Source organism: Natrix helvetica (assembly GCF_964273705.1).
Source record: "Natrix helvetica genome assembly, chromosome: 13".
In the NCBI taxonomy this organism is placed as follows: domain Eukaryota; kingdom Metazoa; phylum Chordata; class Lepidosauria; order Squamata; family Natricidae; genus Natrix; species Natrix helvetica.
The window spans coordinates 2,598,348-2,737,877 of record NC_138557.1 but is presented as its reverse complement, the minus strand read 5'-3'; the positions used below and the strand labels follow the sequence as shown (position 1 = coordinate 2,737,877).

Sequence of the window (139,530 nt, the reverse complement as noted above, 5' to 3'; positions counted from 1 at the left end):
AAGAACACATAATAATAGCATTATCATATGAATGCCGTTCTACCACTTTTAAATTGGTTAGACTGGAAAGAAACCCAAAACTTGTGTGGCTTTGGAAGATTGAAAGTTGCTTCGAAATAACTCATAACAAATTTGGGGAGTATATTATTGACATACGTGTCGCTCCGAGATTAGTGGAGAAATCCTCCAACATTCAGACAGAAGATCATGCATGGAAATTCCACACACACAAACACACACCCCAAAAAAACCCAACCCAGTATAGGCAGACCTAGACTGATGACCGTAACTGAGCAAAAATTGCGGTCATAAGTCAGGCTGGTTGTTCTACAGTGATTGTTAAGGAAACCCATCACCTTCAAAGGGCATTTCTTTTTTGCCTGAAACCTGAAATAAACACCAGTTTCTAGCAAAAAAATAATAATTGCAAATGATCGCAGGATACCACCAATATCGCTAAATGCAGGTGGATTGCCAAGCACCCAAAATCTAATCACGTGACTGCAGGGGAGGCCGTCACAACTCCAAATCTCAATTGCAGTTAATCTGTGTGTGTGTGTGTGTGTGTGTGTGTGCGTTGTTATTTCAAACAGTCGCTAGTGGAAGATTACCCCTATCTGCAGGTTTTCCATTAAGTCTCCCGTTGCTAAAAACTCTGTGATGTGGTCTCTACTTGACAAACTAAGAACTTCTTGGCTGATTGTTTAGGCCACTGTAACTTTCTGTAGATTTTTTCTTTTCCTTTTTTTTTAAAAAAAACAACAATATAAAAATGTGTCCCCAGGGTCATGTTTCATAACCAAAAAGTTTGCTGTCATAAAATCCACCATTTTTTATTTATTTTTTTGCTTGCGTTGGTTGTCCTTTAAAAATATATATATATAATTTTTATAATTGTTTCAAGTGTGAAGCAACTTTGTAACTCGCTTGGCTGTTTACTTTTAATATGTATCTTTAAAAAAAAAGCTTTTATCCAGTCTGTGTTTTCCAGAAAGCCTTATTTATTTGAGTGTTTCAGCCTGTAGACAACACTGACTCTAAAACTCTTAAGTTTTAGGTTATGTGGTTTGCATCATTGTTTGAGCAGAGTATATTTCTGCTGCAAAGGCTAAACCCCAAAACAGCCTCGCCTTCAAACCTGTGAGCAGATCACTGCACTGGGGCCACAATCCTAAATTACCTCCTTGAGAAATGCAAGCATGAAATGTAATCAAGATCCCAAGGAAACTCAGTTTAATCCATTTGTAAACAACCCAACACCTTGAGGCTTTGTGAAATCCATCAAGTCAAGCTCAGCTTTTTCATAGCCATGTCTCTCGGCAGCGGTGCTATCCCGCTCTGCCCTTCCAGATGTTTTTCCGTTTCCCCCCTCTGGCTTACTTCCATGTCATCACAAGATATGAGATTCCATGAAAGAATCTCTTCCCCCCCCCCCACAAAAAAATAATAATAACAATAATGCTATACATCAGCAGTTAAATCACCTGTTTACTATCTAACCCGAACTGCAAATTAAAAACACCTAAAAATTAGTTAAAATGCGGAAGATCGCTTATTGGAATAAAGTGTACCAAATATGTATCTTTTCATGTCTTTTTTATGTACACTGAGAGCATAGGCACCAAAGACAAATTCCTTGTGTGTCCAATCACACTTGGTCAATAAAGAATTCTATTCTATTCTGTTCTATTCTATTCTATTCTGTATTCCATTCCATTCCACTCCATTCTTTATTCTATTCTATTCTGCATTTTATTCTATTCTATTCTATAGAATGCTTCTTGTTTTTTTATGTACACTGAGAGCATAGGCACCAAAGACAAATTCCTTGTGTGTCCAATCACACTTGGTCAATAAAGAATTCTATTCTATATTAGCATTGTATTGCCGCAGTTGTCTCTGTGCATAGCTAAGCTGTGAACCCATTGACAGGATCCAGGAAGTGGTGCAAAGTATTGCCTTGGGGGATGATAATATATGGTTTTATTTATTTATTATGCAGGGTATAAAATAGAGGCAAAATCCGAGGCAAAATCTTTGCAATGCTGTTTTTTTTTTTTTTTTTTTTGCTGTTAACTTGAGTGTTGACTGTTAACATTTAAGGAACTATCCAGTATAGAGAACTAGGTGGAAATTCACAGCATTCTGTGTGTTGAAGTTTGAATTTGGGTTCCTTTAACTAACCCCATAGAGGCAGTCCTTGACTCACAACAGTTCATTTAGTGACGGTTCAAAGTTATGACCTCACTGGAAAAAAGTGACATACAACTAGTTTTCTCACCGCCATTGGAGCATTCCCATGGTCATGTGATCAGCTGCTTGGCAACTGGCTCGTATTTATGACGGTTGTAGTGTCCCGGGATCATGTGAATCCCCTTTTTCGACCTTCCGACGGGCGAAGTCAATGGGGATGCCAGGTTCCCTTAACAGCCGTGTGACTAACTTAACACCTGCAGTGATTCACTTAACAACGGTGGCAAGTAAAATGGGGCAAAATTCACTGAACAGATGCTTCGCTCAGCAACCGAAACGTTGGGCTCAATTGTGGTCGTAAGTTGAGGACTACCTGTGCTATCAACGTGTCAGCATCTTATTCAGAGGCTTAGCTGAAATGCACGCTAGGGCCTTATTTTGAAAAAAACCCAATCCTTTTACTGTAGTTCAGTGTTAGGTAAAGGTAAAGGGTTCCCCTCGTGCATATGTGCTAGCCGTTCCCGACTCTAGGGGGCGGTACTCATCTCCGTTTCAAAGCCAAAGAGCCAGCGCTGTCCGAAGACGTCTCCGTGGTCGGCATGACTCAACGCCAAAGGTGCACAGAACGCTGTTACCTTCCCACCAAAGGTGGTCCCTATTTTTCTACTTGCATTTTTTTAATGGGCTTTCGGACTGCTAGGTTGGCAGAAGCTGGGGCAAGTAACGGGAGCTCACTCAGTTATGCGGCGCTAGGGATTCGAACCGTCAACTTTTCTGATCGACAAGCTCGGCATCTTAGCCAATGAGCCACCATGGCCTTAAATAAAACCCTCCTCGTTCACTTGACTTCAGTTTGTTTCCATTCCCTCCCATGGAATCTTCTAGGTCTTGCCCATAAATGGCCATTGTCACAGCATGGCGAGGTTATGGGATGCTGTGCCTGAGTTATGTGGTGTTGCCTTGGGGGTTTATTTTATTAGTTCTCTTTTGTTGAACGTGATTGTAAGCCCGTCTAGGATTACCTTACAATAAGATAGATGGCCCTATAGAAGCTGGGAGTCCAGGGCGTGAGATCAACCTCAGCATTTTGAACTCGGAATCCATCTTTCAAAAGGTGTGCTTGTGCGTGTGTGTGTGTGTGTGTGTGTGCATCTATTCAGAAAGCATGGAGCCTTGGCAGCGATAATTCTAATTTTAGGTGATGGTGAGAGATGTCTACTATTTATAGCCCCAGCGTGGCAGGAAACTGCTCATTCAGAACTATAATGTCACTACATTTGTGGGGCTTATAATTTTGCTCTGGGATAAGTCATGCAGCATAGCTCTGGGCAGCTGGCATGCATTAAAAAGAGATTTGTTTTCAGTACGTCACGTTCTTAGTTAGTATTTTTGTTTCTAAATACTAGGGAGTCCTCGACTTAACGACCAGAATCGAGCCCCAGATTCCTGTCGATAGAGTGCGACCGTTGTTAAGTGAGTTTTGCCCCATTTTACGACCTTTCTTGCCGCCGGTGTTAAGGGAGTCGCTGCAGTTGTTTTAAGTTGCAGGAATCTGCAGACTTTGCTTGTCAGAAAGTCGCAAAAAGGGATCACGTGACACTGGGACCCTACAACGGTCATAAATATGAGTCGGTTGCCACACGTCCACATTTTGATCGCCTGACCATGAGGTTGCTGCAGTGCTCATAAGTGTGAAAACCAGTCATTTTTTTCAGTGCCGTTGTAGCTTCGAATGGTCACTAAATGAATTGTTAAGTCAAGGACTACCTGTGCTCTCGTGCTAAAACAGAATGTTCTTGTATAGCTGCCACCTCCCTGTTTTATTAAATCAGTATGATTTTACCTAGCTGTTCCTGGGCTCATCAGCCTACAGACATCAGAGTCCCAGCACCAGTTCAGGTGTGTGTGTGTGTGTGTGTGTCCCCGGGGGGGGGGGGGGAGAGGGAGAGATAAACAGAGGGAGGCAGAAAGAGAAATAGAGAGAGAAAGAGGGAAGGAGAGAGAGAGAGAAACAGAAATGGGGACGAAAAGAGGGGGAAGAGAGAGAGAGAGAAAGAGGAGGAGGGAGGGAAAGAAATGATATTACAAAAGTTTTTTCTTCTTTATTGTTGCTAAACGTAATGTTTGAAAAGCAAAAAATAAAATGAGGGGGCATGAAAGTGCATTTATCACCTTTTTCTTAGAACAATTAGCTGGACTCTGTGTTATTTATCATTATTTTAAGGTAGTAAAACCTCATCATTCAGGTTAAATTGCTGCGTTGGTACTTTGCAATAAATAAGTGGGTTTTGGGTTGCAGTTTGGGCACTCGGTCCCTTAAAGATTCCCCATCCTGACCTTGGATGTGAAACGCCTGGATTTCTGTACTTTATAACTCTAAATTGTACAAGGGCTCTTTTAAAGATGAAAGCAAGAAGCAGCGCCACAGTATCGGTCCGAAATAAACAAGATAAAAAGTTGGAGCAATGCTCAGATGTGGGAGCCGGATAATTTCAGGGGATGTAGTTCCCAGTTCTGGGTTTTCAAATTCCCAGATGTGGGATGACTCATGGCTGCTGTTCAGCGATGGGGACGGCACCTCCTCCTCCTACGTTGTCCCAGTTGGCCGGACTGACTCAGAGGATGCACGAGAAGAGAGAGATATAAAGTGAAAATGAATCATCTATATTTTTATGTTAACTCTTTAGCTGTATGTATATATATATATATATATAAGCAATGATCTGAGAATCCAACATATAGAAGCAAACTTGCAAAGCAGTTTCATGGTTTCAGCTGGAATTGATATTCCAGATATGTTTTCCCACCAACCCAAGGACAACAGAGGGGCTAATGATTTGAAGTCATTGTTGGAATGATGGAGGTTTTAAGAATGAAGAAATGCACCTCAATCCCGGTCAAATCCGATAAGATGAAACTAGAACTAGATCAAGTTGGATAAAATTGTTCCCATTTAAGATCTGACGTGTGTAAAAATTGTGGTCTGATCTTGGATGTTATCCAGGAGTTAAGATTGCTCGTAGATCTGGTTGTTTTGTGTACTATACACTAATTGCCATAAATGCTGACTGCCTTCAACCCTTGTTGGTGAGCAAACGAAACACAAAGACAAAATAACACAACGATGTAGCAAGAAAAAAACAAGGGACCATTACGAACAAGTACAGCTAAAATTGGAATATATTTTGCTTGCTTGAGAAATACGAGAACGGTGGGACGATACGTAGCTCCAAGGCAGGGGTCTGCAACCTTGGAAACTTTAAATTTTGTGGACTTCAACTCCCAGAATCCCGCAGCCAGCTATGCTCTATGTCAGGGGTCACCAATCTTTTGGATCTCAGGGACCACTGAATTCATAATTTAAAATCCCACAGACCACTAATATGATTTGCCTAATCCCCACTGGGTGGGCGTGGTGAGGTGATCATGTGACTGGGTGGGCGTGGCCAACTCGATGTCACTCCGGTTGAGGGATGCCTTGCCAGCCTCTGCTCACCCCTCCCCTCCCAGCTCCTTAGGGCCCCAACAGGAAGCAGTTGCTGGAGCTAAGCAGCCCCCAGGAGAAAGAGTTGGCAAAGCAGCTCAGTCCAAATTGGATCTGACCGAGGAGGCTCAGCAGAAGCACCTCACTGAGGACTAGGAGCATAGGCTTTCCAAGCAGAGGGAAGACCTGTGGGAGTGCAAGGCCAGGGACAGGCGCCTGGAGGCTCACGGGGCTGAGATGGTCAGCCAGTTCCAGGCCATGATGCAGTCCCACTGGAACGAGGCCCTCCGGCTCTTCGCCACCAGCGGCTCTTCCCTCCAGCCTTCACCCAAAGCCCCCCACCAGGAGGCTGAAGCAGACCCCAAGTCAGAATTTCTGCCCCCCTCCGACCTGCACAAAAAGACCCCAAAGGAGGAGACTCTCTGCAGCAACACAAGCGTTCATTGCACTTATCTGTCCCAGGAGCCATAGTTTGAGGACCCCTGATTTAGTGTAATATAAAAAATGCAAATAATTTTTCTGCAGACCACCAAAATTTTCTCATGGACCCCCAGCTGGTGACCACTACTCTCTGTGTTCCTTCTGTGGAGGCACCTAAAAACAGTTTAGGCTCTTCAAGTGGATATTTTGTGCTTTATCTTGTAAGCTATCAGGATAAACAGAGAGCAATTCACTTCTGTATTGTGAGGTGGTTGTTGTTGCTTTTTTACTTTGTATGGGGGGGGGGGGAACGACAACTCCTGCCCAGGTAATGAGGAAACAACTGAATGAGCCATTGTGTTATATCCCAAGAATCTATGGCCTGTCCTAAGGGCATAAAGGCAAAGCTGTTTTATTTTACAGCCTGCTGTGGACATTCTCTTCCCCCGAATTGTGTACACAGCTCTCGCTCGGCTTACAGGACTGTCCCATAAAGGGATCATTGCGAGGCACAGCCAAGCTGCGCAAATATGCTTCCAAAGGTTGGTTTTTCCAGATCGCAGGTCTGGTTCTGAAGCAACGCGGCCACTTCTGTGACGATGCACTTGATCCCAGAACTTGCATGTCGTTTACATTTCTTAACGTAAACGAAGCTCTTCTGTTTCTGCAGAAACCGCTGCTTTGATTGCCTTGTTATTGGATGATTCCAAAATGATTTAAGTTGATCACGTGATAGCTAACACCACTTTATAAGGCCCTCGGTAAGGCCACATTTGAAAAACTGCATCCAGTTTTGGTCGCCACGATGTAGAAAAGATGCAGAGACTCCAGAAAGAGTGCAGAGAAGAGCAACAAAGAGGATTAGGGGACTGGAGGATAAAACATATGAAGAACGGTTGCAGGAACTGGGAATGTCTAGTTTGATGAAAAGAAGGACTAGGGGAGACATGATAGCAGTCTTCCGATATCTCAGGGGCTGCCCCAAAGAAGAGGGAGTCAAGCTATTCTGCAAAGCACTTGAGAGTAGAGCAAGAAGCAATGGGTGGAAACTAATCAAGGAGAGAAGCAACTTAGAACTGAGGAAGAATTTCCTGACTGTGAGAACAATTAATCAATGGAACAACTTGCCTCCAGAAATTGTAAATGCGCCAACACTGGAAGTCTTTAAGAAGATGTTGGATAGCCATTTGTAAGAAACGATGTAGGGTTTCCTGCCCAAGGAGGTGGTTGGACTAGAAGACCTTCAAGGTCCCTTCCAACTCTGTTATTCTAAGCTAAGGATTCCAAAACTTCAGTTAGTTGGTACAGAACGTAGCAGCTTGCATTCTAGCAGATGAGAAACATTTCAACGGGATATTTTTGGATGCTACATCAATTGCCAGTATCTTTCCGAGTACAACTCAAGAGGTATTAAAATCCTGATGTGGTGAAAACGTGGCTTTTTCAGAGGAACATTGGGCAAATAAAGTCCTCCGTATTTCTTAACCATGGGACATTTTAATCTAAATATAACTCCTGTGAGCTGCTCCAGAGCTTGTTGAAATAAGGCAGGATGTAAACCATAAGTAAATACACCCTTCTCCTCTTTCTCAACAGGGTGAATCAGTAAAATATTTCCTGGATAATCTGGATCGGATTGGCCAGTTGGTAAGATTTTCTCTTTGTGTCATTTTGCGTCGTACACATTCCAGTCATAGATAAGAGAAGTAATAGCACTGGAAAATGTTCCTCAAACTCATAAAAGTGGATGTTTGAGCATGTAGATTTAGTAAACAATATCTCTTCTAAAGGAGACTAATCCTGTCTTATATTTAGGAGCTCCTCTTCTTCCTCTGGGAGGGAAAAAGTATGTTTTGTGCCCGCTGTTTAAAAGAAACCAAGGCATGATGAATGCATCCATTGTTGAGACAGGCTCCCTGTAGTAGCAGGGACAGTTTGCCAATCTCCGCATCGGCGAAACCTAGTTTTATCAGGAGCTCTGGATTTTACTCCCTGTGTTGGAAGGGTGGCGCATAATTTCAGAGGCTGCAAAAACCAAGCTGCAAAGGTTTGCAAACTACTGGAATTCATCCTTCAGATTAAGTTTGCTAACCCTCACCCCAAGCAAACAAAATAAGGGGGAGGGGAATAACCTGAGATAAAAGAGCTGTGAGCACAAACACAGACGCAACCTTGGCATCTGAACAGCCCCGGGCAAGATTCGCCTCGAGTTTATCCTTCCCAGCTTCAGTTCCAGGATCTTCATTCCACCGCAGTGTATCTAGACCAAGGGGTGTCAAACTCGATTTCATTGAGGGCCGCATCAGGGTTGTGTTTGACCCTGGGGGGGGGGAGAGGTGGGTTGGGGGGGGAGTGGCTATGGTAGGTGTGGCCAGCTCAACGTCACTTGTCTTGCCACCTGTTGTGGCCCAAACATTCTGCCAGCATGCGGCCCTCTCGAGCGCCGTTTTCACTGGCAGAGGGTTGCAGAAGGCTGCCACAGCCAAACAAAGCTCGGGAGCACCACGGGTCCTTTGATCTAAGTACCCCATGGGCCAGATCTGTCCCCTGGGCCTTAAGTTTGACACCCCTTATCTAGACGCTCCTTCGGCAGACTTAACTTCCTTCTCGAAGTGTGATCTTTCTCCTACTACCGGTGTCTTTCTTTCTTTTTCTTCTTCTCCTTCTTTTCCTTCTGCAGAATTATTTCCCCAGTAAACAAGACATCTTGCTGGCTAGGAAAGCCACCAAAGGGATCGTGGAGCACGACTTCATCATCAAGAAGATCCCTTTCAAAATGGTGGACGTGGGCGGGCAGAGGTCTCAGCGCCAAAAGTGGTTCCAGTGCTTTGACGGCATCACGTCGATACTCTTCATGGTCTCCTCCAGCGAATACGACCAGGTCCTGATGGAAGACCGGCGCACCAACAGACTGGTGGAATCCATGAACATCTTCGAGACCATCGTCAACAACAAGCTCTTCTTCAACGTCTCCATCATCCTCTTCCTGAACAAAATGGACCTCCTGGTGGACAAAGTCAAGACGGTCAGCATCAAGAAGTATTTCTCGGACTTCAGGGGCGACCCTCACCGCCTGGAAGACGTCCAGCGCTACCTGGTCCAGTGCTTCGACCGGAAGAGGCGGAATCGCAGCAAGCCCCTTTTCCACCATTTCACCACCGCCATCGACACCGAGAACATCCGCTTTGTCTTCCACGCAGTGAAGGACACGATCCTCCAAGAGAACCTTAAGGATATAATGTTGCAGTGAGCGGAAACGGATTCCTCCCTAGGGAAAAACCTAACCTGTTGTAGGTCAACCTGTCAGCCCTTGGGTGTCTCTTTTCTCCGAAGATCCACGCTGTGCCTTGAAGTTAGGAAAGCTGAGAAGCAGAAGTAGAAGAATTGCAGAAGTTGAAGTGCATTTTCTGCCTCGCTCCTCAGCCAAGGGCACAACTGAACAACAAGATTTCCTCTCGGCTTTTGAAAAAGCCAAAGTTGTTGGGAAATGCGACAGAGGCGTCTGTGTGAATTAACCTTATTCTGCAACAGTGCCGGAACCTTCTGGCTCCCATACCTGTCAGCCTTAAAACTAGTTTTGGGTGCTGAAATAATGAATCCGGTTATATATTTCATTTCTTCGCCGAGGGTTCCTTTTAAGGCAATACATGGCAAATACATGGTCATAACTCCAAGGTCAGTACAGTAGTGGCCAAAATTGTGGAAATCTTTTGGGAAAAGTGTACAGTAATTTTGAGGCTAATAATACCGCTTTTTTTGGAGTAGTACCATACAATTATATATCAATGGAAAGATAATTTAATCAAGAATGTAATGCAACGAGGTTTGTTCAATTATCTGTATTCAATGAAAAGTTATAGCCAAATAACCAGAAAAAAAAGGAAGCACAACTTGCTTAGGTTGAGATCAGGTAGCTTTCTGATTGTAGCCAATGAGCATGAGTGTTTAGAGAGCCAATCAGGTGTCGTCTTGTTTTGGCAATGAGCCAGTCAAATCACAGTAGGATTCAGTTATTGATGTCATGTATTGAAGCTGAGAGGATATTTGTCAGATATGATTTTTGTATATCTCATTTTTTCTATGTATTTCACTTTTCTTGTTTATAACTGCTATTCTAATAGCAAATCCTTCATAAAAGTTAAATTCTTGATTAAATTATCTTTCCATTGATATATAGTTTTATGGTACTACTCCCCCCCAAAAAATGGTATTATTAGCCATCAAACCTCAAAAATACACTTTTCCCAAAAGGTTTCCACTATTTTGGCCACTACTGTATAGGATCCAGCTGCATACCCAGAGGTTTGCCAACATTCAGGTTGTGTTTGCAACTGGTTATCTTAGCTCTTGTTTAAGGAATCTTGTCTTCAGCTTTCCTCATGTAGAAAAACCCAGAGTTGTAAACTGAAATTTAGAAGGTCATACAAGGAAAAAAAAAACATATTTTTTAGCAAGATGTATCAAAACAGGTTAGATATCTGAGGTCGGAAGAACATGGCTTTGTATGAAATTGTTACTGCTTGGTGAGACATCGCTTCAGCAGTAGTAGTGAAAATAACAGGCTTAGTGCTTTGATAAAAAACATCTTTGATTCTTTTTAACATTAGATCTCTATTTTTTTTAAAAAAAAAAAATCCCTCACTGCCGTAGGGTTTCCTGTCTAATATGGAAGTTAGCCCAATTTTGAGAAAGATATTAGCAAAGATCAAACGCCCATAGCCTGGTAGTTAATTGCTGTTTTTTTTTAAAAAAAAATTCATTGTTTTGGAGCCACTAAGTTTGGATAGGGGTTTACCAATGTATGTCATAATGCATTTAAAAACAACAGCAACCATAAACTCTGTAATTTGCCCTTTTAAAGCTAGAATAGAATATGTGTGAATTTGCAGAAGGCTGTGAATAACATTGATGTGAGCTTATTCTCTCCCCCCCCCCCTTCTAAAAAGTTTATATTTAACTATGGGTGCCTTTCTTTTGTGTGCAGACAGTTCACAATTTTGTCTACTCCGAGGTACGTATGAATCAAAGTCCTGCCTTATCCACCCTTACAATTATTATTCAGGGATAATCTCAAGCATGAGAAATGTTTACGGTGACTTTTGCTACCATATTTTGTAATAAAACCAAGGGCTTTCCTATTACCTTCTTCTCTGGATGCCCTGCACCCTTTGGGGACAGTCAAATGCAAGGCAATTGTCTCTGCGCTGACAGCACAAGTCAACAACAGATTTAAAACTTTTTGCGACTTGCAGTTAGGGGAATTCTAAGATTTATTCCCCCCACCCGCCCTGTGCGTAGATCACTCAGATTTACAGTGGTGTGTTACTGGTGTGATGTCCCTCATTCTAAAGGCCACACTTTCCATTTTAGTAGCATATTTTTGTGCAAAGCTGAGCTGTTTTCCGAGAAGAGGGTTAGCTTTGTTTCCAGGGTTTGAAGTAAAAGTAAGAGTCTTAATCATGAAAAGCCACAGACTTCTGTTTCGCAGGCTGCTTGTTTTAAGGGCTTACCTATGGGCGCACCTGGAAGCAGTTAACATCTGGAATCCGTTATTTTGACCGTTTCTAAATAGGAGGTTACCTTCTGCCAAGAATCCTGAGTTTTGCAAGCTGTAAAAAGGTTTTTTCTGCTGAAAAAAAAGGGAAATGCATCTTAGGTTTGATGGTCAGTTGGACTTTATTTTATAATTTGAGCTAATGCTACATTTATCCTTTGGAAATCCTAAAGAGGTCCATTTGGGATACCAGTTTTGGTCATCACGGTGTAAAAAAGGATGTGGAGACTCTAGAAAGAGTGCAGAGAAGAGCAACAAAGAGGATTAGGGGACTGGAGGCTGAAGCATATGAAGAACGGTTTACAGGAATTGGGCATATCTAGTTGAATGGAAAGAAGGACTAGGGGAGACATGATAGCAGTCTTCCAATATCTCAAGGGTTGCCACAAAGAAGAGGGAGTCAAACTATTCTCCAAAGCACCTGAGGGCAGAACAAGAAGCAATGAGTGGAAACTAATCAAGGAGAGAAGCAACTAAGGAGAAATTTCCTGACAGTTAGAATAATTAATCAGTGGAACAGCTTGCCACCAGAAGTTGTGAATGCTCCAACACTGAAAGTTTTTAAGAAGATGTTGGACAACCATTTTTTCTGAAGTGGTGTAGGGTTTCCTGCCTGAGCAGGGGGTTGGATTAGATGACCTCCAAGGTCCCGTCCAACTCTGTTATTCTATTCTATTCTATTTCTGATACATTTCTCTAAGAGGAATGGGCCAAACTCTGCGGAGCTCAGAAACATCATAACGGCATGTATGTATATATTTTAATCCGTTTCTTTGCCAGGGGTTTCTTCGGTCTATCCAGTAGCGTGACTTCTAAAACTGACTCGAGTAGCAGCACAAACCGCTTTACAAGTAGTACTTAAAACCCGAACTATGCCACCAGCGCGTTATCAAAACTTGTCCTTTTTTCCCTACTGTAGAAGCGGGCCTTGCCGAATGTACTATACAGCTCTACGTTTCTTCGCTAACCAAATAAGAAGCGTCTCGTGGCATAACAGAGCTCCTTAACTGAGGGAAATGAATAAAAGTTTTGATAGCCAGATAAAAAATTTCATTGTCCAATCCACCCAGTGGATCTCGCAGGCGGTTTATATTGCTTTTCACTCCTCCGCCTTACCGTTGTAAGCGTCTTCTCATGATCCTAACCGTCGTCTTAAGGACTGTAATTAACATTTAATATCTAAACTCATTTTTTGTTGTATACCAGCCAGTCTCTATTTATTATGTTTAACCGTAAAGGCCAGCTTTAATTCTCCCTGCTAGCTCAATCCTAAAAAAATCTTACCTTGTACGGCACTTGCATATATAACATAAGCACATCTACTCAGCCACCTTCATGTTGCTATATATTGTTCGATTAACAACCTCTCTCTTTTTGTGTGTGTAACCCAGTGCAGAAATATTATATGATCTTCAACCATCCAAGCTCTGTTTCTGTGGGTTTTGTTTTGTTTTCCTGACGTAGCCACAACGCTTTTTACCCTGTCTTCCTTCCAGCCCCTGCCCCAGATTGTTCTCTTTCCAAGCACCCTTGGAAAAAGGAAGGGGGTGGGGGAAACCAGATTTGAAGACACAGCATTCGATTGTTAAACGGTTGCCGACCAGCCAGGAAACGGGTCGCATGGAAGACAATTGACTTTGAATTTATACTTTGGCGCGTTGTGTTCCAGCCGAATGGCCTGGAGTGAGTTTGTACGGTTTGTCCTTTGTCCAAAGGAGCCTCCGTTAAGGGCCTGTAATTCTGTGCAACTTCATCCTCTCGGCCAGCGACCGAGAGGAAACGCGGCGGCGTGTCAGACCCACAATGTAGACACAGCCACATCTTAAAGACGGTTTTACATCAGACTCGGTTTCATGTAAACTTTCAAGAAGGGTTTTTGGAAAAGGTTACAAGGTTGTGGGTTTGTTTGTTTTTTCCTTTCCTTTCTTCCCGAAACGGAAGCTGCAAAAAGCTGCAGCTTTCTCATTTATTATGTCAGCCAACTGCAGGCGTTCTGTTGGAACTGCCCCACGGGTAGTCCTCGACTTACAACGGTTCACTTAGTGACACTACCAAGTTACAATGGGAAAAAAGTGACTCGGGACCATTTTTCCACACTTGGTCAAAATTCAAACCCTTGGCAACTGCTTCACATTTATGATGGTTGCAGCATCGGGGGGGGGGGGGGGCGTGTCACGCGATCCCCTTTTACGACCGGCCTTCTGACGAGGAAAGTCAACAGGGAAGCCAGATTCACTTAACAACCGGGCTGAACAACTGCAATGATTCATTTAATAACCGCGGCAAGAAAGGTCTTTAAAAGGTCTCAAAACTCACTTCGCTATTGTTTCACTCAGCAACGGAAATGTTGGGCTCAATTGTGGTCGTAAGTCTGAGGACTACCTGTAAAAAAAAAAAGATCTTGGCTGTCGCGAAGGCCTGCTAAACTTCCTGAATGTGGTGTATCCCTTGAGAAGGGCACACACAGTACCTGTTAAGCAGTATTTTACAACCGTAGTAACTTTTAAGACGTCTGGGCTCCACCTCTCAGAATTCCCCAGCCAGTTTTTCCTTTTCACGAGACTTCAGATTGTTCGTTGACCCTTAAACGTGTATTAGAGGTAAATTATTTACGAGTACAACTAATGGTACTATGGCTAATGACAGCAATTAATCAATTGCCTTCTTGTGGATGCTGTTATCACTGGAGATTTTTGAAAACAGACTGGACTGTGATTTGACTGCGATACGGTATAGGGGTCAGACTAGAAGACCTCCAGAGTCCCTTCCAGCCCTATGACTGTAGAATTCTATGACTATTATAGTAACATTGATCTCTTAGAGACCCACCTCTGAGGTCAACCCTGACCAATGGGAGACCTTCCCAAGTCTTCAGCCTCAAACAGCATCCTACCTTAAGAACTTGTGTGCATATTTGGGGTTGGGGGGGTGGGACAGGCAGGGGCTCAAGCCTTAATTTTCTAAGCTCAGCCTCCTGGTCCAAATGTCGTCCTCAAATTGCGCCGCAGCCGCTGTCGCTATCTGGAATAAGGGGGGAAAAAATCTGTGGCCTCTTTTACAAGCGACACTTGTCTTTTTCATGATGAAAGTTGTGCTATTCAAATGCCGTGATGTAAAAATGTTAAACGGTTTTTCGTTTTGAATCGGCTGTTTTGTACATGACGAATTTTGTAAATGCATTAAAACGTGACTTGTTATTACTGTGCCTTAGACTCTGGCAAGCCGTTTGAATTCTTCGGGGTGTGGGGGGCAGTTGCGACGGATGGGGCAGCAGCCACTAGAAATACCAGATTTTCTTTAATACAGCCACGATTACAACTAAGTCACATCATCGGTGCAAACCCCACTGCCTTTTGGCACTGATGATGTTACCTAGCTGGATCATGAAACGTCTTCAAGAAAAAAAACAAGCTCAGAGAGCACCAAGGACCCCCCAATTCTCCTCCTCCTGCTCCTGCTGTCCTCCTTTCTCCTGTCCACAACCCCACTTCCTTCTAGCACTGATGATGTTACCTAGTAGGGTCATGAAATGTCTACAAGAAAACAACCAAGCACAGAGAGCACCAAGGACCCCCCAGTTCTCCTCCTCTTGCCCCGCTCCTTTCTCCTATCCACCACCCCACTCTCTTCTAGTACTGATGGTGTTACCTAGCTGGGTCATGAAATATCTATGAGAAAACCAAGTTCAGAGAGCACCAAGGACCCGACAATTAAATCCCCAAGTACAAATATCCTGTTGCTACAACTCTTCTGCGTAGCATTTCAGTAGCTGGCATTGCAGCCAGAAATCCTCTCAATTTACAGGCGTTTCATGCTTTAGAACCACAGGTAGATCCTACGGATGATACCTGTTAAGTCATTTTTTTTTCTATTATGGGATGTAGACCCCAGCCTCCATTTGAGCCCCCCTTTCCTTATGAAGTGGTTTCCTCTTTCTTTAAATGCTGTGAAGAGGGAAAGGGGTAGCTCATTCCTCTACTCCGGTCTGCCATGCTTTTGATTCAGATACTGTTATCACACCATCTCTCCCGTCTCTCTTTTGTTTCTGTGCTTGTGGCGCGTTGCGAAAGAAAAACTTTGAATAATTCCTAATTGGCTGAGCAGGATTTGCATTCTGCCTTTTGCCTCGAGCACACCAAAGGCAACGAATACTAAAAATAAAATAAAAAAGGAATAGAGATTGGGAAACAAATGGCAGCCTCTTTATTCGGTCTCCTTTCTGAGCGCATCGTAGGGCCATCTGTTTGCAAAAGGAAAATGTGTTTTATATGCAGCGAGATGTGTAAAATCTGTCGATTAATGGGTTGAACAGATGGGGGGAATTTGGAGGATCTTTTCTTCTCCCTCCCCTCCCCCCCCCCCCACTTATTTAATTGGGGTTGTAATAATAAAAGAATACTACTTGACGGAGTGTTTCCTGCAGGATTTCCCCCAGCCACCCACCAGGGCGCTTCCTAGATGGATTTGGGACTTCAAATCCCAGAATGCTATCGCCAACAGGGCCGTTGATGGGAATTTTCCCTGCTCAAGGCCACACTGCTGAAAATTGCCAAGGCGAGGGTTGGACTAGAAGACCTCTAAGGTCCCTTCCAACTCTTGTTATTCCGGCTTGCTGCGGTGTTTCTCATCCTGGGCAACATTTAACATACTTGGGCTCCCAATACCCAGAATTCCAAAGCCAGGGTGGGTGGACTTCGACTCCCAGAATTCCCCAGCCAGTAGGGCCCTTGATGAGAATTCTGCCCACTGCCAGGAGTTCGATCCTGACTGGCTCAAGGTTGACTCTGCCTTCCATCCTTCCGAGGTGGGTAAAATGACCCTGATTGTTGGGGCCTGTAAACTGCTTAGAGAGGGCTGTAAAAGCCCTGTGAAGTGGTATATAAGTGCTACAGCTATTGCTATTTATCCACCACAGCAATTTACTTAAAAAACGGCAGCAAAAAACAAGTCGTAAAATGGAGCAGAGCTTGCATAACAATTGTCTCGCTTTGCAATGGAAACTTGGAGCTCGACGGTCGTATGTCAGAGAACTACCTACTGTATGTAGAAGAAGGCACCCATTTGGCTTCTCGTGCGCGAGGGGCGTTTTTTTCACCCCATGCCAAATTAAAACTATGGGGAAGCCTCAGGCAGATAGATGCCTGCGCATGAGCCCCAACACAGCAAAGAGATGCCAGATAGATTCTCCTCCCATGGGGGTGTGTGGAAAAAAATGGTTGCTATAGCAACAAGGGAACCCCCCCCTTTCCCAAGTTCTGCAAACCCTTTTGCTAACTGATGGAGGAGATGCAAGCTTATTTTTTTGATCCAGATTCTCTGTTCTTCCCTGATGTTTTTATTTTCTTTAAAGCTAATCCAAACTCTTTATTTCGAAAATACTCTTTATTCCCCTGGCTGCCTTGTTCTTCTGTGCCCCCCCCCTGCCCCTGCCCCTCTGGTATTTTCCAAAAGCAGAGATCGGCTTGCCAGAATTTTGTTTTAACGAGCAAAGAGGAACGTGTGACGGGCGCTGTTTTAAAGACCTGCCACCGAAGCAATTAAAACAATATTTAATCAGCTGGGAGTCACTGTGAGGCGAAATCAGCCTCCGTGGGTTCTTTTTTCCGGGAAAGATAACATGGGGTTGAAAGCGAGGAGTCAAAAGATCCAACGGGTGTGTTTGTGTGTGTGTGTGTGTGTGTTGCATTTGCCTTTTTTCAACAAGCTTGTTTTCTTTTTCAGATCTTTAGGCAATGTAGTCTGCCCTATGTATCTCTACGTCTCATTGACTACTATAGGGGAGAAGCTGTGCTTCTGCCTATTTTAATTGCAAGGTCTTCAGGTAGAGAAATCAACGTTGAGAAATCTGGCTTTCCTAAGTGCCGGTGTTAGGTCAACCTCTTCACGTTTAGCGACGCTTGTCGATCGGGAAGGTCGGCAGTTCGAATCCCTAGCGCCGCGTAAGGGAGTGAGCTCCCGTGGCTTGTCCCAGCTTCTGCCAACCTAGCAGTTCGAAAGGACGTAAAAAATGCAATAGAAAAATAGGAATCGCCTTTGTGGGAAGATAACAGCGTTCTGTGCGCCTTTGGCATTGAGTCATGCCGGCCACATGACCACGGAGACGTCTTCGGACAGCGCTGGCTCTTCGGCTTTGAAACGGAGATGAGCAGCGCCCCCTAGAGTCAGGAACAACTAGCACGTGTGTGCGAGGGGAACCTTATAATATCTCACTTTTTCCAGACTCACTCTCTCCTGCCCCACAAGGAAGTTCAGGTTGAGTGTGGCATTTTCTGGATGACACGTGTGAACAGGGGAAATGATAACAGGTAGGAGACCTGATGGCAGAAGAGAGCAGAATGATGGGGGTTTCTCTACACTCCCTCTTGAGATTGCTACGCAACGGGGAGCTGCTTCTCCACCCCGAATTTCCACTGTCCCCAAAAATCGAGTTATTACATAACTTGCAGGATGATTACATAAACATGTAAAGCTGTCTCCTACAGAGCTGTTTGCATTTGTGCGGGGGTTTCAGCCATCCCACCCCCCCATGGTAGTTTGATAGGGATACAATACAATGAAATAGCAGAGTTGGAAAGGACCTTGGAGGTCTTCTAGTCCAACCCCGCCTAGGCAGGAAACCATCTTCCTAAAAACTTCCAGTGCTGGGGCATTCACAACTTCTGGAGGCAACTTCTGTTCCACTGATTAATTGTTCTAACTGTCAGGAAATTTCTCTTCAATTCTAAGTTGCTTCTCTCCTTGATTAGTTTCCACCCATTGCTTCTTGTTGTACCCTCAGGTCCTTTGGAGAATAGTTTGACTCCCTCTTCTTTGTGGCAACCCCTGAGATATTGGAAGACTGCTTCTTCTTGTCTTGACCTGCAAATCGCGATAATTGCAAGGAGACTCACGGCTGCTGCTACTACGTCAAGATCCCTGCATTCTCCCTTTGTAGATGAAAGAGATCTTCTCCCTCCTGCCGTCTCTCCCCCCCCCCCCTCTCCCAACAACTCCCGGAGGAAAGATAAGAACAGACATATTTTATTGCGCTGGGGATTTTTTTTTTTTCATCCAAGGAAACAATAAGAAGGTGCAGTTGAAAAGACGAGGCATAATTCGAAGAACGAGACTTTACCAAACCCACACGGAATCCGTCGTTTGTTTAAACCAGAGGTGTCCAAACTTGGGAACTTTAAGACTTGTGGACTTCAACTCCTGGCTGGGGAATTCCTGGAGTTGAAGTCCACAAGTCTTAAAAGTTCCCAAGTTTGGACACCCCTGGTTTGAAACACAAAAAAAACGGGCTGCAAAATGTCTGGAGAAGCTAACTGTCTTCCCACCTCCAGTGGTGAGGAGAAGATTCCCCTCTGGCCAGTTTCCTGGAGTTCAGTTTCCTTCTTAAGGAAGAGAATTTGTCCCCGAGGACCTTCCTCAGCCCAGGGCTGTCGTTGGGGAAATGGAAATCTTTCCGCCGGTGGGGCAGCTGCCCCCTGAACATCTCCCACCGCGCCAAGGCATCCACCGTCTTGTCCAGTTGCCGGATTTCATCTTCCGTCACGTCCTTTTCAAGAGCCGCGATGCACATCTCGAGCCACCGTTTGTATTCCTTGATCATGTCCAAGGGCTTGGGGGCGCCGCTGCCCCCGCCCAGCTGTTCTCGGTCTGGGACGCCGGGCAAGGACATCGGCTGCTCATCCAGGTCCAGATCCTGCAAGGTGGACGCGGCTTGGCTGCAGGTGTCCGGGGTCAAGGGCTCGGAGAGGGAGGTGATGGCCTCCGAATCGTTCTCGCCACCCATCCCCGAGTCTGCGCTGGGCGGCCAAAGGTCCTCCGACACGGAGAGATCTGCTGAGTCTTGGCTGAGCCAGGTCGATGAAATTGTCTGCATCCAGGCGTAGAGTTTCTGTACCCCCCCAAAAAAGACAAACACACAAGATGAATTTTTCTGTTTTCGTTATCCCGCATTGTGCAAGCAAATGCTTCTCTCCATCTACAACTGCCGTGTTTCTCCAAAAACAAGACAGGGTCTTATTTTCTTTTGACACCCCCCCCCCTCCAAAATAAGTGCTTGGCCTTATTTTGAGGGAGTTCTTATTATTTTTGAGGTGGCTGCTGTTGTATTGCAATATTTTCATGGAGGGCTTATTTTCTGGGCAAGGGCTTCTTTTAGTGCATGCACTTAAAAGCCCAATTAGGCTTATTATCCGGGGAAGTCTTATTTTCAGGGAAACAGGGTATGTACCCTATTTGGTAAAAAATAAAAATAAAAATCAAGCAACCTTTTGGGAAAAACTTTCTGGTTTCTTAACAGCTGTCGACGTGATTCTGAAACCGTCTGCATCTGGGGGTAGAGTTTCTGTACCCCAAATTCCCCTCTCTCCCCCCCCACCCCAAAAAACATGCACGATGGATTTTTCTGTTGTGATTACCCAGCATTGTGCAAGCAATCCTTTCTCTGCATCGTCTATCAACATGCACCAAATTTTGTAAAAAGAAAAAAAAAGGCTAGCAATCTTTGGAGGAAAAAAACTTTCTGGTTTCTTAGCAGCTGTCAACGTGATTCTGAAACTGTCTGCGGGCAGGATAAGTTCCCACCAACGAAAAGAATTGAGACAGTTGAATAGGAAGTCCCAGGCGTTGGTCGTGCAAGGCAGGAATTTCCAAGTTGAAGCAACCCAGTGACAAGAGTTTCTTCGGCTGCTAATTTAATCCAGTTTAATCCCATTGAATCCAGGCCTCTAATTTAAGGCAGAGATTTCGGATCTGCGCCCCCAGTGAAAGCATGACGGCTCGATACTTCAAACGGTGCATCCACAACGCAAACTCTGAACTGAGTGGCGAATAAGACTCTAATCCTCTAAACCTGGGATGGCAAACCCTTTCGGCACTAAGTGCCAAAATTCCCTCCCTCCCATGGGGGCGCAATGATTAGAATATTGCAGGCTGACTCTGCCCGTAGCCAGCAGTTCGATTCTGACCAGCTCAAGATTGACTCAGCCTTCCATCCTTCCGAGGTCGGTAAAATGAAGACCCAGATTGTTGGGGGAAAGAGACTGACTCTTTCAACTGCTTAGAGAGGACTGTGCAGCTGAACTGTCTACTGACCAAAGGCCACCAGTTATGAGTTATGACTCTCTGACCCCCTCTGGGAAGGCATCTCAGTTCTTCTGCTGGGCTTCTGGAGCTCCTCAACCAGGAGCTGGACTTGGCCCAGAGAAGACGGGCCCTGCCACCTCTTACCCTCACTCACCCTGTAGCGCTCGATGAGCTTGAAGCCGACAACGTACTGCAGCTTCCGGAGACATATCGGGCACGGCTCCAGTGGCCGCAGAAGGATCTCGTCCAAGCTGAGAGCCCCTTGCATGATGCACTGAAGCCAACGGCAGTTCCCCAAGCCGATCAGGTGACAGATCTCATGACAGGTGACCTTCCGTGGGAAAAAGGAAGAACCCATCAAGTCAAACGGACCGTCCTTTTTCCTGCCTGGGGTTCAATCCTTTTACTTTTCCTCCCGCCTTCGGATTACTTTTAGTTTCGTTGCCTTTATTGTCCTTGCACCTTGTGCAACGAAATCAAATGTCGTCTTCAGTGTACATTATGCATAAAAAAATAAAAGCACACACCCCTCACATTCCAAACAATGGAACAGAAAAAAAATGGACTTTCGCCACTGAATGTCCATTTTTAAACCCGCCCTAGCCCATGTGCTCCTCACCTTGCAGCACTGAAGCATTTCCAACATGTTGAACAACAAGGTCTGCTTCCTGGCTATATCCACTTCTTCATCACGCGCTTCCTGTCGGCGTGGCGATGGACTAAAAGCCGGGCCAGCCCCCTGGGGGAAATCGCTGGAAAATCTGGCGAAGCTGCAGACGCCCACTTCTACGGAGAGAGAGGAAACCCGGGGTGAGAAAGGTGAGTTGCAATTTCCGCAGGTGTCTCATCCCAGATACACACCATCAAGGACAGACTTCCTGCGCCGGGCTGAACCATCGGTTTCAACAGTTGGTCCTTGGGCCGTTTAAAATCCATTTCTAGCACAACGGTACAGTTTACATGATGAGCCGCAAGGCAATTCCACCCACAATGGCATGAAAGTATAACACAATACAATACAATAGTAGAGTTGGAAGGGACCTTGGAGGTCTTCTAGTCCAACCCTCAGCCTAGGCAGGAAACCCTATACCGTTTCAGACAAATGGCTATCCAGCATCTTAAAGACTTCCAGTGTTGGGGCATTCACAACTTCCGGAGGCAACTTCTGTCCACTGATTAATTGTTCTCACTGTCAAGAAATTCCTCCTCAGTTCTAAGTTGCTTCTCTCCTTGATTAGTTTCCACGCATTGCTTCTTGTCCTGCCCTCAGGTGCCTTGGACAATAGCTTGACTCCCTCTTCTTTGTGGCAGCCCCTGAGATATTGGAAGACTGCTATCATGTCACCCCTAGTCCAAGCTGTATTCGAGAATTGGTCTGGCAAAGGTTTTGTATGCCCTAGTTAACAGTACACCCAACCGCACACCCCTTGCTTCAACCTCTGGGGGGGTTGATCTCCCAAAACCCATCTCCCAACCCAGAAGAAGGCAAGATATCAAGCAAACCTTGGCCTGGCAAGAACTTGCCAAAGGTGAAACTCCACGTCTCGCACGGATAGAGGTCAGCGAGGGTGAGGCCCAGGACGCAGAGAGCGTCCATCGGCTTGTTGTTCTTCAGAAACGTCAAGATGCCATCTAGAGGAGCAAAATAAAATAAGAAATAAAGGCAGGATGGAATTACGCCTGAAACCTTTTGAGGCTTGGATCGGATGTACTGGCCCAGGCTCGCTTTTTTGTTTTTTCCCAACATAAAGGAAGTTTTGAGATGAGTCAGACAAAAGGCTGTTTCATACATCAATGAACGGAAAGACGTACTCGCAAATGGAAGTTTGCAGCGCAGTTGGGCTGTAATGAAAGCAGCCAGGCCACCAAGGATCCCACAGTCCTCCTCTTCTCTGCAAACCCCTCTCCCTTCTAGCACTGATAATATGTCCTAGACAGGTCATGAAATGTCTGCAAGAAACAGCCAAGCTCAGAGAGCACCAAGGGCCCCACTGTCCTCCTCCTCCGCTCTACAAAGCCCACTCCCTTCTTGCACTGATGACAGCAATAGCACTTAGACTTATATACCGCTTTACAGTACTTTGCAGCCCTCTCTAAGTGGTTATGATGTTCCCTAGTTGGGTAATGAAAAGTCTGCAAAAAAATAATAATCAAGTTCTGTGAGCACCAAGGGTCCCACAGTTCTCCTCCTCCTCCCAAACCCCACTCCCTTCTAGCACTGATGGTGTTCCCTAGTTGGGTAATGAAACGTCTGCAAAAAATAACCAAGCTTTGAGAGCACCAAGGGCCTCACTGTTCTTTCCTTCTCCTCTTCCTCCTCCTCCTCTTCCTCCTCCTCCTCCCCCTCCTCCTCCTCCTCCTCCCAAATCCTACTCCCTTCTAGAACTGATGGTGTTCCCTAGTTGGGTAATGAAACGTTTGCAAAAAAAACCAACCCCAAACTTTGAGAGCACCAACAGTTCTTCTCCTTCTCGTCTTCCTCCTCCCTGCCAACCCCTCTCCTTTCTATCACTGATAACATTATCTAGTCAGGTCATGAAACATCTGCAAGAAAACCACCAAGCCCAGAGAGCACCAAGCACCTGGTATTAAAGTTCCAAAGGACCCCACCATGATCATCCTCCCAGGTTGTCCAGCCCTCTGCCTCACCTGTGTGAAGCTGCATCCTGTCCGATTCCTGGTTGTGACGGTGACAGCAGTGGATGGAAGAGATGGAGACGGAAGGCAGGCACTTGACCCGGAGGCCCAGAAAGAAAGACTCCACGCAGCTGCGGAGGGAATCCAGGAGAGAGATCCCCACGGGCCCTTCGCTTAGGTCTGGGGACAGAAGCATCAAAGGACAGGGGTCAAGCCCCCCCCCGAATATTAACCACAAGACCGAGAGGACACCACAGTGAGAAACCCTTCCTCCCACCACCCTCCAGATCCATCAGCCGACTTACCTATGGGCTGCAGGTAGATGTGCTTGCGGCAAAACCGTTGCTTTTTCTTTAGCAGCGTGTAGTAGAAGGTCTCAAAATCCTCCGGGGCATCAGGGTGGCTGAGCAGCCAATCAAAAGCCGTCCTGATGAACAAAGTGCAGAACAGGGTCCGCCGTGGGTTGTAGGCTTCGGATAGGAAGAGTTTTTCGGTGCTCGAGAAAGCTTTGGCGTAGAGCTCCTGCAGGGCTGGGTCGGTGGAAATCAGAGCATCCTTCAATGCCCGGGGCCCAAAGCTGAATTCCTGAGCATGTCTGCACTGCAACATCGCTGACGGCCGACTCTGGTTGGGAGGAGCAAAGAGAAGAGACGGGGATTAAGCAGGTTACCCACACTGGGCAAAGAAGAGACTCGACTGTCTTTGTATGGAATGATATAGGGCAGGGGTCGGCAACCCGAGGCTCTGGAGCCGCATGTGGCTCTTTCATCCCTCTGCTGTGGCTCCCTGTTGCCGGTTGGCTCCACAATTGATAGGGCTTTCGGTTAGGACAGGTAGAGGAAAAAGGATGCCACACTAGTAGGAGACTCTATGGTGGAGGGACCAGACTTCCGGTTAGCAGAGGAATAAGGACACCACGCTAGGAGGAGACTCTATTGTGGGGGAACCGGACTTCCGGTCAACTCCAGAATTGAACAGGGGGCTTTTGGTTAGGATCTTTGTGGTTCTTTGAGTGTTTAAGGTTGCCAACCCCTGATATAGGGCATGGGTGTCCAATCTTGGCAACTTTAAGACTTGTGGACTTCAACTCCCTTCCCACCAAAGGTGGTTCCTATTTTTCTCCTTGCATTTTTAACATGCTTTCGAACTGCTAGGTTGGCAGAAGCTGGGACAAGTGACAGGAGCTCACTCCGTTACACGGGGCTAGGGATTCGAACTGCCGGACTGCCGACCTTTCTGATCGACAATAAGAGAGTGAATAAAATCCTGGCATTCCAGCATTCACACAGAGTAAGCTTCCCTTGAAGCCTTGGAGGCTCTTGAAATGTTTCTGGAATCTTTTGCAAAACAGGAGCAAAGAGGAAGTCGGTTTTGTCTGGAAAGAACAGGAACAAATGACTTCTGTTTTAATGTTTCGGTTTCGTCCAGACCGAGGAGGTTTTGCATCCTAGTTCCTCTTATTCCCTGCTTCCCCAAAAAGACAGGTGGGAAATGATTTTCAGATTCAATTTTACCCCAATATGTTTATTTCAGTCTGCATTTCTCCTGGCCGGGCTGTGCAGATTGCCGGGGGGGGGGGGGGGAGGGTAGGTGTAAGAAGAGAGGAAACAGACCACACAGGGTCCCCCAAGGACTTCCTGGGCAGAGATAAGAGTTTGGCCCCAGATGTGATGAGATCTTTGTAACGTTCATCAGACCCACAAGTTTGGGAGGGAATGCATGCAAAGTTAAGAAAGGCGGAGATTAAATTTAACTCCACTTTGGAGTTGGGAGTATATCTTAAAACCTCTGCAGGGACAAATCGTTTTAGAAAGTAAACGGCTCTCAGTCTAGGGAACCAGATGCTAAAAACTTGCTAGGTGGTTTCCTTGCAGAGATTTCATTATCCAACTAGGTAACATCATCAGTGGTAGAAAAAAAGTTGGGTTTGTGGAGAAGGGGGGGAGGAGGAGGAGGAGGAGGAGGAGGAGGAGGAGGAGGAGGAGGAGGAGGAGGAGGAGGAGGAGGAGGAGGAGGAGGAGGAGAAGGACTGTGGGGTCCTTAGTGCTATCTGAGCTTGGCTGTTTTCTTGCAGATGTTTCATTACCAAACTAGGTAACATGATCAGTGCTACAAGGAAGGTTTTCTACTTATTATCCCTTCTATAGCAACAGCACTTATATAGTGCTTTACAGCACACTCTGGGTGGCTTACAATGTCAGCATATTGCCCCCCAAAAATGTGGGTCCTCTTTTAATTGACCTTGGAAGGATGGACAGCTGAGTCAACCTTGATCCCCGTCAGGAACAAAGTCCCAGCCATGGGCAGAGTTTGCCTGCAGTACTGTATTCTAACCACTGCACCACCACGGCTCCTTGTAGTACTGATGGTATTACCTAGTTGGGTCATGAAACGCCTGCAAGAAAACAACCAAGCCCAGAGAGCACCAAGGACCCCACAGTCATCTTCCTCTTCTCCACAAACCCCACCTCCCTTCTAGCACTGATGAGGTTCCCTAGTTGGGTCATGAAACATCTGTAGGGAAAGAACCAAACTCAGAGAGCATCAAGGACCCCACGGATGAGCCCAGAGCTACCTCTTCTATCCATATTGACTCGATTGTTGTGCGCATTTTGGGTGAATTCCGGATACTTTCAAGGCAGGATGGTGGGATAAGGGGCTGCTCTTTCCCGTGGGAAATGTGGGTACCCTGCGCCCTATTTGAGCAGCTCCAGTATTTCCTTCCCTTCCTTAAAGCCCCTCTTTTGCCCACACCCCAGCCCTGCAGCCTCCCTCCTCGCGGGACTGACCGACCGCGCAAGATAAGAATGTCTCCCCTAGCCCCGACGGCTCCTTTGCGCCCCGACGACCGCCGAAAGACGCGAGTCTCCCGCCGCGCGAATCACACGCCCTGCCGCCGGTGCGTTCCCCTATCCGAGGATGGGGGACCTCCCCAGGCGCTGGGCCAGGCAACGGGGGGTGGGGGTGGCAAGGTCTCGCCATCCTTAGGGCGTAAGGAAGGGGAGAGCCTCTCCGCCGATGCTCCACCTGCATCTTCTCTTGGGGGTAGGGGGTGGGTGTCGATCGGCAAAAGCCCCTCTGAAAGCCCCGGTCCCTCCGGATCTCACCAGGACCCCCTCAGTCCCTTTCTCCCCTACCATCTTCCTCCCCCTTTTCTCTTCCTTTCCCTCTAATCCTTCCTTCTTCCCTACTTCTCCCTCCTCCCTTCCCCTCTAATCATCCCTCCCTCCCTCTCTTCCCTTCCTCTTTATTCCTTCCCTCCTTCCTTCTTCCTTCCCTCTTTCTCTTGCCTTCCTCTCTAACCACCCCTCCCTTCCCTTCCTTCCCCTTCCCTCCTCCCTTCTCCTTCCTTCCTTCCTTCCTTCCTTCCTTCCTTCCTTCCTTCCTTCCTTCCTTCCTTCCTTCCTTCCTTCCTTCTTCCACCTTGGCAAGCGACCACGGTTGGCTCAACCTCCTTCCCTCCTTCTCGCAACGGGGCAGGCTGACGGGGACCGGCCCGAGGGGGAGGGGGGTGTTTTCGGCCGGCTGACCAGACAAGGGACTTACCGCTCGGACCGCGGCTGGGCTCCGTGACGCCGCTGGCTCGTCTTTCTGCAGAGCTCGGCGGGCAGGCTGGCTGGCTGGTTGGTTGGGCGGGGGGGGGGCGCAGCACCGGAGGGAAGGATGCTTCCGAGCCCGTGACGTTGCGGAGGAGGGAGGCGACCTGCTTTTTTGATTTGGGGATAGGGGGAAGAGTCGGTCGAGGGAAGCCGGGGCGAAGTTCCCACTGGAGGAAAACAAGGCGCGGGGACTCCCCACCGCCGCCGGGGTGGAGGGGTTGCTGGGGCAAGGGCGGGGTGGTGGTGGTGGTAAACACCTTTTCCATAAGGCTGGGGGGTCCCCGGTGCTTCCCCGCCGTCCTTTCTACTTGCCCCGACAGTCCAGCCAGGCTGAAGGCAGAATCCTGCATCCCGTTTTGGTCACCACCTTAAAACAAAGATGTTGAGACTTTGGAAGATTCCCCTCGCGCAGATGTGCTAGTCGTTCCCGACTCTAGGGGGCAGGGTGCTTATCTCCGTTTCAAAGCCGAAGAGCCAGCGCTGCCCGAAGACGTCTCTGTGGTCATGTGGCCGGCATGACTCAACCATGGAACGCTGTTCCCTTCCCACCAAAGGTGGTCCCTATTTTTCTACTTGCATTTCGAACTGGTAGCTTGGCAGAAGCTGGGACAAGTCACGGGAGCTGGTGGCGCTAGGGGTTCGAACCGCTGACCTTTCTGATCCACAAGCGCAGCGTCTTAGCCACTGACCCACCGCGTCCCTGAGCCCATTTTACACCTTTCTTTAAAAGGACTTTCTCTTTTCCTAACACCAGAGAAGCAACTTATAGGATCCATCTTGCCTGGCCCTTTTTCGAGGGAGGGGAGGACAGAAAAGAGAAGGGGGGGCCTTGTTGGTGAAAGCATTCCTAACCCCTTCCCAATCCCCATTCCTAAAAAAGATTCGGGTTCACTCGTTGCTCCCCCCATCTGCCCCTGGAAGATGTGTCTCTGTGTGTGTGTGTGTGTCTGTGTCTGTGTGTCTCTGTGTGTGTGTGTTATAATTCATTGCTTTCTTCCCCATCCTCCCAAAGACACCCAACTATCCAGAGGCTGGGCTAGGAACGCCTTCCAGATTTCTTGGGAATGGGGTCTTCCTCAGCCTTAACCCTTGGCAAGCCCCCTCCCTCCTGGCTTTAGAGGGGAGGGAATGAGGAGGGGGGAGTGCTTCTCTCCTTTCATTGCTCTCCCCCTTCCCTCTTAATCCTTCCCTCTGTCTCCAAAAGAAAGGACTGTGTGTGTTGAACACCCAAGGCCCCCTCAAAGGATATGATTGAATGACATCCCCCTCTCCCTCTCTTTTAAAGGCTGCCCCTTGGAAGTTGGAGGGCCCGGAGTTCTGTTCGGATGGGGCCTTCCTTGTTTTGATTTAAGGAAGGGGGCATCCTCGAAACTGGTTGGGCTTCAGGAGCTGAGAGTAAAAAGGCCGAGATGCCCCTCTGATTCCTGACTTTAAACTGGCCTCTAGTTTTTCCGGTGTCTATTTCTCTCTCTGTCTCCATCTTCTCCTTCTTCCAAGTGGATATCGGGCTTCTCCATTCCCAGGTCCAATCCACCGCGGCGTCTCCCCCTTTTCCTGTGGAATAATCCACAAGAACAGGTCCGCCTCTGAGGCTAGACCAACCCATGGCCCTGGAGAAGCATGTGGCTCCTCCATCCCTCTGCTGCGGCTCCTTGTCACTCAAAATACACAACACAACCCCCAATGTGCAACACTTGTGGGCATGCGATTTATTGAGCTTTTCAACCCCTGGGTGGCCAACCCTGGATAAATCCAAGGAAAGAAAAGTTTCAAAAGAAAACGGAATATTTAATTCCACTACATAGGCTAATTCTGTGGCCTCTCAGGAAATAGTCAGGCACGGGAAGGGTTTTGTAACTCCCGGCGTTTTCTTTTCTGTGGGAAACGGGTCCAAATGGTTCTTTGAATGTTTAGGGTTGCAGACCCCTGACCTAGACCATTGTTTCTCAACATTGTCAACTTTAAGACTGAGCACTTCAATTCCCAGAATTCCCCAGCCAACTAAAATGGGTGAACTTCATTTCCCAGAACTCCCCATCCATTTATGATTCGTGGACTTCAGTTCCCAGAATTCCCCAGCCAACTAAAATGGGTGGACTTCAATTCCCAGAATTCCCCAGCCAGCTAAAATGGGTGGACTTCAATTCCCAGCATTCCCCATCCATTTTTGATTCGTGGACTTCAGTTCCCAGAATTCCCCAACCAACTAATATGGGTGGACTTCAAATTCAATTTGGCATCACATTTCGTTCTGTCTTGGAGGCCGAGGATGTCAGCTTTGGCCTCTGAGAGATGCTGCATCGTATGGGAAAGCCAAAGGCGAATGAATGGTCTGGAGATGTCTTTGCATTCACAAAAGACACAATACCCTTCAGAAGCAGGCGTTTCGCACTGCAAAAGGCTGAGAGGATGTATGTGCGCGTTGAGCTTTCTCTCCTCTTAGCCTAGCTGCAAAAGGAACAGAGGAACGCTTCTTCGGTTTAATTTCCGATAATCACAGCTTCATCGCTGCTTGGTTTAAAGCTGGTGGAATATTCCAATTCGCTTTTGCATGCCTCCTTCTCCCAGTTGGGGGAAGATACACCTGTAGGAGAGGAGAGAGAAATTTCATCTATCCAGATCCTCCTCATCCTCCGGCAGCTAGCTGCCTGCCCAAATCTTCCCATCTAAGGAATCATTTGTGCCTGTTTTGCAAAGCGGGGGTGAATCACTGCAGCGTGCAATGCTTAATATTTTTATTTGCTTGCCTCGCCGGGCGCTAAATGATGTCAACAGCAGGCTGTCATTGCCTTCAACCCTTTTCTCTTGCAGATGTCGACTATTTTCCTTCTCTGCAGAGACCGAGGGGAGAAATCGGTCACCCTGTCTGGTGCATTTTTCTCTTACGTGTAGCAATTCTCATTAAATTCTGAAGCCCTCGCAGCGGGTGCTGGGAGCAGAGGCCAAGCCAAGCATGCTCTGTACTTAAGATAATTAGGGTTGCAGGTCTTCTGTAGTTCTCCTGCCCCCCCCCCACCTCCTTGCAAAGAAATGGCTCCTTCTGTTTTGGGGAGCAAGAATCAAGATTGCAGAAAGCTGCTTTCGTTCACAGCAGGCGAAAACCCTAGTATGCTAAAGCGAAGCATTTTGGATTGCTAAAAACTGATGCTTATTTTTGCAGCTGTCTTAATGGGTGACATGAGAGCAGCTTTCCAGTGTTTGAGGGGCTGCCCCCAAAATGAGAGAGCCCACCTCTTTTCTAAAGCACCAGAAGGCAGGACAAGAAGTGACGGATGGAAACTAATCAAAGGAGAGGATCAACCTGGAAAAATAAGGAGAAACTTCCTAACAGTGAGGACAATTAACCTGTGGAACAACTTGCCTCTAGATGTTGTGGGTGCCCTTAATATTGGAGGTTTTTAAGAAGAGATTGGACAGCCAGTTTACTGCCTGAGCAGGGGACTGGACTAGACGACCTCCAAGGTCCCTTCCAACTCTGTTATTCTGTTTGGGGGAAAACGCAGGAGGCTGTCGAAATTAATGCAAATAGTTCGGTCTACAATTATTATTATTTTTGTGGGGGTCCTTTTCCTTTCATTAGACATGTCCTGGAATCATTTCAGGGTAGAATTCCTCGGGTTGGCATCCTTTGGTTTGTAACTCTGGTCCTGGCTGAAGATTGTGGGTGAGATACGCCTAACACATCTGGTGGGCCTCAGTCCAGAGGTGGGTTGCTAGAGTGCACTGGGATTCCCTTCCCCTGGAATCAATAAATCCCCCCCAGATGGGATCAGTATCCACATTTGTGCAAAACCCTTATTAGTTTTATAACTGAATTTATTTTTGATCTATACACGTGTGATTGTAGACACAACCAAATAGAACTTTTGCAAGCTACTTAGATATGCTTGATTAAAGGTAAAGGTTCCCCTCGCACATACTGTATGTGCTAGTCATTCCTGACTCTAGGGGGCGGTGCTCACCTCCGTTTCGAAGCTGAAGAGCCAGCGTTGCCCGAAGATGTCTCCGTGGCCATGTGGCCGGCATGACTCAACACCGAAGGCGCACGGAACGCTGTTCCCTTCCCAGCAAAGGTGGTTCCTGTTTTTCTACTTGCATTTTTTACGCACTTTCAAACTGCTAGGTTGGCAGAAGCTGGAGCAAGTCATGGGAGCTCACTCCGTTAACAGGCACTAGGGATTCGAACCGCCGACCTTTCTAATGGACAAGCTCAGCGTCTCAGCCTGAGCCACCTTTGTGCTTGATTAGAATCATTAAAAAAAACCTTGATTAAAGAGTCATTACAAAACCCTAATAAATCAGCTTTTTTTTTACTCTCCGGTCAATGCTTCCAAAAGCATATGTAATTCTTTGGATTCGTAGCTTCAGCTGGCTTTGGCATTAAGGGGTTATTTTTCTTCTCTTTTCTATTAAGTTCTGTCTCGAGTGTTCGCCCACACGAATCTCGGACTTGACTCAAGAGCGCTCCGCTCCCCACTAACTCAAGGCAAAAGCTGCAAAGAGCACATTTGTTCAGGTTTCCAAACAATACATCAAGAGAGGCATGTAGAAGTGCTACGTGTTTGATGTCGGAAATGCCTTCGATTCCGACTGTGCTGACAAAAACCTACCAATCTCGGCCCGACTTGCTTCATCTGAAGGCAGCCAAGCACTTTCCCTCATTGCCCTGTGTTCTGACCGAGGCTTCCCAAGAGCCTGAAGCAAACTCCTTGTCCCAACAAAAGCTGCTTTTATTGACTGTGAATTCTGCTCATTCACCTCCAGCAAAGTCTTTCAAGGGAGGATTTATAGTCACAGACCTTATCTGGCTTGGAGACCTGACAGGCTGATTTATTTATTTATTTATTATTCACACTTATAGACCGCCCCCTCTCCCGGAGAGGACTCGGGGCGGTGTACAGTCACTAAAATACGTTGTAAAATACATACATAAACAGTTAAATAATTAAATACGTAGGTGAAGGAGGTTGTGAGACTGTAATAGAATAATAATATCAAAACTTGGCCAGGAGTCTCGGAGAGTCACGAACCAATTAAGCGAACTAATTGTCTCCTGCAAACTCCACTCCCCTTTTTGCTCCTCTTTTATTCCCTCTGGGAGGGGCCATTCATCATCCATCTGTGGCCTTACTCCCAAATCGACCCTTGTTCTTTAGCTGTCCCCTTCGTCTGGCAACTCTGCGCATACGCACACTGGGAACAGGCTCCAGCTGTTCTCCTGCCCCACTGATGTCTGACTCTGAAGGCAGCTGATAACTGGAATAGGGCCCTGGCCCCCTCTCTGCCTCCCACACAGAGCCCTCCTCAGAGCCTTCCCCAGACTCCAGGACTGGCCCAGGTTCCTCCCCAACCTCCTGTCTGAATCTGCAGACCACAACACAGACAGACAGACAGGTCTAGTGGTTAAAGATCATTGTTGTGAGGAAAAAAGGAGGAGGAAGGAGTATCAAGTATTTATTTTATTTATGTTTACCTCTTGCATTCAAGCTAAGCTTATGTGAGTTTCCCCTCCTGGTGCAAAATGTCTGTTAGCTTTTCTTTGGTGTTTATTTTCCCTGTATGAGAGCTTCAGTTTTAATTCACTCTACCAGGCCCTCTTTCTGGAGGTACCTGGAAAAAGGCAGCGTGCGGGCAGTCATTCAGTTCACACAGTGGCTCCTTTTCCAAGCTCCAGGCGACCTCTTCAATAGCAGTCCACTTTGTTCTCCTCCGTGTTCCCTGCGGCAGCCAGGATATCCTGCAGGAGAGACTGAGGATTCCTCTCCAGGTGATCGCTGCTCACATCCAGAGCCCTTCGCAAACCCTCCAGGTCCGTGGATTCTAGGATCAGCAGCAGCCTTTCCGGATCCTGGCAATCCTTTTCAGCGGCCTCCCCAGCAGGAAGGCTCAGAGGAGGAGGAGGAGTCTCCGTAGGGACGTCCTTAAGCCCAGCAGCATCTCCTGCCGGTGACGATTTCGACCGGTGTTTGCAAAGAGCGGATTTCAGGGCCAAAAGGACCTCGCAGGCCTTGAGCGCCACCGGCCTGTCGCAGTCCTGGAGGCCTCTGAAAAGAAAGCCAAACAGTTTCACTTGGCAGAAGAGCCGCAGCGTGTCGGCGAGATGCACTGGCATCTTGGCAAGCGACGAACCGGCCGAAGCAGAGCCCTCCCCGAGTCCGAGCCGGCCAAACGTCTGGCCGATGAAAACTCCCGCCAGTTCCAGAGCGCAAATTTTGACTTCCCAGTCTAAGTCTCCATCCGCAGCTTGAAGAGCTCGGGAAACGAACTGGGCCGGGTCCGCCGAGGCCTCGGGGTGTCCTTCCTTCAGCCACTCAATGAAGACCCCGACGACCGCTCGGCGAGGGAAACCTTCGGAGTCCGAAGACAAGATTTCCAGCAAGCGAGTGCCCCCGACACACACCTGGGGAACAAGTGGAGAGAGAGAATCTCAGAAGGGAAACTTGCCATCTCTATGTATGAGCCAGCAGTGTGCGGCGGCAGCTGAAAAAGCCAACGCGATCCTAAGCTGCATGAACAGAGAGATACAATCAAGATCACGTGGGGTACTAATACCACTCTGTAAAGCCTTAGTAAGATCACACCTAGAATCCTGCATCCAGTTTTGGTCCCCACACTATAAAAAGGATGTTGAGACTCTAGAAAGAATGCAGAGCAACGAAGATGATTAGGGGACTGGAGACTAAAACATACGATGAACGGTTGCAAGAACTGGACATGGGTAGTCTAGTGAAGAGAAGGACCAGGGGAGACAGGATAGCATCTTCCAATATTTGAGGGGCTGCCCCAGAGAGAGGAGGGGGTCAAGCTATTCTCCAAGGCACCTGAAGACAAGGAATAATGGATGGAAACTGATCAAGGAGAGACTCAACCTAGAAATAAGGAGGGATTTTCTGACAGTGAGAACAATCAACCCATGGAGCAAAAGTTGCCTTTGGAAGTTGTGGGAGCTTCATCCCTGGGAGCTTTCAAGAAGAGATTGGACTGCCATTTGTCAGAAATGGTGTAGGGTTTTCTGCTTGGGCTGGGGGTTGGACTAGATGACCTACCAGGTCCCTTCCAACTCCGTTAATCTGCTAATGTAGAGAAATGGGGAGTTAAAGGCCCAGCTTGCACACAAGTGTCGTACCTCTTTGGTGTTCTCGTTCCGTTGGACACCAGGCATTTCTGGGCCAGAGTGGGCCAGGAGGGAGAAATGGCCCCAGGTCTTCACGGCGCTGGCACGTACGTAGCTGTCGGGGTCATTCAGAAGATCTTCAAGATGCACGGGCAACTCTGAAGAAAGCAGCTCTTGCCAAAACCAGTCTAGCCCTGTGTAAGGAAATGGCAATGCTAAAATATAAGTACCATATTTTTTGGAGTGTAAATACGGCAACTACTCTATTATGTTGAAGAATTCCCCCTCTATGACTCTAGAACGAGTGCAGAGAAGAGCAACAAAGTGGATTAGGGGACTGGAGGCTAAAACATATGAAGAACAGTTGCAGGAACTGGGGATGTCTAGTTTAATGAGAAGAAGGACCAGGTGAGACATGATAGCAGTCTTCCGATATCTCAGGGGCTGCCCCAAAGAAGAGGGAGTCAAGCTATTCTCCAAATCACCTGAACAAGAAGCAACGGATGGAAATTTATCAAGGAGAGAAGCAACCTAAAACTAAAGGGAAATTTCCTGACACTTAGAACAATTGACCAATGGAAAAAACCCTGCTTTCAGAAGCTGTGGGAGCTTCATCCCTGGAAGCTTTCAAGAAGAGCCTGGACTGTACTCTGTCAGAAATGAAGGGTAGGGTCTCCTGCTTGGGTGGGGTTGGACTAGATGACCTCCAAGGTCCCTTCCAACTCTGTTCATCTGTATCTTGGTGCACCCCTACCTCTCAAACGCTTCATCGCCAGGCTGAGAAACTCCAAGGAGGAATCGCGTACTTCCCAGCTAGGGCTGCACAAGTGTTTCCGTAACACCTGCAGCGCATCTTCAAAGAAAAGGAGAGAAAATTGTAGGCTGGAGAAATTGGCTACCCCTTTCTAATCCCCCTACTCGATGCAGGTCGAACGGAAGAAATAATACTGGCTTGAAATCTTAAGCCTTCCGACTCGAAAAGTTAAATATCAGAACTGCAAGGAGGAGGAGGTGGAGGGGGAAAAAAACCACCAACACAATATTGGGCAGTTAGCGTGGATTAGCTGCAGAGACCCGCCTTCCCTGTCCTAGCACTGCCCAGATGTGCTGGCCAGCGCCATCCCCAAACATCTGCAAGGTTTGAGGAAGGCCAGAGTAGCAGATTCCTTTCTGAGAAGTTAGCCCAAGCTCGTGTGCGTCTTGTCTTGTCATGCTATTTGCACCTCTGAGAAACTTTCGGTGATGCTGGAGATCGGCCAGGGGGACGGAAGATTGCAAGGCACACGGAAGCCATTTCAGGGTTCCTAGAAGGGCTTTCTTCAATATCTGGAAGGAAGTGGAGACGTATTTATTATTACAACGGGTAGGGCCGCAGCCTTGTGTTATTTGTAAAAATAGGAAAGGCAGCGTATAGCTAACTAACTACTGCATTTTTCGGAGTATAAGACAAGATTTTGAAGAGGGCAAATTAAAAAAAAGGTTTTGCACCCTGCAGACCTTGCAAAAATGGCCCATTTTTCGTGAAAACCGGCCCGTTTCTTTGTCAAAAAAAAAGTACATGCATAGCCTTTAGGAGGCTTATAGAGTGCTCCTCTATAAGCCTCCTAAAGGCCCATTTTTCACTCATTTCTGCCCTCCCCAGCCCCCAGGAGCACTCTGGAAGCCTCCTAAAGGCTATGCACAGCCATTTTGGGTGAGGGGGCAGGGTTTCAGGAGGCCAAAAATGCTGTATTCAGATTTTCGCCCTCTTTTTTGATGGAAAAAGGTGCATCTTATACTCCGGAAAATACGGTAGGTAACTAACTAACTAACTCCAGCATGTTGTGGCCTGTTGGCTGCCGGACCCTCCAGTAGCCGAATCAGAGGAGGAGGAGGAGGGTTAGCATCAAGGCAATGTGGGAGCTCCGAGGGGGAAGAGGGAGTGGAGCTGGCAGAGAGAGAGAGAGAGAGAGAGAGAGAGAGAGAGAGAGAGAGAGAGAGGCAGACAGACAGAGCCTAGGCCATCCTCAGATGGAGAGTCAACAGCTCGCAGGTCTGGAGGTGGCTGATGAGGAAGAGGAGGAACAGCTGGGTCCCCTGCCAGATGCACAGAAGGCAGAGGAAAGGAGAGCAATGGAAATCTATGGGCCAGCCCTTGGGATGGAAGAGCCACCACTCTCCCAGCAGAGTTGATATACCTCTCTGGCTTTTATTCTCATTTCTCGTCCAAATGAAAGGCATCTCCCCACCCCCACCCCAAGCAACAAGTCCTTAGTAAACAAGAGGCTTTTGAGAGAGGAAGCCCTGGGGCAATTCTCCACTCACCACAGGACTGCTGTCTGGACTCCGTAGATATGCTAGGAGAACGTCAAACACTTGCAGCCTTTCTTCATCGTGAATTGCCGCTAAATATAGAGAACAAACCTTTTTTTTGCGGGGGTGGAGGGTGGGGGTAAAGTTTTTTTTTTAATTTTTGAACATACACCAATATCATCAATATCATTGCATAAACAGTGTGGCATCCGAGTATCGTTCATTTCACAACCAAACCAATATTAATGCAAATACAAATTAATACATTAGTAGTAATTTTCGCTGATTGACAAGCTCAGCGCCTTAGCCACTGAGCCACCGCGCCCCACTGTTAGAACGGCATGATTTATTTAACTACACCGAACAGACAAAATTCGGCTGTTTCCATAGAAGCCTGGAAACCATAAGAGTAATCAAGCGTTTGCTCAATTATTTATAACCCTGTCCCTTTAAATAAATGCTATAACAAATTGTGTATTGGCAGTAGCTCCAACGGAAGAAGTGGGATAATAAAAGCCTCTTTTCTGGCCCTGGTTTATGAAACTTCTAATCTTGACACTTAACGGCAAAGAGGGCAAGTGAGAAACGTTTATGGATAGAATTCCGGGTAGGGTTGCAATCCTTCGGCAGTTGGGTATCTAACACAAAGCACAAGACTTACTTACCAGCCCATCGCGAGAGTACTCCCAAGAGGCTGAGAGCTGCCCTCTGGACCCGAAAGCTGCCAATCAAGAGGTGGCCTAGTGGAGCTCCATAGGAGGAGGACACATCCTGGCCAGCGCAAAGCTGTAGTATGGTCACGACGGAGCATAACAAAGGCTTATGGGGTGACTCCACGGCCACACATGCCTGGGGAAGCAACAGATAAAAAGGTGAAGGTTCCCCTCGCACATCTGTGCTAGTCATTCCCGACTCTAGGGGGCGGTGCTCATCTCCGTTTCAAAGCCGAAGAGCCAGCGGTGTCCGAAGACGTCTCCGTGGTCATGTGGCCGGCATGACTCAACGCTGAAGGCGCACAGAACGCTGTTTCCTTCCCACCAAAGTTGGTTCCTATTTTCCTACTTGCATTTTTTACGTGATTTCGAACTGCTAGGTTGGCAGAAGCTGGGACAAGTCACGGGAGCTCACTCCGTTATGCGGCGCTAGGGATTCAAACCGCCGAAGTGTCGGCCTTTCTGATCGACAGCTCAGATCAGAGGTGTAATTCTGAAGAGGAGAGTTTCTCAACCGTGGCAACTGTTAAGTTCTGTGGACTTCAGTTCCCAGAATTCCACACATTACGGAGCAGAATTCACAGTCAATTAATAAGAGGGACCAGCCTTGGTTAGAACCGCCTGCTCTTTTCTTACCGTCTCCTGGATCTCCTCGAGGTGAGCCATTGTCTGACACAGGAGACTGGTAGACAGAGGAGACTCCACAGAGGACGCACCTGAAAGCATGGGATGAAACGACAATTTTCAGACCAAAGGCACTTTCGACACGGCTGGACAAACCTCTGCAAACAGGAGAATTCCCACGCATTGACCCTACAAGGCCCTGAGGCTGTTCTAACCCAGTCGGTCTCTTTTTCCCTACTCACCCCTTCTGTCTAGCGCAGGAGCCCCCAACCTTTGGGCTACAGTCTACTAATGGGCCCTGAGAAGTTTGAAACCGGGCCCTGGAAATGGCCAGCAAGCACACACGTGCAATGCACATCCTCATTTGCACAAGGTGACTGCACGCTTGTCCCTGTTATGACCCAGCTCCCCAAACACAACAAACCCTCTGACGTGAACACAAAAGATTCTTTTCTTAGGTGCATCGGCAGCCCTGGCAAAAGGTTTATCTCACAGGCTAACAAGTCCATCCGGCAGGGAGATGAATATTGTCTGCCCCACTTATTGCTCTCCGCCCCGCCTTTTATCCCCAGAGCTAGGGAGGGGCTTCGCTAGCAGCGGTGGCTCTTCTGTCCCAAGGACCGGCCCATAGATTTCCACTGCTCTCCTCTCCTCTGCCTTCTGCGTATCTGCACGTCAGGCACTGGACCCAGCTGTTCCTCCTCTTCCTCATCAGCCACCTTTAGACCTGGGGGCTGTTGACTCTCCATCTGAGGGCTGACGGACGGCCCAGGCTCTGCCCCCGTCCGTCTCTCGGCCAGCTCCATTCCCTCTTCCCCCTCGGAGCTCTCAGGTGGCCTTGATGCTAACCCTAACTCCCACGCCTTCTCCTCTGATCTGGCTGCTGGAGGGACCGTCAACTGACAGCCCACAACACTGGTTGCAACCTGCAGGTGCACGCTGGCACAATTGTTGCTGTGGGTGCACGTGCCTGTAAGCCACTTGTGCAACACTATCCCCTTTCCTCCCTCTTCGCTGGTCCGCAAAGCCAGAAACATTGGGGAACTGCAGTCTAATGGATATGGGTGTTACTTAAGACCATGTTGTACCACTCACTCGGGGAGGCAGCTAAGGGATGCGATGTGGCTCGTAAGATGCAGTCCATCGGCTGGAGCAAAACAGCCAAACTCTGGGCTTTGATGGCCTGTGGGCTTGAAAGAGAGAAAATATTGGCTCTGTGTGCACGAGATTAGAGCTTTCCCTTGGTTTTACGCATGTCCAAAGTTTGTTTCGCAAATCAAAACCCCTTCAACCTAAAACCACACAACATGCCGACATACACACACCCTGCTTCAAATTATACGAGCAGCACGTTACTTTGGTTTAACTTGCAACCTGAAGATGGCGAATGAGACCTCGTCAAAACGTTGGCAACAAAATGTTGCCAAGACAATCTCAATCTTACACGGGAAAATACCCAAATACAACAAGACCAGCACACGCACATGAATGATAGATTAGATAGATAGAAAAATAGATAGAAAGATAGATAGATGATAGATAGATAGATAGATAGATAGATAGATAGATAGATAGATAGATAGATAGATAGATGATAGATAGATAGATAGATGATAGATAGATAGATAGATAGATGATAGATAGATAGATAGATAGATAGATAGATAGATAGATAGATAGATAGATAGATAGATAGATAGATAGATACAGATAACTATTCTAGGAATTCTGGGAGTTGAAGTCCACAGGGCTTCAAGCTGCCAACTGCATTAGTTCATCCGTTCCTACCATGCCTCCAGTTTCAAAAGTCCGTGTGCCAGAGAGCCGACCTGAGCCAGGCTGATATTCTTCAGGGCAAGGGCCACCAGCTTCCAAAGGCTGCATTCATGGGAGCTAAATGCAGGAGACCTATTGAAGGAAGAATGACCTGTTGAAGAGCTGGCTGCTTAAGTGCCTGCAAAACCTAAGGCAGCCGCTTTATTTCTCTTTCTCTCTCTCTCCTTCAAATGCAACGAAGTGTTCAGTTGTTTCCCTACTTGTCTCATTTTTTGTACTGAGCATCAGAGGTTGAAACACAAGACCCTGCAGTGTAGGATCAGCCGTGAGGGACAAGAGCAACGCAAGAAGCCTACGGACAAACTCTATCCTGCCACCTTAACCACTTCAGTGCTCTTAAGGAATAACCTATGGATTGTCACCCTATTGGGTTGTAAACCAATGGGTGTGCCAAGGGTCAACCTCTTCTCCAAAGCACCCGAAGGCCGGACAAGAAGCAATGGATGGAAACTCATCGGAGAAGCAACCTAGAACTGAGGAGAAATTTCCTGACAGGGAGAACTGATCAGTAGAACAGAAGCTGTGAGTGCCCCATCACTGGAGGTTTTCAAGGAGAGATTGGACAACCGCATGTATGAAACGGTATAAGGTTTCCTGCCTGAGCAGGGGGTTGGACTAGAAGACCTCCAAGGTCCCTTCCAACTCTGTTATTCCCAAAATCTCACCAAGAAAACTTTTATGGATTAATCCATGCAGCCGCTCAGAAACCAAGAGTGACCCACACTCACATAAACAAGTCATTATGCCTAAAAGAACAAATGAATAAATGATGGTGGTTTTGAGTCAGTGTGGACTCCTGGTGACTTCCTAGACCACCAGGAAACCTGGAGAAATTTCCTGGACAGTGGAAGGACTTCAGAAATTGTGGCTGCTCCTTCAAAGGAGGTTTTCAAGAAGAGATCGGACAACCGTATGTCTGAAATGATGTAGGGTTTCCTGCTTGAGCAGGGGGCTGGATTAGAAGACCTCCAAGGTCCCTTCCAACTCTCTCTTTTGTTAGTGGAAACACGGGACCCGAACAGACAAGAACAACGCAAGGACTCTATGAACAAACACCGTCCCACCGTCTTCATCAATTCAGGATACTTAAAGAACGACTCACGGACCCTCTCTTACCTCGCCATGCTAAGGAACAAATCAACCAACCAGGGGCCTGCCTGGATGGGCTCTTCCATCAGGAGCGCTTCCGCCGTTTCTGCTAGGCGTGACCACAAGATTTCGGTCCAGGCATCCTGGCTGTGTTCAAACAACGTCGTTAAGAGCTTCAGGGAATGCTTGATCCGGGACGAAGAGCGGGACCTGAGAGCCTCCTCAACACGGGCCACCATCATCCGCGCACAGGCCGGCCAATCGCAGTCCTTTGAACTGAGAAGGCGTGACGGTTCGGAGGCCACGGAGAAAATGAGCAGGCGGGCAAGCAGGCGGTTGGCTCCCGCAGCGATGAAGAGGCTGGGGTCTCCTTGAAGCGTGAAGACCACATCCAGAGCTCCTGGGGGGACAGCAATAAGCCACGTTGGCAAATTTCAGGAGAAAACAGCTATTTTAAAGAAGAGGGGTGGGTGGGGGTCAAGCTATTTTCCCAAGCAGGGGTCACCCACCTTTCGGACATCAGGGACCATTAAATTAATAATTCTAAATCCCGCAGACCACTAATATGATTTTTTTTAAAAAAGATAAATAGTATTTAGTGCAATATAAAACATGCAAATAATTTCTGCGGACCACAAGCGTTTTCCCAGTGGCCCACGGACTACCATTGCTCCAAAGCACCTGAGGGCAGGACGAGAAGCAATGGGTGGAAACTAATCAAGGAGAGAAGCAACTTAGAACTAAAGAGAAATTTCCTGACAGTTAGAACAATGAATCAGTGGAACAGAAGTTGCCTCCAGAAGTTGTGAATGCCCCAACACTGGAAGTCTTTAAGAAGATGTTGGATAGCCATTTGTCTGAAACGGTATAGGGTTTCCTGCCTAGGTAGGGGGATGGACTAGAAGACCTCCAAGGTCCCTTCCAACTCTGCCTATTCTATTCTATTCTATTCAAAACTCTCAAGATGCTTGGATTTAGAAGTGAAAACAACATTGTAATTATTAGGAGTTGGGTTAAATGGTATAACAACATTTCTTTTTTAAAAAAATCTTTTGATTGTACTGCAGTATTATCACTGTATGGGTCAGAAAATAATCTTTTAGAGATGAGACTTTCGAACCAAGGACATCCGTTTTTGTTAATACAAAAATCTCCTAGGCTCCAATTCTTTGTCGTAGGCAGCCTCTAACGCAGTGGTTCTCAACCTGTGGGTCGGGACCCCTTTGGGGGTCGAACGATCCTTTCACAGGGGTCGCCTAAGACCATCGGAAAACACATATTTTTGATGGTCTTAGGAACCAATTTTATGGTTGGGGGTCACCCCAACATGAGGAACTGTATTAAAGGGCAACGGCATTGGGAAGGTTGAGAACCACTGCTCTAACGTGTCACTTACAGGAGCAGAAACTGGTGCCCAGGTAGTCCTTGACTTATGACTGGTCGCTTAGCGACTGCTAGGTCACCAACTGCTGCAAAGCATAAAGTTTGTAAAATCGGGGGTGCAGGCCTGTGTTTAATGAGAGGCACGGCTTACACCATCATTCTGGATTCAATTACAGTCCTAAGTCAAGGACTACCTGTATGGGATCCAGGATAGGAAAGTCGGTCTTGTTGTGGCAGCAGTTTCGGACAGTGAGGAGGTTGGGGAGGGAAGATGGGCCAGTCCTGGAGTCTGGGGAAGGCTCGGACGAGGGCTCTGTGTCGGAGGCAGAGAGGGGCTCAGGGCCCAGAGTCGGACATCAGCGAGGCAGAAGAACAGGAGGAGCCTGTTCCCAATGTGCACATGCACAGAAGGCAAAAACAATTAAGGAAAAAGGGGGCGACTCGGGAGTAAGGCTTGGAGATGATTGGCCCCTCCCATAAGACATAAAAGAGGAGCAAACATGAGCCTTTGCAGGAAGCAACTTTTGTTCATTCTGGTCGGTTTAAACTCAGAAGCTCCGTGTGACTCTGTGCTCTGGTTGGCCTTGAAAAACTAATTGGCAATTAGGACTCTGGCAGCGTTTCAAGGGAGACAAAGGTGGGTGCTTATCAACATTACCCTGAAAGACTTTGGCAACTCGAGCAGACGTCTGTCGGACTCTTCACAGACTGTAAATCATTACAGGCAATGAATGACCCTAATTCACAGCTGTTTAAATTAAAGAGGGGGTTTTGAGACCAAGAGTGTGATTTATGCTTTCTCAGGAAGCCTCGGTCAGAACAGGTCTGGACAACCGGATCTTAGCGGATGGGAAGCCTGCACTTGCCAGAGTTGCAGAGGAACTGGAAGGCGCTGTAATGTTGCAGCATGACGAAGGCTCCTTGCACCCAGCCGCTCCGAATGGTCATGTCTTCCCAGAGTGGGCTGCCCAGGGGACCCGCTTCTCCAAAGGCTCCAAACACCACCTCCCGTTGCTGACGGGCGAGAAAAAAAAAGGAACCAAGAGGGCAGCTTTCATCTGGAATCAGGAGGCTTCTCTGCTTTACTGCCCCTTACCTTTTCCTCCTGGGTTAAATTTGTCTACGTTTGAAATGAAATTCTAAGGTTTGCTCCTTGGGGCAATGCCTGGGAAGAGGAAAATGGAAAAGAAGGGAGGGGAAGAGAAGGAAGAGGGGAAAGGAGAGGGAGAGGGCAAGCGGGAGAGAGAAGGAAAGAGGAAAAGGGAAGGGAGGGGAAGGAAAGAGGGAAGGGAGGGAGGAAGAAAGAAAGAAAGAGTTGCATTGCCAGTTCCATCTCTTCCTGCTCTGTTGTAAACATTCAAATGGGTGTCTCTCTCTCCCCGCCACCCCAGATTAAACGAAATCTCCAGTTTTTAAATAATGCAGAAGAAAGGAAAGAATGGCAGGACATTTTTTTTTCTCCCCTCGCTCGTTGGAATCGATTCCTGCACGTCTGACTAACCTGCAGATGCTGGAAGCTGCTTTCGGAAGCGGCAAAGATGCCCGTGAGCCTCAGGATGAAAGACAGGAGGACGGGATCAGGTTCCCCTTGCTTCAGCACCGCAAGGATCAACTCGATCAGGCACGGGTTCTCTTTTAACACCCGCAAACCAGGCCCTAGAGGGGGAAGGAAAGAGGGGAAAAAATACAGGTAGTTCCCAATTTAATGCCAGTCCAAGTTACGGCGGCCCTCTACTTATGACTCGGTTTTGACCACACATACACACTGCGATGTGATCGCATTTGGCTTGCTCGGAATACCAGCTTGCATTTGCAGCCGTGTCAGGCGCCCTGCAGTCATTAACCTCAATTTTTGGCAAATTATTTTTGCCATAAAATGGTGTTCGTTTCCCGTCTCTGGCAGAAAACACCCATGCAGTGGTCTCTTGATCTCTGGGAGTTGGAAGTCCACCCGTCTTAGAGTTGCCAAGTTTGAAGGCCTCTGGCTTAGACGGATGCTAAAGGAACAATTCCAAACTTTAGAACCTCAAGCAAGCCAACGGGATGACACCCATGCTTCGATTCTCTGGATGCCAAACCTACTCTTTGCAATGTCTCCATCGCTTGCCCTCCTCTAGCATCCCAAGGTGGGGTTTTTCCTGGCAGAACCCCCCCCCCTCATTCCCCCAATGCAAAGCTAAGGGCCAACTCACCAGCGCTGGCCAGAGCCTTAAACCAGTCCAACAGTTTTTCCAGGCACGTGTCGTCCACCACCGGGTGCCCGGGATCAGCCAGGACGGCGCAAACGGAAGGCAAAAGCTGGGAACATTTTGCATCCATGGGGAGCCAAGAGCCTCGGCGGGGGGTCCTTGCAAAAAGAAAAAGAGGCGAAACCCCAGAAAGAAAAGGGAAAAAAGCGAATATTCAGAGTTTATAGAGAGGCTGCTTAGGTTCCCCGGTGGGAAACTTTAGAAACTTTTTTAAAAACTAAAGCTCCCACTGCAAGCTAGGCTGACACCCCCTGTTTGGTGAAGACACGCGTCCGCCCCGATCGTCTGAATGTCATCCTGTCTTTTTCGCGCAGGGAATTGAAGCAGCGTTGCTGGGGAAGGGGCAGAAAGAGACGACCCGGGCTCCAATGGGGACTTCCAAAGGGAGGCAGAGGGGGAGAACCCCCTGCAACAGCCCGGGATTGCAACAGATGCAACCCCGGCCAGGCTCCGCTTGCAAGAAAAAACGAGCCTTGCAAAGTGAACAGAGAGGTTGCAACCAGCCGCTGCAAACTCGTGCCTGTGAACTACAGGGGCTCAACTTCTCTGCGCAGGCGCGGGATAGTCCCCGCCCTCCCCGGCCCGGGCATGCGCAGAAGGACGAGAGAACCTCGCTCCGCCCTGACGGCGCTAGGATTTGCCTTCCGCTCCCGCTGGGAGCCTTCTAGGCACATTTGGCTCCCATCCCCCATCGTCCGCAGCCGAGAGTCACGGGAGGATTCTGGCCGGGGTTTCTAGGGGGGATGGGTCAAAAGACTGCGGCCTTCCCAGGCCGATGCAGGAAGCACTTTTGCGCAGGCGCGCCCGCTCGTGCGTCCATCCGGGTCCTCCGGCGGCTGTTGCCCGGGCGGTTGCCATGGAGCCCGGCCGGAAGTTCGGGGGCGGAGCCAGCGCAAGGTGTGTGTGAGAGGGGGCGCAATTGTGGTGGGCTTCTCCGCCCGAGACACTCGTCGCGTCGCCGGCATGTCGCGGAGCCCCAGCGAGGCCGCGGAGGAGCGGGAGTCGGTGAGGGCCGGTAGGGGAGACTCCAGGTCCCATCATCCCCAGCCAGCCAGACCCCCCCCCCGGGGGGGGAAGTGCAGGGAAGGGCTGGCAAGGGGGGGAGGCGAAGCGTTATTGGCGAGGGGGTGGGGTGGGGGGAGGACGAGGGGGGAGGCTGGGCGGAGATTCACGTGAACCGTGCCCATTCCCACGTTACGGAGATGCCCAGGCAGGGTCCTGAAGATCCGGGACTGCCCCCCCCCCTCTTGGCATGGTATCAGGAGTCCCATGTTGCACTGCACTCCCGGCTGTTGGTTGAAGAGGTATCTCCCAAGGGCCCCCCGCCCCCTACTGACAGGGCAAGCCAGGAGTGGGTTCGTTCTCTACACACACACACACACACACACAGCCCCCACGTCCCTCTGTTTATATGTACAAGTGGCTTTATATAAACAGAGCAAACAGCACCCACTCCTTAGCAGGACAGATGATGTTCCCTGGTTCAGTCATGAAACGTCTGCAAGAAAAGTACCCAGTTCAGAAAGGAACAAAGATCCTGCGGTCGTCATTCTTGTCCTCCTTCTCAACTCTACGAAATCCCACTCCTTCCCAGCATTGATGATATGACCTAGTTAGGTAAAGAAATGCCTGCAAGAAAACAACCAAGCTCAGAGAGCAGCACCAAGGACTGCGCCCACAGTTCACCACTGAGCTAATCTACCCTACCAACCTACCTATCCATCCACCCACCCACCCAGCTACCTACCTACTGTATCATTTATCTATCTTTATCTATCTATCATCTATGTAGGTATCTACCTGTCTGTCTGTTTGCCCATCCATCTATCTATCTTCATACTAGACCAACAAACAAGTAGTAAACAGCCCAACAACACTGACAGAGCAAGCCACTAGTATATATAAACAGAGCCACTAGTATATATAAACCCAAACCCTTACTAGTACTTAAGATGTTACCTAGCTGGGTAATGAACATCTGTGAGAAAACCTCAATCTTAGAGGGCACCAAGAGCCCCATGCATTAGATCTTTTATAGCTGATTGTTCCAGACAGTAACTTGCATTCTGTCACTGGCATCTTGAGTTGGCCAACCAATATCACAGATGGCTGATGATGGATGGATGGTTATTATTTTTCTAACCTTCCTGAGAAATTTAGATTGGTCATATTCCAGCCATCTCAGGCTAAAGATTCTAGGATAAAAGGATGAGAAAGAGAAGTAGCTGCCAGTCAGAATTGACTCTATTGATGGACCCCTGCTCCAGCTCAGTGAATGCCAACCTCATAGAGTTATTTAGATAGCACACTTCAGGATGAAATCTTATAATAATTATGTCTTTACAGGCAGAAGATAATTCTCTTGCTCTGACCTATGATTCTGATACAGAAACAGTAAGTTGGGCTAGATATTTTTCAATTCTCTCATTTTCTATACCTTGATCCTGGATGGATTCAGATGCCACACTAAAAAAAATAACGGTTTGTTAATCAAACCACAGTAATCTGGTTTTGTGTTTTAGGTTAATTCAAATTAAACCGTCAAACTGTTTGGAGCCTATCTCTGATACTCGAGCTAGACAAAGAAAATTTTGCAATGGATTCATATGTCTATTTGCTTTCAAATTCTAAACGCTTCTGAGCATTTTCTGCTTTTTTAAACACTTTGGAATTGATGTGACCTTAAAACACTGGGTGCTCTAATAGCCATCGGAACCCAATAAATCTGTAATTGCAAGAGAATTCTGCTCAGAAAATGAAACACCAGCGGGGAATTCACCAAGAAAAAAGCCCTAGTAACAAATTGCAACACAAAGTCTTTTTTTGTTTGTTTGTTTTACAGACGCTGAAGAAGAAAATGTCTCGCAGGCCTGCAAAATCAAGTTAGTGTCACATCACAGCATTGGTTGACCTGGTGTCCTTTCCTTTCAGACAACTTAGTCTTAATAAAAATCTGCAAGTTTTCGTTGAAAGATCTCCTTTTTATGGAAAGGGATCGAGAGGTAGAACTCGCTGCTAGAAGTACAATGCGTTCTTCCAAAAAGTGTTACCTAGTTCTTTGAAAACATGTCACATTTTTGCTATACCTGATTAAGAAAGGCCCACTCTGCTACGTGTTATGCAGCACGAATTATTATGAATTATTTTTTGCAAGATCCTAAAGAGCCTGCTCATCTTGTAACAAAATGAAATGTTAGTATCTTGCTTGCTTTTTAATACTTTTAATCTTGGGGTTTTTTTTTTCTTTTGTCTTTTCTGCAGGATCTCCATATACCTCTTACACCTGCCTCCATTCTAAACGAACTGGATTTCTGCGGACTTTTAAAAGCGCAGAGAGTAAGCGCTTTGAGAGCCCCTTAGTGAAAGCCTCAAAGCAATATTGGCGTGGTTCTCTGAAGCAAGGTATGAAATCTTGGCTCTTCCTTTACCAGAGCATTCCGGAGCCCAGTAGAACCGAGAACTGAGGATCGGGGGCCAAAATCCCTGGGTTGGACTTTTCTCCTCCCTTGGTTCCCTCCCATTGCCCACCCCTGTGTGACCAGTCAGGTTCAGGCAGGACGTTTTCCTAACTGGTATGCAGCTGATAATGCTGGGCGAACTTGAAGCAGCGTCTCAAAGAGAGAACAGCACTTACTTTGGGTTTCCCTCTTGCCTCCCCCTCTCCCCCCATCCTTTCATGGCAATCTGTCAGTGAACAGTACCGCAGCGCAAGCAGGCATTGAGGTGGCAGCTGACAGCCCCATTCCCCTCTTCACTAGGTACCTGGATGAGCCACTCCAAGTCCGACATTGGCATCAGAACTGCTTCCTCCCCTCTTGCCGGCAGCACACCTGAGTATCTCAAGGAAGCTTTGGGGATGAAGAAACCGAAACACGCTCGCTCTGCCAGCCGTGGTGAGTTCGGAGGCAGAGAACTGGATAGAAATGATGGATGGGAACTGAACAAGGAGGGATTCAGCCTAGAAATAAGGAGGAATTTCCTGACAGTGAGAACAATCAACCCATGGCACAGAAGCTGCCTTTGGAAGTTGTGGGAGCTTCATCCCTGGAGGCTTTCAAGAAGAGACTGGACAGCCATATTGTCAGAAATGGTGTAGGCTCTGCTACAAGGTCCCTTCCGTCTAATCTAAACTCTGCCTCTAGGAGGCGAGGCAGGCCTGGCACATGCTTTTGAAAAGCTAAGACTTGAAAACCAAGATTTGTAAACATAGTGGCGGATAATCTGTAGCTTGGGTGGAGGCTTTTGTTACCGTGCTAGGAAACGTCTTCAGTGGAATTTAGGGGAATCCCTAAAGCTTGGAGATCAAAGCTCCACCCTCATTGGTAAACATCCTGATTCTGTGAAACTTTTTAAGTTTTGGGTTTTTTTAAAAACTTCTTCAGACCCAGAGGAAGTCATCGTAAATAGGGACTCATAAACTGCCAGGAGTTCATTTAGATTGAATAATCTCTGTCTAGGCCAGGGATGTCCAAACTTGGGAACTTTAAGACTTGTGGACTTCAACTCCCAGAATTCCTCCAGTGCTGGCTGGGGAATTCTGGGAATGAAAGTCCACAGGTCTTAAAAGCTGCCCAGTGTAAATTTCATAAATAAATAAGAGAAACCATCCTTTTTTCTACCTGCCTGCTAAATAGTCTTAAGCAAGCCCCCCGTCTTCCAATCTGCCTTCAGCATCCTTTCTGCAAAATGGGCACAATGCCACAGAACTCCTTTGAAAAAAAGATGGCTGCAGCAGAGATGACAGATGTGTCCTATTGATGCCTTGTTGTCAAAGTGCCACGTAAAGTTGCTCTCGTCCTCTCAGTTCTTGCACGGAGCTGCTTCCCTCGCCAAAGAAAAATTATAAATTAAAACTTGCGTCTCTAAGCCTAGATCACAAACCTCACATCCAAGTTGCCTTCAGACTTCTAGGTGATGGTCTCAGCCTCAGTTAGCACCAACACCAACTCCAGAATTCTTAGTCTGTCTGAGATTCCAGCAGCTTTAAAGAAAAGGAGGAATGAACACATGTGAAAGCTTGGCAACAGATAGAATTATATGGGGTTAAAATATTTTATCCCTGTCTTTCGGGGGCTTGGCTCCTTTTCTAGGCTACATCCCCGGGACTCCAGACTACAAGGAAAAGGAGGATATGTACGACGAGATAATCGAGCTAAAGAAGGTGAGAACAACAATTTCTATCTCCTCCTCCTGCGTGGACTGAACAGAACATACTTTTGGGAGAGTTTTAGTTCATACGCTTTTCTCCCTTTGAAGCCTGGTCTGTTGGGGCCCACCAGCGCCCAGGGGAGCTGGCAGCAGATTCGGACAGTGAGGAGGTTGGGGAGGAACATGGGCCAGTCCTGGAGGTTGGGGAAGGCTCCGATGAGGGCTCTGGGTCGGAGGCAGAGAGGGGGCCAGGGCCATCCGACAGTCATCAGCTCCCTTCAGACATCAGTAAGGCAGAGGAATAGCTGAAGCCTGTTCCCAGTGTGCGCATGCGCAGAGCTGCCACACGAAGGGAAGAGCTAAAGAACAGGGGTCGACTTGGGACTAAGGCCACAGGTGGACGATGAATGGCCCCTCCCAGAGCAAATAAAAGAGGAGCGAAAGGGGAGTGGAGTTTGCAGGAGACAATCAGTTTGCTTAATTGGTTCTTGACTCTGTGAGGCTCCTTGCCACATTCTGCAGTTATCAGCCTGGCAGCTCTCCAAGCCAGATGAGGTCTGTGACTGTAAATCCTCCCTTGAAAGACTTTGCTGGAGGTGAATGAGCAGAATTCACAGCAAATTAATAAAAGGGGTTTTTGTTGGGACCAGGAGTTTGCTTCCTGCTCTTGGGAATCCTCGGTCAGAACCTGGTCTATCTGCTTTCTGGGAAATGTTTAAAAGCAACAGGGCGGGAGGGGAGCTGCTGAAGACTTAAAGGTGTCCTAGACAAGATTCCTAGGAAGAAAAAAGAAATGAGATTCTCTGATGCCACCATGCAAGAGAAATTTTCTCTTGTTTCCGTTTCCCGTCGCCTTCCTCAAGGATTCTGAAAGATTTCTCTTTCTCCTCCCCTTCCGTGACAGACCATCCAAGCTCAGAAGTGCGAAGCGGATCGGATGAAAACCAAACTTCGGCGGGTGGAAGAAGACAACACCCGGAAGGACAGGCAAATGGAGCAGCTTTTGGAGCCCTTCAAGGTAAGCCCAGGGTCCCACCCGATGGCTCTTTCGCCTTCTGACCCCTGAGCAGGGAAGCCGATTGCTTTGGGCTTTCTGAGTTTCTGGGGCTGAAGCCTGGCGGGGGCGGCCTTGATTAAGCAAACCGCAAAACCTGGCAACACCCATTCTCCATGGTGGCAAATATCTGTAGCTGGGGTGGAGGATGAGGGTGGAGGTTCGTTCTCTGAGCTTGTGGGTTGGACGTTTCATTACCAGACTGAATAACATCTTCAGTTAGAGTTTAGGGAATGGGAGTGTTGGTTGTCTTTTGCTTATAAGGGCTTTGTGTGGTCAGTAAGTATTGTGATGGGGAGGTCACATCCAGTGAGGGTTTCGTCAGTTGTGGGTCTTGTGATGGGTCTTGTGATCGGTCAGGTGGAATCCATCACCCAGGCCCTTGGACTGCAAGGCCATCAAACCGGTCAGTCCTAGAGGAGATCCACCCTCACTGCTCTTTAGAAGGCCATAATCCTGAAGACAAAACTCAAATGCTTTGGCCAACTCATGAGAAGGAAGGACTCCCTGGAGAAGATTAAGGCCTTTGAACTCTGGTGCTGGAGAAGACTCCTGCAAGTCCCTTGGACTGCAAGGCCATCCAACCGGTCAGTCCTAGAGGAGATCCACCCTCACTGCTCTTTAGAAGGCCAGATCCTGAAGAGGAAGCTCAAAGGCTTTGGCCACCTGTTGAGAAGGAAGAAGGACTCCCTGGAGAAGATTAAGGCCTTTGAACTCTGGTGCTGGAGAAGACTCCTGCAAGTCCCTTGGACTGCAAGGCCATCCAACCGGTCAGTCCTAGAGGAGATCAATCCTGGCTGCTCTTTAGAAGGCCAGATCCTGAAGAGGAAACTCAAAGACTTTGGCCCCCTAAGGAGAAGGAAGAAGGACTCCCTGGAGAAGAGCCTCATGCTGGGAACGATGGAGGGCAAAAGAAGAAGAAGGGGACGGCAGAGAATGAGGGGGCTGGATGGAGTCACCCAAGCGGTCGGCGTGAGCTTCAATGGACTCTAGAGGATGGGAGAGGACAGGAAGGCCTGGACGAACGTGGTCCATGGAGTCATGATGGGTTGGACACGACTTTGCAACCCACAACAACAACAACCCATCACACCTGACCCATCACAAGACCCTCCCCTGACATGACCTTCCCATCACAAGACCTACTGAACACACGAAGCCCTTATAATCAGAACACTAACGCTGACATCCCCTCAACTCCACTGAAGACCTTACCTAACGAAACATTCGGAAACCAACCCATAAGCTCAGAGAACAAGCATCCATCCTCCCAGTTCACTAATCAGGAAGGCTCAAGGGTTTCGTGTTTTTTCTTTTTCAGTATTCTGAATTTAGCTGGGTACGGACAGAACAGAAAAACGACAGCAGCTTGGTAAATGCACCTTTTCGCCCTCCCCACCCACCCCTCTGTTCTGCCTTCATCGCTTTCCAGAACCAGGAAAGTCCAATAAAGAGGCAACCTCTTCTTCTTCTTCTTCTTCTTTCCCTCTCTCTCTTGGAATAGATGATAAATGGCTTGAAGCAGAAGATTCTCAAGCTAGAACAGCAGTGCAAGGAGAAAGACAATACCATTAAGTATGGAGAAGCTGTCGATTATTTTCCCCCCCCGCCTCTTCCTTCTTGCAGAAGACCCAAGTTTCCCAACAATAACTTGGTCGTTGGCCTGTGGGACTCCTGGCTACAGGGTTCTCCTGCGTTTGGCCAGAATGGTATAAGGACTTCCGCCTTGAGCAGGGGGTTGGACTAGAAGACCTCCAAGGTCCCTCCCAACTCTCTTATTCTGCTCATGAAAGTCGAACGCAGGCTGGGAGGGCAGAATAGGAAAATAATCCATGTGTTCTCTTGACTTATTTGTTTTGACTTCTCCCCGTCTCCCACCCTTAAGGCTCTGAAAAGGGGGATCTAGTCATAACTTAACATTGATAGTGATCCATCCGTGTACTTAAGAAATCTTTAGGGGGTTGACCTCTGCTTCTTTGGATGGGCCAATCCTTCTCCTTCTGTGTCTTGTTCCCCCCCAAAGTCAACTCCAGGCCGACATGAAGAATACCAACATGGAAGAAATGACTGTCGCTCTGCGTACTTCCTACCAAGAGGTATGAAAAACGACGTGAAAGAGAGAAGCCTCATTAAAAGCATTTGGTTAAACGTTGCTTGCTGCGGTTCTGTGGGCTGTGGGGCTCTGTCTATTTCTCAGGAGCTCCCCCAGAAAATTGGGGGTGTCAATAGCCTCGGCTTCTTTTGTGCCACCTAACGAGAGATTGTTGCAGAGCTCAGCTTCTTCCACATGAGATTGTTAGCTTCGTTAATATTCTTTCCCCTTTTCAGATCCGGCGCCTCCAGAACCTGCTGACACACTCAAAAGTCGTGCAACGGAAGTACGTGTATTCCTTTGGGGCTTTCTGCCTGTGCCTAACTTTCTGCTGGCTAGTTTCTATTCTTCACTGATTGCTGTGCAGGAAGAGAAATGTAAAGGTTTTTTTTTAAAAAAAGGTCATTGGCTAAGCGTCGTTCTCTTTGTTTAGCTGAGTTAGCAGACTTGTGATTCTTGTAATACTCATAGGAAGCTGCCATTTTCCCTAAAAAAATGGTAAAAGAATTTTCCTGAATTTGAGGCTGGGAGTTGAGTTGGAATTCTTGGCTGACTCCTTCCTCACCGTTTGAAGGAGCAAGCTGAGTGAATAAGGCAGCTTCAAGAGCGGTTGGCGCATCCTAACCCTAACCGTTCTACCTCTTTTGATGGCAGCTTCTAGGGAAATCCACCATCAAGTGTTCCGTTTTTGCGCAAAAGGCCTCAAGGTTGATTGCCAGCATCCATAGTTCAAATGCAAACCACGGGACCGATAGTGCTTTGAGTTCATTTTCACAATTAAAAATAACCTTTTCCCCTCCCCTAAATCCCGGAGCTTGATTAATAAATACACTTTGTTAACCTTTGGGAAGTCCAAGCAGAGATCTTTTCCTCAGGCTCCCAATTGCTAAAGACTTTGAATACTAAAAGTTGCCCAGTTTCTATAAGATCAGATGAAAGATTCAGAGGAGGAAGAGATTGATGGCAGCTGAGGAAGAAGAAGATAGAAAAGGGCCTGTGCAATCCAAGGACGATTGGCGGATTGTGGCACTCAAGGTAGTTTTGTGGAAACTTAGAGTAAGACCCCCCTCCCTCCCCTTTTTTCTTTCTCTTTTTTTCTTCCTTCCTCCTTCCCTCCTCCCTTCTTTTTTCCTTCTTTTCTTTCTCCTTCCCTCCCTCTTTCTTTCTCTTTTTCTTCCTTCCTGCCTCCCTCCCTCCCTTCTTTTCCTCCCTTCCTTTCTTTCTTCATACGTTGGTGGCATTCTACAAATAATTAAGATGTCTACTGTTACACAGTGCCCCCAACGAGCCGTGCAAAATCCAGGCATTGCCCCGAAGAGAGAAGTTTAGAATTTTATCTAAACTTTAACCCAGGAGGAATATGTAAGGGACAGTACCCCAGGGAAGCATCGTGATTTCAAACGGAAGCTGCCACCTTGATTTCAGGGCAGGGAGAGCAAAATTTAAGGCAGACTCGCCTTTGCTCAATCATCAGAAAGCTCAGAAATGTCCGTATTTTCACAAAGGCAGGCGGTCAAACTCTGGGTAAAGGAGGGAGCAAGACACGGCCACATTTTGTGTTGCCACAGGGTTTTTCCTCCTCTTTTTTTGAGCCTAGAGCTTCCGAGAGCCCACGCCAGAAGCTGCTCAGTACGGCCGTCTTCCAACTATCCGAAAGGATGAAGGAGCTGCAGGAGCAGAACGAAAGACTGAAAGCAGACATGGATCACGCTCTGAGCAGCTTCCTCTCCTCCAGCCAAGCCAAAGGTCAGCATCCTGACCACTCCAACAGGTCTCCAAAACAGTGTTTCTCAACCTTGGCCACTTTTGAAGTGGGTGGGCTTCAGCTCCGCTGGGCAGGGGATTCTGGATATTGAAGTCCCCTCACCTACAAGCTGCTCTGACCCAGGCTTCCTTAGAAAGCAAGAAGCAAAGTCTTGGTCCCGACAAAATCTCTGGCCTAGAGGTGGAGCTCTCGCCTTGCAACCAGGAGGCTGTGAGTTCGATCCTAGGTAGAGGCAGATATTTCTCTCTCTCTGGGCACGATGAGAATTTATCTGCTGGACAAAATTCCGCCTTGGCGACAGGAAGGGCATCTGGTCAGTAAACCCTCCGCTCCATCCAGTTGCCCAAGCTCCACCCCCGCAAGGGATTAAAGACGGTGATACACCTTCTTCCTATCCCTCCCTCGTTCTCTCGCCCTCCCTCTGATCCTCGGTGGTCAAACTCTAGCAAGGGAATACGCACCTCCAGCTTTTACAACCAGCACCCTTCTGATGGCTGATGGGCCTCCCTTTGCGTCTCCCCCATTTTGAAAACTGTATTCCTTTTTCCTCAGATTACGTTGCTCGTCAGAGACAGAAACTCTTCCAACTGATTTCTGCTGGGGAAAAAGTAAGTGAATCAGAGGTCCGGGACTATCTTAAATACAGCATGATATCTGTTAGTGACAGATGATGGCTTCATCATTAGCTTACTCTATAAAGCCTTAGTAAGACCACACCTAGAATCCTGCATCCAGTTTTGGTCACTACACTAAAATCAAGAGTTTGAGACTAGAAAGAGCGCAGAAAAGAGCAACCAAGACGATTAGGGGACTGGAGACTAAAACATGATGAATGGTTGCAGGAACTGGATAGGTCTAGTTTAATGAAAAGAAGGACTAGGGGAGACATGATAGCATCTTCCAATATTTTGAGGGGCTGCCACAAAGAAGGGGGGGGTCAAATTATGCTCCAAAGCACACGAAGGCCAGACAAGGAATAATAGATGGTAACTGATCAAGGAGAGATTCAACCTGGAAATAAGGAGAATTTTTTCTGACAGAGAGAACAATTGACCCATGGAACAGCTTGTCTTTAGAAGTTGTGGGAGTTTCATCACTGGAGGCTTTCAAGAAGGGACCGGACTGCCATTTGTTGGAAATGGTGCAGGGTCTTCTGATTGGACGGGGGCTTGGACTAGATGACCTACAAGGCCTCTTCCAACTCTGTTAATCTGTAATCTGTAATTTGCCACCTTTTGCAAGATGGCCAGGATCATGGTTAGAAGCTGCTGACCAGGATTGGTTTTTTTTGGGGGGGGGCACCCAAAAGGAGAAATTTCATGCTGCTTCCTCCACCAGCTTGTTCCTAACTCCAGAAAGGGGTCCAACTTCAAAGCAAGCAGCTGCTAAATGGCTCTATTAGTTTTCCTTTTGCAATCTGTCCCCTTTGCCTCTTTGGACTACCATCCCCAGCATCCCCAGCATCCCCAGCAGCGAATAAAAGATCAGAAAGGCTGCATATTGTAGAAGGCTGCTTAGATCGTCTTTTTTCAACACACACACACCAGCTGAACTGCTTCCCATTAAAGCACATTTCATTTTTCCTGTGCTTCTAGCTCATTAGATAAGTGCAGGAGGAGGTAACTTGCAGAGGAAAAAAAAACATTTCAGGTGATCAGTGTTTCTTTTCTTTTTTCTCTCTTCCAGGAAGTGGAGGATGGGTTGCAGCCTTCAGAGGCCAGCCGGGCGCTGTTGCTCTCTCCCACAGCTTCTGAAGAAGTGGATGGCTCGGTTGCTAAGGAATCCGATCTCCCAGATGTGTCTGAAGCTCTCGGCAAGAACATCGTCACGGGGCTGAGAAACCGTATTCTCGTCCTTCAGAATCAGCTGGCAGTTAAAGAGTTACGTTCCTGGGGCTCAGCCAACAGAACCCAACTCCCGCTTATTGCCGATTTGGGGGAGAAACCATCCAAATTTTCTTTCTCTCCCCCCCCCCCTCTTTCCACCAGTCAAAAGTGAACACAGAGCCCAGCCCAAATTTATTGGTAAAGTCTGACCTCCCCTAATTAGCCCGCACTATAGAGCTTTTGGGGGTTGAAGAGTAGCTGTTTGTCCCTGGGGTGGAGGGGGGTTGGAGTTAATCCCCTTCTAAGATCTAAAGCAGAACTTCAGATCTGGGTTGTAAGTCCCCTTTTTCAGGTAGGTGGTAATTTCCAACAGTCTCTTGTTGTTAGTTGTGAAGTCATGTCCAACACATTGTGACCCCATGGACAACATTCCTCCAGGCCTTCCTGTCCTCTACCATCCTCTGGAGTCCATTGAAGCTCACACTGGCTGCTGCACTGACTCCATCCAGCCACCTTATTCTCTGTTGTCCCCTTCTTCTTTTGCCCCAATCTTTCCCAGCATGAGGGAGTCCTTCCTTCTCCTTAGGTGGCCAAAGTCTTTGAGTTTCCTCTTCAGGATCTGGCCTTCTAAAGAGCAGCCAGGGTGGATCTCCTCTAGGACTGACCGGTTGGATGGCCTTGCAGTCCAAGGGACTTGCAGGAGTCTTCTCCAGCACCAGAGTTCAAAGGCCTCCATTCTTTGCCGCTCAGCCTTCCTTATGGTCCAACCTTCACAGCCATCCTTTGCAACTGAGAAAACGGCCTCTAAGTGAGGTCTACTATGCAAGACACCTCAGGGAGCACCTGTCGAATCGCAGTTCTTCTGAATATCATCCCCAGGATTTGATGCATCTGTATTAAAGGCTGGCTGCGCAAATGATCCATGTCATCTTTCTGCAGGGCAGAAATCCAACAGCTGGAACAGAAGTTGAGAGGCCTGGAAGGCAACCAAGAAATCACCTGCAGAAAGGCTGGGATTGATGTGACACAACCTCCAGATCAGGTGAAAACGACATCCCCTTCCAACCATTTAATTTGCTCGGCGAGCTGCCATTGTCTAATATTGACAAATCTAGTTTCTGTGGAAGAGCCCCAGAAGGTCTGGGCTCTTATCTGGCTGTGGATCTCAATATTTTCTTAGCCTTTTTCCCTCTGAAGATCTTCCTGTAGCCAAGGATTTATATTTCTGCCGTATCGAAACTTCGATATTCTCCTGGTGGCAAGTGATGTATGGCCTCTTGGCAATTAAGGCAGGGTCAGGGAGAAACATAGCATGATGGGAGGTCAATGACAGCCAAATATGTTAGGGTCAGGATCTTGGCTGGGAGATCCCTGGCTTTGCTCATCCCCTTCTCACTTTGTGAATGGCTAGAAGACTCTTCAATGCTGTAGCAAAACTCTGCAGTCTCTGAACTGGCGCTTAGCCTGCCTACCCTCTTCTCTCCCCTCTTCTCTCTTCCTTAATCCAGGGCCACTCTGGTTCCGTCAGGCATGAAAGATCAGCTCCAGTTTAACTGATTTATTGTCATTCATGCCCGTGTACCTAGATCCTAGGGTAGAGGCAGATATTTATCTCTCTCTGGGCACGATGAGAATATATAATATCCTGCCCCCCCCCCCCCCCCCCATGGATAGAAGTGCCACCGCCCCTTGGGTGTTTTTATCTGTTAGTGTTACTGGATACTTCGGATCAGAGCTCAGGCGGCTGGGGATATTGCCCGGTCACTCGGGCCAGCCTCTTGTGGCAGCGAGGAGGTTGATAACGCTTGGAGAGTGGCGCACTTTTATAATGACTTTTCCAAAACTCAAATCCTGCACCAGACTGCTGGTGCGTCAATTGTGCCTCTTCTGCGGGAGGCTAAGGGACGTCTGCAACTGAGCACCGAAGCATCCTAGCTCCCCTCGTTAGATTCGGATCCTGATTCCTGCTTGTTCCACTCGTAGGCTCCAAGCTCATCTCCCAGGCTGTGCTCTTTGCCTGGAGTTGTTGGTTGCAAAGCAGGGAGGGAAGAGGAGGAGGAAGAGGAAGGGAAGACAGCAGCTCTGAGACCCGTTCAGTCTGCCTTCAGGGCTCAGGTCACACAGGGGCCTCTTGAAGAACGGTAAGTGGAAACGGATGGTTTTAAGGTGGCCTTCGTAAGCTGAGTGGTCCAGCAACCAGCTTGTCCTTGAGGCTGAATGTCTACGGAGATTCTTAGTCATCCTGTTGTAGAAAAGAAGGGACTAAGCCGTCCGGGGGAGAGATCCAGGGTCATGGTTGCCCCAAAGGCAACCGGACCTTCTGGTTTTTTCTTTTGAAGACATTTCGCTTCTCATCCAAGAAGCTTCTTCAGCTCTGAACAGAAGGATTTATATTCCTTGCGGACAGCTGGTCATTTGCATCCTTTTGGGAGAGTCGCTGAGGCCACTTGGACCTGGGAGGCTCCGCACGGGTGACCCTGAGGACACAAGACAAACCTCCAAGTGGCCTCAATGAGACTCTAAAAGGATGCAAGTGACCAACTCTGTCTGCAAGGAATATAAATCCTTCCATTCCCTGCCATCCAGTCAGAGCTGAAGAAGCTTCTTGGATGAGAAGCGAAATGTCTTCAAAGAAAAACTGGGAAGTCCATCTGCCTCTTACAAAGGCACCTTCGGCACATCCTTGAGACTAAGTGGGTCAAAGGAAGAAAGGCAACACACACACCAGTGGTGGGATTCAAATTTTTTTACTACTGGTTCTGTGGGCATGGCATGGCTTGGTGGGCGTGGCAGGAAGGATACTGTAGAATCTCCATTCCCTCCCAACTCCAGGGGAAGGTTACCCAAAATCCCTCCCCATCAGCTGAGACTCAGGAGGCAGAGTATAGAAGGGGGCAGGGGCAGCCGGTTCTCCAAACTACTCAAAATTTCCGCTACCGGTTCTCCAGAACCCGCTTAATGTCACCTCTGACGCACACACACACACACGAGGGCCCACTCAAACAGAAACCTTTCCATCCTCTAGACCAGGGGTGTCCAACCTTGGCAACTTTTAAGACCTGTGGGCTTTAACTCTCACGCTGGCTGGGGAATTCTGGGAGCTGAAGTCCACCCCTCTTAAAAGTTGACAAGGTTGGACAGCCCCCCCCCCCCCCGCCTAGACGCAGTTGGTTTGCATCCTTCATATACCGAGAGACGCGGAATCCCAATCATTTCAGCCAAAAGGCATTCCTCCACCCAACCCCCCCCCCCAGGCTGAGTTGCTCGCCAGCTGTTACAGCTATGCACACACACACACATACCGGCAGCAGCAGCTGGCTCAGCTCTGCAGAACGGAGCAAGTGTTTGGATTTGGATCAGAGGCAGTGGGGTAGCGGGTGAGGGGCAGGAATGATGGCCCCTTTATGACTTGCTGGCTCAGGAATTCTGGGAGTTGAAGTCCGGAAGTCACAAAAGGGCTTGATTTAGATGCTACCTACACCGGACCTCCTAAGCCAGGCCTGAAGGCCTCGTCTCCCTGGTGGGAGATTCGTACGGTTAGCCTTTTCCCCCCAGGTTGAGCATTCTCCCTTAGCACAGATTCAAGGATTTCAATTACGGTGCATTTGTGTAAGGCAACAAATGTGCTCTCTTCCTTCCCTCCCCCCCCCCCACACCAGTAACATATTGCCCCCTCCCCTTCCCGGGGGACCCTCTCTTCCATTGTATGTCTTGCACCCAGAAGCTAATCTGAGGTCGGAAAGAGCTTGCTTGACCTTGAGCCCATCCCCAGGATGGCGAGAATTCCTATGCAGATTCTCCTTTAAGGGTTGGGTCTCTTCGGTGACTCACCGCTTTGGAATCTGAGCTTGGATGACTCTTGCCCCCTACCCCTTATCTTTTCTTTGCAGGCCTCTCCCCTCCAGCCCCGGGAGGGAGAAAGACAGTGAAGAGATGATGGGCTGGTCGCTATTCAAATTCTCCCCTCTGGTCTTTACTTCCGATTCTGGTAATTTCGCTGACTTCCTCTTAATGTTTTTTTAAAAATACGTTTGCTTGATTTCACAATGGTGGGCTTCACCCCTTCGAGCTTTCTTAAATTTAATTGAGTTTGTCAAACATGTACAAGACAACCGGTATAAGTATAAACATGGACACGAACAAAGGAAGTGAGAACGAATAAATGGGGACAGTAGGACGGAAGGCATGCTGGTGCGCTTATGCAGGCCCCCTTTAGGGACCTCTTAGGAATCCTGGGTACAAAACTGATCTCATTTGAAAGGGGGATACAGAAGGGGGCCTGGTGTCAGCCCCTCTTGCTCGTTTGTCCTGGGGAGGGCAGTGCAGAACCAGATTTTCACTTTGAAGCCCATGATTTGAGCAGCATCTCTCAATTTTGGCAACATTAAGCTGGGGCAGACCAACTCCCAGAAGCCCTAGCTGGCTGGAGCATTCTGGGAATTGAAGTCCGCCCAACTTAATGTTGCCAAAATGAAGTAAAAGCCTTAGAAAAGAAAAGGAGGAAGGACAAACTTGGATGTGGGAAGGGCAAGTTCGGGAAAACAGGAGATCCTGGCAGGAGGTCTTCCCCTTACAATATGAGCCCCACTGGGTGGCATCTTCCTAATCTTGTTTCCAGCTGGGGAAATTTTCCCCTTAGGAAATAAGTTGAGACCCATCTCTGAAGATGTCAACTCCAGTAGACAATGTTCTGACTGAGGCTTCCCAAGAGCCTGAGCAAACTCCTGGTCCCGGCTAAAGACCCTTTTATTAATTTACAGTGAATTTTGCTCATACACATCCAGAAAACTCTTTCAAAGGAGGATTTACGGTCACAGACCTTATCTGGCTTGGAAAGCTGCCAGGTTGATATGTGCAGAACTTGGCCAGGAGCCTCGGAGAGTCACGAACCAATTAAGCGAACTAATGGTCTCCTGCAAACTCCACTCCCCTTTCGCTCCTCTTTTATTTCCTCTGGGAGGGGCCATTCATCGTCCATCTGTGGCTTTACTTCCAAGTCGACCCCTGTTCTTTAGCTGTTCCCTTCGTCTGGCAACTCTGCGTCTGTACACACTGGGAACAGGCTCCAGCTGTTCTTCTGCCTCACTGGCAGCTGATAACTGGCATACGGCTCTATCCCCCTCTCTGCCTCCGACACAGAGCCCTCGTCCGAGCCTTTTCCAGACTCCAGGACTGGCCCAGGTTCCTCCCCAACCTCCTCACTGTCCGAATCTGCTGCCAGCTCCCCTGGCCGCTGGTGGGCCACAACAGACAAGACCTTTTATTCAGGCAGGAAGTTGGCCTGTGAATTAACCCAGCAGGTTTGTCACAGGTGGCTTCGGTTGGTTTCCTCATTTGTTCTAAGTAGCGTTTCGCATCTGAGAACGAGAAGCCAGTAGCAGAGAAGCCGGAGACGAAGGTTTAGTGGTCGGGTTGTCATCGGTGACGTAGAAACAAAAGCAGGCGTGGAAACCCATCCGACTCCAAACTCCTCGGAGAATCTCCTGGTCTGAAAATGGCTGTTCTCCTCCTCCACCCCCCCCCCCCCAAGGCATCGTGTCTCTCTTCCTTTCGACCAGCTCCGCTTCTCCTTTCTTTCTTTCCAGCGACCGCCTCCCACCATCAGCGGCAGGCTTCCCCCTCAAAGCTCCAGCACCCCGGGGCTGAGTCAGACGACTCGGATGAGATCATCACCGTCATGTCTTCCTTCCCGCGAAGGACACCTCATCTTCCGGGCTCCGGCAGTTCTGTGTGATGATGTCCTCTGGGGTGCTCACCGGTTTGTGAACCAAAGACATTTTTGGGGTTTGGCGAAAAAGAAGGAAAAAAGAAGTAAGGGGACCCGTAATGTAGCCGTGTCCACTCGGTGGCTTTGATGCGGGTTACAGAGGCAACCCTCCCTTCCAGCCGTATTCCCCAGCAGGCTACTGGCAGTCCTCGGCTTATGACTACAACAGGGATGTCAAACTCAATTTCATGGAGGGCTGAATCTGAGTTGTGTTGGACCTCGGAGGGCTGGAGGGGGGGGCATGGGGCGTGGTTGGAGGTGTGGCCAGGTGGAAGTGTCCTTCCTTCCTTCCTTCCTTCCTTCCTTCCTTCCTTCCTTCCTTCCATAAAGCTAGATTAATTCATTCTTTCCTTCCTTCCTTCCATAAAGCTAGATTCCTTCTTTCCTTCCTTCCTTCCTTTCCTTCCTTCCTTCCTTCCATAAAGCTAGATTCCTTCCTTCCTTCCTTCCTCCCTCCCTCCCTCCCTCCCTCCCTCCCTTCCTTCCTTCCTTCCTTCCTTCCTTCCATAAAGCTAGATTCCTTCCTTCCTTCCCCTCTTCCTTCTCCTTTCTTCTTCCTTCACCTCTTTCCTTCCTTACTCTCTTCCCATCTTTCCTTCTTTGTCTTCGCTCTTTCCCTTTTCTCCTTTCCTGTCCCTTCTTGCATGCTCAAGTGCAAAGGGGGAAAGATTTCTCCTTATGTTTTGTTTTTAGTTTGTTTGGATACACCTCTGCCAGTGAAAACAGGGTGCAGGGGTGCTGCATGCCCCCCTTCCCTCCCCTGAGCTCCATTTTCACTAGCAGAGGCACCACGGGCCAATCCCTTGCTGTTTCCAGCCCAGCCCCTTGGACCAGATCCGGCCTGGGGGGGCCTTGAGTTTGACACCCCTGGATTACAATTCGTCTCCAAATTCCTGTTGCTAAGTGACTTTTGCCCCAACTGATGCACTTTTGTGCCACGGTTAAGTGAACCCCTGCAGTTGTTCAGTTCACAAGACAGTTGTGGAGCAAATGCAGCTTCCCCCAGGGACGTTGCTTGTCAGAAAGCCACAAAAGGGGTGGGGTGGTCATATGTTCATGTGATCGTGCCACCGTCGTAAATATGAATCCGTTGCCAAGCGTCTGAATTTTCAAAATTTTGATTAAGTGACTGTGGGGATTCTGCAACGGTCGTAAGTCTGAAAAATGGTTGTAAGCCGTCGGGGAGGGCACTAAAGAAATAGTTAGAAGTCAAGGACTACCTGTGAGGTTATCAGAACCAAATCACCCAAAACGAGCATCTCTCTCTCTCTTTTTTTTGTCTGTGTTGAATTTGGCTGCCATTTGCAGCCGTCTCCCCCTCCACGCGGTTCTTTAAACGTCCAACTTCCATCGTTCACCCACCCTCCCACATCCCCCCCCCCCCAAATATTCAGGTCTTCCTCTTCTGCTCCCATCCCGGTGGCGTCAGAGAAACTGGCGAGCTGAAAGAGCCCGTTGTGTGTCCCTCCTGTTGGCTGGGAAAGCGCATCACAAGCCCGTTAAAGAGTCGCAACGCCGTTGGAAACAAAAGTCAGAGGCCAAGCGGGATCGGCTGTGTGTGGCAAGATGGGGACGATTTTCTGTAAGCAATAAAAGATAAAGAAGTTAAGTCATGTCTGGCCATTAGCTTTTTCCACGTAATATTTTTTTTTTTAAAATCGGGGAGAGAAAAAAGTCTTCCTGTAATCTCTTGTCTCCCTCTTGCTGGAGATGGAAGTTAAAATGTTGTTTTCAACCTTTGATGCATTTACATACCTCGTCTTTTTCCCCCCAATGAATGTGGCTCTTTTTATGGTACTCTGGCAATAGCAATAGCCCTTAGACTTATATGCCACTTCACAGTGCTTTCCAGCCCTCTCTAAGCGGTTTACATTGTCGGCCTCTTTCCCCCAACAATCTGGCTCCTCATTTTACCCACCTCGGAAGGACAGAAGGCTGAGTCAACCTTGAGTTGGTCAGGATCGAACTGCTGGCAGTCTGCAGAATTAGCCTGTCATTCTGCATTCTAACCATTGCGCCACCATGACTCTTCCTTCCTTCTTTCTTAGCACTTAGACTTATATACCGCTTCACAGTGCTTTTCACAGCCCTCTCTAAGCTGTTTACAGAGTCAGCCTCTTGCCCCCAACAATCTGGGTCCTCATTTGACCCACCTCGGAAGGACGGAAGACTGAGTCAACCTGGATCTGGTCAGGATCGGGAGACTCGCATCTTTCAGCAGTCGTTGGGGTGCAAAGGAGCCTCGGGACCAGGAGAGAAATTGTTATCTTGCGCGGGTGGCCGGTCCTGCGAGGGGGGAGGCTGCAGGGCTGGGGTGTGGGCAAAAGAGGGGCTCCCCCCCTTCTCAAGTCTGGCAAGAAGTGAAGGAGGCAGGTGCTGGAAACAATCCAGAGCAGAGGCAACAGAGGAAGAGGAGGAGGAGGAAGAGCGGTCTCACCATTTGCTGAGCCCGGCCGATGAAACGAAGCTGCTCTTTCTATTCGCTTGGTGATCGTCATAACCGAAGGGAGCCGCGGAGCACTTTTTAAACCCGTCAGTTTTCCCCGGACGAGGCTGTCCATGGTTCATTTGCTAACGACCATTGGCCCAGCTGGTGTCTTATTAATTTGGAGGAAGGGCGAGTGAGCTGTAATTAACCTCCGAGAAGCCTGTCTTAACAGGGCTGGGGAATTCTCGGACTTCATTAGATCAGTCAAGCCAAGACAGGAGCAAAAGATTTCCCAGACTTTAGTCCTCAGGGGAAGGGAAGCTAACCAGGATGAGTAATTTGATGGCACCAGATACTCTTTCTCACAACAGCGAGCAACCAAGCGCTTTGTAACAAAAGCTCTTAACGAGCAGGAGGCAAGGAAGAGAGAGTTGCTTTTCCGGCAGGATTGAGCCTTCGTTAATCTAGGGCAAGGGTCCCCAAACTTGGCAACTTGAAGACTTGTGGACTTTAACTCCCAGAATTCTCCAGACAGCTCTTTAACTCTGGGAGTTAAAGTCCACAAGTCTTCAAGTTGCCAAGTTTGGAGACCTTCGATCTAAGTGGAGAGGTTGCAGAGGAAGGGATCACAAGAGAATAAATTATGATGGCTGGAGAATTCTGGGAGCTGAAATCCACAAATCTTCAAGTTGCCAACTTTGGAGGCCTCCAATCTAAGTGGAGAGGTTGCAGAGGAAGGGATTACAAGAGAATAAATTATGATGGCTGGAGAATTCTGGGAGTTGAAGTCCACCAGTCTTCAAGTTGCCAACTTTGGAGGCCTCTGATCTAGGAGGATTCTTGAGAAGGGAAGTCTGCATAAACTCCCTCAACCCAAACCAAGAAACTGGCCGAGTTCTAGTTTGGCTTGTGCTGTCCAGAGTGACAGTGATGTGTGACATCACTTGTTTGGCAGGGAACGAGGCTGCCTGTTGGGAGGTCTGGCCATGCCGAGAGCCAGTTTGTTTCACACCCTTGTGAAATGCGCTTCTGTGGCTTGGGGAGGTTTTCAGGCTGCTTATTTAATGAAATTAGCCCGTTTTTTATTTTATTTATTTTTGAAATAATGGACTGGGATGTGCAGCGGGAGAAACCACACACAGGAAAAGCATGTTGGGCACTTGGCAAGTTCTTTTGCCAAAGGCAAGGTCTCTCATTGTCCTCGGTTGAGCCAGGACCGCGGAGGCAGCCCGATTGAGTCCCTCAACCTTTCCTTCTTTTCTCCCTCCCTATTTTTTCCTTCCTTCTTCCCTTTCTCCCTCTCTATTCTTTCTTCCTTCCCTTCCCTTCCTTTCCTCCTCAGTTTACAACAACATAAACAAAGCATCTGAGGTTCTAATTAAACGCAGGCATCATTTTTCAGGCTCTTGAAGGGTCCCATCTCACTAAGTGTTTTTAGAGAATTACGTCCAACCACCGAAGATCCGAATTCATAAAATGCTGGCATAACGAACAGCCTGATATGGGAAGATGCTTTCTTCATTCTGGTGTCCTGCAGATGTGCAGGGATTTATGGATCCCAGGATTGAAAATCATCGCCAACACCACCATCGTCCAGAAAAGGTTGTGAAGTTGCTGAACCTTCAGGCTCTTCAAGGCATCTGTTGGGTCCCCTGTAGCATCGCAAGAGGCCGGTTGTGATGGAGACAGCCAAGGTCAAAGGGAGCAAGAAGACACACATTTTAAAACAGAGCATTTCCTCCTCCTCCTCCTCCTCCTCCTCCTCCTCCTCCTCCTCCTCCTCCTCCTCCTCCTCCTCCTAATAAGTGAGTTTTCACTTGGCCAACTGCTGCCAAATGAAACAGGTTGCTCCCTCTTCACATTTTCCCACGTCGCTTTCCTCAAACAAAGGAACAGAAGGCGTGGGTGGAGGAGGGTATTAGGCAAAGCGGGGCACAGGAAGCGCCTCAAAAATTATAGACAGCAGCCCAAGCAAGTGAGCCACGATTGTTAAGGGATTTCTCACCATCTGCTTCCTTGCAAGGCGCAGCTCTTAAATAGGATCAAATCCATCTCGCAGATTGCAAGCTCTTCGCCTCCTCCAGGGCCAGGATAGGCTCCTCTGGCCGCAGGGCACAATTTCATTATTCAAAAGGCGAGCAGGAACGGAGAAGGGGTTTCATGTTGGGCTTTGATTTTAGGGCTTATTCGTCCCTTCATCCCGCAGGACAGAAATTCTCATCTGCTTTTTCGCCACCGTTTTAGGCTGGCCCGCTTGGGAGCGACGAGGCAGGGGCCCAAATTGTGTGATCCAGATCCTTGGTTGTTGAGGTGTAGGTTGTGGGCACCGGGGCAAAGGCTTCCAAAAGGTGGCATCTTGGTTAATCCAGGGCCAATCCAGAGGCAGACAGCAAACCCTTCTAGTACTGATGATGTTACCTAGCTGGGTCAATAAATGTCTGCAAGAAAACAACCAAGCTCAAGGACCCCCACCTTCCTCCTCCTCCTCCTTCTCTCCTCTGCAACCCCCCCTCTCTTCTAGCATTGATGTTGTTACCTAGCTGGGTCATGAAACGTTTACAAGAAAAGAGCCCTCAAAGAGAACCAAGGACCCCACAGTTCCTCCTCCTCCTCCTTTCTGCAAACTCCACTCTCTTCTAGCACTGATGATGTTACCTAGTTTGGGTCATGAAACATCTGCAAGAAAACAACCAAGCTCAGAGAGCACCAAGGACCCCACGGTGGTCCTCCTCCTCAACTCTGCAAACCCCACTCCCTTCTAGCACTGATGACCCACCATTGCGATGATGTAATTGAGGAGATGCAGAAGAAAGGGGGGGAGGGGAGATGCTGAGCTGAAGTAGGAGCTTCAAAGCTTATCTGGAGGCACAAGGCTGATCCGCTCTGAAGGCCGACTTTGGTAAAGGGGGGAGGGGACGGTGCTGCCCTGATAAGGGCGTCGCCTTTTCCCCTGCTCAGGGAAGGGGGATGGAGACGGGCTTGCAAAATCCATAACAGCCTCCCACATTTGCAAAAGAGCGGGAGAGAGAGAAAAGAAAGGAGACAGGAAAGAGAGAAAAAGAAAGACAGGACAGAAAAAGAAAGAAAGAAAGAGGAAGGAAAAAGAAAGAGGAATTATCCACAGGATGGGCTTTTGCATTAAGCCCTCCTTGACAGATTCCTGAAAAGTTCATGAGTTTGAATTTCTCATTGGGCCGCATTCCTCCCTAATGCAAACCATTTGCACAAATGTTCCCCATCCTCTCTGCATTCATAGGCTAATCTTCACACGAGGCCTGGGAATAAATCCAGGAGATATTGTGTGTGTGTGTGTGTGTAACAATGGGAAGCGAACGAGAACAAACTTCTTTCCCCGTCTCTAAGAGGATCTGTTTGCCTTGCCTTCTGAAAAGGGGAAAGGGGGGGTGTTTAATTTCATCCAGGCGGGATTGACGCTAAATTATTCCAATATGGGGCTGGCCCAGGCCCAGTTTTAAGCGGATCCGGGATGGCCACGTGATGGAGTGCTTAATTCGAGCCAGGGAATGAAGAAGGGCTGTTTCCAAACTCCATCGAAGGCTCGGAGAACTGAATAACGTTCAGCCTTGACGTGAGCTTGTATGAAAAGAAAGGAGGGGGGAGGGTTAGCACCTTTTTGCAATGGAGCGAAGCAGCCAAACAGAACTAGGGCCCTAGTACCAGAGCAGAGGAAAACTCTGGCAAATCTAGACAGCAGACTAAAAAGTAGAGAAATCTCCCTGCCAACTAAAGTGTGTCTAGTCAAGGCTGTGGTTTTCCCAGTTGCAATGGATGGCTGTGAAGGTTGGACCATAAGGAAGGCTGAGCGCCAAAGAATGGAGGCCTTTGTACTCTGAGTCCCTTGAGCTGCAAGGCGATCCAACCGGTCAATCCTAGAGGAGGTCAATCCTGAACCGCCTGAAGGCCAGATCCTAAAGAGGAAACTCAAAAGACTTTGGCCACCTAATGAGAAGAAAGGACTCCCTGGAGAAGAGCCTCATGCTGGGAACAATGGAGGGCAAAAGAAGAAGAAGGGGACGGCAGAGAAGGAGGTGGCTGGACGGAGTCCCCGAAGCAGTCGGCATGAGCTTCAATGGACTCCAGAGGATGGTAGAGGACAGGAAGGCCTGGAGGAATGTGGTCCGCGATGGGTCGGACACGACTTCGCAACTCCCCAAAACAACCAGAGCAGAAGGAAGCCAAGTTGTAGAAAATTACTGCAAATGACAACGAGAGAGTAATGTTTGCAGAAGGGGGGATTTGTCTTTACACAGAGTGAGCCTCACGACAGCCTCGGAGAGGGACTAATCGCCTTTGCATTGCCTGGCACTGGTCATTTTTGCTGGCCATTGCTGGATTCGTCAGAGGAACAAATTCTACGGCAGAATTTGGGGGAAAGCGATGCTCTTCCCTGTCATGGTTGGCACGCAATGTTGGCTGGGGAAAAGACATATACTAACAGCTAAAGGATTCTCTTGCAAGATTGCTCTGGGTTGGAGAGCTACCTGCACCAGCAACTCCTTCTGTGTAAGAGGGAAGGGGATGAGGAGAAGGGACCTTAAGAGAGCATCTCATTGGACCTCCTGTCCGGGTCCAGTAGCTGTCACAGATTGGCTGCTTTGATGTTGGGGAAACATCAGTGGACATCACTGGCCCATTAAATCATTGAACATAATAGGGAGGAGGAAGAGGAAGAAGGAGGAGACCTTAAAAGATCATCTCCATCCTCCTGCCCAGCTTCAGTAGTTGGCACAGATTGGTCACCTTATGAATCCCTAGTACAGGTCTCTTGGGTTAGCAGGGGGTTGGACTAGATGACCTCCAAGGTACCTTCCAAGTCTGTCACTCTTACTGTTGGAGGAGATGCGGGGGTGGGGGGCGTCAGTGGGCTCTACTGGCCCATCAAAACATTGAGCAAAAGAGGGAGGCGGGGAAGAAGAAGGGACCTTAAGAGACCATCTCCTCCCTCCTCCTGCCCAGGTCCAGCAAGGCGTTCGGGCACCCTTGCCAAATCCGCCGGGGGGGGGGACTGCGAAGAGCCTCCCCCCCTCCAAAGATGCCGCGGTGCTTTCCTGGCCATCCTTTCCTCCCCCCGCCGCCGACGGACCCAGCGCGGAGGGAAGGAAGGCGGGCGGGCGGGCGAGCGGGGACGTCCGGATCTCCCCCTCTGCCTGCCGCCGCTGGGCTGAGCCGGGCTGCCGGGCTCCTCCTCCCGTTCCTGCTGCTCCTCCTGCCGCTTCCCGGGCGGTGCCAGGCGGCGGGGGCGGCGCGTCGGCCGAGGCGGCGCAGGCGAGGCTCCGGGCGAACAAAGAGCGCCGGCCGGCCGGGGCGGAGGGGCGCTGGGGCCATGCGGGGCGGCGGCCGGAGCGAAGCCGGGCGCATGGCCGGAGGAAGCGCAGGGAGGAGCGGCGGCGGCGGGCGGGCGTGAAGCGGCGCTGCCAGCTGCGGGCGACGGGCGCCCCTCTGCCCAGCCGGGAGGGGATGGCGGCGGCGGCAGCGGCGGGGGTGAGCTACTCGCCGCCCTGGTGGGTCAGCCTCCTGCATCGCCTGCCGCACTTCAGCCTCAGCTGGGAGGCCGCACCCGACGAGTTCCGGCCGGAGGACCCCCAGTACCAGCAGGTCAGCCCGGGTTGCGCTCGGCCCCTGCGACTGCCGGCAGACCCCTCCTCCCCTGCTGCGCGAGAGACCCATTCTCCCCAGGTTAGGAGAAGACCCCTCCTCCCCAGCTGAGCGGGAGACCCATCCTGCCCAGTTTAGGAGAAGAGGCATCATCCCCAGCTGATCGGGAGATCCTCCTCTCCAGCTTAGCAAGAGTCCCATCATCCCCAGCTGACCGGGAGACCCATCCTCCCCAGCTGAGTGGGAGACCCATCCTCCCCATCCAGCCTCCTTTGCAGCTGCCAGATCAACCGGATGCCTTTCGGCTCCCCATCCCCCTCGGTGCGTGGCTGGGAGCGATGGGGCCGGCAGCGCAGCGGGTCTTGGAGCTGGCTGGGCGGCCTGGGGGCTTTCGAGGAGGAGGGTCTTCCTTCTTTTCGGGGCGAAGCCTTGGCCGCCCTGCGTTGTTGGAGCTGCCCGGTGTTACGTGCGGCGCCCCGTTTCTCCCTCCCCCCCCTTTCCTTTCCTTTCCCTCCCCCAAACTTTTCTCCCGGCCCCCGCGGATCTTTCCAAAGCTGCTTTTCATGAAGGAACCCCCCCCCCAGAAGCAACTGGGTCGAGGGGGGGCCCTTCTCTCCCCTGTGGGACCCCTCCCCAAAGCCTTTCCTGATCTGCGGCTTTCCCTTTCATCTCTCCCCCCGCTCCACCTCCCCAGTGCTGCTTTAACCTCCTCTCCTGGCTAGTCTTTTTCCTTGAATGGGGGGATGGGGGAACTGGAGGGCTGTCTAAATTCTGAACGCCTCCCCTCCCCCCTTCTAGAAACAGCGGCTGGGGGTGACCCCTCCCCAAAGCCAGGGCTGGATGGCTGCACCCTGCTTTTTTCCCCTCCTTTGCCCCTCAGTTCCAAGGTTGAGTTGGATCATGGCCAGTCCCTGTGTGTGTGAATTCCCCCGCTTGGTTCTGCTTAACCCGAGAAGAACCACCTTCCTGTAGCCTTCCCAAGACCCCCCTCCCCAGGCCTTCAAGAGAGAGGCGAGGCCCTGGGGGCGGCAGGTCTGAGGAGGGGGAGCTGGTGGGGGAAGAGTTTCTGGGAGCTGCCATTGTTAGCTCGCCTGGAGGGAACCTAAGGTTCTGTTGTTATTCTGTAGAGATAGAGGAGGGAGGGAGGGAGGGAAATATAGATAGAAAGAGGGAGGGAGAAAAGGAAGAAAGAAAGGGAAAGAAGAGGGGAAAAGAGAGAAGGAAGGAAATATAGATAGAAGGAGGGAGGAAAGAAAGAAAGGGAAAGAAGTGGGAGAAAGAGAAGGAAGGAAATATAGATAGAGGAAGGGAGGGAGGGAGGAAATATAAATAGAAAGAGGGAGAGAAAGAAAAGGAAGGAAGGGAAAGAAGGAAGAGGGGGAAAGAAGGAAGGAAATATAGACAGAGGAAGGAAGGAAATATAAATAGAGAAAGAGAAAGGGAGGAAGGGGGAAAGGGAAGGAAGGAAAGGAAATAGAGGAAGGGAGGAAAAAGAGATGGAAAGAGGAAGGAAGGAAATAGAAACAGAGGAAGGAGAGACAGTTCCTGCTGGATGAACCCTATTCCAGGCCTCCCTTCCCCAGGCCTTGCTTCCTCTCCCAAATCCGGCAGAGTCTGAAGCAAGTGGCCGGCCGGTGGGGACACCTGCGCTGAGTTGGGGGGTGCAAATGACGTCATGACGGACGTCTGAGGCCGGCAGGCAAATCAGCCAAGGGGGGAGCAGTAGCACCATCATCCTCGCTTTTGCCCCCATCTACTCCCTCCCTCCCTCCCTCCCGGCCAGGCTCTCCTCCCCTCCCTCCCCAAAATGGAGAAGTGGCTGCAGGGGCTCCAACTCTGCCCGGGGGGGGGGGGGGGGGGAGGGGGCCTCCTAAAGCCAGCCGGAGCTCAAAGGGAGCTGCAAAAACCATCCTGGCGGAATCAGGGGCCTAAAAAAAACAACAAAGGTCGGTCACAATGATCCATCCTCCCCGCGCATAAGAATGCAGAGCTGGGAGGTTGAAAGGCAGGATGTCCCGGTGGGAAGGAGGCTTCCCTTTGCGCTTTGCTTCTTTTGAAGATGATGAATTAAGTTTATTTCATTTTATTTATTAGAGTCCAGGATCCTGACCCCCCCCCCTCCCATTTCCCTTTCATCCTTCTGCCTTTCCACCTCGTTGCTTGGTTCCCTGTAGAGGGGGGAGAGATTCCCCTCGATGGAGATCTCCAATTGTCTCCCCCCCAATGAAAGCCCCCCCTCCCCACAAAGGGTAGGCAGCTGCAGGATAGAGGGTCCTAGGAGGTGTTTCACCCCTCCCACCACCCTTTGGAAATAAAACACCTTTCCTTTCTAAGGTGGCCCCTCCTGACTTCCAGCCTCTTATTTTAAACCTGTCGTTGGGCCTCTGGATGAACGGGATTGGCTTCGACCCCCCCCCCCCCACGTTTGGAAAATTTCCCTTTCTAGGTGTCCCTCTTTTAATTAAGGTTTGTCTGTTTTTACAGCTTTGGTAAACATCGCTGTAGAGCCCTTGAAGGACTTGTAAAGCATCTGTAAACCATGAAGGCTGGAGTTAGTGCTTGTCGATGTGAAGGGCTAAATAAATTACATCATCCTGCTTCCTCCTGCAGCCCAAATCACTTCCTTCTTTCTCTGACTGCAAAATGCAAGCTCTGATTTCTAGTCACTTCTTCCTTTTTTTCCTTCCTTCCTTTCTCCCTCCCTCCCTTCCTATTCTTATTCCTTCCTCCCTTCCTCTCTCCTTCCCTTTCTCCCTCCCTATTCTCTTTTTCCTCCCTCCCTTTCCTCCTTCCTCCCTCCCTTCCCTCCCTATTCTTTTTCGTTCCTTCCTTCCTCTCTTTCTCCCTCCCTAATCTTTTTCCTCCCTCCCTCCCTCCCCTCCTCCCTCCCTGTTCTTTTTCCTTCCTTCCTTCCTTCCTTCTTTCCTCCCCCCCTCCCTATTCTCTTTTTCCTCCCTCCCTATTCTTTTTCCTCCCTCCCCTCCTCCCTCCCTCCCTGTTCTTTTTCCTTCCTTCCTTCCTTCCTTCCTTCCTTCCTTCCTCCCTCCCTATTCTCTTTTTCCTCCTTTCCTCCCTTCCTATTCTTTTTCCTTCTTTCCTCCCTCCCCTATTCAATGATATACTAGTACTTGACTTAGGACCATAAACCCCTTGGGGTAATTGCATGCCTTTTGCTATGTTGTATTCGTGTCTCTTTTGTTCCAGTTTTGTGTCCTGCCACGCTCCGAACACGAAACAATAGAAAGTCCCTTTTAGCAAAGAGCCCACGGAGAATGCAGGCAAAACCACTCTGGATAGGAGAGTTAATCATAACCCCTTTCTCTTTTATTAACCCACCCATGTGACCGCACGCTGGAGAGGTTAAAGTATACACCGGCTGCTGTTTGTATGTGTCAACACAGGAGGCCTGGCTTCTTTCTCTTTGGGGAGAGCAATAGAGGAGAATATTTGTAACTCGGGGTTGAAATGAGGGGGCCCTTGGTGCTCTCTGAGCTTGGTGGCTTTCTTGCAGACGTTTCGTGACCCAGCTAGGTAATATCATCAGTGCTAGAAGGGAGATTGGAGGAGGAGGAGGAGGAGGAGGAGGAGGAGGAGGAGGAGGAGGAGGAGGAGGAGGAGGAGGAGGAGGAGGAGGAGGAGGAGGAATAGAATAAGGGAAAGAGAAGAAGAGAGATAGGAAGGAGGAGGAGGAGGAGGAGGAGGAGGAGGAGGAGGAGGAGGAGGAGGAGGAGGAGGAGGAACTGTGTGGTCCTTGGTGCTCTCTGAGCTTGGTGGCTTTCATGCAGATGTTTCATGACCCAGCTAGGTAACATCATCAGTGCTAGAAAGGAGTGGGGTTTGCAGGGAGGAGGAGGAGAAAGAAGAGGAGGAAGATGCCGACAATGACTAAGGGGTCCTTGGTGTTTTGTGAGCTGGGTTGCTTTTTTGCAGACGTTTCATGACCCATCTATGTAATATTATCAGTGCTAGAAGGGAGTGGGGTTTGCAGGGAGGAGGAGAAGGAAGACTGTGTGGTCCTTGGTGGTCTCTGAGCTTGGTTGTTTTCTTACAGACGTTGCATGACCCACCTAGGTAACATCATCAGTGCTAGAAGAGAGAGGCGTTTGCTCTCTCCTTATATACAAGCCTGTTCTAGCCCTGATGATATTACTTAAATGGGCCATGAAAAAAAACAAATAAGCTCAGAGCCAACCAAGGGCCTCTCTTTAGGCTAAGTTAGGGTACCGCTGAGTTGGACGTGTTGCAAATTAAAGCAAATTAAAGAAATAAAACCAGGACGTTGTTTTGCAAAAGCCCAAGATGGCTTGTTTTTTCCCTTGCAATCTTTGCTTCTCTTTGGAGTTTCTTTTCTTAGTTCTGGGGATGGAAACTTCGGCATAAAAACTCCCCACCAAGCCGCGGTTTTTCCTTCCTTCGGTTGAGAGACCCCCAGGAACAAAACTTCAGACTTACTATTCTTTATTTCTTGGCAACGTTTGCCTATTCCTGCTTCTGGAATTTTCATTGGTGATCTTACCTGCTGAATTTGCTGGTTCCCCAAAAGTTGGAATTAAGATCTGGAGTGAGGAACTGGTTCCAGCTGTATCTGTTTTCATCATTGCGCTGGCTGGCGTGGAAACTCTCTAGATTATAAATTTGAATTGTTTTCAGATTTATTTCGTCGCCGCTCCTTGCCTGCAAACGACCCTGGGAATTGCAATTGCATTCCAGGGTTTTTTAAGGAATCTTTTCAGCACCCTTGACAGTTCCTGAAAACCCCTGAGGAGAGCTGGAGAGGCTCAAAATATTGGCCAGATCTGGAGGAGAGACATTAAGGAAAAATGACTTTAAAACTGTCCCTGGAGAAACAATGTTGGATTATTAAGGGAAAGCCGTTACAAACCTGGACATTATATATATAAAAAAAACTTATAAAAGTTTTTTTTAAAGTTTATTTGACTTAAATTATCAAATGACCTCCATCTTGATTATCCTCCTTCAATGTTGAAATTGCTTTTTGGGCTGAGTTAAAAAGGTAAAGGTTCCTCTCACACATGCGTGCTATTCGTTCCCGAGTCTAGGGGGCAGTGCTCATCTCGTTTCATAGCTGAAGAGCCAGCGCTGTTCCCTTCCCACCAAAAGTGGTTCCTATTTTTCTACTTGCACTTTTTATGTGCTTTGGAACTGCTAGGTTGGCAGAAGCTGGGACAAGTCACGGGAGCTCACTCCGTTAAGCGGCGCCAGGGATTCAAACCACCGAACTGCTGACTTTTCTGATCGACAAGCTCAGCGTCTCAGCCCCTGAGCCCCCGCGTCCCATTAAAATGTTTATGTGACTTAAACTATCATATGATAGTTTTGCTTTGTTGAATTATCCTCATACAATGTTGAAATTACTTTTTAGGCTGAGTTACATTTTGCAATTTAATATTTGGAAGATCCGTTGCTTTCTGTCAATTCTTCCAACCTCCCTGTTCCACTTTAAGGGAACGGAGAGTCCAACTTTCCGATGTTTTTTTTCCCCCAACCTCCATTTTCCAGGGAAAGACTTTTTATCAATCTGCTACTGTCAACAGTTCGAGTGTGGTGGTAGCTGATAAGAAGGGTTTCAACTTTTTTTGGGGGGGGGGAAATGTAAACAAATCACGGTGGAATGCATAATCTAGAATTTCTGTTGTGCCGTTTTTTACTTCAATGTTATATATTTGGGCAATTTATTCAGGCTTGTGTTTGATTTGGAATTCGCATCCTTCATAAGTACAGGCAGTCCTTGATTTATGCTTAGTGACCGTTTGAAGTTACAGCAGCCTTGAAAAATGCTGATGGCCGTTTTTCATACTTATGACCATTTCAGCATCCCTGTGGTTGTGCGATCAAAATTCAGGGTCTTGGCAACTGGTGTGTACTTATGATTGTTGCCAGTATCCCAGGGTCATGTAATTCCCCCTTTTTCGGCCTTCTGACAAGCAAGGTCAATGGGGAAGCCGGATTCACTTAACAACCGTGTTACTAATTTAACGACCGCGGCGATTCCCTTAACGAATGTCTCACTTAACCAGGTTCCCACCTGGTTAAGCGAAGGGGGTTGGACTAGAAGACCTCCAAGGTCTCTTCCAACTCTGTTATTCTATTCTATTCTATACTATTCTATTCCTATATTCTATATTCTCTTCTCTTTTCTTCTCTATTCTCTTTTCTTCTCTATTCTCTTCTCTTCTATATTCTATTCTATTCTCTATTCTATTCTCTATTCTATTTTGTCTTCTCTTTTTTTCTATTCTCTATTCTATTTCTATTCTATATTTTCTTCTATTTTCTCTTCTCTTTATTCTTTTCTTTTCTATTCTATTCTATTTCTATTCTATTCTCTATTTTTCTATTCTATTCTATATTCTCTTCTATATTCTACTCTCTTCTATATTCTATTTTCTCTTCTCTTTATTCTATTCTATTCCTATTGCATGGTTGAAAGGCTGGCCAGTTTCTTGACAGACTGCTCATCTTGGTTAGGAACCTTGGTTAGTTAAGTGATGGTGCACACTTGGTTCTGTCATGGGAGCTTCTGTCTCGGCATAAATCTACGGTGAATCACCGGGCTTCCGTGAAAAACAGAAAAAAGAGAGCAAGGGGAAATATTTAAGATGAAGCTCAGTTGCACAAGAATACATGGCTGGCTATAATTAACATTTCAGACACAGAAGCACGAGGGATTCCATTGGATGGTATCTTGCTTGTTAGCATTTATCACAATTGCTCACAAAATTAGTCTGCTTGTAGGGAATCTGCTACTGAATCTATTAATAATGATAACAATAAAAATATTTTGAGTTTTGAACATGAGTAGGGAAGATGACTGTGCTTACCTGTGATGCCCTCTTAAGAGACAGGTTGTTAGTCTGATGAATGAAGCGTCGTTTGCGGCAATAACATCATGTTTCTTGAGTGCACGCAGTCTACTACTATAGCCCCTTAGGGTTTAAGGCTTTGCAACTATGGAGAGAAGCTAAGGGGGTAGAAGGAAGGGGCAGTCATCTACATGGGCGAATAATCTCCAGCTAATTAGGTGGTACCAATAGAAGCAAGATAATATTTGTAGCTCACGGTTGAACTGTGCGTTCCTTGGTGCTCTCTGGGTTGGTGGTTTTCTTGCAGACATCTCATGACCCAGCTAGGTAACATCATCAGTGCTTGAAGAGAATGAGGTTTGGTGAGAGGAGGAGGAACTGGGGGGGGGGTGGTGTCCTTGGTGCTTCTTGAGCTGGGTTGTTTTTTTGCAGACATTTCATGACCCAACTAGATAACATCATCAGTGCTAGAAGGGAGTGGGGTATGTGGAGAGGAGGAGGAGGTGGAGAACTGAAGGGTCCTTGGTGCTCTCTGAGCTTGGTATTTTTTCTTGCAGATGTTTCGTGACCCAACTAAGTAACATCATGCGTGCTAGAAGGGAATAGATTTCTCTCTCTGAGCAAACTTCTAGCACTGATGATGTTACCCGATTGGGTTATGAAACGTCAGCTCAGAGAGCACCAAGGCCCCCAAACCTTTATCTCCCTAGATGGGGAAGGCTTCAGTCCTCAACCCCAATGAATTGCTCTGATGAATTTGCAGCTCTGACAACGCACCCAGATGTTTCTATAGGACTTGTATTTGCTTACTTTGCCCTGACTTGGGAGTGTCTTCATATCTCCAGGTCAACAAACAGCTAGTGCAATGTGCGCTTGTCAGGTTCCTGTGAACTTTGCATTGTGTGCACTTCTACCAGCAATGCTGTGTTTGTGTGTGTATCCTTTTCACATGACCCTTTGCAGATGGGTCACCTTGGAAGGAGCAGTTTCTCAAATAACGAATGGAAACTGATCAAGGAGAGATTCAGCCTAGAAATAAGGATAGATTTTTTTTGACAGTGAGAACAATCAACCAAGGGAACGGAAGTTGTGGGAGCTTCATCCCTGGAGGCTTTCAAGAAGAGACTGGACTCTCCTCTGTCAGAAATGCTGTAGGGTCTCCTGCTTGGGGGGCTGGGGGTTGGACTAGGTGACCAACAAGATCCCTTCCAACTCTATTGATCTAATCAAAGCTCCTTTTCAATAGTTTGGTGGACGTTGCTTTCTTCATCTCTGAACTTCTCACAAAAATGTTCTCACCAACACAAGTTGGTTGAAGGCAAAATCTGCCCTTTGTGTCAGAAGGATCGCCAAAACTTATCAGAGCCATGAAATCTGCAATACAAGCCATCATCGGTCTGGGGTGTTGTTGTTGTTGTTTTAATTTCTTGATAGCTCCCATGGCTTCTTATTGGTTTGGGAAGAGAAGAAGGAGCGGTTGTAAAATGGGCTTGGAATCATATTGTAGGAATATTTCTAACCAAGAACTACCATCCGTGGACCCATATCTGAATCTTGAGCAGCTCTTTGGATCCAACCTTTATAGCAAGATATATTTTTAGAGCCAATGATACCAATTATTGTGTCATGGAGCTGAAGGCAAAGGGCCGCCAGAGTTGTGAGCCTCTCAAACTCCAACCAAGGACTTGTAATTACAGAGCAGAGTCAATTGTTACTAGCAATAAACGTTGTTCTTCTTCCTAATAGCTCCTGGCTTTATATATATGATGTAATCTCATTTGTCTGGTTGTTCAGTTCCCTTATGTGATATACGAGAACAAATGCGGATTTCGAGAAAGGGGAACCCATTCCCGCGGTCTCTAGTTACTCTTCATTTTGAATTGTTGGCCTGTGTAATGATGTGGACAGGAAAGCGATATCTCAGCAGGAAGTTGGATTTTCCAAGCATCTGATTTTTTTTACTGTTTCTCTCCGTTGAACCAGGGGGAAATTGACATGTTAAAAAAACAAATTAAAAATAGCTTTCCAGAAATCAGACCCCATTTTTATTATTGCTGATAAGATCTGTTGCTTTCTTTTCCACAGTGGAAAGGAATGAAAGACATTTCTGGAAAACTCCACCTTTCCACTGGGGGTTCATGCAAGCAAGTTGCTGTGTTTTGCACCAATATTGGGGGTTCATTTTGGATGAGCAGCACTTGAACGGTGGTTTCTCTCCTCGTTGCTACTGATGCAGGCCTGTTAGACAAGATCCTTGGATTCACGGCCTGTTGTGTAAATCAGAAATAAAATAAAACAAAAGAGGGACACCCTGGATTTTCCCCTGTGTGGCTCACCATTGGTTGGTTTGGGCTCCCAAGCGATCCACATCTGGCAGGACAGAGGTGTCCATCTGTGATGCAGATGGAGCCCCGTCATCCGTGTTCTTGAAGGCTTCCAAGTTTATTTTTAAGCTGCCTAATCATCTGAGGAAAAAATAAATATTGTGCAGATCCTTGAACGCTGATGAATCATATGATAATAAAGTCCTCCAGGCGCCTGGGTGGGAAAAAAAAACACACTAAAAAAAAAGAAAAAAAGAAAACAGCCAACTAGAAGAATCCACGAACTTTCTACAACTTAGGAAGAAGACGTTGTAGAGAAAACTCATTCCCATTGGGGGGGTGGACATTATACAGACAGTCCTCCACTTACGACCACAGTGGAGCCCCAAATGACCAGCCAGACCGTTGTTAAGTGAGTTTTGCCCACCGCTACGAGTTTTCCACACTTTTCCCTTCCTTTTTTCCTCCCCTGTCTTTCCTTCTATTTTCTTTTGCATTTTGGGGTCTTATTTTTGTATCTGACATCTGCAAGCAAGCTAGGAGAGCATCAGAGAACCTTCATTTCAACCCTGAGCTACTAATATACTCCTTTATTGGTATTTTTGTATCATATACCCTGTTTCCCCCGAAAATAAGACTGGGTCTTCTATTAATTTTTGCTCCAAAAGATGCATTACGGCTTATTTTCTGCTGAGGTCTTATTTTTGAAGAAATACGGTGCTAAAATGCGTCCATCTGCCTGATAATCTTAGCTGGGGCTTATTTGGGGGGGGGAGTAGGACTTATATTATGAGCACCCTGAATAAATCATGCTAGGACTTATTTTTCCAGTTAGGTCTTATTTTTGGGAAAACAGGGTAGTAATACATAAATAAACTAAAACATATGGGGGAAAAATTGCACAGGTTTGCACAGGCAGAGATTTTTGCTTTGGCAGTGTAATTCCACCGGCTGGTTCCTAGAAAGGAAAATGGGATTGCTGCAGGGAGGATGGCTGGATTGAGATAATATCCGCTGAAATTACAGTTGCATATGATCAGAGATAATTCTATGTAATTTCAAAGGTTTCCCTTGGCGTTTTGGTTTCTCTCTCTCTCTCTCTCTCTCTCCAAGGGCTGGCATGGGCTATAATTCAAGCCTGGAAAAAATCATTTGATCAGAAAAGCTCATGTTTAAGGAACGAGACCTAAAAACGTTGCATTTTGATGTCAAAAAACCCACTTTGAATGGTGTCGGAGAGCAGGTTGATACTACGTCCTCCCCACAGCCATGGGTGGAGAGAAAATAGAGAGATATATGAAAATAGGAAAATATTTGGCTTGTTTGACTGATTGCCGTTGCCTGGGAGCTGGGGTTATTGTTTTTTTTTTTTTTTTTGTATATTGGCTTTTTATTTTTTAAGTTGCCCAGAGTCACTGAAGAGTCATCTGTCCCAGCAGATTTGGAAAGTGAGGAGGTTGGGGAGGAACCTGGGCCAGTCGTGGAGTCTGGGGAAGGCTCGGATGAGGGCTCTGTGTCGGAGGCAGAAAGGGGGCCAGAGCCGTATGCCAGTTATCAGCTGCCTTCAGAGGCAGACATCAGTGAGGCAGAAGAACAGCTGGAGCCTGTTCCCAGTGTGTGCATGCGCAGAGCTGCCAGGAGAAGGGAACAGCTAAGGAACAAGGGCCGACTCAGGAGTAAAGCCACAGGTGGACGGTGAAGGGCCCCTCCCAGAGGGAATAAAGAGGAGCGAAAGGGGAGGGGAGTTTGCAGGAGACCATTAGTTCAATGCATCAGGGTGAAGATCTGTTCTTGATTTCTTGCCAAGTAATTGCTGCTACAGCTTGGAGTTTGGAAGATATCGGCTGGCAGCTCTCCAAGCCTGATAAAGGTCCGTAGTTGTGAAATCTCATGAAAGGCTGTTGCCCGGGACTTTGCTGGAGAGCAATACCCTTTAACCTAAATAAAAGAGGTTTTATTGGGACGAGGAGTCGGCTTCATGAGAAACCTAGGTCAGAACAGAGAGTGAGTGGGCAGCCATCTAATTTTTCTAAATAAAGAAATGAAAGAGGAAGAGGAAGGAGTATTGCATGTGTTTGCCACCTTGAGTTATTTGTAAAAATAATAAAGGAAGAATAAATAAACAGAAAGAATCGTCGCTTAGTGTCAGTGAAAAGACAACCCCTGTGAAAAGGTAAGAATAACTAGACTGTAATGCTAGTCTAAGGCCGTAAAAATGGGGCGAAAGTCACTTCGCGATGTCTTGCTTGGCTGCAGAAATCCGGGTCTCTGTTGGGGTCGTAAGTCGGAGTCTACCTGTACCGTGACCAGAATGGAACCCAGGATGGACTCCAGAACCTCCTCTTTGGGTTTTGGGGATGCAACGCGGAGGAAATCGCTTGAGAGACGCCACCCCGACCTGCTCTTGTCGAAAGAATAGCATTCCACATAACAACAACTTTCTCTGCACCTGTGCCTAGTTGTGAATTATTCCTGCGGTGCCACCCCCAAAAAAAAGAAGTATTTTGAGACGCATGAGTTGCGTTTCTAAAAATATTTGCCGGAGTCAGGTCCTTCTAGACGTAGCAGGTCTCAACCAAGGGAAGCTTTGATGGATCGGTTTAGGATGGATCCTGCTAGCAGGACAGGTGGGGCTTCTGTTTGCGATTGACGAATGGTAGGACCGAAAATACGATTTATCTTTGAAAAATCAATCCCTCTAATTAATGAGTATTTTCACCCTTCATTTTCTGGGTCTTTTTCCTCTTTGGGGGGTAGGGGGGTGGGGGGGTTGACATTCAACCAGGACGTGCTGAAGAAAGATTCGCATCCAACTTGTTTCTCTCCTATCGGACCAGTTTTAATACACAACTGAGTTCTCAACGGAGATCAGTGGCTTTCACGGCAGGGCAATGAATTGTGATTTGCGTTGCCATAAATTAAAGAGAGGAGGTTTCCCCACCCCCACCCCCACCCTTCTGGGCTGTGTAAAATGTTGAGAATCGCTGCAGGATGGGATCTGGGCTCCTTTGTAACCTAGTGAATGGATGTGTCAATGCTCAGTTTCCTGCAGGAATATAGCATGATTTCAGGGTGTATGGCAGGAAAAATTAAACATGCATTGCAGATTTCAGGTAGCAGTCTCCTTTCCAGCCTATATACACAACTCAATCCTACTTTAACTTCCTGGTCCCTAGATGTATTTTGGATCTACAACTCTGAAATTCCGATAGACAGACAGACAGACAGAGACAAATGATGGATGGATATAAATTAGATTAGATATATAGACATAAGAGATGGATAGATAGATGGCTGGATGGATAGATAAATGAATGGATGGTATGTAGATATAGGTAGGTAGGTAGGTAAATAAATAAGTAGGTAGGTAGGTAGGTTGATTGGTAGGTAGGTAGGTAGGTGAGAGGGGGGGAGAGATTTCATAGAGCAAAGGAAGGAGGGAGAGAGGGAGAGAGAGTAGGAAGGAAAAATATGTATTTAATTTCTTTTTAACTTTCGGGATGTGTGTTTTTTAATGTTGTACGCCGCCCTGAGTCCTTTGGGAGAAGGGCGGCATATAAATCCAACAAAGCAAACAAACAAACAAAAAGAAAGGAAGGAAAAAGGGAGCGAAGGAAGGAGGGAGGGAGGAACAGTAGGAAGGAAAAAGGGAGCGAAGGAAGGGGGAGGGGGGAAGAGAGTAGGAAGGAAAAAAGAGGGAGAGAAGAGAGAGGAAGGAAGGAAGGAAGGAAGGAAGGAAGGAAGGAAGGAAGGAAGGAAGGAAGGAAGGAAGGAAGGAAGGAAAAAACACCACATCCATCTTTTCAGCAAGTGTGTTAACTTGACAAGCTGTCAGAAGCCAAGCTTCATTTAATCCTGCTTTCGTCTTTGGGGAGATGTCAGTATAAATGCCATTCCGAGTGTGGCAGATATTTTTTCTAAATTATTGTTCTGTGGAGGAGCAAAGATCAGCCCATTACAGAGATAATCGATCAGAGGAATCATTCCTGCAGAAACAGAAAATAATTTTCGGAGCAGGTTCTTACCCCAAAAGGGGCTGCTATATTTATTTATTTACTTACTCATTTACAGGATTTGTACGTCACCACAATTATGACTTCCAGGTGGCTAATAATGATGATATGATGATGATGATGATGATGATATTAGCATAGAAAGGTAAAATCAAATTTAAAAAACTAGCAAAATGGAATACTATAATATTGATATAAAAACTATCCATCAACACAGAATCCTTATGAAATGAAGCAGTTCCTGGGCAATATAGATTGCAACAGATTTTCCAACCAACCTGGACTCCAAACTCCAGCTCAAATGATGCCAGGAAAGGAATAATGTGCTATTTTTCATTTGTATATTCGTTTTCCAACAAGGTGGTGGTTGAGTTGCCAGCAGTGATGGGGGATGTTCTTTCTGGCACTTTCTCTCGAGGCCAAAACTCTTCATCTATTTGACTCTTTTAATCTTCGTCCTAGATATTTTGAGCGATGGATTTGCTCCTTGTAATGGTATGAGAGGAACTCGCGCCAGAGCTAGCTGGTTAGGAAATCGAGGGGAAATCCAGTGGATCACCCTGGGAAGATCTCTGGGGATTAATTGCTCACCCCTGAGTAGAAGCTGTGAATTCTTAAGAGAGTTTCTACTGCATTGTAAAAAAAACCAAGTTGTCTATTCATTTATCTTTCTCTCTCTCACTTTCTCTCCCTCTCCTCTCTCCTTCTTTCTCCCTATTTTTCTCTCTTTCTCTCTCCCTCCCTTTCTCTCTCTCATCTTTCTCTTCTCTCTCTTTCACTCACCCTCTCTTTCTCTTTCTTTCTCTCTCTCTTTGTTTCTCTCTCCCTCTCTTTCTCTCTCTCCTCTTTTTCTCTCCCCCCCTCTCTCTTTCTCTCTCCTTCTCCTCCTTTTTTTTCTCTCTCTTATTTTTCTTTCTCTTTCCCTGTCCCTCTTTCTCTCTCATTCTAGTTCTCGGAGTGATAGTTGTTTGCATAAGAACAGAAGCCTGTCTCTTGCTTTTTCCAGGTATAGAAAAACAGTAACCCAATAATAACCCAGCCTAAACATTTTATAGATTAAAAAGCGATCTCTTCCTGCCCCGAGGCTAACCGTTTTCCGAGATGTATCATTCTTGTCAAAGTCTTAGAACCCAGGAGTTAATATTTGAATTTTGCTGTCAAGTCTGATTTTTCTGCTTGCTTTCTGGGTCTACAACATACGTCTCACCTACCATGTAAGGAATATATGCTCCCTCCCATATTTGGGCATATCAGGTGCTTCGACATAACACTCATTTCCTTGGCTCTGCTGATAAGGGAGGAGAGCTTGTGGCTTAGTGGCTAATACAACTGCCTAACATGTAAAAACAGCCCAGGTTCAAATCTCAGCAAGGGTGTGGCTAGCTGATGAGAGCTAAATAGCTTGAAATAGATCTATACTAGTCTCCCTTTATTTATTTATCAGCACAAATGCAACACAAATATATATTTGTGTTGATCAATATTTATCAGCATTTGTGCTGATAAATAATTAAAGGGAGACTAGTATGGATCTATTTCAAGCTCTTTAGCTCTCATCAGCTAGCTCTCATCAGCTAAATAGCTTGAAATACATCTATACTAGTCTCTCTTTAATTATTTATCAGCACATCCTTAATTCTAGATTTCTTCTCTCCTTGATTAGTTTCCATTTGTTGCTTCTTCTTCTATCCACAGATGCTTTGGAGAATAAGTTGACTCCCTCTTCTTTGGGGCAGCCCTTCATATACTGGAAGAATGCAATCAGGTCACCACTAGTCCTTTTTTTAATTAAACGTGTCATACTAAATTCCTGCAACCGTTCTTCTTATGTTTTAGCCTCCGGTCCTCTGATCATCTTTATCGCTTTCCTCTTCTTCTCCCTCTTCCCATGGATGACTCTGAATAGGAATACATATGAAACTTAAAATAATCTTCTGAGCATTAAAGGAAAGGAGATTGAGCATTGCTAGCTGGTTTAATGAGATTATATGCAGACACAGACTTTCCTAGTTATCAGGAAGGTCTTCCCTAATCATTCATTGTTCAGAATTGCTATCAATCATTGTCCAGCTTGCATTGTGTAAATTCCTGTGGCTTAACTCGGTTTCTTGTTAACTCTTCAGGCCTTGTTGCTGTTGGGAGCCGTCTCCTTGATGTGCCTCGCTCTGGACCTCTTGTTCCTCCTCTTTTACTCCTTCTGGTTGTGTTGTCACCATCGGAAGAGTGAAGAACAGCTGAATGCGGATTGTTGCTGTACGGCATGGTGCGTCATCATTGCAACTCTAGTGTGCAGGTGAGTTTTGACCCCCTCGGAAGAGTTCAGCAGGATGAAGTTGTATTTGCTACAAGGAGCAGGGCCCAGCCCTTGTAACCCATCTCTTGGGATCTGAACAATTCCAGAACCGCAGCTTGCTCCGTTTAGGACACAAATTTTAGGATTTCTCAGATTAATTCAGAATAGAGCTGGAAGGGACCTTGGAGGTCTTCTAGCCCAACCCCTTGCTCAAGCAGGATAGCCTATTCCATTCCAGACAAGTGGTTGTCCGGTCTTTTCTTTAAAAAACCTCCAGTGATGGAAGCACCCACAACTTCTGAAGGCAATCTCTTCCCCAGGTTAATTGTCCTCACTGTCAGGAAGTTTCTCCTTAATTCCAGGTTGCTTCTCCCCTTGGTTAGTTTCCATCCATTGCTTCTTGTCCTGGTGTTTTGGCAAATAAGTTGTCCCCCCCCCCCACCCTCTTCTTTGCGGCAGCTCCTCGGATACTGAAATACTGCTATCATCTTCTATCAAATTCTCCCTCTGGATATTTGTAGTGCAGCCAAGGAGGTCTAAATTATCTCCACTCGATTATCATGGGATAAATTTATATCAGACTTGTGCCCTGCTTCAAATTCACTTCCAAAGCTGGACTTCCAAATGTGCAGGACCATTAACGTAGCCGCTTCCTGCAGACCTTTGAAAGCAGCTGTGCCCTTTTCCAACTTCACAAAGCTTCTCTCCACATTGGAACTCAATGGCGCATGACCTTGCGAACGCCAAACATGACCCCATGAGGGGGTCAGTCCTTATTGCTTTCTGAGCTTGGTTGTTTTCTTGCAGACATTTCATTCCCCCCAATGAAACATCTGTAAAAAAAAAGCATCTAGTCACTCTCCTAACTAGCATTGATGATGTTACCTGGTTGGGTAATGAAACATCTGCAAGAAGACAAGGAAGCTCAGAAAGCTCTAGAACCTTTCATTTTCAGCTAGAAATATTCTCCGTTATTGTTACAAGTTCCCATCAACTGCGCTGCTGGCTTTGAACGCGTGGGGCTGACCACGGGGAGAAGGAAACCCTTGTCCTTTGCAATGTGTCAGCATGTTCTTGCTGGATTTTGAAATGTGTTCTGCTCTCCGGAAATAGTAGGGAGACAGCAGAACTTACGAAGAGAGGAACACGAGGGCAGGAAGCAGACATCACGAGATGGGGAAGTGGGGTTGATTCGAACTGCAGACTTCTGCCTGTATCTGGGGCGCCAGCATGTTGGATGTGGAAAGAGAGGCTTTTCCATCTCGGCTCCCAAATAGCACCTTCTCCTGGCGTCGAAGAATAAGGTGGTAATGAAATGTGAAAATGAGTTTGGTCCTCAAGAGGAATTTTAAGGTGTGGGCAAAGCACTCAGCTTGTAAAATGCCTCTTAATTAAAGATATATCATCATCACCACCATCATTATTATTCATTAAACATGGAACTCAGTCAACTGAGCATTCAAAAACGCATCCCAAATACCCTTGACCGGTGCTAAAGGTTGGTACGGGTTGATGCCAGCGGCCTAGGTATCAACCAAGGACCTTCTTAAAATGTACGATGTTACGAGTAGCACGGGTTTTTTTGCAGTCCCGCTGGTGTTATTGCAGGAAGCTGCAATTTCTTGATGTGTTTTTACAAAATTCTTGGACATGGTGCCAAGTGCCCTGATGACAACGGGTATCACTGTTACATATTTCCATAATCGCATAGTTTCGATGGCCAGGTCACGTATTATTATTATTATTATTTCTTTTAAACATGAAACTCAGTCAACTGAACTTTTAAAGACGTGTCACGAATTATTATGATTATGAATTGTCAGACAGACAGCCAGATGTTCAGACTAGGCTTGGCATTTTTGTCTACCTATTGAGCCCTTACCAAGGGCCTGGGGTAGGCAAATCTGGATGTTTGATGGTGTTACAGATATTATTGTTGTTGTTGTTGTTGTTGTTGTTGTTGTTGTTGTTATCTTATTAATTAAACATGAAATTTAGTCAACTTAACATTTAAAAATGCATCACAAATACCATTGACTGGTATACATCCTCCTCCTCATTATTATTAATTTGGGAAGGAAGGGGCTTCCTCCACCCCCCACCCCCTCTCTTTGGTACCCCAGCCCCCCTTTGCTACTTGGAAACTGGCTATAACCCAGAACATCTACCAGGCTGATATTTTTAGCTTGTGGGTATATAAAGAATTAATCATCAGAACCATATTTTTGTCACAGCTCTTCCCGTCGGATAGCAAGAAGCAGAAGGAGAAGGAAGTGTGTGTTTTTTAACTCTTCCAGGCCTGGAGGAGACTATATTTAATGCTCTGTTGCCAGGCGTTTTTCTCCTCTTTTCTTCTTGGCTTTTGTGTCTCAAGGATGTCCTGAAGATGCTTTTCTTTTTTTTCCCCCCCAAGAGGCAATTGGACTTTCTGGGGTTTTTTTCTTCTTCTTCGAAGACGTTTCGCTTCTCATCCAAGAAGCTTCTTCAGCTCATGCAAAGAGAGGGGGCCAGGGCTGTCTGACAGTTATCAGCTGCCTTCAGAGTCAGACATCAGTGAGGCAGAAGAACAGCTGGAGCCTGTTCCCAGTGTGCGCATGCGCAGAGTTGCCAGACGAAGGGAACAGCTAAAGAACAGGGGTCGACTTGGGCGTAAGGCCACAGGTGGACGATGAACGGCCCCTCCCAGAGGAAATAAAAGAGGAGCGAAAGGGGAGTGGAGTTTGCAGGAGACCATTAGTTCGCTTAATTGGTTCGTGACTCTCCGAGACTCAGGTTTTGCAGAGATTGGCCTGTCAGCTCTTGAAGTCAGATAAGGTCTGTGACTGCAAATCCTCCCTTGAAAGACTTTGCTGGATGTGAATGAGCAGAATTCACAGTCAATTAATAAAAAGGGTTTTTTGTTGGGACAAGGAGTTTGCTTCAGGCTCTTGGGAAGCCTCGGTCAAAACACTGGCGCCTTTACCACTGTGTACACATAGTCCTCAACTTACAGCCAGAATTGAGCCTGGAAGGTTGGTCATAAGGCACTGCATTTATAAGTCGAATCCCCCACACTACCGGACTTGATTTTACGCCTGTTTTTACGCCCCGTTAAGTGGGTCACCACAGTTGGTAAACCAATCACCTGTAAGTCTGAAGCCAGCTAATTCAACAGGTATAGATGGAAATGATCTCCTTGTGGTCCTTCTTTCTCTTTGCAGCGCTGGCATCGCGGTGGGCTTCTACGGAAACGGGGAGACCAGCGACGGCATCCATCGCATAACATACTCCCTACGGCATGCCAACCGCACGGTGGCCGGTGTCCAAGACCGGGTGAGTTAGCTGTCCCCGAGGATGAGGGGCAGGTCCAGATGTGATAAACCACTGTCCTCAGAGTCTCATTCACTTGTGGGTCTGCTCTCCAACTAATTTTCAACAGCTATTAACAGAAGGAAGATGGGTTGGCTTTTTTCGGTAATTCTCCTTTGGCTATTGGTTGTCCTCTCCATAAAAACAGAATCCAGGAGTGCTAATTTTGTACGTTCTTCTACTCCTGGACATGCAATAACAACCACTAGCTTGGTAGATCATATTCTAGGATAGAGTGCAGTCTTCGGAAATGAAGACACGAGAATGTATATCAGGATATTTGTTTGCGATTGCTATTCCCAGCACCTTCAAGAGAAGGTCCAGGTTCTCCCCCTCCTTCAAGCCATCATGTATTTGGTGATGCATGAGGAACAAACCAACTGTTGTTGTGTTTGAACAATGCCTGGTGACCCAATAAGGTTGGGTGTACCTTAGCTGGTTCTGTTCATGAAACTCTGAAGTCAACCACATACAACCGTAATCATAGCTTAGCATTGTAGATACACCTTGCCAGATGAATGAACATTGCTTGAACAGAACAACAGGGCTGGAAGGGACCTTCAACCCCCTGCTCAAGCAGGAGACCCTAGACCATATCAGACAAATGGTTGTCCGATCTCTTCTTAAAAACTCCCAGTGTTGGAGCATTCACAACTTCTGAAGTCAAACTGTTCCATTGATTGATTGTTCTCACTGTCAGGAAATTCCTCCATAGTTCTAGCTTGCTTCTCTCCTTGGTTAGTTTCACATCCATTGAACAAGCTGAGTAAACCTATTGGATGCTGTTGCCTTGAAGTGGTGTCCTCTTGAACCTTGTCCTTCAAAGAGTGCTAACTGAACCCAGATCTGTCTGCCCCTCCAGGTCTACGACACGGCCATTGCCCTAAACAAAACAGCAGAGCCCAATCTAGGAGACCTGGAAGTAATATTCAGCAAGCAGACACAATACCTGCACCTAGTTCAGAAGATCCAGGGACTTTTGGATGACCTGGTGAGACAAACCACAGACCTTCCTTTCTGGAAGAACCATCAGGTTTCATTAGAAGAGTTGGCCATTCGCATCGACTTGTACGACTGGTACAGGTGAGTGGAATATAACCCTGTTTTTATTTCGTAGCGATCTGCGGGTGACGGTCCATGAAGACGGTGGGCAAAGGAGAATGCCATGGCACTGAGTCACTTTGGTCTAACTGTGGTTTGCCGAGCGACCTGTGTGAACCTATGACCTATCTGTGTGTGAAGGGCGACTCGCCAGACACTACTTTCTGCTCACAGCTTGACAAAGAAGCTAAGGGAGTGGGGAAGGGTATGATTGGAGTGTGTGGGAAGCGGGAAGGAGAGAAGGAATCTACATGAGCCGTCTGTAGCCTGAAAAAATCTCGCAGCCCCAAGGTCATGAGCTGAAGGCTTTCAAAAGGTGCAGACTGTTTTCCCCCCCAAAAAAGGCTTAACCTGGATTGGTGGACAATGGACACTGGGTGGCCCTGGGGGGGGGGGGATGTAAAAGGGGTTTTTATTATACTTCTCCAACCCCAAAGATAATTATACTGACTCCTGAAAGCCATGGACCTATGACTTCTCCAATCCTTGCCTATAGCTTTTTTTGCATATGGTTTTAGGTCTTAACCCATCCATATATTGGTTTCGCCATAGGTGGTTGGGCTACCTGGGCCTCCTCATGTTCCATGTTGTGATTTGTCTGCTGGTGCTATTTGGACTAATCAGGAACTCCAAGGCCATTCTCATTGGGTGAGTCAGGAAGAAGAACTTTTGAAGATCTTAAAAACCAGTTATTCGTCCATTGTACTGGATGGTGTTAATTGTGAAGGTTCTTGAGGAGAAATGCAGGAAGACCATTTGAGGCCATGATACTTTCCAGTGTGCACTGCCAGATATTGAAACGATGTAATATTTGCAAACTTCCTGCTCTTGTTTTGATATAGAGAGGCTGTGGGCTAAAGTAATAAGACTTATTTAATATGGCCAAGTTTATAGACGTCATAAGATTGTCATAATTCATTGGACGCTGATCATTTGAAGCTGGGATTTCCAAACCTGGCAACTTTTTAAGACTTCTGGACTTCAATTCCCAGAATTCCCCATGACTGGCTGGGGAATTCTGGGAGTTGAAGTCCACAAGTCTTTAAGTTGCCAACTTTGGAGACTCTGATTTGAAGGATAACATAGCTGTATTTCAAGAACCTCCATGTTGTGTCTAGCTTTATAAGTATAGGCAGGAGGAGCTGAACTTGGCTCTCTTTTTAGAATTGAGCTTTTAATGAATGTAGGGCTGTAAATTGAGCATTTTTGCATATAAAATTATTACGGTAATAATTATAATTATGGTATTATTACGGTATTTGGTCCATGGCACCAAATAGAAAAATGGCTAAATGTAAATAGAATAGAATAGGAATAGGAACTAGAGTAGAGTAGAGTAGAGTAGAGTAGGAATAGAGTAGAGTAGAGTAGGAATAGAATAGAATAGAATAGAATAGAATAGAATAGAATAGAGGATGGATAGGATAGGATAGAATAGAATGTAGTGTAGAGTAGAGTAGAGTAGAGTAGAGTAGAGTAGGAATAGAATAGAATAGAATAGAATAGAATAGAATAGAATAGAATAGAATAGAATAGAAGCATTAGATATCACAGGTTCTGGCCAGCTTGTGTTTCAGGGATCCAGAAGATCTGAAGGCCACAAAAGATATTCCGGTGGGAGTGGGAGGGGGCAGAGTGGAAGATTGGGATCCTTCACAACTAATGCCAGATAACTTTAGTTTGTGTTTCTGGTGCTGATAGGAGCGTTGTCTTAAGAATGCAGGGAGTCATTGGGCTTCCAACGGGGCCGTGTCTTTAAACTGCCAGATGCGGCCACTGTCAATGGTTCCTCTTTCCCCCCCATTCCGTTTGAACTCTGAATTACAATCCTCAGGGAAGATTAAGCCATCAGAGTGGAGCCAGCGTGTCTGGAGGTTGACTCTCTTTCTTTTCCTCCTGCAGCGTGTGTCTTCTCGGGGTGCTGGCCCTAACTGTGAGCTGGGCATCCCTGGGGCTTGAACTGGCGGTGGCTGTGGTGAGTATTTTCATTTCACCAGAAAAAAAGAATAGCTGTCTTCAATGGCTCCCCCTTTGCTGGTAAATAACTCAGCCAAAGAATTAGCTTATTGCCCTGTTTCCCCCAAAATAAGACCTCCCCATATCTGGCTATTTGATCTAGCTGGCTTTGGAGCGCATGCACTAAAATAAGCCCTCTCCCAAAAATAAGCCCTCCCCGAAAATATTGCAACACAGCAGCAGCCATGAGGTGACCACGCTCGCCGCCTCCTGCACCTCAAAAATAATAAGACCTCCCCAAAAATAAGGCCAAGCGCTTATTTCAGGAGTCAAAATAAAATAAGACCCTGTCTTATTTTCGGGAAAACATGTAGGGCAGGTTTCAGATTTGGTGATGATGGAGAATGGGCTACGGTTTTTTTTTCGCCCTGTCCAAAATTCCTGCATGCCATTTTGCAGCTTGCGTTATTCTTCACACCTCTCCAGGCTCACAAGTCTCGTTTGGATCCCACCTTTCCGAAACGCATTGGCTCTTTTTTCCACGTGGAATGCCAGGGAGTTTTGCAGGGTGCGTGGCCTGGAATGGGACTTTTGTGAAGTTACCTCGGGTTTTCTTTGCTGTTTTAGGGCTCCAGCGACTTTTGCATGAGCCCTGATGCTTACGTGTCGAGGAAAGCGGAATCTTACAGAGTGCTGAATGCAGGTATGAGTCGTGGCTGATAACAAATCCTAAGAAGTGGGCAGCTTTGGGATTTTAAGCGATCTGGGCTGACATTGGATGGGTGGCTTTGTACAAAGTAAAGGAAATAGAGGATTAGGTGAAGAAAAAGAGCAATGTTATAATCCAGAAAGAGAATTTCTCAAAAGAGCATGATGAGTGAAGAACGGTTGCAGGAACCGGGCATGGCTAGTCTAGTGAGGAGAAGGACCAGGGGAGACAGGAGATGAGCACTGCTGCCCCTTAGAGTCAGGAATGACTAGCACAGATGTGCGGGGGGAACTTTTACCTTAAGTTGAGAATGAGCCATATCCAGAAATACGGTTTGGAGGTTTAATAGTAGGCCATGATCTAACTATATCGCTCCTGACGGGTTTTTATTAGTGTAATTTAATTGAATTTATTTATTGGGGTTTTTAAATATTGTGATTTTAATTGTTTTTATCTATCAGCCTACCTCCTCCTTGTATACGTCTTATACACGTCTTTGTTATATGTATGTCCTGTCCAGATATGTATTTTATATGTTTTATTGTACGCCGCCCCGAGTCCTTCGGGAGAGGGTGCGGCTGAGAAATAAATATTCATTCATTCATTCATTCATTTCTTTGCACGGAAACTTTGCACGGAAACTAAATGAATTTGTAAGTCAACGTGTGCACTCAGCACTTCTACTTCTTGTTGGTCAAGTTCTGAGTTTTGGAATTCAAGGAGGAAGAACTGAAAACAGCTCTTTCAGTTTTCCCCAACAAAACCAGCCGTCGGTATCTTATATGGGGGTTTTTGAGCTTCAGCCAACCCTGGCTCTACATTCCCAAGCCTCTTTCAAAGAAATCACGCGGATGCAGACTCTGCAAAGCCAACAAAAGAGAAAAAGGAAGGATCTAATTGTAACCATGAGTTTTGGGCAACTTCCAAGCCTGTGGTTTGGGGGTGGGTTTTTTTCTTTCTTTCTTTCTCACGAGCAGAAGGGATAAAGCCTTGAAATTAATGCTCATGTTGTTTTAGTTCCTCGTGCTTTAGTTACAGGGGTTTGGCAACTTTAAGCCCTATGGACTTGCAACTCCCAGAACAGCTGGGAATTCTGGGGAAGACCTGTGGATTTCAACTCCATTTTCTTTGCCTGGGGGATTCTAGGAGTTGAAGTGCACAGGTCTTAAAGTTGCCCGAGCTTGGAAGACATATTTTAGTGTCTTTTTAGCACTCCTAAAAGACATTCTGAAAAATGAGGGTTGCAAACAACAACCACAAAAAAAAAACCCAGCCTACTCAGACATGGGTCATCCTTGTTCAGATATTTCTGTTTTCTCCAAAAGAGAAGGAATGGTGGAGGAAGAGGAGAAGGAGAGGAGGGAGCAAGAAAAGGAATGATGGAGGAGGGGGCAGGGAGAGGGAGAAGGAATGGTGGTGGAGGAGGAGGAGAATGAAAGGGAGAAAGAGAGGGAAAAGGAGGAGGAGTGATGGAGAAGGAGAGGCAGGAGGAGGAGGTGGAGGAGAGGGAGAAGGAGAAAGAGTGATGGAGAATGAGGAGATGGAAAGGAAGAAGGAGAGGCAGGAGGAAAGGGAGAAGGAGGTAATGGAGGAGAGGGAGGATGAGGGGAAGAAAGAGAGGAGGAAGAAAGTAACTTCCTTTTCTCACAAGTTTCTATTTTTATCGGAGTAGATCTTTCTACGTGCATGAGGCTAAATTCCCAAAAACGGGCAGCCTGCCCAGGTTTTCGTCATGAAGCCGCTCTCCCTTAGAACACCCCGAGTTCTCTCTAATAAGAAGGGGGGGAAACACAGTTGGTGGAAATATAATTCAAAGAGTCTATCGGTCCCATGCTTTATCATTCTCAGATGAAGGGAGATGTGAAAGTCTCCAGCGGGAGCCAAAACAGGACTCATTATTTTGGCACATTTATCATGGCTCTTTGCACTTCTCAGCCTAATGTAACCAGGTTACCTACAAGCCTTGTTTAATGATTCTATTTGGGTCTTTTTGATAGATACTTTGAACTATTACCTGGTCTGTGGTGCTGGCTACCCCAATCCATTTCAGCAGGTGAGTCTCTTCAAGTTATACGCTTGGAATATTGCATCCAATTTTTGTCACCACAATATATATAAAAAAAAGATGTGGCGACTCTGGAAAGAGTGCAGAGAAGAGCAACAAAGATGATTAGGGGACTGGAGACTAAAACAACAACAGTTGCAGGAACTGGGGATGTTTAGCTTAAGAGAAAGAAGGACTAGGGGAGACATGATAGCAGTCTTCCAATATCTCAGGGGTTGCCACAAAGAAGAGGGAGTCAAACTATTCTCCAAGGCACCTGAAGGCAGAACAAGAACCAATGAGGGTAGAGGAGCAACCTAGAAATAAGGAGATATTTCCTGACAATGAGAACAATTAATTAGAAGTTAATCTAGAAATTGTGAGCATTCCATCACTGGAGGTTTTCAAGAAGAGACTGGATCACCAATTGTCTGAAATGATTTAGGATCTCCTGCTTGAGCAGGGGGTTGGACTAGAAGACCTCCAAGGTCCCTTCCAACCCTGGTATTCTGTTCAGTTGAGATGCTTTGATTAAGCTGTGCTTTGACATAGCAATATCACTAGCAAGAACACTTAGACTTATATACCACTTTACAATGCTTTTACAGCCCTCCCTAAGTGGTTTACAGAGTCGGCCTTTTGCCCCTAACAATCTGAGTCTTCAATTTACCCATCTCGGAAGGATGGAAGGCGGAGTCAACCTTGAGATGGTCAGGATCGAACTCCTGACAGTCAGCAGAATTAGCCTGTAATTCTGCATTCTAACCACTACGCCACCATGGCCCTTCCTTCCTTCCTTCCTTCCTTCCTTCCTTCCTTCCTTCCTTCCTTCCTTCCTTCCTTCCCTCCCTCCCTCCCTCCCTCCCTCCCTCCCTCCCTCCTTCCTTCCTTCCTTCCTTCCTTCCTTCCTTCCTTCCTTCCTTCCTTCCCACTTAGACTTATATACCTCTTCACAGTGCTTTACAGCCCTCCCTAAGCAGTTTACAGAGTCAGCCTATTGCCCCTAACAATCTGGGTCCTCATTTTACCGACCTTGGAAGGATGCAAAGCTGAGTTAACCTTGAGCCTTTCAGGATTGAACTGCTGGCAGTCAGCAGAATTAGCCTGTAATACTCCTTTCTAACCACTGCCCCAGCATGGCCGCCCCTTCCTCCCTCCCTCCCTCCCTTCTTTCCTCCCTCCCTAAGAGCACTTAGGCATATGTACCCCTAGAGAGGTCTATAAAGCACTGTGAAGCTGTTTGCAGAATCAGCCTATTGTCCCGAACAATCTGTGTCCCCATTTTAACAACCTTGGAACGATGGAAGGCTGAATCGATCTTGAGCCGGCCGGGATCGAACTGCTGCCAGTCGGCAGAATTAGCCTGCCATTCTGCATTCTAACCAGAATGCGCCACCACGGCTTTTCCCAAGCAGACGTCTTCGCAGAAGGCCACGTCCTCCGAAATGCCAGAGCAGTTGTTTTCTTTAATCTTATCAAAAGGAATATCCTGCCAGCTGGAATGAAAGGGATGGGTAACAGAAGGGTTGGCTGTCAAAAGAAATGCCACACTAGTGTGATGAGATGAAAGGAGAGGCAAGGGGGGTGGGGGGTGTTGCTAATTAAGTTGAAGCTTTTGAGGTGGTCTCCCAGCTGTCTTCCCTGGCAGGACACCATAAAAATATCCTCTCTTGCTCTTCTCAAAAACCTCCCAATCTTCTTGTTTGAAGGAAAGACCTAAGAGGCAGGTAAACAGGAAGCATAAAAAGAATTTCCAAGGATGGACTAGAGCTTCCATTCAAGGACAGATCCTTGGGTGGGTTGTTAGAGGGGCTGGTTCATGCTTCGTTACCGAAGGAGGATTTCAAACCCAAGTTCTCCTTCCTGTATTTTGGGTCTGATGGGTCTAACTTGCAAAACTCGATGCTTTCTCGAGCAGTCGGTAATGTGCACACTGGCAGATGTTTCAAGAATTTAGGAGAACAGACTTTAAAACGGCCCCAGTGCATACAGGCTAGCTGGAACCAGTAGGAGGGAAAATTTGAAGCTCAAGATTGACATGTGGAGTCCTTGGTGCGCCTCTGAGCGTGCTTATTTTCTTGCAGACATTTCATGACCCAACTAGGTAACATCATCAGTGCTAGAAGGGAAAGGGGATGGTGGGGAGGAGGAACTGTGGGGTCCTTGGTGCTCTCTGAACTGGGTGGTTATCTTGCAGATGTTTCACGACCCAACTAGGGAACATCATCAGTGCTAGAAAGGAATGGGTTTGTGGATGGAGAAGGAGAAGAGGAAGAGAAAGGGAGAGGAGGAGGAGGAGGAGGAGCAGGGGAGGAAGGGGACTATGGGCTCCTTGGTGCTTCTCTGAGCTTGGTAGTTTTCTTGCAGGCATTTTATGACCCAACTAGGGAACATCATCAGTGCTAGAAGCAAGTGGGTTTGCACAGTGGAGGAGGAATTATGGATCCTTGGTGCTCTCTGAATTCAGCCGTTTTCTTGCAGACATTTCATGACCCAACCAGGTAACATCATCAGTGCTATTAGGGAGTTAGGGGTGAAGTTCTAGCACTGATGGTGTCACCTTGTTGGGTCCTGAAACGTCTGCAAGAAAGTCGCCCAGCTCAGTGAGCACCAAGGACTCCCAGGCTAACCGGATTTAACTTCAAAGACTGCAAACGATCTTTCTGTGTTGATCAGAAGCTGTCAGGGAGCCACAAAGCTCTGGTAGAAATGCAGGATGACGTTTTGGAGCTGCTGAAGTTGGCTGTTGAGGAATACCCTACCTCTAAGGTAAAGCTGGATTCCGGTCTATGGGAAGGGCGGCGTTCCACGTTTCGTTTTTCCTTCCATTCATCTCGCTAAGAAAAAGCTAAATTTTTCTTCCCGTCCTCTCGACTCGCAGGAGCACCTCATCCGAATCCAAGAAGTGCTGAACTCCACAGAGGTCAACCTGCAACATTTGACCGCTTTGGTTGACTGTCGGAGTCTTCATTTGGTGAGTCTGTCCAGAAGGAGGGCGAAGGGGACACTGAGGTGCCTCTCAAACCTCTTTTTTACGATGGGTGGACTTCAACTCCCAGAATTCCCCAGCCAGCCCAAGCTGGCTGGGGAATTTTGGCAGTTGAAGTCTACCAACCTGACAGTTACTGAGGTTGAGGGACTCTACTAGTAGGCACAATTGGCTGTGTTTGAAGGACATCAAGAAACGGGCCTTGGGAGCAGAAGAGCGTGTTGGCTGGAGAAGGTCAACCAAGACCATTTACAGTTCATGGGGGGAAAAATCAAGTCTTGAATCACGATCAGACAGCACACAAGGACGCCAACTGGTTCCTCTTCTTCTAAACATCCTCCTTCGATAGAGGAACCGAAACCCGTTCTGTGGTCAGCCTTATGTCTTATGCCAAGCCTGGCGGCCTTCAAAAAAACCCCCCTCCCCATCAGGTTTTTCTCCTCCTCGTCCTTGGAGGACGCCTCTCTGCGGACTTGGAGGAGGAAGCTGTGGAGAAGGGGAGGAGAGGACCATGTAGCCTTCCAACACACGTCTTCGTTTCAAGTCTTGAAGGAAAATGATGTCGGTGCTCGGGATGCCTTGGGCATGTTCTGTTCTGACAAGTCCTCTTCAGATCTGAGGTTGTTATGCAGAGGTTGCCCGGGAGGAAAACCAAGGATGGGATCAGAGATGGGAGTTTTAACCTCCTCGTTTCCATGCAGCGGCTCCTCTCGACGCAACAGATTTTCAGGGGAACGAAGAAGGCCTCCTTCAGAGGGACCAAAAGTGGCTACACAACCACACACCGCTTTGTATTGTATGGACAGCCCTCAACTTCCAGGGTTCCAAATAGCACCCAAAATTAAATCAGAGTCCAAGGCAAAGGATTGCTCAAAGTTCCGATTTATGAAGAGAGCCATGTTAGCACACCTGGGAAAACCCGAATCTGAAAGCTTCCCGGTTTTCCCCATCCAGTTGAAAGTTCAAGATCTTGCCCTCACACCCACAAGCCCATCCCATGTTCCTATCTCCCACTGCCATGCCGTCACTTTGAGCAGTCGCTAAAGGAACCGTTGTAATCCGAGGACTCCCTGTAATGTATTTATATCTCCTTTTAGGATTATGTCCAAGCTCTGACCGGCTTCTGTTATGACGGTGTAGAAGGACTCATCTACCTGGTCCTCTTCTCCTTTGTGACGGCCCTGATGTTCAGCTCCATTGTGTGTAGCGTCCCACACACTTGGCAGCAGAAGAGGTAGGTGTGCAAAAAAAATAAAAGTGTGTGTGAGAGAGAGACACACAGAGAGGGGGTGGGCAGTATCCCATGTTAGCAATGACTTGTGAATGCTGGTTTTCTAGATTTAATCCATTTATGGAACCATCATCATCATTTAACGACCATAACCCCTTGTGTTCTGACCGAGGCTTCTCAAGAGCCTGAAGCAACCTCCTTGTCCTGACAAAAACCCCTTTTATTCATTGACTCTGAATTCTGCTCCTTCACCTCCAGCAAAGTCTTTCAAGGGAGGATTTACAGTCACAGACCTTCTCTGGCTTGGAGAGCTGCCAGGTTGATATCTGCAAAACTTGGCAAGGAGCCTCGGAGAGTCACAAACAAATTAAGCAAACTAATCATATCCTGCAAACTCCACTCCCCTTTTGCTCCTCTGTTATTCCCTCTGGGAGGGGCCATTCATCGTCCACCTGTGGCCTTCCTCTCAAGTCGACCCCTGTTCTTTAGCTGTTCCCTTCTTCTGGCAATTCTGTGCATGTGCACACTGGGAACAGGCTCCAGCTGTTCTTCTGCCTCACTGATGTCTGACTCTGAAGGTAGCTGATAACTGGCATACGGCTCTGGCCCCCTCTCTGCCTCCGACACAGAGCCCTCATCAGAGCCTTCCCCAGACTCCAGGACTGGCCCAGGTTCCTCCCCAACCTCCAAATCTGCTGCCAACTTCACTGGCCACTGCCAGGCCACAACTGGCAAAACATTTGAGCCGGTGTGTTTTCATACGCGTGCACAAGTACAGGGAATCCTTGACTTGAGAATAGTTCATTTAATCATCCTCATCTTTTAACGACTCCATAATCTCTTGAGGGTGGAGTCTGGGCAACTGAACGAAGCTAGCAGTGTGTTTACTGGCCTGATGCTCTTCCTGTCGCCAGTGCGGAATTTTGTTCAGCAGATATCTGCCTAAGGATGGTCAAGGTGGTTGTGTTGCACCCACAACTTTTTTTAAAGAAAAAAAAAACCTCTTCTAGTAGGGAGGATTCTGTGCGTGTTTAAAAAGGGTCCAGACTTCATTCGTACAATCGCAGCTGCCATCTTGATGCTTTCGATCGACACCCCGAAGACGCCTCCGGGTTCTTCTGCAGCTGCTTGTGGGTTTGTGGTAGATGTGTCATCCTTGACTCACAAAGTGCCTTCTACGGCAATAGTGGACTGCCCCCTTGTGGCGTCGGCGGCCAATGAGCCTGTGTCCAGAATCCAGATTTTCTTTTCTTTTTTTGTTAAATGTTCCTTAAATAACAGGAAAAACAAAATAGCAGAAACAGAATAGCAAAGCAGACCTTGGAGGTCATCTAGTCCAACCCCCTATCTCAGGCAGGAAACCCTACACCACTTCAGACAAATGGTTGCCCAATTTCTTCTTAAATGCCTCCAGTGTCGTTGTAGCAACCCACAACGTCCGGAGGCAACGTCCGTTCCATTGATTGATTGACAAAGTAACAGAATGAGTCTGCCTACTGTCAGGAGTTCGATCCTAACCGGCTCAAGGTTGACTCAACCTTCCGTCCTTCCGAGGTGGGTCAAATGAGGACCCAGATTGTTGGGGGCAAAAGGCTGACTCTGTAAACCGCTTAGAGAGGTCTGGAAAGCAGTATATAAGCCTACGTGTTCTTTCTATCACTAGTTATTGGTGGTGATATTGCTATGTCCAAGCACAGCTTAATGAAAGCATCTCAGATGAACAGAATACCAGAGTTGGAAGGGAGGTCTTCTTGGAGGTCTTCTAGTCCAACCCCTGCTCAAGCAAGAGACCCAATACTATTTCAGACAAGTGGTTGTCCAATCTCTTCTTAAAGTCCTCCAGTGATGGAATAAACCTTCTGAAGACAAGATGTTCCACTTATTCATTGTTCTCACTGTCAGGGCATTTTTTCTCTCTCCCATTTCTTCTCCACCAGGAGCACCGAAGACGACGGAGAGGAAGAATCTACAGCTCCAGGGAACCGCCAAACTCACGACAACTTGTACCGAGTCCATATGCCGAGTCTCTACAGTTGTGGGAGCAGCTACGGCAGCGAAACCAGCATCCCAGCGGCCGCCCATACCGTCAGCAATGCGCCTGTCACGGAGTACATGTGAGTGGGAGCAGCTGGGGTTTTCAGCTGAGGTCCCAGCCTTAGAAAGTTGACCACAATATGGAGCAATGAACCAAATCGGAAAACCCAGATTCCCCCATGTTAGCATCTCTCTCGGTCTAGGTCAGGGGTGCCCAACCTTGGCACCTTTTAAGACCTGTGGACTTCATGCTGGCTGGGGAATTCTGGGAGTTGAAGTCCACAGGTCTTAAAAGTTGCCAAGGTTGAGCACCCCTGATCTAAATTATTCTGGGTTGTTTGCTGCTCTGAGGATCCTCAGAATCAAGGAAACCCATTTGTGGTTGCCACCGTCCATCGACTCCAGAAAGTATTGTTGTTGTTAGTTGCAAAGTAATGTCTGACCCATCGCGACCCCATGGACAACCTTCCTCCAGGTCTTCCTGTCCTCTTCTGTCCCCCGGAGTCCATTTAAGCTCGTGCCGACTGCTTCAGGGACTCCGTCCAGCCACCTCATTCTCTGCTGTCCTCTTCTTCTTCTTTTGCCCTCCATCGTTCCCATCATGAGGCTCTTCCCCAGGGAGTCCTTCCTTCTCATGAGGTGGCCAAAGTCTTTGAGTTTCCTCTTCAGGATCTGGCCTTCTAAAGAGCAGTCAGGGTTGACCTCCTCTAGGACTGACCGCTTGGATCGCCTTGCAGTCCAAGGGACTCAATGCAGGAGTCTTCTCCAGCACCAGAGTTCAACCAGAAAGAACATCAGAAGATATTAGCTGAGTTTACATCAATGTTTCTCAACCTCGGCAAATTTAGGATATATGGGATTCAACTCCCCAAATCCCCCATGTTCCAAGAGGAGAGATGACACCTTTCCTTGATATCTCAAATAACATTGCCTCTCCAAGTTCTCAATATGATTCTTTTGCCTCCCAGGACTCAGAACGCCAATTTCCAGAATCCCCGTTGCGAGAACACCCCTCTGATCGGCCGGGAATCTCCACCTCCTTCTGTAAGTTCTGCTCTTCCTTTTTGAAAGGGTAAAACCACAATCTGTCCTTGAAGATCTCGACAAAGAGCTGCGGGAGGTCTTCTTCACCCCGATTCACAAATCCATCCAAGAGACAAGCCCCACCCACCCACCCACTTCTCCCCATTCAGTATGGAATCCTGTCCTTAAGGCGGGCAGGCTGACGTTAACTCACCTGCAAAAACACGCCCAGGAAACATGAAATCGTTGTGGTGATGCAGGAGCCTTTACGGCGTTGTTGGACCAAGAGCACAATTCTGCAGAGGTCTTTTGGTATGCTGAAAAGAGCCGGTAATGTTTGGCCACGGGGCAAATTGCGGTGACACCAAAATCAAGCCTTGAAAGAAAAATCGAAATGTGTTCTCTTCTCTATTTGAGTTCATCTTTGGGTTTTTAATATTCATATTTTCCTTCTTTGGAAACTTCCCTCTGATTTCCAGAGAGAAAAAAACAACCGTATTTTGGGGAGTATAACACGCACCTTTCCCCCCCCCCCCCAAAAAAGAGGGTGAAAATCTGGGTGCGTCTTATACACTGAATACAGAATTTTTGGCCTCCCGAAACCCCATCCCGTGCATCCCGGTTTTTGCAAAAGTGGACACGCAGAGGGTTTGGGAGACTTGTAGAGTGCTCCTGGGGGCTGGGGAGGGCAAAAACTCATTTCCCCCCCCCCAGCCCCCAGGAGCACTCTACAAGTCTCCCAAAGCCTATGAATGTCTTGGTTTTTTTGCAAAAAATGAGGCATTTTTTTGCTCATTTTTGCCCCCAGCCCCCCAGGAACAGTTTGCAGGCCTCTCAAACTCTCTGCATGCTCTGTTTTTCACAAAAAAAACAAGGCATGCAGAGTGAAAAAGCTTGTTTTTTTAAATTTACCTCTTCTAAATCTTGGTGCATCTTATACTCCAGTGCGTCCTATAGTCCGAAAAATACGGTATGTATTTTATGTAAGATTCTCTTTGAACAAGAAGTTATTATTATTTTTAAAAAGCAATTTTCTTCTTTTAATTTCCTGAGTTGCGGTCTTATATCTCGATTTATTTTAGTCTTGTGTATTGATGGTCTCGTTATCACCGTCTTCTGCCAGGAGGGAATATCTTCAAAGGGATCGGTTATATTTTATGCCTTCAGTATATTAAAAGAACAACAACAACAACAAAAAACCCAGTCTTTTTTTTTTAAGGGAAAAAAATGGTTGGTGTCGTAGAAGAGATTTTAGCGTTGTTAAGAGAAAACAGATGTTTAGACCAGCAGTTCAAGCCGTAATTAGAAATATGTTGGAGTTATTCCGAAACATTTCGATTTCATAAAGATTGAAGCTGCTAGCTTTTTAGAGCAATTTTTTTGGGGGGGGGGGGCTGGTGGTGGAATATTTATTCTTCTGGCTATGCATTTGGTGGTGGTAGTGATGGAATCTGTTACTACAGGTGTTTGGACACCTCTAATACAACCTCTTGAAAGCATCGTAGTCCCTTATGGGCAGAACGTAGTGGTAGAGTTTTTTTCCTTACTCTTCTCCTTTGGCAAAATAAAAAATAAATCCTAATTCTCAGAAGATTGGAAAGAAGCCATTGTGGCCTTCAAGTCACCTCCTTCCAGTTGTGTTCTAGATCTGGAAGAATAGAGAGATCTGGACTTCAAAAGAGAAAGGGGCTTCAAGCGGATCTAATGGGAATGATTCGTCTTAGTTCAGGACCTGGGAGGTAGAGATATGTTTGGTGTCCTACCTCAACGTACCAGAAGACAGGCATTGCCATCACGATGGAAGGTGTAACACCAGAGCATTTGGGTTTTATCTGAGGAGTTAGGGTGGTCCATTCTTTGGAGGTTGAGAAGAAGAGGACACTCACTGCTTATAAAAACGGGAGTGTCCCGTAGCACATAGAGGTGATGTCTGCTTCAGATGTGAAAGTGGTAGACCCCATGTCAATGGGACCGGGGTCTCCTTTCTTAGTACGCAACACTTTGCTTGTGGAAAGCAGCCTTTTGGCAATATACCCAATGTGTGACTTGGCCACACCATGTTCCACCAGAACCAGAATTGGCTAAGGCTGCCTAAAACCCAGAGAAGCCTGTAGGCAGAATTGGACCCAAACTCAAGTTGCTATTGGCTCACGCCAAGTCCATTAAGAGGCTTCTGAACCAAAGCAGAAGAGAGTAGCGTTCCTCAAGATAAATTCCTTTTGGGGCTCAACGTGTGGGAAACCAAGTCAACGTCTCCAGTAGGGCGAGAGTTGTCTTCTTCATCGTTTGTCTCTCTCTCTCTCTCTCTTTCTTTTTTTTTTGTCCCCCCGAGTCATTCCCTTCTTTCGTTTCCCTCCCCTCCCTGGCTCCAAGGTCTGTTTTCCAAAGATGGTCGCCTTGAGTCCCTTCCATCCTTGACATCCCTACCACAACGGGTCACATGCTTGCACTTGTGGTTTTTCATGCACGTTGAGGCTGCACTCTTCTCTCTCTCTCTCTCTTTTTTTCTCTCCTTTCCTGCCTCATCACAGTTGTATTTGGCTGCCATGGACAGTAGCAGCCATATCAGCTGGCAGCTTAAGCCCTCGGACAGTGCTCGGACGTACTGGTAGCAGCGCCCGCAAAAAACGGAACAGGTACTGAAACAAGGATCCTTCTCGCTGGGCGCCCACTCACCCACCCGATCCTGCCACCCTGCACTGACTCCCTCAAGTCACCTGCCCAAGACCCCCACCTTTCCCCTCCCTGCACTTCCCCACCCCCATCCTTCTCCCAACCAGGGCCTCTACGCCCCTGCTCCTCCATCGCGGAGGGTCCTCTCCATCTTTTCATGGCAAAGCTCTCCTGCAGTCCTTGTAGCCAGTGAGAATCACAGCCTCCAAACCCCCCCACCTGCTCCTCTTCCCTGGGGAGTTTTGCAATCGAGAAAGGACCTCTTTCTTTGGCTCTCTCCTGGGAACGTCAAGTTGGAGACCGCCAAGGATCTCTGAAACCGGAGTGGTTATGCATCTCCTCGGTGGAACTCCCACCCCCCTACCCCTGCGGAGTTTTAGTTGCCTGAGCTCCCCTAAACCTAGAGGATCTCTCTCACCAAACCCATATTTGTCTCTCTCCAAATCGCTTTCCCTCTGTGTCACAGTTTCTGTCTCTTTCTTAATTTACTTTTTGGATTGGGCGACTTAAGTCGCGTCTGTAGCTGCCCATCTCGTAGCAGGGATTCTGGTTTTCAGCGTACAAAGCTGAAAACCAACCACCGTCAACAGGGGGGGGGGGTTTGCTACCGGCATTGCTGCAAAAATGTTGCATGCACGCCGGCGCATTTGCAAATGAAAAGGTCTGTGCATGCGCCATAGTTCTAATGTGGAACAGAAAGCTTATTAATGTGGAACAGGTAGTCTAGTCTAGTCTAATTCTATCCTGCTTTTGTTCACGAGCAATTCCATATCTCACAGGTGGGTGCTGCCCCCTAGTTCTATCTTCCATAAGGTAGAAGTAAACCTTGGAATATGGGAGCTACCAACAGCCTGTTAAATCCTCCACACTCCACCACTGGTGATAGGACACCTTTCCCTGGTGGCTTGAGAAGACCATGCATTGTTCATTATCCTTGGTCTCCTGCTGACCTCCACACTGCGGCTAGTCATATCCCCTTGATAGACACCGGTCCTGGGGGATTCCACCAAGAGTTAGACATGGTCCTTCAGATGCATCCCTCAATCCAGATGAGTTCAGGGTCCCCCAGTGGGAACCCTCTGGCCCTCCAGAACCCTTCCAGAAAACAGTAGCCTTCAACCAGACAAGGCTAGCTTGCTACCTTCTGCTCAAATCTGGTTAAACCAGACTGGTGCAAAATATCTCTGACTTGATGAGCATCTAGAGAACTTTTGAGAAGAGAATTATTCTAACTTTTGCGAAGTGTTCAGGATACAAACCAATTCCCCTCTCCCCACCTCCCCGAAGAACAAATACACCTACTTCATCTCTGCTGCCATTTGCCCTGTTTCTCCATCCTGGCTTCTTGCTTGTTGCCATTTGCCCCATTTCTCCATCCTGGCTTCATCGTATGCTTTGAGACTCTCTAGAGTTTAGGTTTTCACACCTTGGCAAACCTGCTCTAGCGTGGCCTGTCGAAAGGACACATGCTTTGCTTTGGGATGCATGGGCCAAGCGCATGAGGAGGAGCCGCGTATGTTAATCGGATGCATGATTGCCTGTGGCCTTCCGGAGGTTCCCCCTGTCTACTCCTGGGATTGTCTCTTATTTGTGCATCACTTGGTCCACTCAACTGTGGGGCAAGGAATTGCAGGGTCTCGTCGTGGCTGTTCGTTCACTGCATTCTCGTTTCTTTCTCAATGTTCTGTATTACCAACCTTGTATTTCAGACATCTCTTTTTGTTTTTTTTCTGGAAGAGAACTTGACAAGGGGCAGAATGTAGTCTAGGACCACCAACCCATTTCTAGAGAGGGTCTGAAAGGTCAGCAGACGTTCTCAACCTTATTGTCAGCTCCTTGTTCAAATGGCAACTCGTCTTGATAGGCAGTGAAGCCAAGACAAGTTACATTTGGTGCTGGGAGGGACAAAAGTCAGGTTCTACATTTAGGCAAGAAAAAGAAAATGCACAGGTACGGTATAGGTGGTACCTGGCTCAACAGTAGTAACTGTGAGAGGGATCTTGGAGTCCTAGTGGACAACCATTTAAATAGCAGCCAGCTGTGTGCAGCAGCTGCCAAAATCTGTTTCCAAACTTCCGGTAGGTCCATTGGGCCTGTTTTTCATCTTCCCCAGGCTCCGGAGGCTTTCCTGAAGCCTGGGGAAGGCAAAAGCAGCCTCCCCTGGCCTTCTGGAAGCCTGAAAATCAGTTGTCTGGCATGCACATGCCTAGGTTCGCTATCATGGGTCTAGGGTCTCCTGTTTGGGGGTTGAGCTAGAAGACCTCCAGGGTCCCTTTCAACTCTTGTGGTTCTGAAGTAGCTCTTGCCACAGGCGTGTGAGTTGATAATCCACTTGTTTCTCTTCTTTTGGGTTCTTTTGCTCCTTGTAGTACACTTCCAGCATGAGAGCTAAATACCTCGCCACCAACCAGCCTCGGCCGGATTCTGGAAGCGTGCACTGAAAACGAGGACATCTGGAAGTGAAAAATGGAACGGAATGGGCCGTCCTTGAGCTTCTGTTGTCTTCGCAGATCTATCCTGCTTTTCTCCCAGGCTCCAGCTCAGTTGCATTTCCTGCTGCTTCTTCCCCAGCTTGACCTGGCCCAGGTCCACGTGAAGACATCTCCGTAGAAGCTTATTGCAGGTCTAGGCTCTTGTTCCCTCGCAGTTCTCTCTCTACAGAGAGGGGGGAACATCTCCACATGCTCATTTCCACGTGCTGAAGAGCTGCTGGTCCTCTTGTGTTCCTTCGCTGTACGAGGAATACACTTTTGTTGCCCGGAAATGATCAAGTGGGCCATCTCCTCCCTAAGGATTCTCTCCAACCCATCCAAAGCGATTGGATGAACCAGAGGACTTTATAAAACTGGATCATGGTGTGGAAGCGCTCTTGATGTGGCCCACTGAAGCTAAAGCCATCTTTAATGTCCACTTCGCCATGAAGCTCAGATATCTCCAAGCTTTGCCTGAAGATCTCTTGGAGCTGCCGTAGAGGCCTCCTCGGTTCTCCTGCCACCATCAGTGGATCTCCAACCTGGGATCTCCGCAACTCCTTGGTCCCTTGCCTATTACAATGTGGTATGCTCATTCAACCCTTTGCGATTCTTGGATACCTCTACTGCAAGTTTACTCCTCTGTTTTACTCTCTGGGTTTAAAGTCCCAGCGAGAAGGAGAAGGCTTGTATGTGCTTGGATGTATGTGCTTGTTGGCACACACATACAAACACAGCCTTATACGAGCACACACTGCTTGTCCTCTGCCTGCCTTCCTCATTCGTATCTGTACTTCCTGCCAGCTCTCGCCAAACATCTTTTGAGCTGATGTGAAGTCATCAAACTGGAAACCGCCACTCTTTCGGTGCCAAAATTATTTCCAGGGAAATATTTAAGGAGTGTTGTAGATTGGAGGAGAGGAGGGGCTGTGAAATATCAAATTTTGGGAGAAGCATTTGACCGGTCAAGGAAATGCCAGCAAAACTTGAGCTTCTTCCCAAGGTGTCCTCCTAGGTTAGACTTCTCAATGCTTCCCATTTGGGCTTCTTTGGGGAGTTAGGACAGACAAATCCCTGGACGGGTTGATCTTCGATGGAGAAAGGAGGGTTCTCCCTGGCCCTGTATCCTTAAATCAGGTAGCAAAAATAAAAATAAAATACTGTTATGGGAAGACACCTTTGAGGTTCAGTGGTCGAAGGGGTCTCCAGATGGGCCCTCACCTTAATTTGAAGGCCATCCATGGACCAGTTGCTTCTTAAGTTGTTGACAGTAAGGGTGAGTAGCAAATAGGGAGGAAGGACAACGGCTGCAGGACACCTACTGGTGTTTCTGCTAAGTGAGATGATTAGGATATTGAATAGTTCCACCCTATCCTTATTGGTCTCTTGGGTCTTCTCATTTTGAAAGCACGGAGATTTCCTTTTCGAGTTTTGCACACTTGAGAGGAAGTTTTGCTTGCTTTCGCTCTTGAGAGATGTACACCCACACACCCCTCCGCCATAGTGGCTTCCTTTGAAAACCTAGAATGTCAGAAGGCGCTTAAATCCTTTTGATGCAGCTGGCAGCAGAATGAGGAGACACCAAACCACTGTTAGGTTTTTCTGGAGCATCAGGGTCATGTAAGCCATTGCTCGTGTGTAAGCGCAGGGAGCCTACTCAGTTTTGCAGTCTTATCTCTAGATTCCCAAGTAATGCAGCTCGTCACCCAGTAGCGTTGGGGACAGGAGCTGGACCTCCATCCAACCATGAAGGTGTTTGTACGAAAAGATGAACCCTCCAAAATACATTCGTTCACAGACCAACTTTTGAAGCCTGCCCTTAAAACCAAAATTCAGATCACAAATCTTCAGAACATTCTTGGTAGTTCCGTTGGCGGAGAGCAGGAAGACCACCTCCGTCCTGCTCCGTCTTCTCCAGGCAGAAGAAAAACTTGAGTATGATCCTCTTAAGGAAGGGACCAGCAACATACGTTGTAATAATAACCACTATAGACACTAACTTTCTCCTGAGAAGTCGCCGTCGCTTAGAACAGAGGTCCCCAAAGTTGGCAGCTTTAAGACTTGTGGACTTCCAACTCCCAGAACTCTCTGTAGGACACTTACTGGTGCTCCTGCTATGTGAGATCTTTAGGATATTGAATAGTTCCACCCTGTCCTTATTGAACACTTGGGTCTTCTCCAGATAGGTCCTCGCCTTAATTTGAAGGCCATCCATGGACTAGTTGAAGTCCACAAGTCTTAAAGTTGCCAAGTTTGAAGGCCTCTGGCTTAGAAGAACCTCCAGCTTGGGGTGTCCTGCACGAATCTTAAGATGTCCTCCGCATTTTCCAACAAGCAGAAGACAACCTGGTAGAGAAAGGACCAGGTCGGAGTTTGTTCGCAGGATGAATCTTCTCCAGGGCCTCCGAACACTGCTTGGCTTTTCAACTCCCCGAGATCCAGAATCATCTCAAACTCAAACGACGGTGCGCGCTTCTATCGACGGGGGCGAGAGTCAACTGGGGGCGTGGGGGTGTCTACGCCTCCCCCCGGGCCCACCCACGTGTAAATATGGATTGCTGGGGAGGCCAAGAGCATATGCAGACCTCGTGGGGCATGTCCAGATGGCTCCCTTTTGGAAAATGTGAGTGTTTGCATGGTCACTTGTTTGCCTTCAACGAGAAGAGAGGGGCCACGTTCCCCGCTTTCTCCTTCGTGCCAAGCATCCGTGGCAACCATTTCGACTGCTAAGGGCTGTTCACCGCTGGCTGCCCCCTCCTTCCAAACCAGCCTGTCCCAACTTCCCTCCCCTTCCTCAATTATTGGCTGGCAAGAGTGTTGACGTTGGGCTGGATCGGTGTCTTCATCAGAGCTTCTGCACCAGCTTCTTTGGCAGAGTAGACGAACCCCACGAAATAGTTTATTTTCCTGTTCTCTTAGCTTTCTCTCTCTCTCTCTCTTTTGGTTTTTTTTTGGGGGGGAGGCAAGTTAAGAACTCTCAGGACGGTGCTGTAGACTTTTCCTGGCCACTCGGTCGGTGGGGGGTGGGGGGAACCATCCCTGTGGATTTTTTGGCCTACGAAATTCAAGAGACGTTGAGTGGCGGCTCGTTAAGACCGCTTGGCCAGAACCTTGAAGTAGGTGGACAAGAGGTTGGAGTGGAAAAGTGGAGTCCTAAAACTCTTCCTCCCTTTCCTTCCTTCCTTCCTGAGAGCCATTTGCAAGGAAAGTGGGTTTTTTCCCCCGCAACAACCATCAGACGCCTTTTCTTTTCAAAAGAAACAATCCTAAAGAACAACCAGGGACCATCTCAAGCTCATGAGGTGCCTCTCCACAATGTGACATGTACATAGCATGAGGATGGACTTCTTCCCGTCCAGTGTTGTGAAGACTGCGTTGTAATTGTTTTTGTTTTTATTTTTTGGGGGGTGGGTGGGTGGGAAATCGAATCAAGACTTGGCTGTGAATTTATTTTTGTGCGTGCTGTTCCAAAAAAAAAATAGTGTCGTGTTTTGTATCCTGTCTGTATAATATTAGCTCACTTTCATTTTGAGTTTTTCTTTGGCTTCTTAATATGAGAAAAGGTTTTAAGGTGAAAAAAGAAAATGATATTCATCCATGTATCCAAGACTTGAAGGTTAGATTCTTCTCAACTAGCCACAATTTAAACAAAACAAAAGAGCAAATCTGATAGGTATGTGTGAATTAAATACCTCAGGTGTTGGCCATCTTAACTGGAAGGAAGAGGAATGAGTAGCTTAAACTTGGCCTAAACTTGGAACAATTTTACTGAGGGCCAATTTCTGGAGCATCACAGAAAATGTGTGCGTTTCTCATGCGTGCGTTAAAATTCAGTTACTGCTCGACCCAGCATATTTGCCACCTAGATCTGTTGTGCTTGTCTACCTGTGGCCCATAAGGACACAAGACCTATATTTTCCCCCAGAGCATGCTAGTGCTTCCTAAGATCTACTAGGAAGTTGAGTAGTTGGGAATATCGGGTGGTCTTTCTCTTAGGATCCTTGGTGTGTTTGAGAAGGTCGAGACCTCCTCGCGATCTCTTGTGTTGTCAGCTTGAGCCGAGAGGAAGGTTCAGAAGATGGTGTGGGGTGCGATCCGTGTAGCCGGCAAGGCCCAAGAGAAGGTTGAGTGATGGGTCTGATCCATAGTTCAGTTTTGACCGTGGATTGGAGGCCACTGGGCCACCTCGCTTTGGGGCACGTCTGCTTTGATGCTCACTTGACCAACTGTGTCCATTTCTTCATTGAAAGAGCGAGATCTAGGACTTAGTACATCAGGTCATGTCAAAAGCTTTTTGCGGTGAAGGTTCTGGACATTGTTCAACCGTATCTGTGCCAAAAATAAGTCTTTTAAAAGCCATAGTGGTCCTTCACCCCCCCTTTCTGAGCTCTTGTTTAAGAGGAGGTGCTGCTTCCCCCATCAATTGGGCATCTTCCTTCAGGAAGTATGAAGTTTAATTAAGTGAGGAGGTCCAGTTCAGGCATCTCTGATGAGGGACAATAGAGAAATGTGGATCGCAGCTTCCTGTTGTCTTCAAGAGTCCTGGCTTGGACCATGTTGGGTTAAAAAAAAGCCTTCAGCAAAAAAAATTGGAGTGTTCAGCCTTCTGCTTCTGTCCTTCTTCATCCTGGAACTGATGGCCAAGTAGGCAGACAAGGACTCAAAATAACCCATGTAGGGTCTATGCTCCTTTTTGAGGTGTGTCCCTCAGAGAGATGCATCAGACCATGCATGGCCACCAAAGTTCTTGAAGAGTGAGCCTCTTGGACCTGAAGGAATTTAGACAGGCCCAGTGTTACATCTCTAGATCCTAGGTGTTATGAGTATGTCATGGTGACGCACCTTTGAGATCCTTGGAGAACTGATAGCTGGACCCAGCTCCTCCATGTAACAAGACTGTTGGACCTTCTGGTCTGCTGCTCACTGGAAGGGCATATGAGAACGTTCCCACCAGCCATTGGTGAGAGGACTGTTTAAGAGGACTAAGTTCTTTGATCCAATCTATAGCAGATGCTCCTGCTTGTAGCTTAATGAGTTCTTGTTGAGAGGTGGCTCCCTGTGCCACAAGGAAGAGGTGCTAAGAAACTGATGGGGCTTCTCTCCACCATCAGCTAAAGTGTAGTGGTGGGAGACCACCTCATCCTTGTTAGTTAATCTCCAGACTTCCCCTGTAGACCATCTGCCAACCTCAAGAGAGGAAATGGTGCGCCTGGGACCAAACAGAGACAGCTACACACCAACACACTCCGAGGCCAACCTTAGGATCTGGGTTAGCGGGGCCGTCCGTACCTTGGACCTCAGGAAGCAGGGCTGAACGTTTTCTTACCTTTCAACAACAACAACAACAACCACAGCCACCAGTGGCAGCTGCTGGACTAGCATCAGGCTAGTTCTTGGTGCTTTGTGTCTTCAACAACCACACTTTTGTCTCTATGCAAGGTGGACGCTCCTCTTGTTTTCACCATTCCCTCTCTGACACCAGGATCCATCTCTCAGGCCTCCCCCATCTAGTTGGGGTTGGACCTGCCCCCCACTCCACCCCCCACGCCTGAATCAACTCAGCTTTTCAAGGGAGGTTGGGTAGGGATTCTGGGAATTGTAATCTTGACCTTGGGGTCAAGAACTTGGACTTGTTTTAGTCTCTCCCCCTACTTCAATCGACTGTGTTGAAGTCTCCCTTAGTAGGTTGCTGATATTGTGGTTTGCATCATTCATGACCCATGCTTTGCCCCCAAAGCAAGCCAGCCCATTAAAAACCCAGAATCCTGGTTTATTACAAAGAATCCCAACAGGCAGCCTAAATCATGCAGGCAATGCCACCTCATATGACGCAGGGCCAAGCTTCACCTTCTGAATTTCTGCCTAACCGTGACTAGGAAAGGCACAGGAGCCTTGGTGTGTTTGGCGCTGTGATCCATTGGCAGCCAGCGGTTCTATTCTCCACTCCTCCGTTCATTAGAGACGCAAACCTGGGGAATCCCTTTAATTGTCCCTTTAATTCTGTCACTCTCCGATTTTATTATTGTTTTTTGAGAGGCATGGCAAATTCTACCAACTCCCAACTGCTGTTTTCAAACCGGGTTTTTGCTTTAAGCCACAATGGTTAATACAGCATTCTACTTTTATGTATACATATATAATATATGTATATGAAATATATATAAATATAATTTTTTAAAGCCGTTAGACGTGACTGAGCTTCTTTCAAAGATCTCCACCGGACCCCACTAAAAAAAAAAAAAAGCATTTTTGAAATTTCACGGGGGTTTAAACGGAGGGGTGGGGGAGGTGTCAGCCTGATGACAATTATTTTTTTAAACTTTTCTTTTGACTTTTGGTTGATTTTACGACATTGTACTATAGCTGGGTTGTTGTTTTTTTTACTGGTTTGTTCTTTCTGTTCTGCAGATATTACAGCAGAAACGATTCTAAATGTAATTCCTGTGGTTTCTATTCCGCTTGGGGTTTCATGTTTTAAAATAAACAACTTTTGAAAAGGCTCTGCTCCGGCTAATGAATGATTATTTGTACGGAAATATTTCATTGTCCAATGTTAGTTTGCTCCGTCTTGTTGCGTTGTGCCTTAGTCCTTCCACAAGGTGGCAGCACCTGTCTGCGTTTCCCATGGGCAAAGAAGTCTCCATGAAAAATCAGATAGAATTAGCAAAATCCTCGGTTTCTTTTAGTGACGGGTCCAAATGACAACAGCATGGGAAAAAGCAACGTGCTCCTTTTTTACACTTGTGACTGTTGCAGCCTCCCTGCAACGTGATCAAAATTCAGCCACTGGGCAACTGGCTCATTTGTATGACGGTCGCTGAGTTCCGGGGGGGTTGCGTGATCCCGTTTTGCGACCGTCTTAACAAGCAAAGTCAACGGGGAAGCAGGATCCACTTAACCACCTTACTAACTTAACAACTGCGGGGTTTCACTTAGCAGCAAGGGAGGTCGTAAAAGGGGACAGCTTGCTTCACAAATGTCTGGCTTTGTGTCAAGTAATTTTTGGCCGCAGTTGTGGCCGTAAGTCGAGGACTACCTGTAAATTCCTCCATCTAGCTTTCAGATTTAGACTCCTAGAATCACAGAGCTGGAAGGGACCTTAGAGGTCTTCTAGTCCAACCCACTGCCCTTCCTAGATCTCAAGGCTCTGTGCACAAACTAGGTTAGTTATATTTAGAACAGAGGAACAGAGCTGGAAGGGATCGTCTGGTCTTTTCTTTGAAGAGGTGTGGACTTTAACTCCCAGAATCCCCCAGGAAAGCAGAGAAAGCAAGTGGTAAAAAACAAAACAGAAAAGCTTCAAGTAATTAATTAGCCAACAAATTCTTTTATTGAAAGCACAAAGAAGACACAGGCACTCTGTGGCAGTGATCAGGTTTAATTCCCTGAGAATATTAATCATTATTTCCCTCCCACACATTTTTCCTCTTTAATATATATATATATATTTATAGCGAGAGTCACATAATATATATATGTACACTACTTTACAGAAAATAACATTCCCAGATACTGGGATTTATAAATTACAGGTAAGTGACAAACGACACATAACTTTTTCCCATTTTTTTGTTCTTTCAACAGATCAGGAAAAAAAACATTTTCCTTTTTTTTGTTTTTGTTTTTTGCTGATCCACGAAGGAAAAAAAAACACTTTTAAACCCACCTTTGACAAAATCACACAGGACTCAACATTTTTCACACAAAAAAGGCACAGTAAATAACACTGTTGCAATAAAATATTTACAAACACTACCCAGTATGGGCCTTGTTGTTGTTGGGGTTGTTTTTTTTTAATTTATTTTTTATTACATTTGCAAGGGAAGCTTTCGCCTCTCCCGTCTCTGCCTTTGGGACCTAGGAAGAAAAAGCTATACGGCATTTTGCAGGAGAGTTAAATTCAACTCCTCGCGGTGAAAATGCTACAGCCAAATCTCCCTGAGACAGAAAAATTGCAGCGAAGGGAGACAGTGAATCACCAGCATATCCAACGTACAAGAGAAATCTTCCATTGCTTCCAACATCTTTATACTCCTTTTAACTTAACACACAAGTCATTCCTACCAACCACAAAAATTTTGAGTCTGGATGTTGCTACGATCACATCTCGATTTTACAGACCCTGATTCAACAGACTTTGGATTTAACAGACAATATCTGAATTTGAGTGGCTTCAGCAAACAACAGCTTGGCAAATCAGACCATGCGCACAGGATATTTTTTTTTGTAAAGTACATGGGTGTATAGGACATAAATATTATGAACATCACGTAACATTCACGGGTGTTACGTAGCGTTGGGTTTTATGAACATTTGGCTTTAACGGACGCGGGTTCCTCCCAATTGGTCCGTAAAATTAAGAGACTTACTTACAGTAAGTAAAATTAAATATTACTTAAATTACTTACTTAAATATTAATTCAGGTGGGCCACTATGTCGCGAGCCAACATTTTGTGCTTTCCTGGGAACAAATCCAGGAAACAGGATAGCATCTCCACCTCAGTAAACTCCACAGAGGATTGCTCATTATATATATATATATAAATTATATTTAGTAGAATCAAAATAATTGCATCTTCAAAGGGTCTAAAATTTTGAATCTACATAGGCTAACGTTGTCATTATATATATATAGGATTTCTGGAGCTGTAGTCTTCCAATCTGCTATCAATTCTTTGCTTACATTTGGTATTAAATATCGTTTTAATTAAATTAAATCAGAATTAAATGCAACTAAGGGTACATTCCATAATTCTGGACTTAGGTGCAGTTTTGCAATCCTTTGCCTGTTTACTCATAAGAAGCCCACCGAAGCTTCTGTAAAGGCATGGAGACCAGGATGGAAAGGAGAAGATATTAGCTCCTTGCCCCCCCAAAGCCCCCAAACCTCTATTTATCGTTTGAGTCTCCCTTCAGTGCAACTGCAAAAGGCAAACGTTGAAGAGACCAGCTCTAAACGAATTAAGGGAAGAAAAGCTACCTCTCAGAGGGAAAGTCTGCAAATAGCACGAGGGAAAGGAACAACATCCACAAAAAATGGACAAAAACACAGAGCAAATCAGCAAAAAACTTTTTTTTCCTATGTAAACCTTCATCTGAAAAATTACACGGAGCCTAGAAAAGCAGGAAAGGGGGGGGGGAAGGTTATGTAAAAAATAGGAAGAAAGAAAGACAGTGGATGGCCAAAAATAGGGACATCTTCTAGCTATGTTAAAGTCTCACTCCAATAGTTCCCAGCCAGAAAAATGATTGGAACTGGAGTACCACAAAGCTAAAGGACCCCAGCTGAAAAAGACCAGGTTTTTTGGGGGGGGAGAGAGGGGTGTGAAAAATCTGCAAAATGACATCCTGGCTTTGATTACAATGCTGTAAACGCCCTCTTGCAGGTGTCAATAGCCTCAAACAGCCCAAAACACAACATAGATTAAGCATTAGTCCGGCGCTTCTCAAAATTGGGTAACTTTAAGACAAGTGGACTTCAACTGCCAAAATTCCCCCAAAATTACGAGAAGGGTGGACTTCAGCTCCCAGAATTCCTCAGCCAGTAGGCTTTGTGTGGAAGGTGGCTGGGGAATTCTGGGAATTGAAATCCATCCGTCTGAAAGTTACGACTTTGAGAAACGCTTCCCGGACCTTTCTTTCAACCAGTTCAAATGGGGGCAACCCCATAGCTGCTTAGCATCCTTAGCAGCAACACGTGGTTTTTAAAAGTGCTTAAGAATTTGGCAGGTCGCACAGCGTTTTGGGCTTTTCACGGCTCGTGAGAAATGGAGGTGGGTGGGTGGGGAAAGGATGCGCCTCTCAAAATATTCTGGAGAAAGGCAGAGTTTTCTACAAGAAACCCGCAAAGTCGCCTTCAACAGGTGGCCGATAGAAAAAGGTCTTTTTAAATACAACCAGCCTCCCTTGAAGCCCTTGCAAAGGAAGGGAGGGCTGGAGAAGAAGAAGAAGAAGAAAACAACCCCATCACAATTGCTTCTTGCATTGGGGGCTTCTAAAATATTTATACCCTGATAGTCACCGGGAGACGGCTGTGGCGAGGAAGACAAGACCACGCAGCAGCCGGTGGAAATACACACACTGTGAACTAACCACAGTAATTAGGAGCGCATTGCTTCACAGCAAACGAAGGACGCAGGTATACAGACACAATCGTTCAAAATACAGGTCCCGGAAGCTCTTCGGATACCGGAGAACTCGGGACGAGGTTAAGGGGACGTCGAGATATTTTAGTATACGACATCGGACGGACACCAAGGCGTATCCGGGTACAGCAAACAATGGATCGAGCGAAACCTGGAAGAAGAAAAAAATACAGGTGTTGGGACGAAGGTCAAGAAGGACACAGCCAGATCAGTGTCAGCGTACAACTTCGGATCTAAATTTGCAACGTCTCGGGGGGGGGGGATGCGATCCCTTTGTGCGGCCTTCTGACGAGCAATGTCATCAGGGAAGCCAGATTCACTTAAGGACCGCGTGACTAGCTTAACAACGGCAGCAAGGAAGTTCGCACGAGGGGGGCAAAGCTCCCTTAACAACCGTCTTGCTTAGCCGTGGAAATGTTGGGCCCGATTGCTGTCACAGGTCGAGGACTGCCTGGGTTGTGTGAAATGGCTCTGCAAATACACGTGGATGCCCAACAGTTGTAGGTTGTAGAAGTAATTCTCATCATTTGGAAATAATTCCTTTGAACCCTGAGGGACTTCTGACAAAATCTATCTATCCATCCATCCATCCATCCATCCACCTCTTTAACTTCTTTCCTTCATGCAGATGCGATTCTTACCTGGAAGGATCTTCCTGCACCGAGAAAGCCCCCTTCATATGGATGGAATTCCTCTTGTTTTCAAACATCCCATAACTCAAAGTGACCTTGGGGGAAAAAGAAGGGGGGGAATGCAAGATTGAGCTACAAAGCCAGCAAAGAGATGCTCCTTTTAAAAACACAGGAGGAACGGTTGCAGGAACTGGGTATGTCTAGTTTAATGAAAAGAAGGACCAGGGGAGACATGACAGCAGTTTTTCAATATCTCAGGGGTTGCCACAAAGAAAAGGCAGTCAAGCTATTCTCCAAAGCATCTGAAGGCAGGACAAGAAGCAATGGGTGGAAACTAATCAAGGAGAGAAGCAACTTAGAACTAAGGAGAAACTTCCTGACCGTGAGAACAATTAACCAGTGGAACAGCTTGCCTCTAGAACTTGTGGATGCTCGTTCACTGGAGATTCTAAGAAGAGCCTGGACAACCACTTATCTGAAATGGGATAGGTCTCCAGCTTGAGCAGGAGATTGGACTAGAAGACCTCCAAAGTCCCTTCCAACTCTGTTATTCTTTAGGCAACTCTCCCCAAGTGGCTGCCAAGATGGCTTTGTCCATCCCAAAATAGCAATTCATTAGAACATTTATTTGGGGGGGGAGAGATGGTGGGTCTCCTGGCCAACTTGGTAGCCTTCCTCTCAGGATGATTTCAGCTGGGGTATGTTTGACTCAGATTCCCAATATCTGAACGTCTGAATGTTTTAATGCTTTGTTTCTGGGTCTGAGTGACTTAAACCCTTTAGCGTTTTTACCTGCTTATGGATCTCGGACTTGGGCACTTGGTGGAGGTTCTCGAGATGCGAGTGGAAAAGATTACTTCGGATCAGTTTCACCCCCAGGACAGATTCTATGATGTACCCAATGGTGCAATCATCAGGGAGACGAATTTTTTCCGCAGTGCTCATGAAGTGTCCACCGCTGGAGAGAAAGGGACGAGAATTGGAGAAGAGTAAGAAAAAGCAGGTTTTATTATTATTCCATCTGTTCCCAATTTGAAAACCCACAAAGGATTAAACTCCAACGTTAAAAGCCCTGCGATTTATAGTTGTGTAGGTGCAAATGCAATTTGTGAAGGTGTTTATCCAACTGATGAGAATGTCAGGAGATGGGATTCCTGTGTCATATTCAAACGAGACTTGTTAAGCATAGTTTGAATGTGTCACGACTGGGTCTCCAACAGGTTAAACGCAGAATGTAGGGAAATTTGGAAAAATTAAGGGGGAAACTTGCTAAAACTTTGGTGTCCCACTAAGTAACTTCCTTTGTATGTTTAAGAAATGGCCTTTTGCATCAAAGATGCTAAAATGTAGCTCATAAATATTATGGAGTTTGATATGTAACCACCATTGAGATGTGTCAGGCATGGTTGATGAGTAAGGTAAAGGTTCCCCTCGCACATATGTGCTAGTCATTCCTGACTCTAGGGGGTGATGCTCATCTCCGTTTCAAAGCCGAAGAGCCAGCGCTGTCCGAAGATGTCTCCGTGGTCATGTGACCGGCATGACTCAACGCCGAAGGCGCACAGAACGTTGTTCCCTTCCCACCAAAAGTGGTCCCTATTTTTCTGCTTGCATTTTTTACGTGCTTTCGAACTGCTAGGTTGGCAGAAGGTGGGACAAGTCACGGGAGCTCACTCTGTTACGTGGCGCTAGGGATTCGAACCTCCGAACTGCCTGCCTTTCTGATCGACAAGCTCAGCATCTTAGCTGCTGAGCCACCGCGTCCCTGGTTGATGTGTATACCTTGCTTATATTTTTTTTCATCCTCCAGCTTTCATATTGCAACCATTTTACACTCAACGAAATGAAGTCTCTTACCTGGCCCAAGGGGTCATCTTCAGTGCCAGACCACGACTGATGCAGAAACCAGCACCACCGGTGGCAAACCAGAAGTGAACCGGATGCTGTGGGATGAGAAGAATCAAGAGATGAAGACTCAAGAAGGATCTTCTTTGACCCAGAAGAGCACATGGAGTCAAAGCTTTGGCCAACTTCCCAGAGATAGTCGGGACCAAGATAGAGAATCCCATCCAAGGTCTTCCCCAAAAAAGGGATGACTCCTTTGAACTAGGAGAGTCCGTTCCTTTAGAAGATGCACATGGACAAGCCCGAATGTTCCCCAACAAGTCCCTTCATTCTCCGGGTGGGCTTACCATCTTGTTCTCGCTGATTCTCTCGGTGGCCTGGATGGGCCTGTCCAAACTGGGCTTCCCAATGTAGATATCCTGCGTGTGAGCATAGCTGGAGAGCAGTTTGACCAACATCTGGACATTCACATAATTGTCATCGTCCACGTGGCAAAACCACCTAACACAAGGATGGAAACAAGAGTGGATTAGGTCAGGAGCCACGGAATGCCGAGACTCTTAGATCACTGATCTGTGATCTCTTAGGCAGCTATTAACCCAAGAACTCTTCCCTTCAAACATTTCAACCCAGCCTTCTTCTCTGCACTTACTTCCGTCCAGATTCAATGAACTTGTCATATTCCACCGCCATCTTGCAGGATAAGGCTTGGCGGCTGTGAGCCGAAGAACAATTGGTGTTGATGACGTTTCCTGAAGAGAGACAAGGGGGGGGTGGGGAAACATTCAATTGCCTTAAAAGATGAAGTTACGGAATTCAAAAAAGGAAAAAAAAGGAAGGCAGGCCTGGAGGAACGTTGTCCATGTGGGACACATGATGGGAGGCGGACACGACTTTGTGACTAACAACAACAAAGAAAAACTCCGATGCATTCTAACTCTTCTCCTGGTTGACCAAATAGAAGCTCCTTTGTTCCCAGCCTTAACCCAGTCAAGTGTTATCTCAGAAAGGATAAACGTGGGAAGTGGAACAGAAAGCTGGATCTTTCCCAGCCCCCCCCTTTTAACAGGAGGGAGAATTCCTTGTCCCGCTATTCATGCCAATCTTTTCTCATCGTTTGCCACCTGCTACTCCTTTGGCTGTCTGGAGAGGAATCAATTGGAGGCATGAATAGAGTTCATTAGCATCAGAGGAATAGGAGGGTCTGAACTAGCCTGGGAGGCGGGGAGGGGTCCTCATTAAACACTCACTGAGTAAGTATCCACCTTCCCCCCCTCCCCTGGGGAAAGTTAATCGGCCCCATTCCCTGGGAATCCCACCATAAGGGTCTGTAAGAAAGGGACGTTTTCAACACCTCCCCAAGAGGAAATCCCATCCACTCACCAATTCTCTGCTTGAGCTCCTGGTCTTCGCCATCGGTGAAGATGTAGGTCTGAAAAAGAGGAGGGGAAAAAATATTTAGGAATGTGCTGCCTTCCATCATGTCAAGCCGAGGTGCTTGGTCATCCCGATGGTCACAAATCTAGATTGCATTCATTCAAATCCCCATGCAAATTGCAGCCGTTGACGGGGATTTGCATACAACCTTCCGTTGCATAAATCATGGTTTGAAGTTTAGAAGCCGGGTGTAAACCAGGCTTGGGATGTTTTGGGGCAAACGCCGAGTAATTGTTTTAAGCAAGCGGTTTGATGCCCGTAAGCATCACCAGGTTGAGTTCAGGTAGAGCTCACGGCCCAGGAGAACTTTTTGAAAGAAGATAAAAGCACAAATCAACCCAGCCTGGAGCAAAACCTTCATTTGCATTGCAAAGAGATTATTGATGAAACATTTCAAAAGGCCTGGACAGGTCAAGGGAGAAAGGAAAAGGTGGGCTTAGCCTTACTCCAGGTGACCTTCACCTGTCCATCTGTTGCTGCCTTTGGAATATTGCATTGAGGGTTTGCATTAATTGGGGGATTCTGCACACCCCCAACCCTTCTAAGGTCTAACCCCTCCCACCTTCTGGGATCATCCATCTACTAAGCTGCTTTGACCACCACAAATCCAGGGATTGCCAACTCTGGTCTCCATCCTCCACCACACCTGCCCCTTAGGCTGGCCTGATAACGGGTGGCAGCCCCGCCCCACCTTGCCTGGAAGTGGTTCACCTCCAACGGCCACCTGAACATAAGCCAAAACGGGTGAAGGCTGCCCCGCCCTGCCGTCTCCACCACCTGCCTGGCTGCACTTTCTTATTGACAGAGGGAGGGAGGCCCTGGCATCTGCTGCCTGTCTGGGAGGGCTGCGGCGGGGGGGGGGAGGGTGGCAAGGAGGGTCCTTTTTCAGGATCTGGTTGGGAGAGGAGAGAGGATGGCCGTGCCCAAGCAAGACAGGGAAGGAAGGAAGGAAGGAAGGAAGGAAGGAAGGGAGGGAGGGAGGGAGGGAGGGAGGGAGGGAGGGAGGGAGGGAGGAAGGAAGGAAGGAAAGGCTGGAGGGAGGGAGAAAGAAAAGGAAGGAAGAAAAGGAAGGAAGGAAGAGGAGGAGGGAGGGAGGAAGAAAAGGAAGGAAGGAAGAGGAGGGAGGGAGGAAGAAAAAGGAGGAAGAAGAGGAATGAAAGAAGGAAGGAAGGAAGAAAAGGAAAGAAGAGGAAGGGAGGAAGGAAGGGAGGAAGAGAAAAGGAAAGAAAGAGAAAGAGAGAGAGAGAGAGAAAGAAAGAGTGTTGTTCTCTCTAATTTGGACCATAGGGTATTCTTCCCCCCTCCCCCTCCCCTGGTTCCCATTCCATTCAAAGAAAAAAGTTTCCGCCAAGGAAGCAAAGGGATTTGGAACAATGGTCTTGCAGCCAACTTAACGCAGGAGGGGAGGCTGGAACTTGCTCCCAATTAGCATACAGCTGGGCTGGTTAACCAGAGGGAGGCCCGGGATGTTTGGGAAGGGTGTCTACAGCCAAAAACTTGGTTTAAGCGCGGGAGACAAAGAGGGAAGAAACCGGGGAGACTCCCAGAGAAGGAAAACAAAGAGAGATTTCCCTCCTCCCCCACCCCTCCCATCCTGGCCCTTTGTAGAAGACCCTGAATGCTCTTTCAAGGTTTGGCCCTGAAGATTCAGAGGTCAGCCCCCCAACCCCCAACCCCACCCCGTGATTGATAATCTGTCTTTCCATTTCCAAAAAAAGCCCCCAAACCATAAGTATGTGCAGGAAAAGAATCACAGAAAAGTTTATTGTCCTGCAAACCGAGATAATTGCACGGCGCCGTCTTTAAACAAGCCATAAACCTCTATCCCAGTTGGCGTGTTTTAAAAAACCGCAAAGTTGCACCAGGTGTCCAGACAGGAGACGGGGCAGGAGGAGCCTTCTTTACCTCTCTTGCCACAAACAGTTGCAACCCCCTCCCAACATTTCTGCCTCCGGTTGATCCCCCTGGCATCTTGCGGAGAAGCAGCTGGGCGGTTTGAATCCCTAGCGCCGCGTAAGGGAGTGAGCTCCCGTGACTTGTCCCAGCTTCTGCCAACCTAGCAGTTTGAAAGGACGTAAAAAATGCAAGTAGAAAAATAGGAACCACCTTTGGTGGGAAGGGAACAGTGTTCTGTGCGCCTTTGGTGTTGAGTCATGCCGGCCACATGACCACAGAGACGTCTTCGGACAGTGCTGGCTCTTCGGCTTTGAAACAGAGATGAGTATCACCCCCTAGAGTCGGGAACGACTAGCATATATGTGCGAGAGGAACCTTTACCTTTACCTATATTTAAAAAACCCATGCAGGTATATGGATAAAGGTTTGGCTCATCTCCGCCCCATTGCATCTTTGCTTTTTGGCTAGGTAGGGAAGCCATGAAGGGTCAAGTTAAGACCCCAGCAGGACTCACAAAACTCCAGAAGGCAACCAAACTCCTCGGCTCCCCTTGTGGTCATCTGGAGTTTTGCGTTTAAATCCAGGAGACCTAGTCAAGGATTAAACCATCTTCCTGAGTTGTTTCAGAGTTTCTCGAAGCAACGGGGATTAAGGACAACAAAGGAACCGGAGTTGTGGCCGGTCTGCTCACAAGGAAAGGCCACGTTCTGCTGGAAACCCTTGAACGGGAATGTCATAAAAAGAAGGAAAAGAAGGGAAGGGGGGGGGGGAGGAGAAATCCATCATATTTACTAGATTAGATCAGGCCTGCCGTCGCTAGCAACTCCGCACCCAAAAATAGCCTCCTGCTCATCCACAGCCTGCTAAAAATAGCCCAAAGGGAGACCATTATGTTTTTATTTGATTAATGCCCAGGCTGCTTCTCCGGAAGATGCCAAGAATCAAACCAACGCCTCTTCTCAGAAGCAGGAGAAGCCCAGCTGAGCTGTTCCAACAGGAAGGGGACCCCACCTTGGCGTGAGGCCTCCAGAAATCTGGCCTTCCCTCCCCTGAAATTATAAAGGCACTGAAATAATGGAACTTCCCAGAAGCCCCTCCTTTTGAGGAGACGCATGATGGTGGCGATCAGGACTTGCCTCCAGAAGTTGTGGGTGCTTCATCACTGGAGGTTTTTTTTAGGAAGAGAGTGGACAACCATTCATCTGAAATGGGGTAGGGTCTCCTGCTTGAGCAGGGGTTGGACTAGAAGACCTCCAAGGTCCCTTCCAACTCTGTTATTCTGTTATTCTCCACATGTGTACCAAGTTGCTATACCAGAGTCAATCCTTGGCCAACCTCTGTCAAGCACTGAAGACCAGACACAGATGAAGATTCAATTGAACCGCTTTATTGCTAAAAGCCTACGCTGCAGGAATCTTCTTGACTAACAGCAGAAACATGCTCTGAATTCAACAGGGTTCAACGGCACTCAAGGTGGCTGGACTTGCGTAGTTTGTTTGTGGCTACTTAGGCATTCTAGGCCGATTCCTCTTTTAACTCCGCCCCCAGCTTCTGCCACTCCTTCCCCTACACCAGAGGTTGGCAACCTTAAACACTCAAAGAGCCACAAAGGTCCTAACCATCCATAGAGTCTCCCTCCTAGTGCGGCATCCTTTTTCCTCTGCTGACCGGAAGTCCGTTTCCCCCCACCATAGAGTCTCCTCCTAGCTCGGCGTCCTTTTTCCTCTACCCGTCCTAACCGAAAGCCCCATCAATTGTGGAGCCAGGTTGCCAGCCCCTGTCCTACACCATCCATCTTCTGTAGATCTTCTCATCCTGCTTGGAAGAGCAACTGTGTCCCACCAAGCAGGAGCAGCTCCTCGTCCCCTTTTAAGCAAGGAGACATTCACTCTGTTCCAGAGATACAACCAGACCTGGCCGCCCTTCTTCCTTGTCTCTGCCAAAATGAGCTTTTGCAAACTAAAGGAAGGAGGGGAAGGGAGAGACGGTTTCTCTCCCTTAGCTTGACTCCGGAGCCTTCATTGTCCAAGGGTCCCAGGCTGGGGGATAGACAGGAAACCTCATTGTTTCTTAAAACGCTGCACTTGAAAGAAACACAGGATGTATGGAGTCCTGGAGAACAATAGCAGAGTCCCATCAGAAAACAACCCAGCCGTTCTCGCCAGGTTAGTGTTTTAGGAATGGGGATCCAGGATCCCCCCAGAAGAAAGACCACGAGATGGTTCTTCAGTAGGTGAGCCCCCCCTGATGGTCACCGGGAGTTCTTCTCCTTCTGCCCTTATTCCCCCCAACCCCGTGCTTTCGTGACTCATTTCCCCTTCCTGTCCACCAAAAAAGGGGGCCAAGCTGCGAGCCGTCAAATGAAAAGATGCGAACTTTCTCCAAGTTGCTGGGTTGGTGCATCATGCTAGCAAGAAGCCCACCAGTGACTTCCCTGAGAGAAAGACCCCCCTCCTTTCCTGCCACTGCCCTTGGCAGAAATCTCTCGCCTGGAGGGCACAAGATTGAGAGCTTGCCCTTTTTTGCACCCAACACAACACCCACACAAAAATACATGCATCGGCTGACCTTTGCACCAAGAGCAACCTGATTTTAAGGAGCTGTAATAAAAGCTGGTGAGACAATTAACCCTTTGTTTTCCCTCCAGAACCTTGCAGGTTGCACCCAACGGTCGGTCTTCTTGGCAAAACAATGGAGCCTGTTTTAGCAAGCGCCCATTTTCCTCCTGCTTGCTAACCTCGTTTGTTTGTTTGTTTGTTTGTTTGACCCTTGGTGGCTCGGTGGCTAAGATGCTGAGCTTGTTGATCAGAAAACGTCGGCATTTTGGCGGTTCGAATCCCTAGCGCCGCGTAACGGAGTGAGCTCCCGTGACTTGTCCGGGCTTCTGCCAATCTAGCAGTTCAAAAGCACGTCAAAAAATGCAAGTAGAAAAAATAGGGACCCCCTTTGGTGGGAAGCGAACAGCGCTCTGTGCGCCTTCGGCAGTTAGTCATCCCGGCCACATGACCACGGAGACGTCTTCGGACAGCATTGGTTGTAAGTAGAGGACTCCCAGTATTAGGCTGGGCTTTCCCCATCTCAAAAAAGAAAGAAAGAAAGAGGGGGGGGGAGGGAAGGAAGGAAGACCCCAAAGTACTAGAAAGTGGATTGAAATCCCAGCTGCTTCCCAGCAAGAGGTTGGGGACCTCCTGGGGGGAGGGGCTTCCCAGCATGAAGCTAGCCCTCCCCCCCATTTGCCATACACCCCACTTTGAGAGCTGTGGATAGAGCTGGTGGGAATTCCCTTTTGGGGGGCTCAGAAGAGGAGCCCAAAGCATAGCACCCCCAATTCAGAAACCCCCTCCCCAACCATCGCGCCAAAACTTCCCAGGAACATTAGTGGGGTGAGGGCGGGGATAACCCCCCACCCTTCAAATCTTTGCAAAGGCAGAAGACTGGCTCTCCACCCCCCCACCCCCAAAGTCCAGCTGAAGCCGTAGCGAAGTGGGCCAAACCAGCTCAGCCGGCGCTGCCAATGCAGCCGGCTGAGACTTCCACCTGTGTTTGGAGTATAAACAGTAAGGGAAGCTGTGTTTATACTGTACACAGAAGCCACCTGGGGGGGTGGGGGAGGCGTGGACAGACTGCATTGCGGCACGCACCCCAGCCTGCCTGCCTGCCTCTGCCTGCCTGCTCCAGGGCAGAAATTCTAGCCAAGGGGTGGAAAACTTGGGTGTTGGAATGTGCTGCCCTGAAAACAATGCCCCCCCCACTCCAGTTCCCCCAAGGAGGAGGGAAAAACAAGGGGTACAGCAAGGAAGAGGCTCGCAAATCTGGAACCAAAGGACAAAAGGATCGGTTTGTTATGATGGGGCCAGGTGTGCGGGAAGGGCAGGTGGGCTGGCATGTGGTTTTGCCACCACCCCCGACCTACGTCTGAACGAGCCTGTGTCAAATCTACATGGCAGCCGAGCCCTTCTGAGCTCAAGCTGCTAGTCCTCATGTTTCGGAAGAGGCTGTGGCCCCAAAGAGGTTGTTAAGCGAGCGTGCCCCGGATTTCACAGCCCCCCCTTTTTTGCCATGGTTCTTAAGCAAATCCCCGCAGTCGTTAAGCAAATCATGCCTTCCCTTTACTCGTCGAAAACCGGCTGGGGAAGAGGGGCAACGAGGGAGGGAGGGAGGGAGGGAGGAAGGAAGGAAGGAAGGAAGGAAGGAAGGAAGGAAGGAAAGAAAGAAAGAAAGAAAGAAAGAAAGAAAGGTATTTCTATTTGGAGGCCCTTTAAGGATCAAATCTGACCTCTCCAGGGGCGTAAGGGGGCTCATTTTTTAAAACTTCTTCCTTTGCTCTTCTCTAAGGAAAAAAAGCAACCTTTGGCCCATCCTCCTTGGATCCTTTTGAGAAAAAGAGGCTCCATCCACCCCCCCAGAAATGCTTTTGGCATTTTGGTGACAGGCGCCTCTGCCAGCTCATGTCGGGGAGAAGCCCAGCACTGGCAACAGAGACTGCTGGCCACCCACCACCCTCCTTGGGCAGGCAGGACCTCCTCGCTCTCTGCTCCTAATGCCAGGAGGAGGAGGAGGAGGAGGAGGATCAGCTTTTTTGTGTGATCCTGTCGGGGCAAAGTTTTCACCACATCAGGAGTTTGGCAAGGGAGCTTCCCGCCACTTTCCTGGTTCGCCCCAGTTACTCTCTCTGGCTGGCCAAGTTTTTAAGCTCTGAATTAGCTGTCAGAAGTTATTTCTGCATGGAGGAGGAGGGGGGGAAGAGGGAGGAGGAAGAGGAAGGAGGAGGATTATTGGGGTATTCAGTCCTCTCTGAGCTTGGCTGTTTTCGTGCAAAAGTTTCATTATCCAACTAGGGAACAACATCTTAGCTAGAAGGGAATGGGGTTTGCGGAGTGGAGGAGGAAGAAGAAGAGGAGAAGAAGGAGGAGGAAGAAACCATCCCCTCCCTGTTTTTAGACAGGAGAGGAGATGATAGATGATGGATGGATGGATAGATGGACGGACAGACAGAAGAGACAGACAGACAGATAGATAGGGAGGGAGGGACAGGAGAGAGAGAGAGAGAGAGGGGGGATTGATGGATGAATGGAGAGATAGAAATAGTGATATAGATTCTATCTACCTACCTACCAGAATCTCCATCACTAAGCAGGTCTCTTAAGAGAGTCCCCCTGATTTTGCAACCTTTTTTTGTTATGTTTGTTAAGTGAATCCTGCAACATTTTTTTTTTTAAAAAAGTCCTCTTGCAAACTTCTCTTAAAAGCTCAAGATATTCAGGTCTGCCTTTCTATCCTCACTATCCCCGTTATCCATCCCCAAGTTGGCTTTTCTAAAACGGCGCAGAATTCAGATTCTAAAATGCCAACCCCAGTATCCAAACAAGCCTGGAATTTAAAAAAAAAAAGAATTAAAAAAACCAAAAAGCCACCCAGGTGTAGAGTGGATCTTCCTATCTAACCTATCCATTCAATTTCCCAAGATGTCCTAAAACACAGCCGCAATCCGCCTTCCTTCTTAAGAAGGAAAATAATTTTTTCTTTTTGTCAATTTGACCAAAGTTGTTGTACAGCCGTCTTCGTCTATGGGCTGATTTTGTGGTTTTGCAGAGGTTTCTGCCTACAGCTCAAGCTACGACCACAGGAAGGAAGCGCGTAAGCTGAGGTTCCACTTCTTGTAATAACTGTTTTCAAAGCGTTCAGAGCAACCGAAAAGGAAGATAACTTCTTTTTTTGAAAAAAAAAACGTGTTTTATTTTTATTTCTCGTACGTACAGTCACAAATGTACACTCTCATAACTGTTATTAATAATATGGGTTATCTTTCAACCTTTATAACATTTTTTTCCTCCCCCTAAAGTTAAAAGTATAATTGAGATTGCTCTTCTACCCTGTTTCCCCGAAAATAAGCCTCCCAAAAAATATTGCAACATAGCAGCAGCCATGAGGTAACCACGCTCACAGCTTCCTGCACCTCAAAAATAATAAGACAAGCACTTATTTTGGGGGTCAAAAAAATAAGACCCTGTCTTATTTTCGGGGAAACACGGTAGTATCCCATACACCCATCTACACCCATCTAACAACTCTACTTCTTCTTCCTTTCTCCCTCCCTTCTTCTCTCCTTCCCTCCTTTTTTTTCCTCCTTTCCTTTCCCTTCTCTACTTCCCCTTTCTCTCCCACACTCCTCCCCTCTTCTTTCCTCCTCCCCTCTCTCCTACTCTTACTTCCCCCTCCACTTCTTCCTCTCCTTTGAAAAGGAAGACAAATATTAAAAACAGGAAAGGTTGCAGCACAGAGAATTTGCATTTTCGCCTCAAGCCCAAAACTCCATCTGGCGTTTGCACACCTCGCAAGCTGCAAATTCTGTTAGTTGCTCTGATCATCCCTCACCTTGACATCTGCTAGTAACTTACACAGCGCACATCTTTCTTTAATGCCTAACGTACTGGTGGGCCAAAGGAAGGAAACTCTGGCTAATTTCACCCATTAGTGAAACTAGCAAGGTTTGCTTGATGCTGGTTAGTTTCCCCAGAAGAATGGGAAAAGAGGCTGCACTCCCACATCGCGCTAAGCCACGGTTTTCTTTGTGGTTTGCAGAACAAGTCAGAGGGGAGAATGCAAGGTTTAGGAAGCCCAATTCCAGTTGGCCGATCCAAACAAATGAAGCGTGAGATAATGAGATTAAGGATGCGCAGTCCAGGTGGAAAACGGTGTTAACCTACAGGGCAAGCCATTTAATATTTAACCGCCAAATAGCGATGACTCCTGCCTGGTAATCATCTGCGCCTTAACAGAAGGGGAGGAAAGATTGATATTTTAAAAGGTTGAAAAACCAGGGTGGGGGGGAAGACGATACTCGTCACAGATGGCAGTGCCTCCGGAATTTCCAAAGCGCTTCGAAAAACTCCACCTTCTCATTCGGAAGAGACCCAAAAGAGGAAGGACAGAGATAAAAGCAGAAGCTCCGCTCAACAAGAATGAGTTCTTTTGAGGCTCAACTGCAGGCCCTTTGCAAAATGCAGCAGAGGTCAAAAGTTTGGGTCCTCTTTGTCAATCTTTGAAGAGGCTGGCGATGATGCTTTTCCTGGACGCAGACAGATTGTGTGCCACGCACTTCTGCTTCTCCAAAATTGGCCACAGGCTGGGCAGCATTCAGATTTTCTTAACCCATGGGTTTGGGGGTCCGTGAAAAAATGACCTGCCAAAAGATTCAACTTTTATCCCCCCCCCCCCGGCAGTGCTGAGAAAAACATCTGGATCTGGTTCTGAACCTGAGACACTGGAAGGTGGAGGGGAGGAGTTCAATTCCCAGAATTCCCCAGCCAGCTGTGTTTGTTGGAGACTTCAAACAAGCACAGCTGGCTGGGGGATTCTGGGATTAGTTTAGATCTGGGGTATCCAAACTTGGGAACTTTTAGACTTGTGGACTTCATCTCCCAGAATTCCCCAGCCAGTTGAAGTCCACAAGTCTTTAAGTTCCCAAGTTTGGAACACCCCTGGCTTAGATTAACCGAGTTGGAAGGGGTCATCTAGTCCAACCCCTTGCCCAAGCAGGAGACCCTCACTACACCATTTCTGACAAAATGGCAGTCCAGTCTGGGAATTGAAATCCATCCCAATTATCTGGCTTGAGGAATGTTGTGTTGAGGAAAAATCAAAACCATTGTAGGGGGAGGGGAAGAAACACAGCTTCTCATTGATGGGCCCACGTAAGGGGCTTGGAGAGAGACAATTAAAGACCCCAGCTTCATTAAAGCAATTAATCAACCTCTCCCTCCCACCCCCACTACCATCTTCACACGATGGTGGTGGAGTTTTATGATCTCCAAATGCTTTTTCCAAAGATGTTCTTCAATCAAGGAGAGAAGCATCTATTGTTTGGAAAGTCACTAGTAGATGTGTGTGTGTGTGTTTACACACAGTGTAACGTCTTTTTTTGGGGGGGGGGAGGGAAGCTACAAGGGACAAACCCTTATGCACCAACCTTGCAACTCCAGTTTTTACAGAAAGGCGCATCCTTCCATCCCACCGCAAAGTAAGAAAGGACCAAGTTTAACAGAATTTACACCACCTAGAAGGACATGAGCATAAGAGGGGGGAAGTGATGCTCATAGCAAGGAGTTGAGGGGAAGGAGGACAGCATCCTCAGGATGAGAAGATACAGGCCGACTTAACGACCACAAGCAAGCCCCACATTTCTCTTCAGCAAAACATTTGGCCCCATTTTACGACCTCGCTAGCCACAGCCGTTAAGCGAACCACTGCAGCGGAGAAGTTGGGGAAGCGAACCTGGCTTCCCCACTAACTTTGCTCCTCCAAAGGTCGCAAAAGGGACACCGCGGCCGTCACAACTACAGACCAGTGGCCAAGCGCCTGAATTTTGATCCTGGCAGAACTGTGGAAGACTATCTAAAGTCCTTTTTTTCACTCCCGTCGTAACGTTGAACGGTCCCTAAACAAAGTGGTGTAAGTCGAGGACTACCTGAAAATGCTATTTGGGGTGGGGGTGGGGGAGGGCTCAGGCCAGAAATGCAAAGGGTTGTTTTTTTTTAGCTTCATCCCCTTTCTCCTGCTCGCCCCATAAGAGAGATATTTCGGAACACAGTTGGGTCCGTCCGTTGGCCGGTACATCCAGCCTCCCATCTCCATGCGGCCTGACCTGGATACTGCTAGCTCCAGCTTGCCTCCCCCCCCTCGACACCCCCCCTCCCTGTGTTCCCACGGCCGAAGTACCACACAAGCGGCAGCCGGGGACTCCTTCCTCGGCCCCCGAGAGAAAAGGGGCTTTGTTAGCCTGCCTAGGGAGACAGCGTGAGACCTGAGCCGCCAAGCGCTGGGAAGCCCAAAGGACAAACGAGGTGGAACAAACTCTCTTCTCACTCCCCCCACCCCACCCCTCCCCAGAAAACGAGGCAGAATGGCTGGGAAAAAAGGGGGAGCTGTTCCCAAGATGGGGGCCTGTTGCTGCCTCCCAGAACCGCAGCAGCTGAAGTCCAATTGGGCCGTCCGAAGGCAAAGGTTCTCCAACTCTACTGATACCATCAGGTGGGAGGCGGATCTAAAGCGACCCTATGGGGCCTGGGGAGGGCCCAGCAAGGTCTCCAGGCTGGCCTCCTGTAGGTAGGCACAACAACCATTCTCAATCCCTCCCCGTGATGGGGTATGTAGTCCTACCATTCTGCAGAGGAGAAGCTCAATGAAGATGCACTTCTAGGAGCATCTTCAGATTGTGCTCCCTTGTAGCCCTGCTGACGTTACCTAGTTGGGTAGTGAAACGTCTGCAAGAAAACAAGCAAGCTGAGGGAGCACCAAGTACCCAACAATTCTCTTCTTCCTCCTCCTCCTGCGCTCCACAAACCCCACTCCTTTCTAGCGCTGATGTTACCTAGTGTGGTAGCGAAATGTCTGCAATAAAACCACCAAACTCAAAGAACTCAAGGGCCCCACTATTGTTCGCCTCCTCCTCCTCCTCCTCCTCCTCCTCCTCCTCCTCCTCCTCCTCCTCCTCCTCCTCCTCCTCCTCCTCCTCCTCCTCCTCTTCCACTCTACAATCCCCATTCCCTCCTAGCACTGATGATGTTCCCTAGCTGGGCCCATGAAACATCTGCAAGAAAACCACCAAGCTCAGAGAGCACCAAGGACCCCACAGTTCTCCTGCTCCTCTCCGCTAGCTCCTCTTCCACCTCGTCCTCTCCTCTTCCTCCACCTCCTCCACTTCCTCCACCTCCTCCTCCCCCCTGTACATCCTCCTCCTTTCTAACATGATGATGTTACCTAGCTGGATAATGAAAGCCACCAAGCATCCATTTCCTCCTTTTTTTTTTAGACCTTACAAGAAGGCCCAAAACATCTCCTACATCTCCTACAGATGTAGAGGAAAGTGAATGAAAAGTAGGCTTAGAAGTTACCCTCCCTTTCTCCCTTAAACCAGCCTGAAAACTGCTTTTCTTCTCCTTTGAAATTAAAGAAAAAGACTTCCAGTTTCTAATTTGACAAGCTCAGTCTGGCGATCTAAAGGCCATTTCATGGTGTCCCCCCCAGCCTCCCCATCTCCTTGGGGAGAAAATGAGGGGGTGGGGCCCCCAGGAGGAATAAAAACAGGCAACTCAAACAAAAGGAGAACTTGTAATTCTCATGGCTGAGATCCCGAGGTAAACTGGTTTTAAAACAATTCAGCCGACTCCTTAAAGCTCAGACCACAGAGGGGGGGTGGGGGGGACTGCCATTCCCCACTCATTGTTCCTCTGCATTATATATTGTTGGGGGTTTGGGGGGGAGGGTAGAAATACTATTATTCTGGTTCTCCTTCCTTACAGAAACCAGCAATGCTCTTTTTTTTTAAACAGTCTTATAGTCACAATGGCCACATTTTCTTGGGAAAATAAAAATAAAGGGGAACCTTAAAAAGGGGGCAGATTTGACACACGTTTGTAAGGATTTTTTTTTAAAAAAATGAATTGCTTCTGTTTCCGACTTGGCTTCCCAAAGGAAAAATTCAAGGTGCAAAACAACAACAACAACAACAACAACCCCCAAACAAAACTTTATAAAATGGAATAAAGGACCAGTTTCCTGAAATAAAGGCCGTCCTTTCGAATGAAGGCTACTGCATCTTTAGAGGATGTTTGCTAAACGGTGGGGAAAAGGATGTATTCACTTCTGTTCTTTGAATCATGTCCTTCCCTGCAAATACAACTTGCAAAAGGCGCAGGGAAATTTTTTGCCTCTTTATCAGAGCTGGGAAGTGATAAAATCCAGACAAAGATTAACGCACCTGGGCCACTGCATTGTTTGTTTGTGAGCGCAACCCTTCCAGAACCCAGTTGTCGAAGCAAGGGCAAACACACCCGGTATTCAAGCGGTTTTGATTAGTTTTGGGTCACGTGTCGCACAGACTTAAACAATGGCAGCCGATAAGACTAAATCTTAGCTAAACAAACTATGGCTTTCCCCGTGGTGGGAATGTGGTTTTTAAGGTCAGGAGAAAGACCAATCCGAGATTAGATTTGACCCTTCTGGGGTTCCACAAACTCACAAAGGTCAATCAGAGTCCTCCCGACCGTTTTCAACAAATGATACCAATCAAAAAAAAAACACCACATCACAAACCCTCCCTTTTCCCAATACCCATGTGCACAGTTTTTTTGGGGGGGAGCATGGGTTCACTGGTGCAAAGATAGAGGAAGGGTCATCAGACCAAGTCAAGGTGGGGGATGAAATCTTGTTGCTTTTTTTTTAAAAAAAAATCTGCATGACAATAGAGTGGCTTTCCTAGACCAGGGTCTCCAACCTTGGCAACTTGAAGCCTAGCGGACTTCAACTCCCAGAATCCCCCAGGCAGCTTGCATGACAATAGAGTGGCTTTCCTAGACCAGGGGTATCCAACCTCAGCAACTTGAAGCCTGGTGGACCTCAACTCCCAGAATCCCCCAGCCAGCTTGTGTGACAATAGAGTGGCTTTCCTAGACCAGGGGTCTCCAACCTTGGCAACTTGAAGCCTGGCGGACTTCAACTCCCAGAATTCCCCAGCCTGGGGAATTCTGGGAGTTGAAGTCCACCAGGCTTCAAGTTGCCAAGGTTGGAGACCTCTGGAGGCTTTTTCAAATGCAAACAGGATCCATCTGTTTTATGGCTTTTTACGCCTCTTTTTGAGGTTAAATGAGATGCTGTTAGGTTGTCTTTTTTATTTATTTAACCAGTTTAAAGCTTTCATACTCCCAGATCATTCTCACAGATCTACATTTAAGCCAGCTTTCCTCCCTCTGCTGCTAACCAAGCCACTGTCACTCGGAATAGGGGAGGGGACATAACACCAGCCACAGGGAGGGTGTGGACATCCAGCAACTTTTATAAACCGTCTGTAGCAAGGAAGAAAATTAGGAAAGAGCTACCCGAGAGCCCCGAAAGAAGGCTTCGATACCAGCTAATGCAGCCCCCTCCCCATCGCCCAATTCATGCATTTAAAGCAGGGGTGTCAAACTCGATTTCATTGAGGGCCGCATCAGGGGTGGCTGGGGGCAGCATGGCCAATGTAGGCTCAACGGCACTCATGTTGGGGAGGAGAGGCACCTATGGTGTCCGGAACGCTCTGCCAGCGAAAATGGGCCCTTGAGCTCCATTTTCAGCTATGAAGGCTTCATGCAACCCTCTGCCAGCCCGTTTTCTCTGGCAGAGGTCCCGTGGGCCAGTCCTTGGCTATTTGCCCCAGGCCTTTAGCCTGACACCCCTAATTTAAAGACAGCTCTGGCTGCATTCACACAACACTTCAACCCCATTCCCAAATTTCCAGCTGAGTTCCCACATGCAGGGGGTTTAGGTCAGCCACTCAGGAAAGCGCCCCCCCCACACACACACAGAGTCAATTACCACGTGCAATTTGTGCCAGTTTCCCCTCTTTTAGCCTTGCCTTAACCAACAGGGGCTCACCCCCTCCTCTCTTACAGGATGAAACTGCCCCCCTCTTCACCCTCCTCAACTCTCCAGAAGGCAAAACTCCGATTTTCCCGCCCCCCCAGCCAAGAACTCTTTCCCCGGAGACCCCTGAGCATGCACAGAGTGCAAAGCAGGCGGGCCACCGGATTCCAACCGCCGCCGGCTGCCGCGCTAAGGGAAAAGCGAGCGGCGGGAGGTGGGAGGCAGGCAGCGCGGGCCGGAGCGTGCCTCCTCACTTTCCAGCCCCGGGGCCAGAGGCGGGGCGGGCGGAGATCAAGGCGCCCAGCCTGCCTCGACTCGCCCACCCACCCGCCCGCCGCCCGCTCCCCGTGGCACGGCGGGCCCGCAGCCGCCGCCTCCCCGCCCTCCTTCCTTCCTTCCCTCCCTCCCCATCGCTGCAGGCACCCGCGCTTTTGCCCCGCGCTTTTGCACCGGGAAGAGGCGAGCAAGAGTGCCTCTGCGCTCGTGCAGAGGGCTCGCCTGCCCGGGAAAGGGCGCTGCTAGGGATGCCTCGAGCGCCGCTCCGTTCCAGCACCTGGATAGCGGCCTGGGTGGATTCCCCAGCGGGGTTTCAAAGCGAAGCGGCCGCTCCTCCTCCTCCACCCTCCCCAAAGGCGACCCCAGACCCCCCACTCACCATCTCCTTGTTGCGCGAGATCCAGGTGTCCAGCAGCAGCTCCAGCCGCGCCTTATGGAACTTCTTGGTGGTCTTGACGGCGATGAAAACGTCCCGGGGCGAAATCTCTTCCCGGGCGGGGAGCGGCGGTTGCTGCTGCTGCTGCCGCCGCCCCCTCCCCTCGTTGCCCCCGCCGGCGTCTCTCTTGGCCCGGCTGAGCTGGCTGAAGTAGCCGCCGAAGGAGCCGATCGCCGGGCGGGGGTCCCGGGCGAGGTTCTCCCCGCTCCGCAAGCGCCGCACCAAGCCCTGCGCCCCCCGCTGGAGCAGGAGAGCCCCCTGGCCGCCCCCCTGGCCCCGCGGCTGCTCCGCCATCAGCACCAGCAGGCAGGTCAGCGTGGAGCCCAGCAGCGAGAGCAGCAGCTTCTGCCCGCAGCCGTTCAGCATCGCGCCGTGAGCAGCCCCGAGGATTCGTCCCGCGCCGCGTTCCGGCCGGACCCGCGTCCTCTGCCGCCTCCGCCCGCCTTTAAAACCTCCCTCCTCCTGGCCGCGCGGGGAGAGGGAGGAGGCCGGGGAGGGGCTTGCCGCCCCCGCCCCGCCCACGGATGAAAGAGAAAGAGGAGGGGGCGTGGGACGAGGCAACGGGAGGAGGGGGGCTCGTCGCGGGTCTCCCACGTGGCTTAGTTTGGGTGGGGGGAGTGGAGTGGGAGGTAAATAGAAAGCAACGGTGTTTTTTTCTTTCTTTCGCTCCCTCTCCCTCTCTCTTTCTTTCTTTCCTTTTTCCTTTCCTTCATTTCTTCCTTCCTTCCTTCTTTCTTTCCTTTTTCTTTCTTTCTTTCTTTTTCCTTCTTTCCTTCTTTCCTTCTTTGTTTCCTTCCTTCTTCTTTCTCTTTCCTTCTTCTTTCTTTCCTTCTTTCCTTTTCCCTTCCTTCGTTCCTTCCTTCTTTCTTTCTTTTTTCTTTCTTTCCTTCCTTCTTTCCTTCCTTCCTCTTTCTTTCGTTCCTTCCTTCCTCTTTCTTTCTTTCTTTCTTTCCTTTTTCTTTCTTTCTTTCCTTCTTTTTCCTTCTTTCCTTCTTTCCTTTTTCCTTCCTTCCTTCCTCTTTCTTTCTTCGTTTCCTTCCTTTTTCTTTTTCTTTCCTTCCTTCCTTCCTTCCCTGTTCCCTCCCTCCCTTTTTTCTTTCTTTCCTTCTTTCCTTCTTTCCTTCTTTCCTTCTTTCCTTCTTTGTTTCTCTTTTTCTCCCTTTTCCTCCCTTCCATTGAAGTCCAACCAACTTCAGTTTGTCAAGGTTGAAAAGCTCTCCTCTAAACCCTCCTTTTTATTTATCTGTCAAATCTGGGCTCCCACCCATCTCATTCACAGGCCGTTTCCCTCCTAGGAGGACCTGGCATTGGCGGTATTTGCTTCAGCTGTATTCCCAGGCATGGAGAGGGGACCCCCAAACCCACCAGCCCCATTTTCGCTGAGGGTCTGAGTCTGACCCAGAGCCGATTGACCCTCTCTGGCCAAGCCCACCTTCGGAGCGGAGCTCCAGAACCCAACAAAGCTCCCTTCCTCTCGGGGTTACGAACTGCAGCCTTCCAGATGCTGCTGGACCCCAACTCCCCACCCAGCCACCCCAGGGGGAAGATGCAAAAATGCCCCCCCTCCATCTCCTGCCCAGCCAGCCTCCGACTCCACAAAACTGCTTTTTCTCTGCCTTCCTTGGAAGCAAGAACGGACAGGCAAGGAGAAGGGCTCAGCATTTCGCCCGCATTAATCACAAAGCTTAAGTTACCGTCATAACTAGAGGAGGGAAGTGGTGAAACGTTTGACTTGGTCTTGCTTCTAGGGTGAGACTCATTGGGGGAGGGGGGGGGTTATTGGCTAAAGCCAACCCAGCCAACTCGGGCCTGCATTGTTATGCAAACTCTCCCCAGGTGCCAGAGCAGCTGGAAGAAGAAGAAGATGGCACACCCCTGTCAAGTAACCCCATTAAGGGGCTTTGGCACCTGAGCCTGCAGTGCATGGTCCCAAGGTGTCAGAGCATCTGTTTCACACGCCAGAGCCCCCCCCCCCATTATCCCAGCCGGTTGCAAAATTGCAGTGGTCTTTGGTCATCACAGCAGGGCAACAGTGGGGGATGGCGTCAACATGTCCGTAGCTGCCCTCTCCCTGCCCTCCCAGTCCAGCCTTTGGGGCATGGTGGATGAGGCTGCCCCCCCTTACCTGCCCCTGTGTGTGTGTGTGTGTGTGTGTGAGAGAGAGAGAGAGAGAGAGAGAGAGAGAGAGAGAGAGAGAGAGAGAGAGAAAGGGAAAATGAAAGAGAAGTGAAGGAGGAACGTCTTAACAGGGAGAACAATTAATCAGTGAGTTAACTAATGGATTAATTAATCAGCTTGCCTCCAGAAGTGGTGGATGCTTCATCACCGGAGGTTTTTAAGAAGACATTGGACAGCCACTTGCCTGGAATGGTAGAAGGTCTCTCCTGCTTGAGCAGGGGGTTGGATTAGGAGACCTCTAAGATCTTTCCCAGCTCTATTCTGATTGATTGATTGATTGATTGATTAAGAGAGAGATGGGTGGGAAGAGGGAGAAAGTGAAAGAGAGTGAGAAAGAAAAAAAAGGAGAAAGAGAGAAAGAGAAAAAGAAAAAGAGAGAAGGAAAGAGAGAAAGAAAGAAAGAGAAAGAAAGAAAGAAAGATGGGGAGAGAAAGAAAGAAAGAAAAGAGAAAAAGTAAGAGAGAGAAGAAAAAGAAAGAAAGAGAGAGAGAGGGAGAAAGAGAAAGAAAGAAAGAAAAGGAGGGAGAGAGAGCGAGAGCGGGAGAGAGAGATGTCTGTCAGGCCTGGTGCCAAATGGGAAGGGCTCTCACTGGGCTTGCTGGAGAAGGATGTTGTTAATGGGCCAGCTTGCAAAGGGGGGTGGGGGTTCCTGAGGCGTTGCCAGTCGCCCCCTGGAGCTGGCGTCCTTCTGGGCCCGTGCCAACCCCTCTTAAGTGCAGGCCACTCATAAAGCCAGCCATTTGCATAGGGCAGCTGGATGCCCAGATGTGGCTTCCTTAAGGTAGCTGGATGTTACACAGAGTAGTATAAACGGTGGGTGGGAGAGAAGGTAAGATTTATGATGGATGATTGTAAACAAACACCTGAAACCGAATTGGGAAGCTGGCAAAAATGCACACAACCTTCTGGCCATCGGTTTCCCACGGTTCCCCCCCCCCCCCAAAGGTTCTGCAGAAGTTACCAGGAGCTGAGCTCGCCTTGAAGAAGACTTCCCTGTCCCCTGGACAAGCCCATCAAGGTACAAAGCAAGGTCTTAGCAAGCCATGCAGGGAACAGATCGATTCCTTTGTTCCAGTGGTGAAATTCAATTTTTTTTACTACGGGTTCTGTGGGCATGGCTTTGTGGGCGGGGCAGGGGAAGGATACTGCAAAATCCCCATTCTCACCCCACTCCAGGGGAAGGATACTGCAAAATCCCCATTCCCTCCCCATCAGCTGGCACTCGGGAGGCAGAGAACAGATGGGGGCTGGACCAGCCAGAGGTAGCATTTGCTGGTTCTCCGAACTACTCAAA

General features: G+C 47.8%; 6 protein-coding genes and 1 long non-coding RNA gene across 7 annotated transcripts in view; 4 read left to right on the top strand and 3 right to left on the bottom strand.

Annotated features, from left to right (window-relative positions):
- Positions 1-14,856, top strand: part of LOC309398705 — a 203,741-nt gene extending 188,885 nt beyond the window's left edge. Inside the window, exon 2 of the long non-coding RNA XR_014176432.1 lies at positions 12,247-14,856. This is a non-coding gene — a long non-coding RNA (uncharacterized lncRNA). The remainder of the gene's footprint in view (positions 1-12,246) is intronic.
- The window catches only part of GNA12 (G protein subunit alpha 12), a 19,112-nt gene extending 4,256 nt beyond the window's left edge, over positions 1-14,856 (top strand). The window contains exons 3-4 of the mRNA XM_081965839.1: positions 7,694-7,744; positions 8,778-14,856. Coding sequence (XP_081821965.1) covers positions 7,694-7,744; positions 8,778-9,347 — 621 coding nt within the window. The 3' untranslated portion in view covers positions 9,348-14,856. The remainder of the gene's footprint in view (positions 1-7,693; positions 7,745-8,777) is intronic.
- A 3,595-nt stretch (positions 14,857-18,451) lies between these two features.
- AMZ1 (archaelysin family metallopeptidase 1) lies at positions 18,452-26,981 on the bottom strand. Its single transcript, XM_081965836.1, has 7 exons — positions 26,910-26,981; positions 23,669-23,987; positions 23,376-23,543; positions 22,230-22,358; positions 21,346-21,512; positions 20,881-21,057; positions 18,452-19,533 (listed from the first exon to the last, which is right to left on the bottom strand). Exons 2-7 carry the CDS (start codon positions 23,970-23,972, stop codon positions 18,955-18,957), a joined length of 1,524 nt encoding a protein of 507 aa, XP_081821962.1. The 5' UTR covers positions 23,973-23,987; positions 26,910-26,981; the 3' UTR covers positions 18,452-18,954.
- A 5,410-nt stretch (positions 26,982-32,391) lies between these two features.
- BRAT1 (BRCA1 associated ATM activator 1) lies at positions 32,392-44,774 on the bottom strand. Its single transcript, XM_081965827.1, has 13 exons — positions 44,206-44,774; positions 43,515-43,669; positions 42,880-43,027; positions 40,658-41,030; positions 39,494-39,613; positions 38,801-38,895; positions 37,718-37,797; positions 37,034-37,217; positions 36,381-36,460; positions 35,300-35,402; positions 34,831-34,929; positions 34,089-34,270; positions 32,392-33,362 (listed from the first exon to the last, which is right to left on the bottom strand). Exons 1-13 carry the CDS (start codon positions 44,330-44,332, stop codon positions 32,646-32,648), a joined length of 2,463 nt encoding a protein of 820 aa, XP_081821953.1. The 5' UTR covers positions 44,333-44,774; the 3' UTR covers positions 32,392-32,645.
- A 123-nt stretch (positions 44,775-44,897) lies between these two features.
- Positions 44,898-63,523, top strand: IQCE (IQ motif containing E). Its single transcript, XM_081965840.1, is given in 20 exon segments — positions 44,898-45,164; positions 45,167-45,267; positions 46,609-46,656; positions 47,105-47,144; positions 47,524-47,664; positions 48,021-48,155; positions 49,353-49,423; positions 50,315-50,428; positions 51,786-51,836; positions 51,969-52,039; positions 52,488-52,560; positions 52,793-52,842; positions 53,529-53,591; positions 54,154-54,302; positions 54,874-54,929; positions 56,008-56,201; positions 57,087-57,189; positions 58,131-58,288; positions 60,038-60,135; positions 61,733-63,523. Coding segments are annotated over 20 exon segments (1,992 nt in total). The 5' UTR covers positions 44,898-45,037; the 3' UTR covers positions 61,882-63,523.
- Positions 63,524-69,647: 6,124 nt separating this feature from the next.
- Positions 69,648-113,491, top strand: TTYH3 (tweety family member 3). The gene is made up of 14 exons (XM_081965619.1): positions 69,648-69,958; positions 85,243-85,412; positions 88,613-88,724; positions 89,623-89,843; positions 90,414-90,509; positions 91,764-91,836; positions 92,445-92,520; positions 94,524-94,579; positions 97,247-97,339; positions 97,452-97,544; positions 98,657-98,793; positions 100,728-100,904; positions 101,793-101,868; positions 106,890-113,491. The coding sequence occupies exons 1-14, from the start codon at positions 69,821-69,823 to the stop codon at positions 106,959-106,961; spliced, it is 1,590 nt and encodes a 529-aa protein (XP_081821745.1). The 5' UTR covers positions 69,648-69,820; the 3' UTR covers positions 106,962-113,491.
- An 803-nt stretch (positions 113,492-114,294) lies between these two features.
- Positions 114,295-136,465, bottom strand: LFNG (LFNG O-fucosylpeptide 3-beta-N-acetylglucosaminyltransferase). Its single transcript, XM_081965864.1, has 8 exons — positions 136,002-136,465; positions 120,998-121,046; positions 120,267-120,366; positions 119,962-120,115; positions 119,627-119,712; positions 118,562-118,727; positions 117,779-117,864; positions 114,295-117,288 (listed from the first exon to the last, which is right to left on the bottom strand). Exons 1-8 carry the CDS (start codon positions 136,422-136,424, stop codon positions 117,222-117,224), a joined length of 1,131 nt encoding a protein of 376 aa, XP_081821990.1. The 5' UTR covers positions 136,425-136,465; the 3' UTR covers positions 114,295-117,221.
- Positions 136,466-139,530: the final 3,065 nt, after the last annotated feature.

What these genes read in the sequence shown, in the direction of transcription:
- AMZ1 (XM_081965836.1), bottom strand. Translation starts at nt 23,972, where the DNA reads ATGTTGCAGTGCAGACATGCTCAGGAATTCAGCTTTGGGCCCCGGGCA. An exon ending in CAGGATGCAGCTTCACACAG is followed by an intron (nt 22,359 to 23,375) that starts GTGAGGCAGAGG and finishes TTGCTCCTCTAG; the next exon opens with ATGGCATCTTGACGTTTCTG. An exon ending in AGCTCATCGAGCGCTACAGG is followed by an intron (nt 19,534 to 20,880) that starts GTGAGTGAGGGT and finishes GGGGGGGTACAG; the next exon opens with AAACTCTACGCCTGGATGCA.
- BRAT1 (XM_081965827.1), bottom strand. Translation starts at nt 44,332, where the DNA reads ATGGATGCAAAATGTTCCCAGCTTTTGCCTTCCGTTTGCGCCGTCCTG. An exon ending in TAAGGCTCTGGCCAGCGCTG is followed by an intron (nt 43,670 to 44,205) that starts GTGAGTTGGCCC and finishes TTCCCCCTCTAG; the next exon opens with GGCCTGGTTTGCGGGTGTTA. An exon ending in TCCCTTAGCTGCCTCCCCGA is followed by an intron (nt 37,798 to 38,800) that starts GTGAGTGGTACA and finishes CCATGCTTTCAG; the next exon opens with GTGCGTCCTCTGTGGAGTCT.
- TTYH3 (XM_081965619.1), top strand. Translation starts at nt 69,821, where the DNA reads ATGGCGGCGGCGGCAGCGGCGGGGGTGAGCTACTCGCCGCCCTGGTGG. An exon ending in ACCCCAATCCATTTCAGCAG is followed by an intron (nt 94,580 to 97,246) that starts GTGAGTCTCTTC and finishes TGTGTTGATCAG; the next exon opens with AAGCTGTCAGGGAGCCACAA. An exon ending in GGGAATCTCCACCTCCTTCT is followed by an intron (nt 101,869 to 106,889) that starts GTAAGTTCTGCT and finishes TGCTCCTTGTAG; the next exon opens with TACACTTCCAGCATGAGAGC.
- LFNG (XM_081965864.1), bottom strand. Translation starts at nt 136,424, where the DNA reads ATGCTGAACGGCTGCGGGCAGAAGCTGCTGCTCTCGCTGCTGGGCTCC. An exon ending in AGTCCGAGATCCATAAGCAG is followed by an intron (nt 117,865 to 118,561) that starts GTAAAAACGCTA and finishes TTTTCCCCCAAG; the next exon opens with GTCACTTTGAGTTATGGGAT. An exon ending in GTGCAGGAAGATCCTTCCAG is followed by an intron (nt 117,289 to 117,778) that starts GTAAGAATCGCA and finishes TTCTTCTTCCAG; the next exon opens with GTTTCGCTCGATCCATTGTT.